Source organism: Ipomoea nil, unplaced genomic scaffold, assembly GCF_001879475.1.
Source record: "Ipomoea nil cultivar Tokyo-kokei standard unplaced genomic scaffold, Asagao_1.1 scaffold2360, whole genome shotgun sequence".
Taxonomy (NCBI): domain Eukaryota; kingdom Viridiplantae; phylum Streptophyta; class Magnoliopsida; order Solanales; family Convolvulaceae; genus Ipomoea; species Ipomoea nil.
In genome coordinates, this window is record NW_017618788.1 from 823962 (window position 1) to 951732 (window position 127771).

At 40.3% G+C, this 127771-nt stretch overlaps 3 protein-coding genes and 2 long non-coding RNA genes across 5 annotated transcripts; 2 read left to right on the plus strand and 3 right to left on the minus strand.

The window, feature by feature from the left end:
* Window positions 1-61492: 61492 nt before the first annotated feature.
* On the minus strand, window positions 61493-63803 carry LOC109152037. The gene is made up of 4 exons (XM_019299620.1): window positions 63134-63803; window positions 62220-63044; window positions 62019-62137; window positions 61493-61939 (listed from the first exon to the last, which is right to left on the minus strand). Exons 1-4 carry the CDS (start codon window positions 63801-63803, stop codon window positions 61493-61495), a joined length of 2061 nt encoding a protein of 686 aa, XP_019155165.1.
* Window positions 63804-64990: 1187 nt separating this feature from the next.
* On the plus strand, window positions 64991-65572 carry LOC109152039 (uncharacterized mitochondrial protein AtMg00810-like). The gene has a single exon (XM_019299621.1). The coding sequence runs from the start codon at window positions 64991-64993 to the stop codon at window positions 65570-65572; it is 582 nt and encodes a 193-aa protein (XP_019155166.1).
* A 108-nt stretch (window positions 65573-65680) lies between these two features.
* On the minus strand, window positions 65681-68438 carry LOC109152040 (uncharacterized mitochondrial protein AtMg00810-like). Its single transcript, XM_019299622.1, has 3 exons — window positions 67710-68438; window positions 67317-67390; window positions 65681-65825 (listed from the first exon to the last, which is right to left on the minus strand). The coding sequence occupies exons 1-3, from the start codon at window positions 68436-68438 to the stop codon at window positions 65681-65683; spliced, it is 948 nt and encodes a 315-aa protein (XP_019155167.1).
* Window positions 68439-83182: 14744 nt separating this feature from the next.
* Window positions 83183-83634, plus strand: LOC109152060. Its single transcript, XR_002049337.1, has 3 exons — window positions 83183-83195; window positions 83267-83281; window positions 83566-83634. It is a non-coding gene; the product is annotated as an uncharacterized LOC109152060 (long non-coding RNA).
* An 8463-nt stretch (window positions 83635-92097) lies between these two features.
* Window positions 92098-105348, minus strand: LOC109152056. Its single transcript, XR_002049334.1, has 3 exons — window positions 105337-105348; window positions 101325-101335; window positions 92098-92204 (listed from the first exon to the last, which is right to left on the minus strand). It is a non-coding gene; the product is annotated as an uncharacterized LOC109152056 (long non-coding RNA).
* Between the last annotated feature and the right edge of the window lie 22423 nt (window positions 105349-127771).

Sequence of the window (127771 nt, forward strand, 5' to 3'; positions counted from 1 at the left end):
CGGACGTTTCCATTTGTTTTTTTTTTTTTTTTTGTTGCCGTGCAACCACCAACACTGCCGGAATCCAGAGGTCGTCGGAACGCTGCCCGCCGGAGCCTCTCGCTGGAAGATCACCGCTCTGGAGACCGTTCTTCGTCGAAGTCGCCGGAAGTTCGTCGCAAAAGTCGCCAGAGTTTTTTTTTTTTTTTTTTTTTTTTTTTTTTTTTTTTTTTTTTTTAGGAGGTTGCCGAACTGCTTCCTGGAGGAGTCCAGAAGTTTCCCTCTGCCCATCTATGCTTCTCTGCTGCTCGGAGGTCGACACTACCCAGCCCCCCCGCCAGAAGTTTTTTTTTGTTTGTTTTTTTTTCCCCGCAGAAGTCGCCGGACACTGCCCGCCGGAGCTTCACAGGAGTCGTCGGAAGATCACCGCTTGACCGTCAACGCTACCAGAGGTGGATGCTGCTGGAGGGTTATCGCGGAGGCTCCGTTTCTATCTGTTGCAGGTCGCCGGAGGAAGATTGGAGCTTGTTATTGCCTGCGAGTCCTCACCAAAACCCCGTTCTCCCCGTCGTTGAGCTTCAAACTGGGTGTTGTTCGTTGGGAATGAGGAAAAGAAAAAAAAAAACAAAAAAAACCAGGACCACAATGGAGAAATGCTTTTAATGGAGGCTTGAGCTTTTATTGAGATGACAACACATACTGACATGCACAGCCTACAACAGCCACCTAACCTCTTTACTTTATCTTTTTCCTTTGCGTTGTTTTACTCTTCTTTGCTTTTGTGTGTTTTTTTTCCCATTGTATTTTTCTTTCAGCTTCTTCTGTCTCATCCCTTTTTTATGCGTTTTTTGTTTGTTTTTTTTTTCTTTTTTAGTTTTGCTTTCTGTTTCGTTTTTTTTCTTCAATATTCTGATAACAATTGTAATAACATAATATAATAATAATACTAATACAATAATAATAATAATGATAAAAATAATAATAATCGTATAATAATATTGTGTATATATATGTATACAATGTATTAACATATGTAGTCCACATGTAGTATATTTATACAATCGTTATTGCATAGACCATGGTCCATAAAATTGTGTGGCCCATAGTTCAAAAATTTGCCATATATATATAATTTATCAATTTAATTTTGTGTTATGTATATGCTATATATTTGTAATATATCATAGTTATTGTTCTTATTTTTTCTTGCAGCAACTTTTCGACTTTGACATATTCAAGATGGTGTACTTTCAAGATCAACGACGTAACGGGCAAGATGTCATGGTGATATCGAGCAGAAATAGTGATCATCAAGTCACACTGACGGTTAATCCAACCATAGTACTACGTGACCCGCCTGTGAGCATATAGCCATTAACGTGCAATCCAACTATCAGCTTAGGCTTTTAGTTGAGATGGAGCACATGCTTCAATCTGGTATCAGTTTGCCGGGCAACATTCTCTCCAACCAATCCCACCCCCTTACCGTCGATCACCATGTCTAGCAGCTCCGAACGCACCGTCACCACTATTTCCTCTCCAAACAATTCCACCTCCCTAACGAGCGCGCACCACTTTGTGTCGCTCAAACTCACACACAGGAACTATCTATATTGGCGTACGCAGGTGATCCCGTTTCTTCGGGGTCAAGGATTATTGGGATTTATTGATGGCACAAGATCACAACCTTCGCCGTTTCTGGAGATTCCCGCCGGCGACGCTTCGAGCGATGGAGTCTCAACCACGGAGAACCCGGCCTACGCCACATGGGTGCAACAGGATGCGTCCATTCTCTCCCTGCTGATCTCCTCCCTATCTGAGGAGGTGATGTACCTCGCGCTCAGACAAACCACCACGCGTGGTGTCTGGACAGCCGCAGAGACAGCGCTAGGGTCGTCCACGCAAGTCCGTTGCCTGAATCTGCTCGGTCAGATTCAATCACTCCGTCAAGGCGATAGCTCCACCTCCGAATACTTAGGAAGGGCGCAGCACCTTGTTCAGGACCTTGCATTGGCCGGTAGATCTCTCACGCCATCGGAGCAGAACCTGTATGTTTTTCGGGGACTGCGGCCTGAGTTCCGGGCTATGGCCTCCGCATTGGCAATCAACGGCACGCCGGTGTCGATCCCACAGCTGGCTGATTATCTTCAAGCACAGCAATTCATCCACGAGGATGACTTCCCGGCGTATTCCCCAGCAGCATCGGCCGGGAATCCCTCCGCACTGCACGCGGGACGCGGTCGTCGTCAGCAAGGAGATGGCGGCCGGCAGTCGCGAGGTGGCGGCGGGCGTAGCAACCAGCGCAGCGGCAGAGGCGGTCGTGGCCGGAACAGTGGGGTGCGCTGCCAAATTTGCAGCAAGCCGGGGCACTCCGCTGCGTTTTGCTACCGGAGATACTCTGAGCCGCCGCCGACGGCGCATGTGGCCGTAGCAGGAGGCGGATCGGCGTCGGCGTCCTCCTCTACGGTGACGACCTGGCTGCCGGATACGGGAGCATCCATGCATGCCACGCCGGACTCCAGTGTCCTCGCGCAGTCCGAGGAGTATCATGGTGACGATGTTTTGCGAGTGGGCGATGGCACAGGTTTGGCCATCTCGCGTGTGGGTCATGCAGCAATTCCGTCTCTAAATAAATCCTTACAATTATCTAAAATTTTGCATGTCCCTGAACTGTCCGCGTCGTTATTATCTGTTAATAGATTCACTAGAGATAATAACTGTTATTTTGAGTTTCACCCCGATTTTTTTGTTGTGAAGGACTGCATCACTAAGGCGGTTTTGCTAAAAGGGCCGAGCTCGGGGGGCTTGTATTCGTTGTCTATTCCCAGGTCTCATTATGCGTTCATCTCGGCTCGTGCCACGTCCCTGGTGTGGCATCAGCGTCTCGGTCACCCACACAGTCAAGCACTACAGCGTGTTCTACAAGAATGTCCCGTTGAGTCAAATAATGTTGCGGTTCCCAAATTATGTTCCCCGTGTCAACTTGGCAAGTCTGCCCGATTTCCTTTAGATAGGGTAGTCAAGTCCAGTAATAATGTACTCGATTTAATTTTCACAGATATATGGGGCCCCGCACCAGTTATTTCCGCGGATGGCTCCCGATATTTTGTATTATTCGTAGATGATAACACCCGCTATTGTTGGTATTATCCTCTACGTCTTAAAACCGATATATATAAAGTTTTCGATGCTTTTCGGGCGATGGTAGAACGCACCTTTTCGTGTTCTATCAAGTCCATTCAGTCCGATTTGGGGGGGGAATACCAAAAGTTACACAAGTTGTTTGAAACTTTAGGGATCGTTCACAGACAATCCTGCGCCTATACACACGAGCAAAATGGCCGTGTTGAACGCCGGAATCGGCATATTGTCGAAACTGGCTTGGCGTTAATGGCTCAAGCATCGGTCCCACAACGTTATTGGGATCATGCATTTGAAACAGCCACCTTCCTGATTAATCATCTTCCGTCTGCCTCACTACAGTTTGACACACCCGATTACCGCCTGCACAAAGCCCCTCCCACGTACACATATCTACGTGTGTTTGGGTGCCTTTGTTTTCCCTATCTACGCCCATATAATCGTCACAAAATCGAGTACAGGTCAAGTCCTTGTGTATTCTTAGGTTACCCTCCGTCTTTTAGGGGTTACCGCTGCATGAACCTTAACACCGGGAAAACCTATACTTGTCGTCATGTTCGCTTTGACGAAACCGTTTTCCCTTTTGCAGGAGATACACACAAAATTCAGGAGGTGCCTTCGGACATCTCAAATACACCGTGGGACTCCTGTCCCGTCCTCCAAAGTGGGAATACTAATATTCCACCATTACCACCACCGAGTGCACCTCCAACCTTGGCTCCCAGGGCACCAACTCGTGCCCCGAGGAAAAGGGCTATACGGGCCAAGCCCCAGGAGAGGGCCCATGTCATGCGGTTGAGGCGTATGACTAAAGGGACTGGAGAACAACTACATGCTCTCACAACTACGACTACGGACCCCACTTGCTACTCCCAAGCAGTTGGGCATCCACAATGGCGGGACGCTATGGACCAAGAGTTCAACGCATTACTACATAACAACACGTGGCAGCTGGTGCCTGCTACACCGAACATGAACATTGTAGGGTGCAAATGGGTGTTTCGCACCAAGCGCAAAGCCGATGGTTCGGTTGAGCGCTACAAGGCGAGACTGGTAGCCAAGGGCTTTAACCAGGTTGCAGGCGAAGACTTCTTTGAGACGTTTAGCCCTGTGGTTAAACCGACCACAGTCCGGATACTAATATCTTTTGCCATATCACGCGGGTGGACTCTACGCCAGCTAGATGTCCACAACGCTTTCTTGAATGGCCACCTATCCGAGACTGTCTACATGCGCCAACCACCAGGATATGAGGATCCTGATCATCCCGATCATGTCTGTCACCTGCAGCGGTCCATATATGGGCTCAAGCAGGCCCCACGGGCCTGGTTCCATCGCCTACATGATTTCTTATTGGAAACAGGGTTTGTTGCATCCAAAAAAGATGTATCTCTATTTTATTATTCAACTACAGGTTCCCGAGTTTATCTGCTTGTGTATGTCGACGACATCATCATGCTTGGGAATAATGCTGTCTTGGTTGACTCTCTTTTACAGCGGTTGGCAACAACATTTAAAATCCGAGACCTTGGACCACCCACGTTCTTTCTCGGTATAGAAACCATCACGGTTCCAGATGGTATGCTTCTCACACAGCGACGGTACATACGCAACATTTTGCAACGAGCTGGTATGACTGATTGCAAACCGTTAGCCACACCTGCGTCCATCACATAGTCCGTTAGCCAGTCCACCGAGCCGTTCGACAATCCCACACAGTACAGGAGGCTCGCAGGGGCACTACAGTATCTTTCCATCACTCGGCCAGATATATCCTACTCGGTCAATCGCCTGTGTCAGTTTATGCACAACCCCACACAGGAACATTGGGGCTTACTTAAACGAGTCCTTCGCTACATAAAAGGAACTCTTGACTACGGGCTACGCATCTCACCATCCAAGACCTCGGAAATTCATGCCTACTCGGATTTTGACTGGGCTGGGTGTCCAGTAGATCGCAAGTCCACCAGTGGTTATGCTGTCTTCATCGGCTCCAACCTCATCTCGTGGGTCTCGAGGAAGCAGCGCACAGTAGCTCGTTCATCCACTGAGGACGAGTATAAAGGTCTAGCAGACGTTTGTGCGGAGGTGACGTGGGTTCAATCTCTGCTTCGTGAGCTAAGTCTCGACTCGGCTATCCCTCCGACTCTATGGTGTGACAATCTCGGTGCAACATACTTATGCGCCAACCCAGTTTTTCATGCGCGTACTAAGCATGTTGAAGTCGACTACCACTTCGTTCGAGATAAAGTTTCATCTGGTGAGTTCCGGGTTCACTTCGTCTCCACCAAAGACCAGCTAGCTGACATCTTTACGAAGCCGCTTCCTTCGGCACGGTTTGCTATTCTTCGGTCCAAGCTCAATGTGGTGAGTCATCCTCCTTGAGCTTGCGGGGGAGTGTTAGACTATAGTTTATTATTATTATTATTAATGTCACTAGTCAATGTATTCTAGTTTAGTCCTAGTCTATTGGCTATTAGATAGTTCTCTCTCCTGAGAGTATTAATTGTAATCTGATTCAGTTATTCTAATGATTATCAAATTCCTTATTCATCTGGTATCAGAGCCAGACCAAAGGTCATGGGTTCAAATCTCAGCGCCACTCATAAGCGACTACGGTTTACCGGTCCACGTGTTGCTTGGAACCCACCGCACACGTGAGGGGGCGTGTGAGCATATAGCCATTAACGTGCAATCCAACTATCAGCTTAGGCTTTTAGTTGAGATGGAGCACATGCTTCAATTCCGCCAAAGCTCACGGTGTCGTATCATGAGAGCAACTGGATCCCCGAGTACGAATGCCCGCCATCCAAGGTGTGGACCTTGCTACCCGGAATGCAGCACCAACCTTTCAAAGACGCCCTTCTTACACTGGGGCATCGTATACTTAATGCTGAGGTCTCGTGGGTTGAAGAAATGCTTCACTTCTCCCACGACACCTTAAAGGAGGGGAAGATATATGATGCTGTGTACGCGTAATTATTTACATATGACCGTAACATCAACATTGTCAAAGCCTTCTGCGAAGCATGGTGCCCGCGAACCAACACCCTGATCACCTCGTCTGGTGAGGTTAGCATATCGCCTCGGGATTTGCACGTTCTTGGGGGACTACCACTGTCCGGCGGCATTTATGACGAACACATCCCGAGTGCCCTGGACCTAAAAAGGGGCCCAAACAAGTGTTGTGCAAGCTTATTCGAGGCCTTTTATCTCTTAAACCAGCAAGCGGGTGGCACCCCCTTCGTTCAAGCATCGCGATGGATTGACTTCTGGTGCAGAAAACCGCGAACACATTCAACTCCTCCACCTGCATCTCAAAAGGACAGGAAATCCCGGCCAAAGAATACCCACAACCCAAGCGGAGAACTTAACAAATCCATCAGGTGGTTAGATGTGAGCAGGACGCCTTTTCTCGAACTAGGCATCTCCCGGCGTTTCGAAAAGGAAGCTTACTTGGCCGCGTTTTTATCTTGTTGGCTTTGCGTGTTTGTCCTACCAGGTACACCAACAAGAACCATTCGCCTAGAGACTTTCAAGATAGCATGTATGATGGCTAAAGGAGATAAGATATGTCTTGCGGCTCCAGTATTTGCTAGTATTTATTCTGGTTTAAACTCAATCTCGGAATCCCACTCTCCTGGTCAAATAGGAGATCCTTTTCCAATCCATTACGTGTACGGCTGGCTAGCAACTTACTACCAAACCCACTTTAAGACCCCCAGCCTCACGTTATCAAACCAAAAGATGGTCACTAATTCTGGAGAAGGTGGTGCAAGGTATTACACCGAGATGGATGCCCGCAAGAAGATATTCAAAGGGGACGTTTCTTGGCTCTGCAACTCCCACAAGGATAGTAGAGATTTTATCTTTTACGACGACCATAGAGGGAGTAGGGAAGACTTTGAGTACTTCATATGTTTGCGCCCCAGCTTCCTCGTTTTGCGCCAAGGGCCTCGATGCAAAGCTGAGCCTTATATGCCACATCACTTCAGTCGTCAATTTGGATTCTATCAAGCATATGCCCCCAGCCTGTTGGCGAAGGATTTTCGTTATGCTTCACTCACCGAAGGATTCCGACTTCATTGCCAATATGATAATATCAACTCCCAATCCAGGGCGACATTTCCCATGAGCCCGGCTGCTCCAAAGAAGCATTTTTCGAATGAGTACAAGGCCTGGTTGATCGATGTGAGTGCAAACCTTCTCGAGAATCATTTCAAAGACATAGCCGTTAACGGAAACCCAAACGTACCTATTGGCGAGGAAGGAACTCAAGAACAAAGAGACCAATTGACCACCTCAAGGAACAAAAAAACACCTGCACAAGAGGACATGTCATCTCGGGATAGAGCCTCAGGACATGCCGTTCGAAGGAGCAGGGAGGAGCAAGCGAGGCAGCGAAGCTCGGACGAGGATGCTGGTAGTGATGACGACCAAGATCGCTGTTGGAAACGGCCTAGAGGGAGACCATTGAACCAGGTTAAGATACTTCCCCAAATTCTTCCATTTCGTATATCGTCGAATTTTGGCCTTTGTTAACGTACATGCACTACTTCTTACAGGATCCTGCCGAGCCACATGTTAGCAACGATGTCCAGTCATCAAATCACGAATCTTCAATGGGACAAAGTGGCGGACGCTCTAATACCCTTGACCTCGAGGTAGAATCCCACCAGTCGACGTTGCCCTTAAACACAATTCCTCAGGAGACGCAGCCAGAGCCGTCCCAAGCCTCTATCTTCCCCGGCGGGAGTTTGGAGTAGTATCTGCAGGAAGCTTAATGAGATTCCAGCTGAAAGAATTTCTTCTTTCCAAGGAAGCGTTGAAAGACAACTCCAAGAAATGGGACGGGATGGGGTGGACCTATCAACATTGAAGCGACGAGTGGCCGAGTTCTTTAACAAAGCCAAAGATTACGATCGGGCGCGGTCGCAGCTCTTGAATGCACTGCCCGTCGAAACCCAAGCTGCGAAGCTAGTTCTAACGCAAGGTGTCCTTATAGAATCTCAACAGAAGTGTTCTCAAACCGAAACGCTTTTTCTTGACGAACAGAAAACCCTCAAAGACGCCGCCGATCGAAAAACCCTCCTGGAGAAAACGATAAAGGATGCGCAGGAAGAGTTGAAGGAGATTGAAGCCAAGAACCCGGAACTCTAAGACCGTGTGAAGAAGGCTCAAGAACAACATAACGCATCGAAAAAGGCCATGACCACAGCTGAGGAGGAAGTTAAACGTATTCGAGACTGCCCCACGTCGACAGATGAAGATGAAGAAAAGCTTACTTCAATCAAAAGAGAACTGGAAGCGTATAAGGAAGATCTCATGAGCTTTAGAATACTTTAGATTTTTTTATTTTATTTTATTTTTTTTTGCTTAGATTTTTTTCGTATAACGCATGAGTTTTATACTTGGAAACAAGACTTGAATACGACTTGAATTCTCTTCTCTTTTCAACAATACTTGCAAACAATTTTCTTGATTACAAGTGCAAAAAAAGAAAGTATACTCGGAGGAAAGTAATTGAACTTGAGCATGAACAGAAGCAACTAAGTCTAAACTCAAACGAGTCACTCTAATAGAAATCTGACAAAAGAATTCACCCGTAATTACAACATGAACAGAGATGACCCATCTCCAATGCATCTACATTATTCGAACAAACATGACATAAAGGGGACACAAAGGCGTTTATTTTAGTTATGACTGAACTTAGAAGAGGAAGTGTTTCTAAGCTGCATACGTACTCCTGCAAAGGAGATCAAGTCAAACGTAGTTCAAAGGACCATTTGAATAGGTAGGGCCGTTCACAGTTTAAACTCATGCGGGCCAGGAGCGTCTATGACTTGGGCCACCCATAGACAAGCGAGATGCATTAGCAGTTTAACCACGTGCTGCATTTTTGGTGGGTATCATTCATTACGTAGTCCGTGTGCTTAGGGATGATAGATCTTTAAGAATTTCCCGTTAATAGGGCCAACTCACACACCATCTTCATCAATTAGCTTGTAAGCACCTCCTGAGTATGCTTCTTGTACCACGTAAGGTCCATCCCATTTTGGAGTAAACTTGTGCCCAGTTTTCCTTGTAATAATGATAGGTCTACGAACCGCCAACACCTTGTCACCAACCTGAAATGAGCGAATCCTTACCCTCTTGTTGAAAGCTCTAGAAATTTGAGCTTGATAGCATTCTAAACTTTGTTGGGCCTGCAATCTCTTCTCATCGAGAGCTTCTAACTCTGCCAACCGCAACTTTACATTATCCTCGTCTGTAAGGCCTTCTTGGATAGCTAACCTTTGAGAAGGTATTTGGCATTCAAGAGGCAAGACTGCTTCAACCCCATAAACCAGTGAGTAGGGAGTGCTTTGTGTTGGTGTACGGTATGTAGTTCTGTATGCCCACAGTGCTTCTTCCATTCTCTCTTGCCAATCACGTTTTGACTTCGACACCACCTTTTTTAGTAGATTACATAGAGTTTTGTTAAAAGCCTCGGCAAGTCCATTTGCAGCTGCATAATAAGCTGATGAATTTCTTTGCTCGAACTCAAAAAGTTTGCAGATTTTATCCATCAATTTATTATCCAATGGTTTCCCGTTGTCGGTTAGGATGTACCGAGGGATGCCAAAACGATAGATAATGTGAACTCGGATGAAATCTGCAACATTTTCCTTCTTCACTTCCTTTAAAGCCACTGCTTCAGCCCACTTTGAGAAATAATCGGTGGCTGCTAATATATACGAATGCCCTGCTGATGACTTGGGTGTAATAGGACCAACCACATCGAGCCCCCATGCATCAAATGGCCACGATGCTACCGTCGGATGTAGCGGTTCAGGAGGTTGATGGATAAAGTTCGCATGGAATTGACATGCTTGACATCTACGTGCATAGTCTATGCAATCCTTTACCATCGTAGGCCAGTAGTAACCCATTCTTTTGATGTGAAAATGTAACTTAGGACCAGACTAATGAACACCGCACACTCCAGAGTGAGCCTCCTCCATCGCTTGTAAAGCTTCCTCTTCGCCTAAACATCGAAGAAACACACCATCAAACGAGCGCCGGTATAGCGCATCCTTGAAATATATGAAGCGAGGAGCTGGACGTCTTACATCTACCCTCCTACGAGGGTCTTGAGGTAACTTCCCATCAATAAGGTAGTCAATCAACGATTGCCTCCAATCCTCTTTATCTACCTCATAGACAGAAGCAGTAGGGAGTTCAACAATGTCGTCAAGAGAGCCATCGTCCTCGAAGATTGGAAGGACCACCCATTTTTGGCACACGCGCAACCGAGCCTCATCTATAGGATGGGATATAGTTGAAGCCAAAGCAGCTAAGGCATCGGCTTGCTTATTATGTTTCCATGGAATGTGCTCCATCGTAGCATCTCCTAGCCAATGCAGGAGCGTCTTTGCATAACTGTTGTATGGGATCAACTCTGGCTTTTTTACTTCGTAAACCCCAAGTACTTGGTTGATAACTAGTTTGGAGTCCTCGTATATGTTAACCCTTAGTTGCTTCACATCAGCTGCAATTTCAAGTCCCAAAATGAGTGCCAGATACTCGGCAACATTTTTCAAGCAGCGTTCTGTCAAGGTAAATGAATAAGGAAGCACTTCCCCTTCAGGCGTAACAAAGACAACTCCAGCGCCTGCCCCCTCTTTGTGTGCCGTCAAAGTACATCTTCCATGGAGGTAAAACTTCAACCACAAGCACGTCCTCATCAGGTAGGTCACTGGACAGCTCCCATTCGGCCGGAATTGGATGATCAGCTAGGAAATCTGCTAAGGCTTGCCCCTTGATGGACTTCTGTGGTACATAAGTGATCTCAAACTGTTGAAATAATAAGTACCACCTAGCAAGTCGATCGGAAAGAACAACCTTTGACATGACATACTTCACCGGGTTTGCCCTGGAAACCAGTCGAATTGTATGCGCTTCAGAATAGTGCTTGAGCTTCTTGATGGCGAATACAAGGGCCAGACACAACTTCTCAATTGGCAGATATTTGAGCTCATTTGGCGTCATCCTTCTACTTAAATAATAAAGGGCATTTTCTTTCCCATTATCATTCTCTTGCGCAAGTAAAGCACCCACAGAGCTTTCTTGGGCGGAGATGTAAAGGTTCAACGAGCGTCCTGGAATTGGAGCAGTCAACACAGGCGGCTTCATTAAATAGGACTTGATGCTTTGGAATGCATTCTTGCAGGCCTCATCCCATACAAACGGGACACCCTTCTTCATTAATCGGCTAAAGGGCTGACATCTTCCTGCTAGGTTTGATATGAATCTTCTTATATAAGCCAACTTCCCATGCAAGCTTTTAAGCTCATGAAGGTTCCTTGGCTCAGGCATCTTCATTATAGCGTCGATCTTTGCTTGTTCGATCTCAATGCCCCTATGTCGAACAGTAAACCCAAGGAATTTTCCAGCAGCAACCCCGAAAGCACACTTCAGGGGGTTCATTTTGAGTTGAAACTTCCGCAAGCGGTCAAAGACTTGTCTTAGATGCATCATGTGATCTGTGTGAAGCTTTGACTTCACAACCAGGTCGTCTACGTAACATTCCACCATTTTATGCAGCATGTCGTCAAATATAGTCTGCATAGCCCTTTGGTATGTAGCACCTGCATTTTTCAAACCAAAGGGCATCACTTTGTAGCAGTAGATACCTTTTGGCGTACGAAACGCTGTAAACTCCTCATCTTCTGGCGCCATGCGGATTTGATTGTAACCGGATGAGCCATCCATGAATGACATGATCTCGTGTCTAGTTACGACATCTATCATTAACTCTGTGATAGGGAGCGGGAAGTCATCTTTCGGGCATGCAACGTTAAGATCTCGAAAGTCTATGCACACCCGGATCTGGCCGTTCTTCTTGCGCACAGGCACAATGCTGGATATCCAAGTTGGGTATTTAACTTCGCGAATGAAACCAGCCTCAATAAGCTTGTTGACTTCTGCTTCAATTGAGGGAATGAGCTTGGGGCGGAAGCGCCGTTGAGCTTGCTTAACTGGGCGACACCCCTTTTTCGCTGCCAAGCGGTGCACGGCTACCTTTGGGTCCAACCCTGGCATCTCCTTGTATGTCCATGCAAATACATCAATATATTCTTTCAAAAGTGTGACATATATTTCTTCATCTTCGTTGGAAAGGAGTGAACTAATGAAGATAGGTTGAGGACTTTCAGGAGTTCCTAGATCCACCTCTTTTAGTTCGTCCAATGCAGCTTGTACCCCTTCTTCTAGCTCTTGAGGCGCATCCTCTGCATCTTCACCCTCGGTTGGAATCTCATCGTATAATGTTATATGAAATGACGATGCAATCTCATCTTGACTTAGTGTTGCCTCACAACTTGAATCAATGTTTTCTTGACTTCTTCCTTGCACTTGGGTGTGTACAATGGTTCTTGGTTGGACCTTCAAAACTTCACTACACGAGACATGGATGTTAACTTCTCTTCTCATGCAAGATGGAACGACACTCCTGAGCCTTTTTGAGGGTTCCATTTCTGTAGGAGGGTTGGTCTGCTCCTTCAAACTCTGAATAGGCCCAATTCTGTCATGTACTGATTTTCTCTTAGCAAGTTTGGGATTCGGCCCAAGTCTGCGGAAGACTGATTGTCGTGATTCTACATCTCCGATTCTATCAAAAACAGACTGTTTCTTGTCACCTTCCTCCTCATCTGTAAAAGTGATGCAATTACTAGTGGCTCTATTTATGAATATTCGCACTGGCTTAGGGGAAACATAACCCAATCCCTTGCGCGCGTGCGGTTCCTGCTGGTTTGACTTGCCTTTCCCACCAGCTTCTGGGATGAGTTTCCCCAGCTTTTGTGGCTCTTTGGGATCATATCCAGCTTTGAATAGAAGTTTATATGCATTAGGTTCGAAGCCGCCAGTGCGCTTAGCGGGCACTGTTTGACTTGCCCAAACTTGAGCTTCATCTTCAAGCTGTTTAACTGGAGCTGCTGCTTTTAATGTTTCAATCCTTGCGAGTGGGAAAACAAGTTCCTTGTCGCAATGAGCTTGGTCTACAACTTGCTTGCCTTTCCACCTCGGATCAAGAGGTGTGTCAACATTGCTTTGCTCAGCCTCCTCTACAACTTGTTTCTTCAAGTAGAACTTTGCATCTGCAAAGTATGATTCTGCTTCAATGAAGGGAGTTTCATCAGCGACTACCTTTTCTATCACCCCGCCTTTTTCAAACATGAGACATTGGTGCCAGGATGAGGGAACTACTCCATTCTCATGTATCCATGGCCGGCCCAGCAGCAAGTTGTAAGACGTCCTTGCATCTATCACATAACATAGTGTACTTGAGTTTAGTGTTCCGATCCTGAGGTCGAGTCTGATGGTACCCAGTGCTCTTTGTCCACCTTGATTAAATCCTTGAATCATTAAGCGGCTTTGAGAAAGCTCATCCGTGGAAATGTCGAGTTCCTTCATCGCCCAGAGTGATAGAATGTTCACAGCCGACCCTTGATCAATCAAAATCCTTTTAATCTTTTGCTCGCGGGTATAACCTTCAACAAACAACGGACGATTATGTGGTGTACCACCAAGCAATAGATCCTCATCTTTAAAAGTTATCTCGGCGGTATAAGACGCGGCTTTGTGGACTTGAACCTCGTCACCTCCCTCAATCACGGGGAATGAACATTCCTCCTCTTCAACATGTCTCTCTTTAATATTCAAGTGAGTTCCAGGAATATTTGTCCCATGTGGAGGAAGCGCCTTCGGCATGTATTGAGCCAGGGCAACTGGTGTTCGAGACGTGCCGGGACGTCCTCTCATCTTCGTGTCATAGGCGAGGCCCCTTGTTGGCTTTCTCTCAACCCATTGCTTCGTTATTCTCTTCAAAGATCTAACATGTCCAGCATTGTTCCTTTGTTTTTTGCGGGTAACAATTACCCAATCATTCTCGCATACCGGGTTGTCCTGTGGTAACTCCGGCTATTGCCTAATAGCATGTTTCACAATAAATGGAAGCGGGCGTTTGTATTGCTTGCCCCCATCCTCTTCATCACTCTCCTCAACTAACGGAGCGAACCTTCCGCATGAAATTTGGTTGGTGCTGGCAGTTGCATCAGTCAGCTCAATCTTTCCATCACGAGTAAGTCTCATCACCTTATCTTTAAAGACGAAGCATTTTTCAATCGGGTGTCCGAGGAGACGATGATACTTGCAATAGTTGAGGTCGTCCACCTTAGAAGCTTCTTCGGGACGCTTCATCTCCGGTAATTCAATCAACTTAAGCTTTAACAATTCATCAAACATGGGTGACACATCAGAGTCCAATAACGGATACTATTTTTGCTGCATCTCTTCAATGATTCTAGTACCCCGAGATGGGCGGGAAAATGACCTTAGCCTAGGATTTTCAGTTACTTTAGCGAAAACCCGCATTAGTGCTGTTTTTACGTTCATGGCCTCTTTCTTTTCTGGTTTAGGGAAGGGCTTGCCCCCTTTCTTGAATTCTTGTTTTATAGGTGCCTTGGATGAGCTAGGGATACTTGACATGCCGAGCCCCCCATTGGCTTCAATACTCAATTCCATGTCGTGAGCATGACTGGATAGTTCTTCAAATGTTCTAGGCTTGATTCCCTGCAAGATATAAGAGAGCTCGAAGTGCATCCCTTGGATGCACATTTCAATTGCGGAGCTTTGTGATATCCTCTCTTTACAGTTAAGGCAGAACTCCCTCCATCTCTCGATGTAAGCGCCCGCACGCTCACCCTTCCATTGGTGGGTAGTGGTGAGTTCCAAGAAGCTGACAGTCCTCCTGGTGCTGTAGAAGCGGGTCAAAAACTCACGCTCCATATCATTCCAGCTATCAATGCAACCATGCTCCAGGTCTGTGTACCAATCAAAGGCAGTGCCCTTCAGAGAGCGGACAAACTGCTTGACGAGGAGATCTCCGTACGTTCCTGCATCATTACAGGTTTCAACAAAGTGGGCGATGTGCTGCCTCGGGTTGCCTTTTCCATCAAACTTCTCGAACTTGGGAGGTTGATAGCCCAGCGACATTTTCATTTCTTCAATTCTCTGAGTATATGGCTTAGTGTAAGTATATGAAGATTGTCTTCCCTCGAGCTTCCCTTTAATTGCTCCCATAATGTAGTCGTTCAACTGCTCGACGGGTATCATGCCCTCAGAAATTGGAATACTCTTCTCGGCGGGTGGTGGACGAGAGATTGTCTCTTCCATTCCTGGCCTACTTTGATGGCGCGGGGACTCGACATCAATCTCATCTCCTTGGGTTTGAGGCTGCTTCCCGGAAGCCCGACTTGTTTCACCGTTTCTTCCGCTTTCAACCTTTTCGCTGAGCTCATTGATCCGCCTTTCTTGGTTATGCATGAGTGCAGCTATCCCCTCGAGAGATTTAGTGATGTTTGCGAGTTGTTCCTCCACCGAAGCCGCGTTCGTTGTCATAGCGGGCATGATTGTGTATATGTGATTCCATTCCGGTGAGGTTCTCTGCAGAAGTGATGACTGTGATGAACTTCCACTGCTTGGAGTTTTATTCGAGGGAATAGGGCTCGCAGGACTCTTGTTGCTTGGAGCTCCCTCATTTGTAGGATTCTAGTCAGCAACAGTTTCCTTTGTAGAGGATGATCCTTTGTCATGTGCAGCTCTCCGTGACATAGTGGAGTTTCTGTCAATCCTTCGGACGATGTGGCGGGCAATGTCCTGGGCCTCGTGCAGCTGTACCCCTAGGTTCCTCACTCGGCTTCGAGTCATTGATCCTCCCACGCCTTGGCTATCACCGGAACCTGCCGCAGATGATGCCCTGGAGCGGGTGGCCTGAGCATATGTCATCTTGGAGGAGGGATTTCTTGATGCCATTTAGATTCCTTCCTTATAGCGCTCGCGAATCAACAGTGAAGAGATGAGAGGCAGAGTTGTCCCACTAGGTGTGCCAAAATCTGTAAACACAAAAAAGTAAACTTTGTATATATTCACAAAATTTCGTGTACAGCGTGTGTATAATTCAATGCAGGTAAAAAATTTCTGTCTAGTCCTCTGATTCTTCACTGACGTTATCTATGGAAGTACCTCCGGGATTCAAATAGCGTAGCCTCCGGGATTTAAGTGGCGTAGCTTCCGGGACCTAAGTGGCGTAACTTCCAACAACGAGCGTTAAGAATTTAGAAGTAATCAACCCTGCAAAGTTTCAAAACACATGCAATGGATTCAAGCTGCTTTAAGATCCTCAAATGCCTTCAAAAGACTTCAAGATCTTCGAGACAATCAATTCTACAAAGCTCTAAAGTACCTGCAATGGATTCAAATTGCCTGCAAACTACCTGCAGCTCTAAAGTACCTGCAATGGATTCAAGCGTTCTTCAATGCCTTCAAGCTCTAAGCCTTCAAGTTCTTCAAGTTTCAAGTGTGTTTTGGAATGAAAACGGAGGCTCTATTTATACTAGAAGCCTAACCAACATTCCTCAACAAACTCCCCCATTAATTAATTAATTAATTAATTAATTAATTATTCTTGAAAATGAACCTTGCCCAGAATCAAGTCTAGGTTCATTATTGTATAATCTAATTCAAATTCAAATAAAATTATAATTATCTAATTCAAATATAATAAAATTAATATTATATTTAAATTATAATTATAATTTATAATTCAAATTCAAAATATGAAATGGGCTTGGACCAGTTAATTAATTAATTTAATGGCTCACATCAAACTTAACTGGGCTAATTAAATTAAATTAATTTCTATGATCCAATTAATCAAATTGGCCCAATCATCATTCTCAACATTGGCCCAATAACACTTTAATCGGTCCATTTATCGGGTTCAAATTTTCTGTGTCTACAATCATTATTGAGAAATAAGGGGATCGATAATCAGATTTGCGGACGGTATTATTCAACATATTCGGTCAGTGAAAGGCCTGTACGAAGGATTTCTGATCGGCGTTCCCTGGTTCCCGTTCTTCAACGAGAATCTAAAATCGGAGAAATCGTGGCTGGTGTAGGAGAAGTGGTTGGAGACTAACAATATAAAAGAGGGCGACTCGAGGAGGAATGCATCATCAGTTGGCCCCAGACCAATTCCGGAGGTGAAGAATTAATTTCCATTGGTGCACCGCAGTTTGTTTCTGGCGTGTAATTCGGCGACTTTGATCGACGCAGCAACAATCTTCGTTAGCAGCAGCAACGTCCGTGTCGGCAGCAAGCCTCTGGTTCTTTTCCCTTTCTTAATTTGTTTCTCCGTATTGTTAGTATGAGTTTGTAATGCAATTCCTTTTAACTTCAATTCTGTTAAGTTTGCAATGAAACTCATAATTACTGTTTCACTTAAGGAATTTGTAATCTTTTAAATTCTAATATGTTTAGAATTGTGCTGCTACTCGCATAGTTATTGTGCTAATTACTTAGTGCTAATTATATGTTTATTACAATTTCTTCATTGTAATGGCTTGTTAAATTGTTCTTCTAGTAATGGTAATTGAATTGATTCATGAACTTAGGCTTTTCTATTCTGTTGTTATTTGATCATCATCCCGTTCCTCGTGATTCATTTAATTAATTTCTTAGATTTTAATTTAATTATTGTGCATTTGAATTGATATTTTATCTTTGGCATTTGATTTTAGTACTTTAAATTTTCAGTCTTTAAATTGCATTGTATCAATTCCCTGTGGGTTCGACCCCTTGCTTTTGCACCCTATTACTACAGTGATTCGTGCACTTGCGAGGACATTATTAAAATTGTCCATCAATTTTTGGCGTCGTTGCCGGGGATTTTAATAATCCCTGACAACGACACCAAAAATTGATGGACAATTTTAATAGTCCTCGCAAGTGCACGAGTCAGTGTAATAATAAGGTGCAAAGCAAGGGTCGATCCCACAGGGAATTGATACAATGCAAATTAATTACTTAAAATAAAATTGGAAAGAGAAAATAAAAGTTGGAATTGCAGTAAAATTAAATTGAAAGAGAACACTTAAGAAAATATAATAATCTGAAGTCAAGGAAACAGAATTGATAATGTAACACCCCCGATTTCCATGCCAATTTAAACATAAATATGCAAGATAACTAACCACAAAACATAAGCAAAGCATAACGGAAATCTAAATATATATAAGGTCTGAAAACGGAGAGTGTTATGCCACGTCCACGCTAGGGTGAACGCACAGGCAACAACCTCATCAACAACAATCTAAGAAGTCTATCAAAAGAGGCACACAGGCCCAAAACAACTAAACCGTCTGAGTGGACTACACTATCCATCACTAGATCGCGCTCACCACTAATCGGGACCTGAAAAGCACATTAAATAAATGGGACGACGCCCGGTCAGCGAATGATGCTGGTAACCCACCAATACTTGTCAATAGCATATATAGATAGGTAGTATATACAAAATCATTTTGAAACGGAATACTGTATATATAAGTTCAAAACCAAAGATAGAAGTCAACTACAAGACTCTATATCACTCACAACAAGAATAAGGGAACACATCCCAAGACATCAAGACGTAACAACGACAACATAAATAAAGCTCAAGGTGTATTCTACCATCACTCAATAGAATATCACCCGACATGCTCAACACAAGAGAATAAAGACACATATTGGTAACACATACCTTCGTGACATCACTCATCACGAATAAAGAAACACACAACGGCAACACATGCCTTCGTGACATCACACATCACGAATCAATAATCGTTCCTTATGCCCGGTTCCGACCTTATGGCTACCCCTAACCTTATGTTTAGTTCAAACCTTTACCTCCAGGACCCCTGTACACCAAGTCCAATCTTATTCCTCCGAGGACCGCCGTCCCCACTCTGACAATCTCCAACAATACCACCGATTTCATAGTACACGAGGGTACCGATCACACATATTGGCAACACATGCCTCCCAAGAAATACGTGAACCTTACACACATGTCACAAACTCCATAATCGCGTCATGGCCACCACGAGGACCACTGTCGTACCTTGGTGACTAATATCCCATTCCATTAATCGTGCAATCTAGGTACAGCCACACACACAACACCATCATAGGAATCAATCAATGGATCACAACGAAGATATGAAACCATACTCAATCAAGGAAAGGATCACAATTCGACAACAACGATGATTAACACAAGTCATCATCCACAATGGGAAAGGACAAACCACACACGCTAGCATTTAAACACCGAACTAGCATGCTTATCAAACGGGTAAACCAAACGTAGTTCCGAAGAACACACAAGATTCATCATAGTTCAACAAATCACAAGGTTGAAGACTTAGCACGATTCAAGACACCAAAACCTACAGGGAATCCTACCATATAGTTCTAGACATACTAAACATCAATAAGACACTCAAATAGTTTCACAAAAGAACATCGGGAAGTCAAAACATCAAATACAGAGTCAAAAGAATCACGGGGAACAAATCCCCACACAAGCCAACATTGTACCCCGCAGGTGGGGCCACGGGCGGACCCGACCCGTGGTTCCGCCCGCGGCAACCAACTCCCACCGGCCTTGTACCCCGCGGGTGGTGTAAAACCCCATGTTACGACCCCTAAACCAAATTAATTAATTAATTACTCACCCTAAAAAGGGAATTAAAATCCATTAATTAGCTAAAAGGGGGTCCACCATAGTCCATGGGCCCATATCCCTAAAACCAACCCCTTAGTCCTATAAGGAAAAGAATTGGCAAGCCCATACCATTTAGACCTTAATTAGGACTCTTAGATATATAAATAGGGACATAGGAGGCATATAGAACTCACACCACAATAACTTTCACCACACAAGAATTCTCATAGGAGAAATTAAGAAAGAAGAAATCTTAAAGAAAGATCCTTCATAGCCAAGGAATTTAATTAAGGCTAAAAGGTAACCCATGTCTCAACAAAACCTATTTTCTTTGCTATAATCCCCTTCTTTGGCTTCCTCTATATGCTTGTGTCTTGATATGATAATTGTGATATGATCTTGATGATTGATGACATGATTCTATGTGTGATCTTGATAATCTTGATGAGGATAAGAGGATCCTGATGTTTCTTGTTAATTTAAATATGATTAGAGCCCTAGGATGAATCATGAATTTCGTATTGGGATTTTCTTGGTACATTTGGGTGGGAATTCACATGTTCCGGTGTTGATTATGTTTAGAAGTCATGATAAGACGTGTTCTACGTGATTGTTGATTTTGATCCGTTAATTGCCTATGTGATGTCGTTATTTGCGTTTAAAAGTGTCTAAGCATAGTTTCGGGTTCCACAAAGGATCCTGGGATGTTTATTTTGATAAAGAGTCAGTGGGGGGTAGGTGGGGGTAGGGGGACCCGCCACCTACCCGCTGCCCAAAGAGACACCGCCAGGCAACGAGCACCTGCTGCCCGGAACTCTGTTGCCGACGGGTGGCCCTCCACCCACCAGCTACCCGCTGGTTGTCACCCACTTCGGGACTTTGGCTTCCCAGTTTGATGTTCCCCAATCCCCGTGGTGTCACAACGGACCCCGTTTGTCGTGCATGAGTCTAGTTTGATGTTTCGGGTGCCATTCGTAGGATAGAAGACTCTTAGGAATTTCATGCTAGTTGAATCGGTAACCCTTTAGCCTAGGTGGAAGATGCATGAACCCCTTAGGACTATTCTTAGTATGTGAATGATCACACGTAAGTTTATTTATACGTCTCCCCCTTCCCAATGTGCTAATACGTGCTACTATGTGTTATGTGATGCATGATACCCCAATTTGGTTGCGATCAAATGGGTGTTCCTGAGTTGCGGTTCAGAAGTTGGTTGCGGTCAAATTGGTTACTTATGAGCTGCGGTTCATTATCCTGGCTGCGGTCAGTGATTCACTTCTTGGGCTGCGGTCCACATGGGCCTCGTGTGCTATGGTCCACCGACTGGACCCGCCAGGCGGTGTGTAGGGCCACTACCCCGAGGAAGGCCAAAGCCCACCGAAAGAGTGATCAGGCGGTGTGTAGGGCTATGGTCGGCTGCGATCCACCAAGTGTATGGGCCAGCGGTGTGTAGGGTCGTAGTCTCCGAAGATCATCGCCCACCGAATGAGTCCCTCAGGTGGTGTGTAGGGCTTTGATCTACTACGACCCACTGACTGAGTTCGTCAAACGGTGTGTAGGGTCGCAGTCCCCAAAAGAGGATCACAGTCCACCGACTGGGCGGGTCAGCGGTGTGTAGGGTTGTGTTCCGCCGTTGAAATCGTCGACGGTCTATACGGATGGTTGCGATCAACCCCTTCATGTTGCGGTAAGAGGTAGGGTGCTACGGGATCGTGTTAAGTACTATATGTACTAATCTTCATGTTCGGTGCATGCGATTGGTCCCGTGGCGCCACCAAAGTGTGCTTGTGTGACTTAAATGATGATTGAATGATAATGTGAATGATTTGAAAGTGAACGGTGACCTTAGATACATGTCCTTTATGATATTGTTTCTATATAACTGTTTATCTTCGTTTAATGTGCTTATCCCTATCCGTCGAGCCTATCCCTTGTTTTAAAGCTAGAGTCTCCTAAGTATATATTATCCTGCTTCAAAATGGTTTTAATATATATATACATATATATATATATATATATATATATATATATATATATATATATATATATATATATATATATATATATATATATATATATATATATATATCTAGAGATCCGAAGCGTAGATTAGTTAGTTTCCCTTTCGGCCTGCGTGTCATGATTATGTATTGACATTTCTTTGAGGATATTTAGTTAGTTTAGCCTATGCATCTGAGTTCTCCAGCTCAGATGTGTCATAACACCCCGCACTCTTATGTTTGGTTTTGAGATTTAATGAGAATTCACCTTTATTATATAAGTTTTAAAACTTTCAAAATTTTGGGGTGTTACAGTTGGTATCAGAGCCTAAGTTTGACCCTAGGATAAGACTCTTAAGACCAGATTTTAGGACATTAGGCTTAAATTCTAAGAAATCAGGAACATAGGATTTAGGAGTCATAGGACGCGCGGTGATATTGTGAGGCCCCTAAACTTCCCCTCATCCTAATTCACACCTAATTTAAAGAAATCCCCTTCGTTTATCACATCCAGGTGAGGGTACAACACTCTAACTCGACATTACTAACAGCAGCATGGCACCAAACAGAAGACAATCAAGGACTCTAAAACCCGCCACACTCGACCCCCTGGCTCAAACCCTACAACAACTAACCCAAGTCGCCCAAGCACTAAGCGACGTAGCTCTCCGCAACAATAGACCACCACCACCTCCACCGAACACGAACTCAGAAGTCGCCCGACAAGTTTCAAATCATCGACCACCCACTTTCTCGGGGGAAGAAGATCCCGCCATCCTTGAGGAATGGATTCGGACCTTCGACAAAATTCTGGGGTTGGTAGAGTGCCCAGAAGAATGTCGTGTAGAGATAGCCTCATTTTACTTCGGACACGAGGCAGACCTTTGGTGGATCCACGAGGGACCCACTTACAGGCAGGAACCAGGGTTCAACTGGGAAAACCTGAAAACACGACTGCGAGAACGATTCTACCCAGCACACGCAAGAGCATCTATGCACGAAGAGTTCCTCCACCTAAAACAAGGAACGACTACCGTCATGGAATACCATAAACTATTCCTCGAACTGGCACGCTTCGCGCCAGAACTAGTCCCCACGGAGGCAACCAAAATTGAAAGGTTTGTATCAGGCCTCAACTCCGAATCTCGAAAAGCACTAGTAGTAAGCGGACCCGGACCCTCAACGAGGCTTACTCCAGTGCCGCCAATCTCTATCGGATCCAACTACTACATCGTGGGGTTCAGGAACAGATTCGAAAAAGAAAAAGAGGAGGTGGAGCACCACCTATAAAAAGAACGAGAAACGACGCTAACGCGAGGCCAAGCAATCCAGCCAGCCAGAGGCCACCCCTAGGAAACAACGAAGTTAATACGAGGAGCTTCCCTTGCCCAAAATGCAACAAAGACCATAGAGGCAAGGACTGCATGGGAAACCCTTGGCGATGCTTTAACTGCGGAGGAGAGGGACACAAGTCCTTCCAGTGCACTCGACCCTCGAACTCGTGCCCTACAGTCATGGGCCAACGCGGAGGCACAAACAATCAAGGGAATTACAGTGCCCCTGGAAAGGTGTTCGTCATGAGCCGCACACAAGCTGAACTCGAAGACGAGGGCAACCTCGACAAAGGAAACATGGTCCCAGGAGACGAAGATCACGCAAACCCACCAGAAGAAAACCAAGGAGATGAATTCTGTTTAGGATAACTGGCGAATCCCTTGTAACCACCCTCGTAGTAGAATTACTTGTTTAGATTAGCTACTTCGGAATTATTATAAATAAAGAAGCAAAATCAAAACAATTTAGCATAAAAAGGACTAGACTACCTCAAAAACTCGCATCAACAACAAGAAGGACCAACCAAATCTTCTAACACTAGAAGACAAGAGAAGGAAAAAGCCAAGGAGTACACAACAAAAAAAACTAATATCACCAATGGAGATTGAACTCTAAACCTCTCACCTAAAAACCCAAGTACTTAACCACTAAACTATGAGTGTTACTTGAAACCTCAAGGGAACACTCCCTTCTTAAACCCCTACAAATCCCTAAAACCCACAAAATCCCCAAATCAAAAACCTTTCTTCTTCTTCCACACACACACACACACTCTCTCTCTCTTCCTCTCCCTCTCGCCTCTCCGCCGACCAACACCACCCAACACCACAACAACTATCCCGCCAGCCACAGCCACCAACCGAGCCGCCGACGGCCACCCAGGCGACACCCCACCGTCGCTGCCCCGGAAGCCGCCCGCGACGCCACCATCGCCCGTCGCTCGCCCGGTCGCCCCCCACTACCACACACACCGCTGCTGCCCCAGCTCCGCCCAGGTCCACCGCCACCTCGCTGAGCCGTCGCCAAGGCCAAGCCATGCCGCCGCCCTTTTTGTCGTCGAAAAAGCCGTGTCGCCGGAACCTCACCGGAGTCTCGCCGGAAACTCGCCGGAAAAAGTCATCACCAAAGGAAGAAACGCCACCACCTAGGGAGACCTCATAATGCCAAAAAGTCTCGTTAGTATCCGAACCCCGGAATGGAACGACGCCGATTACACGGTAATCGGAGGTAAAGCCCTCGAACCCGACCAATTCTCTCTAGAGTTGGTCGATATGCTTAAATTTCGAGGACTCTTGGATACGTATCTCACCATCAAAGGGGATACGTACCCCGAATTGGTGAAGGAGTTCTGTCACCATTTTGTAGCCGTCAAGCGGGGTGATAAAGTAGAAATCACCGCTAAAGTCCTAGGCATGGAGATAGTACTCTCCGAAGGCCGCTTGGCCAAACTCCTAAAACTGACCACTACAGGTGTGTCATATTACGATCGAAAGGGGTGGATCGGTACCCAAGGCACGGGGTATATGGACTACCTCGGGTACCGACTAGGAAAGGAAGAAGAATCCACCTCGGCCACCCGGCCTAACAGGAAATGGCTAACCGCTGAACAAAAGATACTAGTCATGATTGTAACTGATAGCTTGTTGCCCACGAACAACAAAAGCAAGGATGTGGGAAGCCTGGAGTGTACCTTTGCCTACTTCCTAAAACACAAGATCAAGTTCAATCTACCGGCCCTTATGTTGAAACACATGGAGTTTTGCAAGACTAGCAACCGGCTTAGTCTACCTTACGGGATGATCCTAAGTTGGATCATGGAGAAAAAGGGAGTGGACCTGAGCCACACAGAGATCAAACCAGTAAGCGGCATGGTTTTCAATGCACAGAACCTCCGCCGCAATGACATCTGCTACACCGAAGGGGGACAATACATCACCCTCGAGGAGGTTTGCCTTAAACCCGAAGAGGAATGAAGGGAATTGGTTGATCGACTGGATATCTCCAACAAAAAGCTAAAACGGGCAATGCAAGAATGTGGGGGACTGGAAGACAATGAGGAACAAGAAAAGGACAGCGAACCTAACCCAACAGCACCTGCACAAGAAAGGGGAAACCCAGGGGGCCGAAATGAAGAATCCATCAACGAGCGGATCCTCGCGCAACTCACCAGGAAAAATCAAATCATGGACGAGGGGTTCTCGTCCCTAATCCACGCAACGCGCGCACTAGACCAGAGGGTGGCAACAATCGAGACCATATTGGGCACTCGCGGGGCATCCAGCTCAGGAGCAGGAAACCAAGCTAGACCCGAACTTTCCAATCATCACTTCACTAGGAATCTAATCTACCCCAGCAAAGACAACACATGGAGCCACATTTCCTAATCAGGAGGCCAAAATACGTGACGTCCAGGGGTGAAAGAACGGATCCACGCACCGACTTCAGGGACGAAGCCTCTTGTAAGGGGGCGAGAGTGTAACACCCCGTGTTACGACCCCTAAACCAAATTAATTAATTAATTACTCACCCTAAAAAGGGAATTAAAATCCATTAATTAGCTAAAAGGGGGTCCACCATAGTCCATGGGCCCTTATCCCTAAAACCAACCCCTTAGTCCTGTAAGGAATAGAATTGGCAAGCCCATACCATTTAGACCTTAATTAGGACTCTTAGATATATAAATAGGGACATAGGAGGCACCTAGAACTCACACCACAATAACTTTCACCACACAAGAATTCCCAAGAATTCTCATAGGAGAAATCAAGAAAGAAGAAATCTTAAAGAAAAATCCTTCATAGCCAAGGAATTTAATTAAGGCTAAAAGGTAACCCTTGTCTCAACAAAACCTATTTTCTTTGCTATAATCCCCTTCTTTGGCTTCCTCTATATGCTTGTGTCTTGATATGATAATTGTGATATGATCTTGATGATTGATGCATGAGATGATTCTATGTGTGATCTTGATAATCTTGATGAGGATAAGAGGATCTTGATGATTGTGTGATATTGTTGATAAGTCTTGATGTTTCTTGATTTTAAAGATAAACTACGATCTTGTTAATTTAAATATGATTAGAGCTCTAGGATGAATCATGAATTTCGTATTGGGATTTTCTTGGTACATTTGGGTGGGAATTCACATGTTCGGGTGTAGATTATGTTTAGAAGTCATGATAGGACGTGTTCTATGTAATTGTTGCTTTTGATCCGTAAATTGCCTACGTGATGTCGTTATTTGCATTTAAAAGTGTCTAAGCATGGTTTCGGGTTCCACAAAGGATCCCGGGATGTTTATTTTGATAAAGAGTAAGTGGGGGTAGGTGGGGGTAGGGGGACCCGCCACCTACCCGCTGCCCAAAGAGACACCGCCAAGCAGCGGGCAGCCGGCGGGCAGGCGATTGCCCGCCAGGCACCCGCTGCCCGGAACTCTGTCGTCGACGGGCAGCCGGCGGGTGGCCCTCCACCCATCGGCAACCCGCTGCTCGTCACCCACTCCGGGACTTTGGCTTCCCCGTTTGATGTTCCCCAATCCCCGTGGTGTCCCAACGGACCCCGTTTGTCGTACATGAGTCTAGTTTGATGTTTTGGGTGCCATTCGTGGGATAGAAGAGTCTTAGGAATTGCATGCTAGTTGAATCGGTAACCCGTTAGCCTAGGTGGAAGATGCATGAACCCCTTAGGACTATTCTTAGTATGTGAATGATCACACGTAAGTTTATTTATACGTCTCCCTCTTCCCAAAGTGCTAATACGTGCTACTATGTGTTATGTGATGCATGATACCCCAATTTGGTTGCGATCAAATTGGGTGTTCCGGAGCTGCGGTTCAGAAGTTGGCTGCGGTCAAATTGGTTACTTATGAGCTGCGGTTCATTTTCCTAGCTGCGGTCAGTGATTCACTTCTTGGGCTGCGGTCCACATGCGCCTCATGTGCTATGGTCCACCAACTGGATGCGCCAGGCGGTGTGTAGGGCCACTAGCCCGAGGAAGGCCATAGCCCACCGAATGAGTGATCAGGCGGTATGTAGGGCTATGGTCGGCTGCGGTCCACCGAGTGTATGGGCCAGCGGTGTGTAGGGTCGTAGTCTCCGAAGATCATCGCCCACCGAATGAGTCCCTCAGGCGGTGCGTAGGGCTTTGATCTACTACGACCCACCGACTGAGTTCATCAAGCGGTGTGTAGGGTCGCAGTCCCCAAAAGAGGATCACAGTGCACCGACTGAGCGCGTCAGCGGTGTGTAGGGCTGTGATCCACCGTTGAAATCGTCGACGGTCTATACGGTTGGTTGCGTTCAACCCCTTCATGCTGCGGTATGAGGTAGGGTGCTATGGGGCCGTGTTAAGTACTATATGTACTAAACTTCATGTTCGGGGCATGCGATTGGTCCCGTGGCGCCACCAAAGTGTGCTTGTTTGACTTGAATGATGATTGAATGATAATGTGAATGATTTGAAAGTGAACGTGACCTTAGATACATGTCCTTTATGATATTGTCACTATATAACTGTTTATCATCGTTTAATGTGCTTATCCCTATCTGTCGAGTTTATCCCTGGTTTTAAAGCTAGAGTCTCCTAAGTATATATCTTCCTGCTTCAAAATGGTTTTAATATATATTTATATATATATATATATATATATATATATATATATATATATATATATATATATATACACCTATATTGTATTTCAACGCATTGGAGTGGGTTACCAGCATAATTCGCTGAACATATATATTTGGCTTTCAGGCACAGATGAGTAGACCCCGGAGCGCGCTAGAGATCCGAAGCGTAGATTAGTTAGTTTCCCTTTCGGCCTGCGTGCCATGATTATGTATTGACATTGCTTTGAGGATATTTAGTTAGTTTAGCCTATGCATCTGAGTTCTCCAGCTCAGATGTGTCATAGCACCCCACACTCTTATGTTTGGTTTTGGGATTTAATGAGAATTCACCTTTATTATATAAGTTTTAAAAGTTTCAAAATTTCGGGGTGTTACAGGTGGGGCGGCGGGTGGACCCCTACCCCCTGTTCCGCCCGCGGGTACCAAACCCTGTACAAAAATATCCCTTCGGGAATTTTCAACACCAAGCTCAAATTCAAGTCCAAAACATCCAAAATCTCACCAAATACAACAAAATGACTTGAATCAAAGGAATAGCCAAGCAATGACATACATGAACCCTAATAACAAGCTCTAGATATGCATTTTCACAAGACAATGCATCAACACTCACATTTCATAGCAAAATCACAAGTAGAATCCAACAAATCATCATATATGTAATGAAAATAGATTTTGTAGAGCATGGGTTACCTCTTTTAGACTCAACCTTCACTTATAACACTTCTCAACGCCCCTAACAAGGTTCACCTTCAACACCCACTTTAAGAACACACCAAAAGATCATAAAGATTTCATCTGTAGGAAATGGTACCTTAGAAAACACTAAAAACACAAAAGGAACATGGATCTTACCCTCCTAGATGCTCAAGAGTGGGAAAGTTGGAATCTTGGAGACAAACTTTGAAGATCTTGGAAAGCTTAAACTTGGCTTGGAGAGAAAGCTAGCTAAATTCTAGAGAGAAGGAAGAGTTTTATGTTTTGAGAGTGTAAGGAGAAAATGAGAAATGACCTTAGGTTAGCTTGGATACCAACATGAGGTGTAAAGTTATCTTTACCCTTATTAAGATGAAAAAGGTGTAAGGGAACAAGGGAACTATTCACAAAGCTTTAGGTACAACACCTTGACTTGGGTTGACTAGTCAATTACTAGTCCCCGACTATTGAATTTTCAGGGATTAAAAGAATAAATCACCAATTAGATTAGGATTAATTACTTAATTAATCCGTATATAGAAATTAGATTTACGGGGTGTCAATAAGCTAGACAAATGAATAATTGAATCAAAACTTAAAAGGTGAACAAGTAAATTACCAGGAACCAGAATATCAATTAACAACTAGTCGTAATACAAATTCATAGGACAAAATTCATTGGCAAATTAAACATAACTCAATGCAAGAATTCCATGGCAATTTCTATCATATTCCTAGAACGATAATTTAGTAATGTATAATAACCATATCTGAGATCGGCATATTCGACTTCATTCTAATTACACTCTTAATCCAACTACAGTAACAAATACGCAACAGATTACAACCAAGACTCATATCATGTAATTTGCAATCTAGACCATTTAACAAATGAAAGTTTGAGAAGCAAAATCAAAATCAAAACATAATAATAACTAAAACAAAGCACTGTAATTAGCAAATTATTTAAACCTTAATCATTTCAACACAATTCGAAGGCCCCACTCCGTGGTGATTGTGGCGGTGACACTCCCACTAACTTTTTTTATAAGTTATTTATCCGCTGCTTAGTTATCTTAATTATGGATTAGAATTGTAATTAAGATTTAGAAAAAGTGAGGTGTTATAAGAAGACTAGGTATAGTTACCTCTACATCAATGTAATTATTTGAGTAACTTAAAAGCCTCGCTGTATTATTCTTTCGCCAAAGCAAAGCTAATCCTCCACCTATGCCAACAGAATTAACATAAAAAAGGCCTTCAAAACCAAGATTTACCCGAATACGTTCTGCATGTACTCGTCCTACCTTAGTTTCCATAAGAAAAATAAAATCAGACTCCTTACGCGACACAAGGTCCTTTACTTCACGAACACTTCGTGGATTGCCCAAGCCACGTCAGTTCCAGCTGAGAGTATTCATAATGTTGGGCGGGACTGGGAACTAGAACCCGCTGAGGACAAGTTTTTTGAAACTTCTGACATAACAACATCCCTTTCAGTGCCTTCACCACCACTTCCCAGATCATCGCGTCTTCTCTTGGACGCCACCACCATCACGGTTCCCGCCTCCCGCCTGCATGCGGCCGAGGCTTCACTCACGTCAACAACCGGCAATCTCGACTTCACCATAGCAGCGGAGGAGTTGGCTAGGACCGGCTTTCCGTCCTTATCAAAGAGTCATGGCGCACCCACCTTCCGCGGCCCCTTCCGCATTCCAGCACGTAACTCATCCCCATACGGATATTGGGCTATCGGTAAGGCCGCATCTCGTGCTTTTAGACAGTATTTGTGAAGGTGTCTTAGCATGCCACAGAAAAAGCAAAAATTATGCAGTCTTTCATATTTAAAATTTACCCAACAGGTCGTCTTGTCTCATTTCAGCAGTTTCAAGCGTCGTTTTAGAGGTTTCAGGACAGGAATCGAAACCCTAATTCAGTAAAAGGTCTTCCATGGTGCATCCGAGAATCTGTCATCAATTTTTATAAATGTTCCCATATAATTCCCAATATGCTCTAGAATAATATCTGTCGTATATCCAAGTGGAAGATCATGGACTTGAACGCACATATCAACCGAGTCTAGCGGAACCGAGACCGGAATCATGCCATCATCAACTTGCTTACAGACCAACGTATGATTTTCAAACGCCCAGGGGCCACCATTCAAAACCAATTGTATATCAGTTTCATGATAAAACACAAAGAGAAAGAGACATGATTGTATCTCTGAGACCTGCACTCCTTTGACCGGTTGCCATACAGATGCCAAAACCTGACTCATAAACTCAAGTTTAATAACCTTGGCGGTCAGAAACCGCCCCACCATCCGCCATGTTGGTGCCGTCACTGCAGCGTGTTCACCAGTCTCATTCGCCGCCGGCTCAAACAGAGCCTCTTCCTCTTCCTCAAGTACGATGTCGGCCCATCGTCTCCCCAAACTTTCGACCGCTCCCCGTGCTGATGCAGATTCCAGGCGTGATCGCAGGTGAAGAGAAGCCGACGTAAACGGAAGGATGCCGACGCTATGTCAGAGAGAGGCGAGCAGAAGCTTTTTGGAAAACCTTGGTAGTCCAAGGAAGGAGAGAAAACCCTAGAGAGAGACGGGAGTTATTCGGTTCTCTGCATATAAGTCTCAACATACTATAGATAAAAATAATAATGTTGAGAATGTTGATGTATGTGAAGAACTATATAATAAGAAGAATTTTATGATATATTATAAATGTTTTGTAAGAAAATTATAAATGATAAGAATCAAAATTATTGAAAGTTTGTAAGGATGTATTCAATTTAGAATTTTAATGACCTTTTTAAAATAAAAAGTTGATAAAAGTTTATGAAAGTTTTTTATATAGATTTTTATAGTCTTATAAAGTTTTGAATGACTCTATGAAAGTCAATCAAAGTTATTAAAATCTATCATTTTAAAAGTCTTTAAAACTCTACAAAAGTCATGATTGAATACACCCCCATTAGCCTACTGTGTTCAGAACCTTGCTCTAGTTCGCCGCATTCACTCGTTTGGGTGCTCAAACGTTGAACCGTAGTATATTTTATCATGAGAAACCTAGGCTACAACGCTCCTATCACTTGTGGGAGGTAGCAAATAAGGTTTTAAGCAAAGAGTGATCGCTCGACTCGTGCTAAAAACACTATACCAAATACGAGCCTATCTCTTCATCCTTTTCTTTCCCTTTTTCTACAGAAAATAATAATCCTTATTTTGTAGGATTATTATTCGTTTTCACCAACGGTTATCCAACAATATATATATATATATATATATATATATATATATATATATATATATATATATATATATATATATATATATATATATATATATATATATATATAATCGCACTCAGGTGCGAATGCTTCGCCCAAGCGCGAAATAGGAATGAATTCTGTTCGTCAACGTGTCCAGATCTAATGGATGAGAAACACTGATTTTTTAAAAAAATACGGTGGCATTTTCATAAATAATTGAACATCGAAGTGCAAGTAAAATGTATTACAAGTGCATGTAAAATGTATTATAGGTGCAAGTTAAAATTTACATTGAGCATCAATACTTAGTTGCAACTATAATTCTAAGTAGTTGCACCTATAGTTCTAAGTAGTTGAACACATAGTTATAAGTAGTTGCACCTAGGTGTATGAATGTTTGCGAGTGGTTTTCAGGGGTATTACTACCCGCTGAACTCAGATCAATGAATGTTAACAAGACAAAATTACATGCACTTATACGTGAAAGTAGGTGCACCTATAGTTATAAGTAGTTGCACCTATAGTTATAAATAGTTTCACATATAGTTATAAGCACACCCAGGTGCATGAACGTTTGTGGAAAGTAAATGCTAACAACGAAAAATTACATGCACTTATAGGTGAAAGTAGGTGCACCTATAGTTATAAGTAGTTGCACCTATAGTTATAAATAGTTGCACATATAGTTATAAGCACACCCGGGTGCATGAATGTTTGCGGAAAGTGAATGCTAACAAGGCAAAATTACATGCACTTATAGGTGAAAGTAGGTGCACTTGTAAGTGATTTTACTTGAACTTCGATGTTCAATTATTTACAAAAATGCCACTGCGTTTTTTTTAAGTTATTAGATCTGGACACGTGTCGCGCGTTGATTCGTTCGCATTTCCCTCCTGAGCACTTATTCGCACCTGAGTGCATCCCTATATATATATATATATATATATATATATATATATATATATATATATATATATATATATATATATATATATATATATATATATATATATATATATATATGGGGGGTCAGGTTCCTGTGAGGTCAGGTCTTCCCGTGCGGTCAGTGCGGCATACACCATTAGGTATGCATAAATACAGCACACAGTGTTCGTAAATACACCATTATGTGTGGTGTATTTTTTTTTTTGTGGTGTATTTTTTGGCATTTCATTCTGGTGCATTTTCGAACACTGTATGGTGCATTTATGCATACCTATTGGTGTATGCCGCACTGACCGCACGGGAAGACCTGACCTCAGAGGAACCAAAAAAAAAAAAAAAATATATATATATATATATATATATATATATATATATATATATATGTATGTATATATGTATATACATATATAATTAGGTTCTGGTGCGGTTAGGGTGCCTAGGTGCGGTTGTGCGGTTTAATTTAGGCAATTCATCTCGCTTAAATCAACGTGCAGTATTGCCAAAATTTTTTTTCTTTTTTAAAAAAAGACAAACACGGTGGCAATTTTGTAATTTTTGCATCTAGGTCAAAATTAAGGTGAGCTGATCTGTGATTAATGTGCATGAGTTTTGTATATAAGATGCGTGAGGTTTGTGCGTAAGGTGCGTGAGTTTTGTGCTTAATGTGCGTGGGCTTGTGCTTAACGTGAGTAGTTGTTAAAACTTAAATTGTGGACTTTTGTGCTTAAGGTGCGTGAGATTTGTTCTTAATGTGATTGGGGTTTGTGTTTAATGTGCGTAGGGTTTGTGCTTAATATGTGTGAGGTTAGTGATTAATGTGAGTAGTTGTTGAAACTTAAGGTCTGTGAGTTAATACTTAAATGCGTGGGTTTTGTGCTTAATGTGCATGAGGTTGTGCTTAATGTGCGTGGGTTTTGTACTTAATGTGCGTGAGTTTGTGCTTAATGTCAGTAGTTGTTGAAATTTAAAGTCTGTAAGTTAATATTTAAAGTGTGTGGGTTTTGTGTGCTTAATGTCGTGAGGTTGTGCTTAATGTGTGTGGGTTTTGTACTTAATGTGCGTGAGTTTGTGCTTAAGATCTAAGACTTAGGTGCGTGTTTCTATCACTTAAGGTGCGCCATTTTTAGCTTATGCTTCTTTCTTCCAGACACGCGCGCGTTTTTTTTTTTTTTTTTTTTTTTAATTTTCATTGATTTGAGCCGTTGATCTCAGGGACGGAGGCAGAGGGGGGGCAGAGGGGGTTAGCTGCCCCCCTCACCCCACCCCCACCTCATATATAATTTGTGTATGTATATATGTATATATAATATAGGTTTTAGTATTAGTATAAAAAACTTGTAAATGTCAACAAGTGGTTAGATTGGTTGGTAGAGCATGTGTATTGTAATGGGAAGGGTCTTGGGTTTGAACTACCTTATAGTAGCATAGTTTGACCTTCCCCTGTGGCTTTAATACATTGTGTTTTTGTGTATTTAATACACACACACACACACACACACACACACACACACACATATATATATATATATATATATATATTTCTGAATCCATCCTATTTCTTCGCCCCCCTCAATGGAATTTTAGGCTCCGTCCCTGGTTGATCTAAATTTGACACAACCGCACGGGAAGCTATACCCGCACCTGAACCCTTCTACATATATATATATATATATATATATATATATATATATATATATATATATATATATATATATATATATATATTATGTAGGCGTCTTAGTGCACTATTGTGTATACGTAGCTGTGAAGTCGGAATACAAAATATTTTTAAAAAGATGCAACAATCCAGTGCATGGGATTACTTATGTATGCGTTGAAGAGCACTACAGTGCATCTCATACCCCGGTTGTACATTCCATTCAGTGTGATTAAATCAACAAGATACTACATTGCCGTGTATGTAAGCACAAAATCCTTTAACACTAGTTACACTACTGCACTGTTGTCCACCCTAAGGTTTTAACGGTGAGCATTGTATTCATGATTGTAATACTTATGAAAATTCAAGCTTGCAAATAATATTTATTTTTTTAAATTGAAAAATGCATATATTACTTAAGTAGAGTCCAACTCCAAAACATGAATAAGAGAAGGAAAAGGGACCAAAACACAGTCCACATGATCAGTGATAAAATAAATTAAAAAATAATATGATTGTTAAAATACAAAATATATTATAAATTACAATACAAGGTTTATGATAAACTACGCGATCCTCCACGCTCTCTCATATTTTGAAATCGTTGTAGAACTATTTCATTTGAAACTTGATCAAAAATATATTTTTCTGCATACGACACTAAGCAATCATTTGATAAATCACACAGGGTAGATTAGTAATTCACATAACTCAACAATTAGCAATTTGGGCAATTGTTAACAGTAATTAACAGATTAGCTATTAGGGCAAAAACTATAGATTACTAATAGATTAATTAACAGATTATCAATTGAATTAGCCCATTAGAGTAACTTCAAAATTAGGGAAATTAGGCAAAAACAAAATTAGGAAAATTAGGGCAAACAAAAAATTAAGAAAATTAGGCAAATAATTGAATAAATGATTGAAATTAACATTTATAGTTCAAGGGGTGAGAATGTGAGAAGTTGATGTTCATTAGTAATGGAAGAGTCAAAGAATTGAAGAAGACCAAACCTGGTGGGAGTGGTGGCTGCATGGCTGGTGTCAAGGTTGTGGCGAGGGCACAAGGCAGAGGCGATGGCGAGGCAGTGGGAGGCAGTGGACCGGCAGCAATGCTGCGAGGCAGAGGCGCTGCGGTGCGCAAGGTAGTATCGCTGAAGAAGTCGGAAGAAACGAGCGTCTTTGCATCTGTGTGGAGAATGAATGAAAAAAATTATATATATATATATATATATATATATATATATATATATATATATATATATATATATATATATATATATATAATAGCCTTAAAACGACGTCGTTTTGGGGTTGTGAAATTTTGGACAGTGGAGGCAGCTGCCCCATGCTCCATCCGCCACTCCACATGATCAAACTTGAACAACACCTCCCTAGCAAGGAAGTGGGCGACCTTGTTCGCAGATCTCTTTGCCAAAAAAAACAAAGCTAAGATTAATGTAATTTTGCATTTCCTCAATTTAAGGATATTAATAGGATTAAATGACTGATGGATTAGATTGACAGATTCAACGATGATGTCAGTCAGTTAGATAGAACGTTGATTTGTTTGCAGAAAGGGTAATCTAAGGCAGACAACGAAAACAACACACAAGATGTTTACCCAGTTTGATACAGTGTGTATCTATATCTGGGGGACGATCACAGAGGTGTCCAATCCACTAACTCATAATCCAATGTACAAAGGTAGAGAAACAATAATCTCACTCAAGTGCCCCACACAAGGTACGTACCTAGTCTACAAAGGTTTAGTGGATTGTTGAAGTTGGAGAGCCGTGCATATAGAAGTCCAATGAAATCCCTTCACTTGGAGAGCTAACTCTGATGCAGTCCACTTCAGTGACGCGGACCAATGTTGTTCCCACAACTGTGTGATCTTAGCGCCCTTTCGTTTAAGCAACGATATTTCTTCTCAAGTTCTTCATCATAATCACTAAGAACAAATTTTTTTTGAGAAGAGGCTTGATAATCAAAGATATGATCTTTTGTATAGATAGGAGTGTTTCTTTCTTCTTCAAAGCGTAACCCTAATTCATGACCGAATGAGGGTACTTATACTTCCATAGCAAGAACACTCTCCAAAAGTATCTCTGATTGTAGGTGGTAGGACGATATGTGAAGGATGTAATCTTAAAGATTCGGTCCATACCTTTCCAAGACAGATCTGCTGATATTCTTTCCAAAGCTGACTTCATATACCGCGTTCAGTGAAAAGGAAACATCTTCCTAAAACAGATCTTCAGTGTCAGTGCGCCTGTTGCTGTATCTGATCAATCAGTCTTCTGAAAAACAAACCGACACCAAGCTAACCCTATCTTAGTTTGCCATAATAATATTGCCAATTATATGTTGGGGTTTTTTGGAGTAATTAAAACACTAACAAACTCCCCCTTTGGCTATTATTTGGCAAAACAACTCGACTATGATAAAAACACAACCTAGATAGGACGAAGATAACAATTGCATAAAATCAAAGATCTGAATTACAATCCATAAAAAACACACAGCACACAAATTATGCTGAAACAAAACAACATTCTTCATATGGATGGTGCCATCACAATCAGACGCCCAGACAGGACCAGAAGGTACAAAGTCCTACAAAACACTCCCCCTGAGTTCCACACTCCCCCTTTTTGGCAAAAAATAGTCAAAGAGCAGTCAAGCATTGGAGGGGCCCACACTGTCGGACTTAGCAGCATCAGCAGCAGCAGATGCAGTCAAGCTCAACCGGAGAAGAACGGTAGCCAATTCAGTACGGGCCGCAGTCAGCTACTTTGCAATGATTCCATGAACAGTCTCAAGTTCAGATACCCGGGCCTTCAAGCGAAGAGAGAGTTAAACATCCATCGCATGTAGTGAATCAGCATCCACATTGTTAGCGTCAGAAGATGGAGGAGCATTCACCGGCGTAACATCTCAGATGTGATTTCCATTCAGAAGATGATGATCAACAGTATACAGAAGAGTCGGACTGATAACCTCACTAGGCATTGGCATAAGGCTCTGCGATGTCAGAACTTCAAATATCAGATTAGGAAATGGTAACCTTAACTTCTGCTCTCGCGGATGAATCAACGTGAGGATATGATAAAAGATCACTGTCCTCAGATCAATAGACATTTTAGTTCCAACCCGAAACAGGAGAGCTGCCAATTGCTTGCCAACCGTATGAAAGTGAGAAGATGGTAGCCAGTTGTGAAGAGCAATACGGTGCAGAATGACATATTTGGAGGTGAGTCGCGAGCTAGGCAGAGTATCAGTTTCACCCGTAGGCCATGCTGGAGTTTGTCCACATGTGAGGGTCTTTGCCACCAAATCCCAGTCCGTGATTTCTTCTTCGTCAACAGCCTTCAAACCATAATATTCATTTATCCCATCTGGACCGAAGACATACCATTTTCCCCGGATGAAGATTTGTATGCACCGCATCCCGGTCAAATTGTCAATCTCCTCATTAAGATTACAATAGAACTCGTAAGTCAGTAGCTTCGAATAAGGACATATGGAGGTGACAGTCTTCAAGAGGCCCACATCACTCAGCAAGGGCAAGATGTCGCAAACAGAGCTCAACTGGTGTTCATCAACGGACCTCTAAACTATAATATCTCTCCTGGTCATCGTGGTCTATTTTCCTTGAGCAGAAGAGGAGACAAACTGAGGTTTATAGATGGTGGTGTTAGGATTCTCCGTAGCAGTTTGAACCTCAGGTGTGATACTTCGTCCTCTTGAGCGAGTAGTTGGTTTTCCCTTCCGGGTAGAGGTAGTAGGAACCACAGCAGGAGCCTTGTTCTTGACGGATGACCGCAGAGTTTTGAACACTTGTTGTGCAGGAGGATCAGCTTCAGTTTTTACTGATTCAGCAATCTTTCTTCTCTTCTCAGGTTGAGCCACATCAAGATTGTCATCACCTGATTCAACAACAACTTTTACAAGGACACTCTTGCGTTTGGATTTTCTCGTTTCCTTGGATGGAGAGTGCTCAGAAGGGCTTGGTGATACTGAGTGGCTTGTGTCTGATACTGGGGCAGATGAGGTTCCCAGAAGCTTGGTAATCTCTCGAATTTTGAAGGTGGTTGAATCTGGATGAGCTGTAGCTTCAACAGTAGGGGGTCTAGACAACTGGGCTTGTGAGCCATACACTTCAGCAAGAATCTTCTCGTCTTCACTAGAGGACTCAGTAGGATGAATAACTCGATACGGTTCTGGAATAGAGGTAGAGGGTAATCCTGCAAAATGCCGGACGTGTTCAAGGCTCTCGGCCAAAGATGAAGCTGTATAGACAGGCACCCCATCTATTTGTTCAGATGCATGAGGGCTTGAATTACTGGCAGCCTCAATCTCAATGGGCAAATTGGAGGGAATAGGGATTATCAGATGGGCAGATCTCAATTGCAGACACAGCAATTTCAGAAGAAGGCAGAGCAGATTTCACAGTATCAGCATAATGCACAACCAAACTTAGATTGTTGACCAACTCAGAGGTTTTATTTTTATCATCAGACACATCATCAACAACATCTTTTGAAGGTTCAGACTTTTCAGAGAGCATACAAGGAGGATCATCAGTCATAGAAGTTTTCTCAAAAATTAACGCAATCGCACTATCAGATTGAACAATAGGCATAACAGACTTAATAGCATCAGAAATTAAATCATTAGGCTTGTCATGGGAGATTTCAATAGGAGATTCAGAAGTATTGGACCTGTTACGAAGAATCTCAAGCCGGTGTTTGGCTTCGTCCTGGGCAGCTTGTAGGTAGAGGGGTTGAGCTGCTGCTCGACGACGCGAGACTTCGTCTGATTCAAGAGCCCTTTGAGCAAAATATTGAAGGAATGCTCCAGCACGATTACCATCTGCAGGCTCTGGAATAGATGCAGGACTAACCTCATCCCTCGCTTTTGAGGCCAGCATCAAAAGCTCACTGGTGTCATCCTCGGACCAATCTGCATAGAACTCTGGATAATCTGAACGCAAAGTGACCATGATTTCATCGCGTAGAACAGAGTCAAGTTTCAACTTCTTATTCATAGCTAACTGGAGCAGAGTTTTGACATGCTTAGTGGCTGTTTCTGGTGAATGGATCTTCCTCCCAAGCTTAATAATGATATTTCTTACGGCGTTCGCCGTTGTTGTGTGATTTGGATATGTGAGAAGGTAAACCCTAGCTAGAGGATCAGAGAGAAAATAATCAGAGAGCAAGGATATTTTGAACTCTTCTTCCTTCATACTTGACCCAAAAATCATATATAATCCCAAGGGTGAATAACCATATTCAATGCGGCACGTCAAAATACATGCAGAGCTGATGTGATTGACGCAACGGTATACCTCCATTTTAGGAATGAAACGGAAGAGTTAAAGGTTTGAATTTCGAAAAGGCGAATTAATTTATGGTAACTGAGTTTTAAGATATTATCTTAACAAAAACGTAAGGGAGATTTAAAAAGAAGTCAAAGGCTGAAATTTGACCCGTAAATGTGACACCATATACTCTCCTTCTGTATATCTTACTGCCTTATTAGTCAATCCTGCAGATTCCCCGAGCAGATCTGAGAATCTCAAATCGATTTGCATCCAGGGGCTTAGTCAGAATGTCAGCCAATTGCTTATCTGTTTGAATGTATTCCAACTCTATCTCCTTGGATTCTACCAAGTTTCTGATGTAGTGATGCCTTATATCAATATGCTTCGTTCTGGAATGTTGAAATGGATTCTTTGAGATATTGATTGCACTGACATTATCACAGTAGAGTGTCATAATTCTTTGTGTAAGACCATAGTCTAGAAGCATTTGTTTCATCCACAACAATTGATTACAACAACCTCCAGCGGCTATATATTCTGCCTCTGCAATACTTCAAGAAATCGAATTCTGTTTCTTGCTCAGCCATGATACCATGTTCTTTCCAACGAAAAAGCATCCACCCGAAGTACTTTTTCTCTCATCAATATTTCCTGCCCAATCAGCATCACAGTATGCAACCAGACTAAGTTCACTGTCCTTGGAGTACCATAGCCCATATTGAATTGTTCCTTTTATATATATTTCAAAATCCATTTAGCAGCTATCAAGTGCGACTCTTTTGGATCAGATTGATATCTTGCACATATTCCAACACTGAACATTATATCTGGTCGACTAGCAGTTAAGTAAAGCAGACTTCCTATCAGACTTCAATAAACTGTGTTATCAACATGCGCCAGTGTCATCTTTGGATACTTTTGTAGAGGTAGAAATAGGTGTCCTGGATGGTTTACATGATTCCAGATCAAACTTCTTGACCAAATTCTTAGCATACTTTTCCTGTGAGATAAAGTACCCTTCAGGACTTTGTTTAACTTGCAGTCCTAGAAAGTATGTCAGTTGGCCAACCATGGACATTTCAAATTCTTCCTTCATGACCTTTACTAAATCATCAGTGTACTTTTGTAAAGTAGAGCCAAAGATAATGTCATCCACATAAATCTGAGCAATAGTAACATGACTTCCAGTGGTTTTTACGAACAGGGTTTTGTCAACACTTCCTCGCTTATACCCATGGTGTAGTAGATACTGTGTCAGTCGTTCGTACCATGCCCTTGGAGCTTGTTTAAGCCCATAGAGGGCTTTTCTGAGCTTGTAGACATGAGATGGATGATCTGGATCTTCAAACCCTTTCGGTTGAGCCACATAAATATCTTCATGTAGGTACCCATTCAAAAACGTTGTCTTAACATCCATCTGAAATAGTGTGAATCCCAGAATACATGTGACTGCCAACAAAATTCTGATCAACTCTAGTCTTGCCACAGGAGCAAACGTTTCATCATAGTCAATTCCCTCTATCTGAGTGTATCCTTGAGCAACCAACCGAGCTTTCTTCCTTGCAATATTTCCAGCTTCATCAGTTTTATTTTTGAAGATCCACTTTGTTTCGATTATGTTAACTCAATCAGGTCTTGGTACCAAATCCCAAACATGATTCCGGTCAAATTGGTGTAGTTCCTCTTGCATAGTCTTGATCCACAGATCATCCTGTAAAGCTTCTTTTACACTTTTTGGTTCTATTTTTGAGGTATAGCAGGCTGATCCGGATATTTCTATCAGATTGTTTCTCATCCAGCTCCTGGTATTCATCCCATCTGTTGGATCGCCAATAAAGTTGTCTGAAGGATGATTTTTCTGAGTTCTGGTGGGCTTGTTCTTACCTACATCATCCGCAAGAGGGATCTCCTGTTCAGAACTTTCTTTATCTTCATCTGATGAATCTTGTGTTTTGGACAGTCTGGTGTCCTCAGCTGTGTTTAACTCACTGAGAGGATGTTGTGTCTCTGGATCAATTACTGATGTTTCTACAGATTCGTTGAGATTGTCATCTATAACAACATTTACTGATTCCATTACAGATTGAGTTCTTTTGTTGTAGACTCGATAAGCTCGACTGTTTGGAGAGTATCCCAGAAAGACGCTCTCATCACTCTTAGGTTCAATCTCCCCTCTTTGTTCCCTATCGATCAGCACATAACACTTTGTTCCAAAAACATGAAAATACTTCAAGTTCGGCTTCTTCCCCTTCCAGATCTCATACGGTGTTTTGGACGTACCTGGTCTGAGATAGACTCGATTTACAGTATGACATGCTGTGTGTACTACTTTAGCCCAGAAAAGCTGTGGCAGATGCGATGCATGTAGCATAACTCTAGCCATTTCCTGCAAGGTTCAATTCTTTCTTTCCACCACACCATTCTGTTGAGCTGTTCTGGGAGCAGAGAATTCATGGGCTATACCATTCTCGGAGCAGAAATCTTAATATAAAGAGTTTTCAAACTCTTTTCCATGATCACTTCTCAGTCTTTGAATTTTTATTATTGGCTCGTTCTTTTCTTTTTGAACCCATATGCACAAGGTTCTAAAGGCATTGAAGGCTTCATATTTTTCTCTTAGGAAATATACCCAGCTGAACTGAGAGAAGTCATCTACACACAAAAATATGTATTTCTTTCCACCAATGCTTTCAGTCTATGTTGGTCCCATGAGGTCTATATGAACCAGTTCTAGGCATCTCTCAGTAGTGATAACTTTTACTGCTTTGTGAGGAGTTCTTATTTGTTTCCCAATGGCACATGCACCACAAACTCCTTCCTGTTCTATTATGATCTTAGGTATCCCTCGCATAGCATCTAATTTGATCATTTTATCCATATCTCTAAAGTTTATGTGACCCAGTCGTCTATGCCATAGTTTTGATTCATCTGATTTAGATAGGTGACAAGCATTTTCGTTAGTCAGAACATAACAATTGTCAGAGGATCATGTTCCTTCCATTACCAGTTGATCTGCTTTGTCACTGACTCTGCAACAGTTACGATTGAAGCACACATTCCAATTTTGATCACACAACTGACTGACGCTAATAAGATTTGCTTTCAAACCACTGACTAATAGAACTTCTTCTAGATGAGGTAAACCTGGTATATTTAGGGTACCTTTTCCAACTATTTTTCCTTTTTGTCCGTCTCCATATGTAACTGATCCACTGCTAGGTTGAATAACCATAAGACACTTGACATTTCCTGTCATATGTCTGGAACAACCACTGTCGAAATACCATCTTGCTTCAGTTGTAGAAGCGGTCAGAACTATGGTGGGATAGCATATTATTTCTGACTTCCTGACCCAAACCTGTCTTGTGAACAGTGTAATAGTCTTATTCTGATACTTATCCTTCCTTTGATCTTTGTAAAAAGATGGTATACCCAAGTAGTTACCACTAAAGTTCCCTTCTCTCTTTCCCAACTCCACACACATAACCTCTCTCAGATCCCTAGGGACATTTCTGCTAAAGGAAACATTGGATTTAGACAGATTAACAGACTGCACAGAAGCTTCAGAAAAAGAATCAATACGACCCTTCAACACACTACTCTCCGAAGGAGATGCTTTACAGAAAATATAACAATCATCTGTGAAAAAAACAAGTTTGAAATGATAGGGGCACCCGTAGCAACAGAAACCCCATGCAAAAGACCTTTATGAACTCTACTTTGAATGACAATGTGAAAGACCTATAAGACCAGAATAAATAAGTAGGGTGAGATGGGATCCCCTTGATGCGATTAGAAACATAATGTCATTCAGTTAGAACTAGAAACGATTACAGGAGAGAATATCATAATACACCACTAAACACTCCTGACTAATAGACTAACTATCTAAGACTAATTCTATGACCACACAATTACAGGCTATGTTACATATAATAAAATAACAATAATAATAGTAACACTAACACACCCCCTCAAGCACAAGGTTAGTGATCCACAACATTGAGCTTGTCCCGCAGAGCTGAAAACCGGGGTCCGGGCAAAGGCTTGGTGAGAAGATCAGCTAGTTGATCTTTGGTGGAGACAAAGTTGACCACAAAGTCCCCTGAGGCTACCTTGTCACGAACAAAGTGATAATCAATCTCAACGTGCTTCGTTCTAGCGTAGAATACAGGGTTGGCAAAGAGGTAAGTAGCCCCTAAGTTGTCACACAATAGGCTGGAGGGCTGCCTAGTATGCAACCCAAGTTCACGCAGTAACGAGATAACCCAGGTGACTTCAGCTACGACATCAGCGAGCGCCTTATACTCTGCTTCAGTAGAAGAGCAGGCTATGGTGCGCTGCTTCCGAGAGAGCCATGAAACAAGATTGTCCCCCAAAAAAAAAGCATAACCACTAGTGTTTTTCCTGTCAACCGGACAGCCGGCCAGTCGGAGTCCGAGTAGGCATGTATGGCACTGGAGGCCGAGGGAGATAGCCGTAGTCCGTAATGCAGAGTACCTTTTATATACCGTAACACATGTTTTACCATTGCCCAGTGATCTTCAGTGGGAGAGTGCATAAACTGGCACAGGCGGTTGACTGCATAAGAGAGGTCTGGCCGGGTGATAGTCAGATACTGTAGCGCACCTACTAAACGGCAATATTCATGGGGTTCTCAAACGGATGATCAGACGGAGTAACCGCTTGAGTAACAGAGGCCGATGTAGCTAGGGGTTTGCAGTCCATCATCCCGGAGCGGCCCAGTAAATCAACCATGTACCGTCGCTGCGAGAGAATCATGCCATCACCTACCGCAACTGTCTCAATGCCCAGGAAGAACCCTGGTGTGCCAAGGTCACGGATTTTGAAGGAGGAGGCCAGGCGACGTAGCAAAGAGTTGACTAGGACCGCATCATTGCCCATCATTATGATGCCATCCACATAGACAAGGAGAAAAACTTTGCAGGCTCCTGTCGAGTGGTAAAATAGCGAGACATCAGTCTTGGATGAGGAAAAACCTGCAGACAATAAAAATTCATGAAGTCTCTTAAACCACGCCCTCGGAGCCTGCTTGAGCCCATAAAGCGAGCGTTGTAAGAGGCAGACGTGGTCAAGATGAGCCGGGTCTTCGTATCCTGGTGGCTGTTTCAAGTACACTGTCTCAGCTAAATGGCCATTGAGGAAGGCGTTGAGGACGTCCAACTGTCGTAGGGTCTATTTGTTTGACACAGCCAATGAGAACAAAATGCAAACTGTAGTGGGTTTGACTACTGGACTGAAAGTGTCGAAGAAGTCCTCCCTTGCGACTTGATTGAAGCCTTTGGCTACTAAACGAGCCTTATAGCGGTCAACCGAGCCATCAGCAGTGTGTTTACTACGGAAGACCCACTTGCATCCAATGATGTTCAAGGTAGGATCCGGGGGCACTAAACGCCAGGTGTTGTTGTGAAGCAAGGCATTGAACTCTTGATCCATTGCGTCGTGCCACTGCGGGTGCCCCACGGCTTGGGAGTAGCATGTTGGATCAGTCGTTTCGTTAGTGCATGAAATTCTTCATTAGTACCCCGAGTCATATGCCGAAGACGCTTGACAAGAGGCTGCACCGTGGTGGTCCATTTCCGAGCCCGTGTGGGAACGTTAGACTCAATGGCCAAGTGTGGCGCTTCTTGAGCCAACGGGATGGGCTCAGGGTCCGGGGAAAGTCCCGGAGTATGAACAAGCGGTTGTGGTTGCACAGGCATAATGGGTGCTGAAGCCCACGGTAGAGATGCAGGTGGTGGGACCTGTTGTACTGAACCTGTTTCAAAAGGAAAGACACACTCGTCAAACCGCACATGGCGAAAGATATAGGTTTTCCCACTGACTAGATCCATGCATCTATATCCCCTATAGGACGGTGGGTAACCTAGGAAGACACACGGGGTGGAACGATACTCCATCTTGTGGCGATTGTAAGGTCATAGATAGGGGTAACATTGACACCCAAATACCCGAAGAAATTGATACGGTGGGGATTTTTTGTAGAGACGGTAGTATGGACTTTCAAACTTTAAGACCGAGGTGGAAAGGTAGTTAATTAGACAGGTGGTAGTCTCAAAGGCATAGTCCCAATATTGTTGCGGGACGGAGCCTTGAGCGAGAAGAGCTAAGCCCGTTTAAACAATATGTCTGTTACGGCGCTCAACTCTTCCATTTTGTTCATGTGTGTAGGCACATGACTGCCGATGATTAATACCCAAGGATTGAAAAGTGGTATGTAAATTTGTGGTATTCACCCCCTAAATCTGATTAGATTGACTTGATAGAGCGCGGAAACTGCCGCTCTACCAACACACGAAACGAGTCAAAAATTTTATAAATATCTGATTTAACTCGTAACGGATAAAACCAGGTGAAACGTGTGAAGTCATCAACAAACAATAGGAAATAACGGGAGCCACTAGATGACACTACGGGGGCAGGGCCCCAGATATCTGTATATAGAAGATCTAGTACATTTTGGCTAGAATTATCAATCCTATCTAACTTGAAATGGGAGGACTTGCCGAGATGGCAAGCTGTGCACGACCCCAAATCTTTGACATTATTTGACTAAACGGAGCAATTCTGGAGGACTTTATTTTGAACTAGACTGTGTGGGTGACCAAGTCTGCGATGCCATACCGCCGGCGTAGCACAGGAACTAACAAACGCAAAGTGGTATCGTGACACAGGTAACTTGTATAGACTGCCCGAGGTAGGACCCTTAAGAAGTGTGGCCTTGGTTTTGGAATCCTTCACAAGAAAGCAACTATCATGAAACTCAAAATAAACATGGTTATCGTTAGCGAATTTTTGGACAGACAATAATGGAACGGTTAATTTAGGGATTTGCAACACATTAAACATGAATAACTGTTTTGACACGGATGGAATAGATGCATGACCAATCCGCGAGATAGCCAAACCTGTACCATTTCCAACCGGAGCGTGTCGGAGCCGCCATACTCCTCTGAGTTACTCAACATGCCGGCATCGGGCGTGGCATGTGCTGTGGCGCCGGTGTCGGGATACCAGGAATCCGCCGGAGATACGGGAGCCGCCGCGGGATCGCCGGAAACTGCCACATTAGCTTGAGCCGGAGGCGGAACAGAGTACCTTTTGAAGCAGTATACTGCTGTATGACCGTGTGACCGGCAACCTTGGCACATTGGTGCCCCTCTCCTACCACGACCGCCACGACAGTGATTGTTGTTATAGCGTCCGCCGCGACCACCACGATGGCCACCTTCTGCATGCGAGCCGCTACCACCACGCCCACGTCCGGCATACAGTGCGGTATGTGAGCCACCGTCGGCCGCTACGGGATAGTCGTCGGCCAAGATGAAATCGGCAGCTTGGAGATAATCCGCCATCTGTGGCAGTGTCACCAGAGAATTGGTAGTCAGAGAAGCAGCATAGGTCCTGTACTCCGGTCGAAGGCCTCTCAAGACGTACAGGTTCTGTTCTGCAAGAGAGAGGGGTTGGCCGGCCTGCGCAAGTGCCCCGACTAGAAGCTCTGCACGCCCGAGATACTTCGCCGGCGACACATTCCCTTGCCGGAGGGACTGGAATTAGCCTAGCAGATTAAGGCATCGCGCCTGGGTGTTCGACCCTAAAGCCATGCAGATGGAATACCAAACCTTCGCGGCGGTGCTCTGGCCAACTGCGAGGTGGAGGACTTCGTCGGACATTGAGGAGATGAGAAGGGAGAGGATCGACTGATCCTGTTGAACCCACACCTTGTGTGCTGGATTGGGGATCGGATCAGTCGTGGTAGCGTCGGAGCTTGAATTGCCGGCAGGTGTCGCAGCAATGGTTGGAGGCGGACACGGCGTGGAACCGTCCACGAACCCGACGAGATCTTACCCACGCAAGAATGGGAGAAGCTGGGTATGCCAAAAAAGGAAGTTCCTACTTGTTAATTTCATGGAGATGTAGTGGTGAGCGCCAGTGAGAGGATTGGTGCCGAACGGGGAGGAGCCACGGTTCTCTCGGATGAATGGGAAGACATGGCGGCTTGGCGATGGTGTTTGGGTGGTTTTGCGATAGAGGAAGCGATTAGTAGGATCGGTAAGGCTGATACCAGATGCAACCCCCTTCTAGGAATAACAACCCCAGTTTCCCTCCCCTCAACAAGAATTCTAAACTCAACCGAAGAGACTAGCTCCCAGATAAATTGCACCACCTTCCCAGAAAAACCAAGATTGAGAAGAACTGCCCTAAAAAACTCCCAACTAACATGCAAATAATTTTAATTTATCAAATTGTTTAAAACGCTATGCAGCATGCGTCATCATAGTTAGCCACCCACTATTTGGTTGTCCCTAGTGAAATCGGCATTCTACAATGCTCCGTAGCCCTCGACATTGTTTCTTTGTCATTCTCCTCTGCCATGAATATATGTACACACAGTCTCTTAGAGGATATAAATGATCAACAAATCAGCAAGTCAGCTCAAGTCAGAAGCAGCCCTCATCTTTGCAGTAGTCTATAGCAGTTAGCAGTAAAGTTAGTTAGATGTCTGTTATAGTTGTTAGCAGCAGTTTATTCCGTCATCAATGTATATAAACCAGTCTAGCTTTCTCTCCATTATAAACAGAAATACATTCTTCTTTCACTCTTTCAATCCTCTAGAATTCAATCAGCAGTTATCTTCCAGCTGCTCAACATGGTATCAGAGCCTTGAGAAGGAGAAAATCGAAGCATATTCTCAAGGATGGCAACGGCATGGCCTTAGATCGGAACAAGAACAACTCCAATGGATAATGCGGCAGGGGTTCAGGCGACTGGAAGTTCGTCTCAGGTCCCTCCTGCTCCATCAACTCCAATAATTGAACCCAATTCAGCAGCAGAGGTAACGCTCAATCCTCAATCTCAGTCGGACCCTTACTTATTGCACCCCAATGAGAATCCAGCTCTAGTGCTGGTCTCTACGCCCCTATATGGTCCTAATTACCACCCTTGGGCACGGGCCATGACAATGGCGTTATCGTGTAAGAACAAACTAAAGTTTGTGGATGGTTCTTTACATCGAAAATTTGATGTATGGGAGCGTTGTAATACATGGTAGTCTCCTGGATTGTTCTATCCCTCTCTCCAACAATCGGACGCAGCATTCTTTGGATTGATACTGCGTATGGAATATGGAGAGACCTAAAACGCCGATTCAACCAACAAGATCTATTCTGAATTGCGGAAATCAAGTGTGAGATCTACCAAGCAAAGCAAGGTGATAGTTCTCTTAATGAATGCTTCACTCAACAGAAGCTACTATGGGATGAACTTCAGATTCTTAAACCTTCTGTGAGCTGTGAATACAATATGAAGTGTCCATGTGGCAAAAAGGTCGATGAATTGAATGAGCAGACTGAAAAGGACAAGTTGTCCATTTTTCTTATTGGTTTGCATGACAGGTTTTCAGGGGCAAGGAATCAAATAATGCTTATGAGACCTTTGCCGGATGTGTGTGATGCATACTCTATGATTGCTCAGCAAGAAAGACAATTCCACATTGGTGCAAATGGAAATACAAATCAGTTATATAAGGCAGGGGAAATGGGTACTGCTAGCAACATTCTAATGTCCATAGCAGGCAGTAACTAACAATAAAACTTCAAGAAATTTATAGGAAGAAATAAGAAACCTATATGCACTTTTGTGGCTTCACAGGACACACAGAGGACAAATGTTACAAGAAACATGGATATCCACCCGGTTGGAAACCAAAATCAAGGGTCTGTCAATCACACTCAAGGTGTAACACCCCGAAATTATTAAACTTTTAAAACTTATATAATGAAAGTAAATCCTTATTAAATCTCAAAACCAAACATAAGAGTGCGGGGTGCTATGCCACATCTGAGCAGGAGAACTCAGATGCACAGGCTAACTAACTAAAATCCTCAATGCAAACGTCAATACATAATCATGGCACACAGGCCGAAAGGGAAACTAACTAATCTATGCTTCAGATCTCTAGCGCGCTCCGGGTCTACTCATCGGTGCCTGAAAGCCAAATATATCCGATCAGCGAATGATGCTGGTAACCCACTCCAACGCGTTGAAATACAATATAGGTATATATATATATATATATATATATATATATATATATATATATATATATATATATATATATATATATATATATATATATATATATATATATATAGGAAAACCATTTTGAAGCTGGAAGATATATACTTAGGAGACTCTAGCCTTAAAACCAGGAATAGACTCAGCAAATAGGGGGAAGCACAATAATCAATGATAGCAGTTAAGTAGACAGAATCATCATAAAGAATACGCATCTAAGGTCACAGATCACTTTCAAATCAATCATATCATCATCCAATCATCATTCATATCACACAAGCACACTTTGGTGGCGCTACGGGACCAATCGCATGCCCCGAACATGAGGGTTAGTGCATATAGCACTAACATGGCCCCGCAGCACCCTACCTCATACCACAGCATGAAGGGTGTTGATTACAACCAACCCTATAGACCGCTGACGAACTCAGCGGCGGACCACAGTCCTACACACCGCTGACACGCTCAGTCGGTGGACTATGATCCTCTTTACAAGGGGGGACTACGATCCTACACACCGTTTACGAGCACAGTCGATGGATCATAGCGGATCAAGCCCTACACACCGCTGAGGGACTCAGTCGGTGGGCGATGATCCTCGGAGACTACGACCCTACACACCGCTGGCCCATCACTCGGTGGATCGCAGCCAGCCGTAGCCCTACACACCGCCTGATTGCTCATTCGGTGGACTACAGCCTTCCTCGGGCTTATTGGCCATACACACCGCCTGGCGCGTCCAGTTCGGTGGGTCATAGCACACGAGGCCCATGTGGACCGCAACCCAAGAAGTGAATCACTGACCGCAGACAGGAGAATGAACCGCAGATCATGTACAACGTTTGATCGCAACCAAACAGTGGACCGCAGCCCTATATAATATTTATATACCTGACCGATTGCAACCGGCCTGGTTAACAGTTGGTATGGTTCTCAACCCATCCAACTGCCCGTATAGCCAATTTGATCGCAACCAAATTGGGGAATCATGCATCGCATAACACATTGTAGCACATAATAGCACATTGAGAAGGGGGGGGGGGGTGTATTAATAAACTTACATGTGATCATTCTCATACTAAGGCTAGTCCTACGGGGTTCATACAACTTCTACCTAGGTCAACGGGTTACCGATTCAACTAGCATGCAATTCCTAAAACTCTTTTATCCTACGAATGGCACCCGAAACATCAAACTAAAGTCAAGCACGACAAGTGGGGTCCTTTGGGACACCACGAGGAATGGGGAACATCAAACGGGGAAGCCAAAGACCCAGGGTGGGTGACAAACCAGTAGGTAGCCGGTGGGTGGAGAGCCACCCGCCGGCGGACGAGTTTCCGGGCAGCGGGTGCCCGTACCCGCTGCCGGTGATGCTCTTTGGGGCAGCGGGTAGGTGGCGGGTTCCCCTACCACCACTGACTCCTTAACACAACAAACGTCCCGGAATCCTCCGTGGAACCCGAAACCATGCTTAGACACTTTTAAACGCAAATAACGACACCACGTAGGCAATTAATGGATCAAAAGCTAGAATCATATTGAACACATCCTAACATGACTTCTAAACAAAAACAACACCCGAACATGCGAATCCCCACCCAAATATAAATCAAGAACATCTCAATACAAATTCCCAATCCAACCTAGGGCTCTAATCCCACCCAAGCCATCAAAATCATATTTTATTTTCATCATCAAGAACCATCAAGATTTATCAAGAATCATCACATAAATATCAAGAACCTCTTTTTAACATCAAGATCATCAAGATCACTCATAAAATCATCACATCAATCAATCAAGATTATATCACAAATATCATAAAGAAATTCATCAAGACACAAGTATATAGAGGGAGCCAAAGAAGGAGATCATAGCAAAGAAAATAGGTTTTGTTGAGACATGGGTTACCTCTTAGCCTTAATTAATTTCCTTGGCTATGAAGGGTCTTTCTTTAAGATTTCTTATTTCTTGATTTCTCCTACAGGAATTCTTGGGAATTCTTGTGTGGTGAAAGTTATTGTGGTGTGAGTTCTAGGTGCCTCTTATGTCCCTATTTATATATCTAGGAGTCCCAATTAGGGTCTAAGTGGTATGGATTTGCTAATTCTATTTCCTATAAGACTAAGGGATTGGCTTTAGGGATAAGGGCCCATGGACTATGGTGGACCCCCCTTTTAGCTAATTAATAGATTTTAACTCCTTTTTTGGGCTGAGTAATTAATTAATTAATTTGGGTTTAGGGGTTGTAACACGGGGCGTTACACTCTCCCCCCCCCCCCCCTTACTAGAGGCTTCGTCCCCGAAGCTGGTGCGTGGATCCATTCTTTCACCCCTGGACGTCGCGTATTTTGGCCTCCTGATTAGGAAATGTGGCCCCGCGCGTTGTCTTTGCTGGGGTAGATTGGATTTCTGGTGAAGTGGTGATTGGAAAGTTCGGGTCTACCTTGGTTCCCTACTCTTGAGCTGGATGCCCCGCGAGTGCCCAGTACGGTCTCGATTGCTACCACCCTTTGATCTAAAGCGCGAGTTGCGTGGATTAGGGACGAGAACCCTTCGTCCATGATTTGGTTTTGCCGGGTGAGCTGTGCGAGGATGCACTCGTTGATGGATTCTTCATTTTGGCCCCTTGGGTTTCCTCCTGTTCGTGCGGGTGCCGGTGGGTTAGGCTCGGTATCCTCTTCCTGTTCCTCATTTCCCTCTAGTCCCCCACAATCTTGCATTGCCCGTTTAAGCTTTTTGTTGGAGATGTCCAATCGATCAACCAATTCTCTTCGCTCCTCCTCGGGTTTAAGGCAAATCTTATTGAGGGTGATGTACTGTCCCTGTTCTGTGTAGTAGATATCGTTGCGACGGAGGTTCTGGGCATTGAAAACCATGCCGCTTGCGGGCTTGACCTCTGTGTGGTTCAAGTCCACTCCCTTCTTCTCCATGATCCAACTCAGGATCATCCCGTAAGGTAGACTAAGCCAGTTACTAGTCTTGCAAAACTCCATGTGCTTCAACATAAGGGCCGGTAGATTGAACTTGATTTTGTGCTTTAGGAGGTAAGCAAAAGTACACTCCAAACTTGCCACATCCTTGCTATTGTTATTTGTAGGCAACAGACTACTAGTTACAATCATGACTAGTATCTTTTGTTCCGCGGTTAGCCATTTCCTGTTTGGCTGAGTGACCGAGGTGAAGCCTTCTTCCTTTCCGAGTAGGTACCCGAGGTAGTCCTTGTACCCCATGTTTTGGGTACCAATCCACCCCTTCCGGTCGTAGTCTGACACACCCGTGATGGTCAGTCTTAAGAGCTTGGTCAAGCGGCCTTCGAAAAGTATGATTTCCTTGCCTCGGACCTTAGCGGTGATTTCCAGTTTATCACCTCGTTTGACGGCCACCAAATGATGATAGAACTCTTTCACCAATTCGGGGTATGTATCCCCTTTAATGGTGAGATACGTATCCAAGAGCCCTTGGAAGTTAAGCATGCCGACCAACTCCGGAGAGAATTGGTCGGGTTCGAGGGTTTTACCTCCGATCACGGTGTAGTCGGCATTGCTCCATTCTGGGGTGCGGGTTCCGAGGGGCTTTTTCGGCATTTTGAGTTTTCTTCTAGGTAGAGCCGTCAAAACGGGCCTAGCCCGCCGGGCCGGCCCGCCCCGCCACTACTTAAGTAGGGGGCGAGTTTCGAAAATACAGGACCGTTTAGGAGCGGGCTTTTTTGTCCCGCCCCGCTTAAGCTCGCGGTCTTGGCGGGCCGCGGGCCGCCCGCCAATTTTTTTGTTTTTTTTTTTATATAAAATATTTTCTAGATTTAATCTCTAATTAATTTCATTATCTCATATTCTCATAGAGTCACACCACTTAGACAGTTAGATTCAAACCCTAGATCTACTTCCTACTTCCTAGTCGACGACTCCCTTCTACTTCCTATACGCAACTTCGACTTTCGACTTCCGACTTCGACTTCCGACTTCGACTTCTGACCGGAGTCCGGCCCTCTGCCCTCCAACAGTCCGCCTCCGACCTCCGCCCTCCAGCAGTCCGCCTCCGACCTCTTCCCTCCAGCAGTTCGCCTCCGACCTCCGCCCTCCAGCAGTTCGCCTCCGGCCTCCGCCCTCCAGCAGTCCGCGACGTTCCGCCCTCCACTCCTCCTCCGCCATCGGCAGTCGGCCTCCGTAGATCCGCCACCGCTAGTCCGCCTCCACCACCAGACAGCAGTCCGGCCTTCCGCCTCCAATTCTCCAAAAATAGGTAATAATTTAATTTTGTTATTTCTTGTTTGATGATGCAGCGCAACTATCTTTTGCTTCGTTTCTTCTGCAAATCTGCAATGCTTCTATGTTTCTGTAAATGGCAACCAATTACAGCATCTATGTATTTGCCATAATGCCATGTGTGCTTTCTGTATATATAATTTTCTTATTTCTTGTTTAACAATAGGTTAATAGGTAACAAATTAACAATTTCATTTTTGTTATTTTTGTTTAAGTCGAGACTGCCAATGTATTTTTTTTGAGTGTAAATGTAAATATGTAATCTGCTCACTTGCTCAGTGTGTTCATCAGTCATCACTCATTCACTCAATGTAATCTGCTGACTTATGTATCAATTTATTTTAATTAGTTTGATGAACATGTTTTATGTGAGTTATGACTTATTTTAATTAATTTGAAGAATTTTGGACATTTTTTTATGAACATTTTAATTTTAATTGGGCGGGGGCCCACCTAGCCCGCGGGTTTTTGGCGGGGCGGTCCGGGCCTGCCAAATCCAAACCCATTTAGGAGCGGGCCTTTTTAGCCAGCCCCGCTTAGGCCTGCGGCCCGCCGGGCTTTGGCCCGCCCCGCCCCGCCAGCCCGTATTGACAGCACTACTTCTAGGTGGCGTTTTTCGGCGGACTTCCGGCGAGCTCCGCCGAGATTCCGGCGGTGTAGCTTCTCCGACGGCGACAGTTTCCGGCGGGGCTTGGCCTTGGCGAGGTGGCGGTGGAGCTCGGGTTGTGTGGCAGTGGCGGCGTGTGGCAGCGGGAGATGTCCGGGTGGCCGACGGGCGGCGGTGGCGCTGAGGGCTGCCTCCGGGGCGGCGACGGTGGGCGCTGCCTGGGCGGACGCCGGTGGCTCGGCTGGTGACGGCGGCTGGCGGGGTGGCTTGTTGTGGTGATGGGGTGGTGTTGTGTGGCGGCGGGGTGAGTGGGAGAGGAAGAGAGAGAGAGAGAGAGAGAGAGAGTGTGTGTGTGTGTGTGTGTGGAAGAAGAAGGAGAAGAAGAAGAAGGGTTTTTGATTTGGGGGTTTTGGGGGTTTTTAGGGATTTGTAGGGGTTTAAGAAGGGAGTGTTCCCTCAAGGTTTCAAGAAATACTCTTAGCTTAGTGGTTAAGGCTTTAACTTGTAAGTGGGAGGTCTAAGGTTCCATTTTTGTTGATAGCATTGGTTTTCCTTGTTGTGTAATCTTTGTCTTTTTCCTTCTTGTGGTAGAAGATTTGGTTAGTCCCTCTTGTTGTTGATGTGGATAGTCTAGTTCCTTTCCCTTATGCTAAAATTATTTTGATTTAGCTCTTTATTTATAATAATTCCGAAGTAATTAGTCTAAACAAGCAATTCTACTACGAGGGTGGTTACAAGGGGTTTATCAGTTATCCTAAACAGAACTCATCTTCTTGGTTTTCTTCTGGCGGGTTTGCGTGATCTTCGTCTCCTGGGACCGTGTTTTCTTCGTCGAGGTTGCCCTCGTCCTCAAGTTCAGCTTGTGTGCGGCTCATGACGGACACTTTTCCGGGGGCACCTTAATTTCCTTGATTGTTCGGGCCTCCGCGTTGGCCCATGGCCATAGGGCGTGAGCTCAAGGGTTGAGTGCAGTGGAAGGATTTGTGCCCTTCCTTTCCACAGTTGAAGCATCGTAAGGGGTTCCCCAAGCAGTCCTTGCCTCTATGGTTTTTGTTGTATTTTGGGCAAGGGAAGCTCCCTGTATTATAGCTTCATTGTTTCCTGGGGGTGGCCTCTGTCCAGCTGGATTGCTCGTCCTTGCGTTAGCGTCATTTCTTGTTCTTCTCATAGGTGGCGCCCCACCTCCTGTGTTCCTTTTTCGAATCTGTTCCTGAACCCCACGCTGTAGTAGTTGGATTCGATAGAGATTGGCGGCACTGGAGTAGGCCTCGTTGAGGGTCCGGGGTCCGCTTACTACTAGTGCATTTCGGGCTTCGAAGTTGAGGCCTGATACAAATCTCTCTATTTTGGTTGTCTCTGTGGGGACTAGTTCTGGCGCGAAGCGTGCCAGTTCGAGGAATTGTTTATGGTATTCCATGACGGTAGTCATTCCTTGTTTTAGGTGAAGGAACTCTTCGTGCATAGGTGCTCTTACGTGGGCTGGGTAGAATCGTTCTCGCAGTCGTGTTTTCAGGTTTTCCCAGTTGAACCCTGTTTCTTGCCTGTAAGTGGGTCCCTCGTGGATCCACTAAAGCTCTGCCTCATGTCCGAAGTAGAATGAGGCTACCTCTACACGACGTTCTTCTGGGCATTCTACCAACCCCAGAATCTTGTCGAAGGTCCGAATCCATTCCTCAAGGATGGCGGGATCTTCTTCTCCCGAGAAGGTGGGTGGTCGATGATTTGAAACTCGTCGGGCGACTTCTGAGTTTGTGTTTGGTGGAGGTGGTGGTGGTCGGTTGTTGCGGAGAGCTACGTCGCTTAGTGCTTGGGCAACTTGGGTTAGTTGCTATAGGGTTTGAGTCAGGGGGTCGTGTGTAGCGGGTTCCGGAGTCCTTGATTGTCTTCTGGTTGGTGCCATGATGCTGATCTATAGAGCCAATGTTTATAGTAATGTTGAGTTAGAGTATTGTACCCTTACCTTGATGTGATAAGCGAAGGGGAGTTCTTTAAATTAATGAGGGATAAAGTGACGGGAGGTTACGTGATGATAGGTAGGCTCACAATCTCACCGCGCGTCCTAAGATTCCTAAATTCTATGTTCTTAAATACCTAGAGTTCAAGCCTAAAGTCCTAGAGTCTGGTCTTAAGAGTCTTATCCTAGGGTCAAACTTAGGCTCTGATACCAACTGTAACACCCCGAAATTTTTAAACTTTTAAAACTTATATAATGAAGGTAAATCCTTATTAAATCTCAAAACCAAACATAAGAGTGCAGGGTGCTATGCCACATCTGAGCAGGAGAACTCAGATGCACAGGCTAACTAACTAAAATCCTCAATGCAAACGTCAATACATAATCTTGGCACGCAGGCCGAATGGTAAACTAACTAATCTATGCTTCAGATCTCTAGCGCGCTCCGGGTCTACTCATCGGTGCTTGAAAGCTAAATATATCTGTTCAGCCCGAACATGAGGGCTAGTGCATATAGCACTAACACGGCCCCGCAGCACCCTACCTCATACCGCAGCATGAAGGGAGTTGATTGCAACAAACCCTATAGACCGCTGACGAACTCAGCGGCAGACCACTGTCCTACACACCGCTGACGCGCTCAGTCGGTGGACTATGATCCTCTTTACAAGGGGGGACTACGATCCTACACACTGTTGACGAGCACAGTCGGTGGATCGTAGCGGATCAAGCCCTACACACCGCTGAGGGATGCAGTCGGTGGGCGATGATCCTCGGAGACTACGACCCTACACACCGCTGGCCCATCACTCGGTGGATCGCAGCCAGCCGTAGCCCTACACACCGCCTGATTGCTCATTCGGTGGACTAAAGCCTTTCTCGGGCTTATTGGCCATACACACCGCCTGGCGCGTCCAGTTCGGTGGGTCATAGCACACAAGGCCCATGTGGACCGCAGCCCAAGAAGTGAATCACTGACCGCAGCCAGGAGAATGAACCACAACTCATGTACAACGTTTGATCGCAACCAAACAGTGGACCGCAGCCCTATATAATATTTATATACCTGACCGATTGCAACCGGCCTGGTTAACAGTTAGTATGGTTCTCAGCCCATCCAACTGCTCGTATAGCCAATTTGATCGCAACCAAATTGGAAAATCATGCATCACATAACACATTGTAGCACATAATAGCACATTGGGGAGGGGGAGACGTATAAATAAACTTACATGTGATCATTCTCATACTAAGGGTAGTCATAAGGGGTTCATACAACTTCTACCTAGGTCAACGGGTTACCGATTCAACTAGCATGCAATTCTTATTACTCTTTTATCCTACGAATGGCACCCGAAACATCAAACTAGACTCAAGCACGACAAACGGAGTCCGTTGGGACACCACGGGGAATGAGGAATATCAAACGGGGAAGCCAAAGACCCGGGGTGGGTGACAAACCAGTGGGTAGCCGGTGGGTGGAGGGCCACCCGCCGGCGATGAGTTTCCGGGCAGCGGGTGCCCGGCGGGCAGTCGCCTGCCCGCTGCCGGTGATGCTCTTTGGGGCAGCAGGTAGGTGGCGGGTTCCCCTACCCCCCCCCCCCCCACTAACTCCTTAACACAACAAACGTCTCGGGATCCTCCGTGGAACCCGAAACCATGCTTAGACACTTTTAAACGCAAATAACAACACCACATAGGCAATTAATGGATCAAAAGCAAGAATCATATTGAACACATCCTAACATGACTTCTAAACATAAACAACACCCGCACATGCGAATCCCCACCCAAATATAAATCAAGAACATCTCAATACAAATTCCCAATCTAACCTATGGCTCTAATCCCACCCAAGCCATCAAAATCATATTTTATTTTCATCATCAAGAACCATCAAGATTTATCAAGAATCATCACATAAATATCAAGAACCTCTTTTTAACATCAAGATCATCAAGATCACTCATAAAATCATCACATCAATCAATCAAGATTATACCACAAATATCATAAAGAAATTCATCAAGACACAAGTATATAGAGGGAGCCAAAGAAGGAGATCATAGCAAAGAAAATAGGTTTTGTTGAGACATTGGTTACCTCTTAGCCTTAATTAATTTCCATGGCTATGAAGGGTCTTTCTTTAAGATTTCTTCTTTCTTGATTTCTCCTTCGGGAATTCTTGGGAATTCTTGTGTGGTGAAAGTTATTGTGGTGTTAGTTCTAGGTGCCTCCTATTTCCCAATTTATATATCTAGGAGTCCCAATTAGGGTCTAAGTGGTATGGATTTGCTAATTCTATTTCCTATAGGACTAAGGGATTGGCTTTAAGGATAAGGGCCCATGGACTATGGTGGACCCCCTTTTAGCTAATTAATGGATTTTAACTCCCTTTTTGGGCTGAGTAATTAATTAATTAATTTGTTTTAGGGGTCGTAACACGGGGTGTTACACAAGGACCCTTGAGAGTTCACCAATCAGACTCTAATGAAGGAATGTCTTTCACTCAAAGAAACTTTAAGAAATTTCTGGAGTTTATTCAGGCACAAAAATCACATGACAAGGGATCCTTAAACACACCTCTTGATCATTCCACTCATGAAGTACAGGCCAACATTATTTCTGCTAATCTCATGCCAAGGGCACAAACTGAAGGTATAGATTCCTCACTCAATTTAACCAATTTCAGAGAAAATGAGTGGATATTATATAGTGGGGCTACTCACTATGTGGTGTGTATTTTGGACCTATTGACAAACCAAAGAAAGGTCCAGAACATGTATGTTAGTTTGCCTAATGGACAACAAGTTGGAATTACCTACATTGGATCTTTGTATTTGTCTGATGAACTCATCTTGCATAATGCTCTTTATGTCCCTGGACTTCAATACAATCTAATATCTATCGGAGCCCTCGTTAAAGGTTCCAATTGCATCATGAAACTGCACACTAATCAATGTATAATACACGGTGCTCTCCATGGCAAGATGATTGGAATGGCTGAGATCAAGAATGGGCTATATCATCTGATTTCTCTTGTTAGTTCTAAATATGTAAATAGTGGTGTTTCAAAGTTGAATAAGTGTAGTTTCCCATTCTAAGATTCAAATGTTGCATGAGTTGAATCCAGAAATTCAAATGAATAAGAATTTGATTTGTGATTGTTGTCATCTTGCAAAGCAAAAAAGACTTCCATTTCATTCTAGTAACTCTATCTCAGATGCTTGTTTTGATTTGTTACATATGGATATTTGGGGACCTTATAGCACTGCTACTATCTATGGTCACCACTACTTTCTCAGCATAGTTGATGACCACAGTAGAGTAGTTTGGATACATCTAATGAAGAAGAAGTTTGAAGTTAGAAGCCTGATTGTGATTTTCTGTAAAATGATTGAAATCTAGTTTAGAACTAATGTTAAGAGCATAAGGACAAACAATGGTCTTGAATTTGATATGTCTGAATTTTTTAGCCAAAAGGGAATATTGCATCAAACATCCTGTACGCATACCCCTCAACAGAACAACAGAGTTGAAAGAAAACATGGCCACCTTCTATCCATTGCTAGGTCTCTAAGATTCCAAGCAAACCTACCAGAAGTTTTTTGGGGTGAGTGTGTATTTCATGCAGCCTACATTATAAATAGACTGCCATCTGTTTCTATTGACAATAAGATACCTTATCAAATCCTGCTTAATAAGGTTCCACAATATCAACATTTAAAGGTGTTTGGTTGCTTGGCTTATGCTACTACAGTAGTCCCAAGATCAAAATTTGAGGTTAGGGCTAAGAAATGTATATTCCTTGGTTATGATAATGGTACAAAGGGCTAAAAACTATATGACCTGCAGTTTAAGATGGTTTTTCTGTCCAGAGATGTAGTGTTCTATGAGGATTCATTCCCATTTCAGCATAATGTTAATCCAAAAAAGGAGTTCTCTCAGGTCATCCTCCCAAGTGATGCCTCAGTAAGAATTTGTGATGATACACAAAGCCATCCTCACACTGTCAACCATCATGAACCAACACACAGCCCTTTCAATAGTGAAGCAGCTGAATAACCACAAGAAGAGCATGTCCAATCAGCTATTCCTTCACCAGAAAACTCTCCACAACCAGTTGTTAGAAGATCCACCAGACAAAGGCATATTCTAACCTACTTGGAAGACTATGTGTGCCACAGTTCTATTCTAAGGTCTTCTCCTCATGATATTTCTAAAGCGGTAAATTATACTAAACTCTCATCATCTTTCCATTCCTTTATTATGAATGTTGACTGTCACACTGAGCCAAAAATCTATAAGGAATCTGTGAAGCATGAGTGTTGGAAGAAGGCAATGGAAAATGAGATTGCTGCTCTAAAAAGTACTAACACCTGGGAGATAGTAGACCTACCATCATCCAAGAAGCCTATTGGGTGCAGGTGGGTATTCAAGATCAAACATAAAGCAGATGGTACTGTTGAAAGATACAAAGCAAGGCTTGTGGCAAAGGGTTACACTCAAACCCCTAGCATTGATTACTTGGACACTTTCAGTCCAGTGGCAAAGATGACTACCATTAGGACTTTATTAGCAATTGCAGCAGCAAGGGAATGGCATCTCCACCAAATGGATGTGAATAATTCCTTTTTTCATGGAGATCTAGAGGAAGAAGTTTACATGGAAATTCCTCCTAGATCAAACTTTTTAAAGCGGAAAAACGCACTAAAGCGACAAGCTCGGGCTTTGCTTTAAAGCGAAAGCGCAAAGCGAAGCGTCGCTTTTTCACAAAAAGCGACGCTTTAAATATATATAAATTATACATATATATAGTCAAAAACTTCAAATAATTATGCAAAATATCATCCAAAATAACTCCTGAAGTGATAAAGTCACAACTCACAACATCATAATAATACAAATATCATAAAGTCACAACATCATAACAACACAACATCATAATGTCACAACACAATCATTCATAGACTCATAGTCATTCAATCATCCATATCAAACTCATATTCTTCTTCACACAAATCCAAATTGTCAAATTCCATAACTCCATCTTCCTCACATGCTTCTTCCTCATCTTCCTCATCTTCATCTTCATTCACTTTTTCCTTTTCCTTAGACCTTGAAGTTGAACTCCCAACCTTTTCTTTTCCTTTTGAAGCACGCCTAAGAGAATAAGGAGTTTCATTTGCACCTGAAAATTTAGCAATTTCACCCCAAGTCAAGCTATCCCCATCACCAAACACCAACTCCTCATTTGCATCCTCCGGGATACCTGTCAACCATTCATTGGCAAAATCAATTTGATCCAAACAAATTGGATCAATGGTATCCCGCATTTCCCATCGTCGCCTCAATGCCCTATTATACTTAATGAAAACCAAATCATTAAGGCGATTGTGTTCAAGGCGACTCCTCCTTTTCCAATGCAACTGGAATATATAAAATGAATTAGTGCATGAATATGTTATAATTGCTAATTACTTCTAAATTGACTAACTTATTACTTACACTCTCAAAGACACTCCAGTTCCGTTCACATCCGAACGCACTAGTTGTGAGACTAAGAAGCTTAATTGCGTATTCTTTCAAATTGGGAGTTGAACCCCCAAAAGAAGTCCACCAATTAACTGTAAAATTTGAAAATTATTCAAAATTTGATTATAAATAAAAATTATAAGTTAAATCGTTAATTGTCTAAGAAGTAAGAACCTGGAGTTCTAGAACCACGTTGCTTCTTCGCAACTGGCAAGCCAAATAAACCCTCGCCAACTTCCCACATAGATACTTCCTCGGTAATTTTTTCCTGCAGATCTAGATCTGGAACCAACCTCTCGAAACAAGAATAAAAGCCAGCAACAACTTCTGGCGAATTAATTGAAGGAGAAACCTTTTGCTCACCCCTATACCGGAAGTAATCTGGATTCAAGTAATATGCAGCTGCATGCAATGGTTGACGAAGCTGGGAAGTCCACCTTTTGTCTATGATCTCAAATACCTTCTTGTATTTGCTTGTGTTGTTGTCGAAAGCTTTTTCAATTGCTTTCTTTGTGATCTCCATCGCAGGATAAATATAGCCCATTGATGGCTTAACATCCCCATCAACTAATCGAAGAGTGTTAATCAATGGACCGCCTATTTTAAGTGCTTCTAGAATTGTATTCCAAAAGCTTGGCATTTGCACAATTCTAGAACACTCTTTTCCTGCCTCTTCTTTGAAGTAAGAGCTAGTGAGGAATTCTTCTGAGTTGAACAATTTTCTCAAATTATTTTTCTGCTCGTGAAGCCTCTTGAATGTCAAGAATGCTGTAGCAAACCGAGTCTTAGCAAACTTGACCAAGTCACGCTTCCCAGTGTACTTCCTCAACCAATTCAAAAGCTTTGTCTTTGAATGGATATACACCGACAACTTCAAAGCCCGCTTGTACGCCATTGAAAAATGACGAATCTCAAAGATGTCTTTAAACATTAAATTGATGCAATGGGCAGCGCAGGGCGTCCAGTACAATGTCGGGTACAACTCCATTAAATCCTTGCCTAAATTATGTCAAGAATTAATAGGTTAAAAAATTTACAATTTACAAATCTTAAATACTTATATAAAAAGTCAAATATTTTAAACATACCAGCTCTCACATTCTCTGAAGCATTGTCAGATATGACTTGCACAACTTTGTCCTTCCCCACTTGATTGACAAAAGTTTCAAAGAGCTCAAGCATTTTCGTAGCATCCACCGTGTCCGTGCTAACATCTACCGACTGGAGGAAATACGATCCAAGTGAACAATTAACTAGGATATTTATAAATGCACGACCTCTCCTATCTGTCCACTTGTCCATCATCAAAGAACAACCATATACATCGCATATCTCCTGATGTGGCTTGAACAACTCCTTAACATGCTCAACCTCCTTCTTAAGATATGGCACTCTAACTTCATGATAGGAAGGTGGCTTCATTCCCGGTCCATGTTGTGCAACACACTCAATAAAGCCTTGAAAGCTTTTAGTGTATTGAACACAATTAAATGGTAGTCCGGCCTCGTACATCCACCGTGAAAATTGCACCATAGCCCTCTCCCTCAACTCCTTCTTACATGCCTCCAATGTTACTTGCTCGCCGCCTTTTGCCCTTTTCAAACTTTGGTGTTCCTTTTTATTAAAATACAAATCCATAGGACCTTTAATTGATTTGGTAGAAGATTCTAAACTAGATTCCATCATCGGATTTTCCGCCACCTCCGGGAAATCCATACCATCATCATCTTCGTCATCAAAGTTTGAAGGAACACCCATTGTCGCCGTTGAACTTACCTCCTCTTTTCTTTGCTTCTTATTGAGCATAAACTCTCTCATTGCATCCCTAACAACTTGAGAACATTTTATACATGCTTGAACATTTCTATTTCCTCCCACGAGATGCAATTTATGCCTATAAATACCACCTTTTGTTATTTTTTCACAATACTTGCAACGTACATGCGTAGTGCCTTTATCCGAAACCGGTATGCCATGCTCCCATCCCGGATCTTGATTTCTTGGATTAGACATTATAATAAATAATAAAATTCACCTACAAAATTACAATTTACATTTTACAAAGTATTCAAGAATAAAATACTCAACTAATAAAGTGTAAATTGTAATTTTCAAAAGTTATTAACTTAATGTCTTAAGTCTTAAGCTAGCTATAATTAATTATTATTTATTATAGATTTATAGCTAATTTTTTAACCCCAAAGGCCAAAGCAGTAAGCAGTACGCACAGTGATATATAATAGTGAGTACTCTACTGCCTCAAGGAGTCAAAGGTTTCAAACTTTCAACAATCAACATATATATTATATATTAATGCATTATAACATATTAACATAGTTATTCTAAGCTTAATAGTTCATCCTTCTTTACGGAAGAGCCGAAGAGGAAATGAAAAAGAAAAAAATAAATAAATAAAGAAGAAGAACGGTGATACCAGCGGTGAGGAGGAGGACGGCCGGACGGGCGACGGCGAACTGGGGCGGGGAGAGTGGTCGGCGTCGGCGAGCAGCGAGGAAGTAGGCCTTCAGCGAGCAGCCTTCTGAGTCGCGTAGAGAGAAGAAGCGGCGAGGGTTTGTTGCGACTTGCGATCTCCAGTTCGTTTTAGACTTTTAGATAAGTTTTTTTTTTTTTCACTTAATGACCGTTGACCTGCGCCTCTTGAAACAAAGCTTCGCTTTGTTACGCTTCATCGCTTCGCCGCTTTCGCTGTAAAGCGCAGTTAGGCGAGCGCTATATCACATACCAGCGCCTCGCCAAGGCGAGGCGATGTGCCCTCGCGCGCGTCGCTTTTGCGCTTAAAGCGCAAAAGCGACCGCTTTTAACAAGTTTATCCTAGATATGAAAAAGGGAAGGATGGTCAGGTTTGCAGGTTAATCAAGTCTTTGTATAGCTTGAAACAAGCTAGTAGACAATGGAATATCAAGTTATGTCATGCCTTGCTAAAGATGGGATTTAAGCAGTCTACTCCTGATAATTCATTGTTTACCAAAGGAGAAGGATCATCATTTGTGGCACTGTTAGTTTATGTTGATGATATAGTAGTGGCCAGTCCTAATATGGACTTAATTGTACAGATCAAAACACACCTCAATGATCAGTTTCAAACCAAGGATTTAGGGCCTCTAAAGTATTTCCTTGGTCTTGAAATTGCTAGGCAAAGGAAGGGTAATGTAGTGTCTCAAAGGAAATATACATTAGAGCTGCTAGATGAAGCAAGTTCCATAGGATCAAAACCTGTCCATAGCCCTACTGTTCCTTTTCACAAATTAAGCAGAAATGAAGGTGATGTTCTTGATGATAATACTCAATACAGAAGACTTGTTGAGAAACTTTTGTATCTAAACATTACAAGGCCTGACATAAGTTTTGCCACACAACAGTTATCTCAGTTCCTAAACAAACCTACACATCTACACTTACAAGTAGATCATAGGGTGCTGAGATATCTCAAAAATGCTTCAGGACAAGGCTTATTCTTTCCAGCCTCATCTGATCTTCAGCTAAAGGCATTCTCTGATTCAGATTGAGGTGTCTGTGTTGATTCTAGAAAGTCAGTCACTGGCTTTTGTATATTTCTTGGTGAAGCCTTAGTATCTTGGAAATCTAAGAAGCAACCTACCATATCCAGATCTTCTTCAGAGGCAGAATATAGAGCCTTGGCTGCAACCACTTGTGAGGTTCAGTGGCTGATATATTTGCTGGGTGAGTTTGGCATATATCCTGGTACTCCAGCTGCTATATACTGTGACAGCAGGTCTGCAATAGCTATTGCTGAAAATCCTATTTATCATGAGAGAACAAAGCACATAGAAATCGATTGTCTTCTTGTTAGAGAAAAACTACACAAAGGAACTATCAAACTCTTTCATGTAGCTTCAGATAATCAATTAGCAGATGTTCTAACTAAGGCTCATTGTCTAAGTTCCTTCTTCAAATATGTTTCCAAGTTGGGATTGTACAACCTATACAATCCAGCTTGAGGGGGGGCTCTTAGAGGATATAAATGATTAGCAAATCAGCAAGTCAGCTCAAGTCAAAAGCAGCCCTCATCTTTGCAGTAGTCTATAGCAATTAGCAGTAAAGTTAGCTAGATGTCTGTTGTAGTTGTTAGCAGCAGTTTATTCCACCATCAATTTATATAAACCAGTCTAGCTTTCTCTCCATTATAGTAACAGAAATCCATTTTTCTTTCACTCTTTCAATCCTCTTGAATTCAATCAGCAGTTATCTTCCAACTGCACAACACTGTCAACAACATATATTTTAATACATTATGTAATCGCCCAACTACCACAAATACATATACACCATTTACACATTCTAACACAAACGCCTAAGTTCGAAAGCAAAGCACTGCACAATATCTCCTCTGGCACACACGTACCAGATTACCAACGGGCTAGAATGCACGACATGGTGACATTTTCGTAAATAACTCGAACTTTGGTCCATGTAAATGTGTTATATGTGCAAGTAGTTTGTGCACCTTTGCAAGTAAAACGTGTAGGTAAAATCATTTACAAGTGCACCTACTTTCACCAATAAATACATACTTTATACGGCGGTTTCAAGTGAAAACCGCCGTATAAAGTATTTTTAAAAAAATAAAGAATTACTTTATACGGCGGTTACAAGTTGTAATTGTTGTATATTGTTATTTTTTTTATATAAATATTATTCGCAATTTGTAAATCTCCAATATAAAATACAATAAAACCTATTCAATTGCACCATAAAATATCTTGTTCATATACTTTCTCAACCTACTGAATCACAAAGAGGCCAATAACGCCTCCACTGAAACTCAAACTCACAACCTTCCAAATAGAAGTCCAACCCAGGTACCATTAGGCCACATAATCTTCGTATAAATGATTCATTCTAATTTGTAAAAAATATATTGAAGTGATCATTATTTACCTTGTCTAATCCGTCATTTAATTGTATTTGCATAATATCATACATATATTTAATCACATAATAACCACACTCAACGGATTTGGGTTGTTTAGGGCACTACAACAAATTTAAAGTATAAAATTAATAAAATAATATAAACTATACTAAACATGCATTTTGTATAAATATAAAGTGCTTACTTGGTTTCTAATCAATGTCAACAATTTGAGTCTATTTGACTTCAGTTTATTTTGGAATTGTACGTAATGCTTTGAGTGCACTATTAAAATTTTTTTTTAAAAAAAAGTACATATATTTAAATAAATGACATAGCATAACTAAATAACAACTCAATATATATGGTTTACGTACTTGTCAATTATATTCTTAATATCTGTAAGTTCTTTATTCCCATGAATAGAATCAAAGCAATAGACTTTCAATTGCTGAGGACAAATTACATACAGCATCCCATGATCACTGCATACAAATTTATGCTTCATTTAAATTAAAAACAACAATATTGTATAAACTAAAGTATGTATAACATAAATACAATTAATAATATGAGTTGTGTGTTTTATTCATGAATAAGCTGCAGTTATTTATACACAGAAGATAGCAGAGAAATAGATAACAAACTGAGAAAAGATCTAACAACACAGCTAAAATCTAACTGAAAAACTAACTGTTCAATACTCCCCCACAAGCTGGCGGGGGACATTGTGCCACGCCAAGCTTGTCCCTTAAAAAACAGAAACGTACCGTCGGGAGTGGCTTAGTGAACACGTCGGCTAGCTGATCATGAGTGGAGACGAAGTTGACTTTCATCTGCACAGTTGTCACCTTGTCCCGGACAAAGTGATAGTCCACCTCTACGTGCTTGGTCCGAGCGTGAAAAACAGGATTGGAGCAAAGATATGTAGCTCCCAAATTGTCACACCAAAGAACCGGCACAGTGGGAGGATGCAATCCCAGCTCTCGTAACAGCGACTGAACCCAGGTTACTTCGGTTGCAGCATCAGCTAAGGCTTTGTATTCGGCTTCAGTTGATGAACGCGCTACCGTGCGTTGTTTCCGGGAGGCCCACGACACAAGATTAGGTCCGAGGAAGACTGCGTAACCACCAGTGGATTTCCTGTCAACCGAGCATCCCGCCCAATCTGAGTCGGAGAACGTATGCAGGACCGGTGTAGTGGTAGGCGTGAAACGGAGGCCAAGCTCTCGAGTCCCTTGAATATGCCGCATCACTCTTTTAAGTGTTACCCAGTGTTCCTCCGTTGGACTGTGCATGAACTGGCACAGGCGGTTAACTGCATAAGATAAGTCGGGGCGGGTAATAAGCAGATACATTAACGACCCAACAAGGCTCCTGTATGCCGTCGGATCATCAAAGGGCTTAGAGTCATTGGAGGTGACTGGAGCAGTGGTCGACATCGGTGTCGAAAGTGGCTTGCAAGTTTCCATACCAACATTGCGTAGGAGTTCCACCATGTAACGCTTTTGGGATAGCATAACAGACCCATCGGCATAGGAAGCTTCAATCCCAAGGAAGAACCGGGGGACACCCAGATCTCGAATTTTAAAAGTGGTGGAGAGTTGTGCGAGGACGTTTTACACTTTTTCTGAATCGTTCCCTAGCAACAAAATGTCGTCAACATAGACGAGAATATATATGCGAACCTGCCCAGCAGAAAATATAAACAACGATACATCCATTTTTGAGGGACGGAACCCAATTTGAACAAGGAAATCATGTAGCCTTTTGAACCACGCTCTAGGAGCCTGTTTGAGGCCGTAAAGAGAGCGTTGTAGTTTACACACATGTCCCGGGAAATTGGAGTTCACGTAGCCAGGGGGCTGACGCATGTAAATGTCCTCGTCGATGTTGCCATTTAGGAAGGCATTGTGTACATCAAGTTGGCGCATAGTCCAGTTGTTAAAGACAGCAAAGGCTAGTAGCAGCCTTATTGTAGCAGGTTTTACAACCGGACTGTACGTTTCTGAAAAATCCTCGCCCGGGATTTGATAGCCTTTTGCGACCAAGCGAGCCTTATATCGCTCAATGGTGTCGTCTGACTTCCGTTTAACGCGAAATACCCACTTACAGCCTATAATGTTCATGTTATCCTGCGCGGGTACCAACCGCCAGGTATTGTTCTGTAAGAGGGCATTGAATTCAGTGTCCATTGCATTCCGCCAATCTGGGCATTTGACCGCTTGGGAGTGACAGGTTGGTTCATTATCGTCAGCCGAGACAACCATAGCAGTTGGTGTCCGCCGTTGAGTGTTTGTCCGCTGCCTCATTTGCATGGTGTGAGTACGGACATTTGGGCGAACAGTCCGTCGACGTCTAGTGGTGGTAGTGGACGACGTAGATGGATTATAGGCCGAGGTAGCTGCGTCCGGTGTCGGAGAAGAACTTGGCACGGCAGCTGGTAATTGTACCTGAGAGCATGAAGGTACAGCAACCGGGCCCGAACGCAGAACCGGGGCACTCGCCCATGGAGTAGCACCGGGAGCACTACCGATAGCTGCAGAGATAGTAGACGCCACACTTTCACCTTGATAAGGATACACATCTTCATTGAAGCGGACGTGTTTGGCAACGTAGACACGACCCGTCCTTCGATCCAAACACCTGTAACCAAGCATCGAGTCCGGGTAGCCCAGAAAGACACAAGAAGTGGAGCGGTAGTCCATCTTGTGTCTATTGTAAGGGCGGAGACACGGAAAACACTCACACCCAAAAACACGAAGTAAATTATAATTCGGAGTTTTATGAAACAAACAGTAGTACGGACTGACATTCTTTGAAACAGTGGAAGGCAGTCTATTAATTAGATAAACTGCTGACTCGAAAGCATACGACCAATATTTTTGGGGAACATGGCTTTGGGCGAGTAGCGCCAAGCCGGTTTCGACTACATGGCGGTGTTTACGTTCCACACGCCCGTTTTGTTCGTGGGTGTGTGGGGATGACTGCCGGTGGGTGATACCAGCTGAGGTAAAGACCGAGTGTAGCTTACGGTACTCACCACCCATGTCAGATTGTATACATTTAATGGATTTAGAGAAGCATTTTTCTACGGTGGTACGAAACATATGAAATACAGAGTAAATATCTGTTTTTAATTTCATTGGATAATACCACACGTAGCGAGAAAAGTCATCTACAAATAGGGCAAAATAGCGATGACCATCTACAGACGGGACCGGTGATAGTCCCCAAATATCGGTAAAAATTAACTCAAGTACAGAATTACTAGACTGCTCAATAAGAGGGAGAGGGAAGCGTGCCGATTTGCCCATCTGGCACGCTGTACATAAATTATTGAGGGTATTTAAAGAACCTTGAACTGGACAACGGGAAAGAACTTGACGGAGGACGCGGAGATGTGGGTGACCGAGACGGTTCTGCCATATTCGCGGAGATGTTTTGGCTGTGACAAATGCAACTGGAGGCGACGTATTGAGTGAGTACATCCCTCCGTGACTGGGACCTTTAAGCAGGACCTGCTAGGTGATACGGTCCTTCACAACAAAATAGTCAGGATGGAACTCAAAATAAACGTTATTGTCACGAGTGAATTTTTGTACAGAAATTAAAGAAGCACGTAACTTAGGGACATGTAAAATATTATTTAGGGACAGTGACCGAGACTTAGAGTGGAAGTGTAGAGACCCAGTGTTTTGTATTGACAAACCTGTACCATCCCCTACGCGAAGTGTTTCTTCTCCGCTATAAGGCTCGACGTTATTAAGATTGGCTGCGTGAGGTGTTGCATGCGCTGATGCTCTAGTCTCGGGCAATGATTCATTGAACGGAGCAGTATGGAAGTCATCTTGCTGGTAAGACTGGGGGGCAGCGACATGCGCCTGGTGCGGCGGCGCCGATCGGTGTCCGATCTGTGAGGGTGGAACTCGATTGCCGGTGGTGTCGGAGTAGCGTTGATAGCATGTTAGCGCTGTGTGTCCAGGTATGTCACAAATTTGACACCGGATACCGCCGCGATTGCGGTCTCGTCCCCGACCTCCACGATTGCTGCGTCCGCGACCACGGTGTTGCTGAGAAGTAGGAGTCGGATGCTGGGCTACCATGGCCGCAGGTGACGGAGGTAGAACAGAGCTGGACTCGTCTGGAAATAAATATTGATGAGTGGCCAGCAGGTCCGCTACCTCGTGAATGGTCAGTGGTGCACTTTTGGTGGTCAGGGAGGCTACTAGACTCTGGTATTCCGGTCGAAGCCCCCGGAAAACATGGAGATTCTGTTCGTCGAGGCCGATCGGACGCCCGGCCTGAGCGAGTTGTTCCACAAGAACTTGCGCTCTCCCGAGATACTCTGCCGGCGTCGACTCCCCCTGCCTGAGGCTTTGGAGTTGCGTAAGCAAACTCAACGATCTAGCCCGTGAGGAAGAACCGAGGGCAGTCTCGATGGCAACCCACGCTGATCGAGAGGTTGCATGACCTATGGACAGATACAGTACCTCGTCAGCCATGGAGGATATAAGCATGCTCAGGATTGACTGATCCTGTTGCACCCATATCGCATGAAGAGGATTCACAACCTGCACTGTCGTCGACGAGGAAGACGCCACCATCGCCGGCGGACACTCATTCGTACCATCAACAAAGCCGAAGAGGTTCTGCCCGCGCAAGAAAGGCACGAGCTGGGCTTTCCAGAAGAGGTAATTCGATGAAGAGAGTTTGAGCGTTACATGGTGATGCGCCTGATGGAGTAAGGTCGTCGATCTGGACTCTGGGACGGCGGCAACTGCAGTAGAACCGCCGGACGAGCCATCATTAGCAGCAGGTGGAATATTGTTATCGGCCATGAGGATCGAATGGCTTAACTGATACCAAATTAATAATATGAGTTGTGTGTTTTATTCATGAATAAGCTGCAGTTATTTATACACAGAAGATAGCAGAGAAATAGATAACAAACTGAGAAAAGATCTAACAACACAGCTAAAATCTAACTGAAAAACTAACTGTTCAATAAATACTTGTAAACCTATGGTGCAAAATAACATTTTTTTCCTTCTCCAATAGTAGCAAAAATATATTTTGTCCTACTTTAGGGACTTGCCAATTTGGGTTGAATACTTGAATGGAATTAAGATCTAAAAAGCCATATGCATTTTTCCTTGCCAAACCAAATTCATCAACCTATCCAATAATACGACTGTTATTGCTAAACATCACAATAAACAAAAGTTGATTTATAAGTAAACGAAATAAAGAGCTTACCGCATAAAGAATAAAACAAGAGACATCGATTGTTTTCATTGCTAGATAAGACAACATCTCATCCTTAAAAAGAAGCAAATCATAATCTTTTATCCTCAACATCTCATCACTCAAGCGAATAGTAACATGATTATTGTTAAAACCCTTTAAATGTAGTATAGTTGTTTGCACTCAACATCTAACGTGTTTGGATCATGTTCATGTATTATAGGAGACTTCTGGACAATCGATTGTTTATCCATCTATTTAATTCATTTACTAGTTAAGTATAAAATATTCAACATAAAATGGACATATAAAAATACACATTTCTCATACCTCATCAGACGCAGAACACAACTCTACCAGCTTCTTTCGCCAACCTATAAATTGATCCAATGTTTCACCGATTGTCTGTGCTTCTTCATAGGAAATATGAAGCTTGCTTCTTTATAAATGACTTTGTCAACAATCACTTTTAGTTGGTCATCTAATAAAATACGACAATGAAGTTTTCTTCCCACCTTAAAAACTCTCCCAACGGTTACTATATGTCTACTGTGTTCATTCAAATAAAACCGAACAAATCATCCACACTTCAAATATTCAAAGAAAGATTTGAACTTTAATAGTAAATAACAACATCAACAAAATATAATATATATATATATATATATATATATATATATATATATATAGATTTAGGTTCTCGTGCGGGTGAGGGCTTCAGGTGCAGTTGTGCGGTTTAATCTGAGCCATTCATCTCGCTTTAATCAACGTCCAGGATTATCAAAGTTTTAAAAAAAAACGCGGTGGCAATTTTGTAATTTTTGCATCTAGGTCAAAATTAAGGTGAGTGGATCTGTGATTAATGTGTGTGAGTTTTGTGCTTAATGTGCGTGTGTTTTGTGCTTGCGTGTGTTTTGTGCTTAATGTGCGTGAGGTTTGTGCTTAATGTGCATGAGGTTTGTGCTTAATGTGCGTGGGGATGTGCTTAACATGAATAGTTGTTAAAATTTAAAGTCTGTAAGTGAATACTTAAAGTGCGTGAGTTTTGTGCTTAATGTGCGTGATGTTTGTGCTTAATGTGCGTGGGTTTTGTACTTAATGTACGTGAGTTTTGTACTTAATGTCAGTAGTTGTTGAAACTTAAAGTCTGTGAGTTAATATTTAAAGTGCGTGGGTTTTGTGCTTAATGTGCGTGAGGTTGTGCTTAATGTGTGTGGATTTTGTACTTAAAGTGCGTGAGTTTGTGATTAAGATCTAACACTTAAGGGACCTTAGCTTATACTTCTTTGTTCCAGGCACGCGTTTTTTTTTTTTTTAATTTTCATTGATTTGAGCCATTGATCTAAATTTGATCAAATGCTCAAATTTAACCGCACAACCGCACGGGAAGCTATACCCGCACCTGAACCCTTCCATATATATATATATATATATATATATATATATATATATATATAATAGAAACAATCATATCTTACATCTTGTAATAAGCAAACAGGTATAGAGAGCTACCCTTTTCACTCTTCGATGGAAGAGTAGGATGAAGGTTGGTATTCTCTTTTTTTGAATTTACTAATGGGAATCACCGGATGCACAAGAGATTGGAAACCTGAAAGCAAGAAAAAAAATATAGACCACGATGTGGCCAATCACCGAATGCACAAGGGAAAACTAAATAAAAAAAATAGAGAGATTTTACCTCATTGCACCCATTGAACAAAACTTAAAGATTGCAATCAATTTTAGTATATTGGCAGCCTCGGATCTGTATTTTATCAACATACGACCGTCTTCTCCATCGCAGCCCATCGTCGTCGTCTCCACTGTAGCGGGTACCATCATCTGCACCGCAGTCGTTGCCCTTCTCGGCTCCGTCGTGTCTACTCTCTCCCGGCGTCGTTGTAGCAACACACTATGTTGACAAAATATTTCTCTGTTTTTAGTTTTTTTTTCTGTGTTTTTTTTTTTCACTAATATTCTTTAGCTGTGCTTTTCACTAAATATTTCTCAATTTTTTTCCCTTTTAGCATCACGTTTGTATTAAGTTGGTAATTTTGTTTCTCATATTGTTTTGAGAATGCTTAGATATATTTATCCCTATGAGATGCTTGATAAAATGCCTAAAAGAATATATCAATTACAATATGGTGTTTACAATGTACCCCAGATGTTTGAAAACTGTTGCTGTTGTTTTAACTTTTCTAATCAAAAACTTTATTACTATGCAAATACTGCTTAGTGTTGATGTATGGGAGTATGAACTGGTTTCAGTGACGACGTGAGGAAGTTTTGTGGTGTTTTTACATTGTAGTCTCATAATCAATTAAATTTAAACCTACATGGCTATGTTTTTTTCACGAATATTTAATATTTGAGTAAAATGACAATTTTAGGGATAGACTGATGGAGGGAGACGGAGTTTCCTTTCTCCAAATTTGTATTAGAATTGGAAGAATGGAGATGAGATTGGATTTGGAAGAATAAATTTAGTAAACAAGTTCTCCAATTTTCATTTTTCCACTTCTTCAATTCTCCAATTTTTTGAAAAATTCTCTATTTTTTCAAGTTGGTAAACAACCCCGCCCAATTCTCCAAATGGAGGAATGGAACGCATGGGTGAACAGTGGAATTTGGCTATGAGGTCCTGTGATCGAACCCTGCTTGTGTCTGTTTCATTTTCACAGCCTCTTTCTTTCTTCCCTTCGTTTTTTCCCCTCTTTTTTTTTTTATTTCTTTCGAATTCTTTCTTCTTTTTTAATAATAATAATAATAATAATAATAATAATAATAATAATAATAATAATAATAATAATAATAATATGAAGAAGAGGCTAATAATAATAAAATCGGTAGAAGAAGCAAAAAACTGAAGATGATAATAATAATAATAATTATTATTATTATTATTATTATTATTATTAATGTTTATTATTATCATTAATAATGTGATTAATAATAGTAATCTGAAGATTAGAAATGCGAAAAGATGAAAAAAAAAAAAAAAAAGAAGAAGAAGCTAGGCGCACAGTAAAGCCCAAATGAGTGAATGACTGAAGAAGAAAACAAAAAAACAAGGCACAAATAACTAAAAGAAAAATCGACGCTTAACAAGATTTGAACTGGAGAGCTTCTTCGCCAAGTACTATTCACGCGTGTTTTCTCCATTCCTCCATTTGGAGAGATCTGATTTTGGTTTCTCCAAATTTGTACATAAAGTGGAAAAATGGAGAAAGAATAAGGATTTGGAAAAAGGAATTTAGTAAACAACTTCTCCATTTTTCATTTTCTCCACTTCTTTCATTTCTCATTTTTCTGGAAAATCCTCCATTTTTCCAAGTTGGTAAACGACTATCTTATTTCGTAGTTTATTAGTAGTTGTCCTTCTTTACTTTAGTAACCATATTTTAGAATAGAGTTAATACCCAAAATCGTCCTCGACTATAGTGGTTTTTCTCAATTTCGTCCTAAACGACTTTGGTGACCTGATATCGTCCCAGACTTTTGTGTTTCGCTCAATTTAGTCCTCCATTTGTTATTCCGTCAAATTGGTATTAAATAAAGGGACAATTCAGTAATGTCAATATTGATCTCTCTTTACTTTCAACTTGTGAAGTGCGAAATTCCTCTTTCTTGTACGAATTACACCAGAATTACTCCCGGACCTGCAAATCAAATTTTATATTTGCAAATTTAGGAGTAATTCATTAAAAAAAAAAAAAAAAAAAAAAAAAAAGGATTTCGCAGTTCACATGTCTATGAGTAAAGAGATGCCAATATTAAAATTACGGAATTATCTATTTATTTAACACCAAATGGACAGAATAACAAATGAGGGACTAAATTGAGCAAAAACACAAAAGTCTGGGATTAAATTGAGCGAAATACAAAAGTCTGGGACGATATTAGATCACCAAAGTCGTTTAGGACGAAATTGAGAAAAACCACTATAGTCGAGGACGATTTTGGGTATTAACTCTTTTAGAATATTATTTCCCTATCTTTTAAACTTTTAAGTCCTATATATAGGGAAAATATTAGATTGTGTTAGTAAGTTGGAAATTGAATAAAATCAAAAGGAACTTTCTTCCTTCAACTTCTCTCCATCTCTCTGTTCATACTCTTCAAGCTTCTCTTTATCTCCACCATAGGTAGAGATAAATCTTCCTCATCTTCTTCTCCTTTAGTGTTGCATAAGCCCATAACACGAAGCCAAACCTGTGACCATAACAATTTGGTTCCCGTTACCGGCGTTATGGGCAGTACTATCACAAATGATCCTGATTTTAAAGCGCTACAGAAATCTGTTCATTCCATGGAGGCTCATGTCGACAAGATTGAGAACCTCTCTCCTACCGTGGCTTCCCTGTCTACAACATAACACCAGCAGGCAGCTACCCTTGTTAATTTGGAGAAAATGGTAAAACAACCTTTGATTACTCAAGGCAAAACGCTAGTCTCCGAAGCTGAATCATAAACGGTGCACCAACTTGAAGTGGATTCCACCATCTGGGAAACACCAGACGATCATCAATCCCTCATTAAATATGCTAAAATGGATTTTCCATTGTTCTATAGAGATGAAGACCCCATTGTATGGCTGTTGTGTTGTGAATCATACTTCCAAAATGCCAACATCACGGATTTTGATCGAAGAAATTTTGTCTCACACCACATGATCGAAGAAGACCATTTATGGAACCATTCCTCCATTCTGAAATAGAGTTGAGGCAGTTTTCCTCATGGGCAACCTTCAAAACAGAGTGTTGTCTCAAGTCTGGGCCACCACGGAGCATTAATGCCTTAGGTGAACTTAAACAGTTGCTTCAATCAGGACGAAATATAGACAAGTATGTCAGAATTTCGCACGCTGTTAGTGAGGGCAGGGATTGTACAACCTAACCAGCGAGTGGATCTTTTTACCGGTGGATTGGATGAAATAATCTATATAGATGTGGAGCACACTAAAGCAATAACACTAAATGAAGCCATCAACACAGCCATGGATTTTTTCCACAAGTGCCAATTGTTGGGACTTTTGTTATCCAAGCCTGCATCCCTACAAACCAGTAACAACATTGCCCAGTCATCCGCCTGTGTTCCATTACCCATATGTCCATAGCCCAACCAGCAACAACCCAAATTCAAATTCCTCATAGCCGAACGCATAGCCAAAAACCTATACTACAACTGCGATTAAATTTTTTTTTCGGTCATAAATGCCGCCACCTTTTTATGTTGTGGACATTAGATGATGGTGAAGAACCGTCCACAGAGAACTTCCCTGAATTCAACTTGAATGCATGCGATGGAATCGCCTGAATTCAACTTGAACGTTGTCACCTGCTTCAAGCTTGAGGACAAGCTTGATCTGCAAGAAGGGTGTAATTTTACAATACAGGTCCTGGGCTGCCAATCTGCTAAAATTGATTGGGAATCAGTTTAGTTATTATATTTCCTAGTTTATTAGTAGTTGTCATTTTGTACTTTAAGTAACCATATTTTAGAATATTCTTTCCTTATGTCTTAAGATTTTGACTCCTATATATAGGGAGAATATTAGAATGTCTTGGAAATTGAATAAAATCAAAAGGAAGTTTCTTCCTCCAACTCCCTATTCATACTCCTCAAGCTTCTCTTTATCTCCATCATAGGTACGTAGAGATAAATATTCCCCCCCCCCCCCCCCCCCCCTTCTTCTCCTTCAGTGTTGCATAGGCCCATAACGCGAAGCCAAACCCGTGACCATAACATATGCTGCAGTGGAGACAATGGCGCGTGATAGCTACGTTGCAAACGACAACGTCCGCTGCAATGGAGACAGTGGCGCCTACTACAGTGGGGATAATGGCGCCTACTGCAGTGGAGACGACAGTGTAGCTGTGTAACACCCCCAATTTTACCAAAATTTTTAAAACTTAAATTCAAAGATAAGCAAACTAAACATCAAACATCATAAAGCGAAAGCTAATAAAAACCGGGAAAGGTGTTATGCCACATCCATAAAACTATGGGTGCACAGGCTAAGTCTACAAAATCCATCATAACACATTGTCTAATGCACACAGGCCACATCTATCTAAGTAGAGGGAAAAACAAGGCTACGCTAACTAGAGTCCACATCTAGCGCGCTCTCCAACTAAGCAAAACCTGTAAAACATAGGCATAACACCCGGTCAGCGAATAAAGCTTGTAACCCATCAATACGCGTTAAATAGCATAATACATAGTTATAATCAAAAGCGTTTGAGACTGATGAATACAATATATAATCATTTTAAAACCAGACGAAGATCAACATCAAAGACTCATCACACTCTCAACAAGAACGAGGATCATCAACCTCAACAAGACAACAAAACCACAAACAACAAAAGACAACACAACTCTAGATGCAACCTACCATTCAAAAGGTAGAGTTCATCAAAGACATGCATATAAGTAAGGAAAATACACAATCACATAATGACAAGTATATGTTCCAACCTTATCCCTTAGTACCACCTTTATGCCTACCCCTGGCCTTATCTCAGTTACAACATGTACCTCCAAGTGCCACCCTATACTTTTGAGTCCAACCTTTTCCCGGTCTGGGACCGTCGTCCCCCGCCAAACAATACCGCCGAACTCATAGTACACGAGGGTATAGTTCAATCATAGTAACATACCACCGATCATGTGAGCAAAACTCAAGTAACAAAACCCCCAATCTCATTCATATTCACACATAGTCATCATCATCAAGAAGACAAAGGCTTATCAATAGCCCCAATCAAGTATCAACAAAGGGTACAACGATTTGTACAAGATCACACCATAAGAATCAATCAAGAGATTTCAACAAAGTCATGAGACAATACTCAACAACAAGGACTACAATCCAACATCAAAATGATTGGCAACACGAGTTGTCAATCCTCAACAAGAAGGAACAAACCGTACACACTAGCATAACAACATCAAACTAGCATGCTCATCAAACGGATAAACCAAAAGGGTTCCACGAACCTTCAAGACTCATATTAGTCCAACGAATCACAAAGTTGGACCCTTAGCACGATACAAGACACCAAATCCTAACATGGATTCCTAACTCATCGTTCTAGATATACGAAACATCAAGAAGACTCACAAAGAGCTCAATAATTCAACAACGGGAGGCCAAAACATCAATACCAAGAAGAAAAGGATCACGGGGAACAAATCTCCGCAATCAACCATGATGTTCCCCGCGGTTGGGACCACGGGTAGTGCCCTACCCGTGCTCCTGCCCTACCCTGCACATCATTGTTCCTCACGGGTAGGGACACGGGTAGTGCCCTACCCGTGCTGCTACCCACGAGGACCACGAAGCCAAAACCTGAATCCCTTCGGGGATTTTCATCATCAAGGTCAAGTTCAAGTCCAAAACACCCAAAACCTCACACAAAACAAAGATATGACTTGAACCCAAGAAATAGCCAAGCAATGGCATTCAAGAAACCTAATTACAAGCTCTAACATGCATCATCACAAGATCATGCATGAAATCTCACAAATCACATCAAGAACATCAAATAAAAGCCAATAATCATTCATAGCAATAGAAAATAGGTTTTGTATAGCATGGGTTACCTTTGTAGACTATAACTTCTCCTTCGCACCCTCCTAAGCCTCTTCTTAGAGTTCCTCTCCTCCACCAACTTCTTACACAAGCCAAAGCACAAGAAAGATTCTATCATAGATAAAGACACCCAAAAGATGACTAAAAACACTAAATAGCTAAGAACCTTACCCTTTCCTATGCTTGGGAAGAAGGAAGTAGAAATCTTGGGGTGGGATCTTGCAAAGCTAGAAGGTCATCCTTTTTGTTTGAAGAATAAGCAAGGTTCTTTTTAGAGAGATGATGGAATGTTTGGAACTTAGGCTAGTATGAGAGAATGAATGGACTGACTTGCTAGGGATAGCTTGACCAACAAATCATGGGTGAAAGGTCATTTTTACCCTTACTAAGGTTGGAAAGACAAAAGGATAAAGGTACAAAACATAAGGCATAAGGTACACTTGTTTGACTTAAGAGACTAGTCAAATCCTAATCCCTCGACTATTAAATTTCAGGATTTGTAGGAAGAAATTACCCATGAAGACTAGGATTAATTTCTTAATTAATCTCAATTAGCATTTAGATTTACGGGGTGTCACAAGCTGTGATGGGGATGACGGTAACAGGATAGAGCGTAGACGATAGCGATGAGAGATTTGGGTTTGGGACGACGAGGCGATGGCTATGCTTTGGGAGAGCTTTGGGTGGATGCAAGCTACGACTAAGGCAGGAGGGAAATTTTTTCCAAGTCTAAAAAATTTGGGTGTTTTATGTTTAAGTGAAGGCACGAAACTATTTACATAATTGTGCTTACAACTTCACTTTTTTCTTTAAAATCGACTTTAAATCACACCTACGACATCGGTTCGAATGAACCAACGTCTTATGTATTTAACTTTTATAATATATATAAAAAAAAAAATGTAACAGTCGAAGAACATACGGCAGTGTTGATATAACCGTCATATATACTATAAAAAAATTTTAAAAATTATAGTGTATATATATGACAAGACAATTAGTGTATAACTGTACTGTTATCGGTTACGAAACTAACCGCCGTATATACTATAAATATTTTAAAAAATAAAAAAACAAATATAGTGTATATGGTGGTTATACTATAATCGTCGTATATACTTTAAATATTTTTTTTTTAAAAATAAAAAACATATAATATATACGGCAAGTTGGCATATACTTGCTGTATATACTATAAATATTTTTTTTTAAACAAATAAAGTATATATCGCGGTTATTGTACCACCATATATACTCTAAATATCTTTTAAAAAAAAAACAAAAGAAAAACATATAGTATATACGGAGGTTCGGCATATAACTGCACTACTGCAGTATATATATACATTAAATATTTAAAAAATTAAAATGCAAATTTGGTATATATGACGGTTAGGCATATAACCACTGTATACTTCTATTTACAAAATAAACTAAATTAAATTAAGGTATATAAACCGCCGTATATATCTAATTTTTTTCAAAAATAATAACAAAATATATTAGACGGTGGTTAATAAAAAAACTCGACGTATATCAATTGACGTAGTATACTATTATTGTAGTAGTGTTAGTTGAGATGTCACATACTTCAATTTGGTATCAGAGTCAACCCTATGCCAAAGGTCATGGGCAGGGGCGGAGCCAGGATTTGTTGATGCGGGGAGCCAATCACAATTTGATAGAGAATAATAAAATACATTAATATTTATTTAACATATTTCAAAATACATCGTTATATTACAAATCTACTAAAATTTAGAGCGTCTTTCAGAATTCAATGGCTCAATACTTGTAAATGAATTTACTTGAGATGTTGAATCTTCATAATTCTTTCTTTTAAAGAAAAGATCAATTCTTTGTGTCTTTTTCATTTCAATTCAACCTTCCAATGTTCACCATGTTAATTTTTTTGACAAATCAATTGAATTAACTAAAATGAAAAAAAAAAAAAGAATAAATAGACAAAGATTAAAGTAGTAAAAATTTAAAGATTTTGGTAGCAAAATGATAATTTATTATTATAATAAGCACAATTGCAATGTATTTCATTTGCAAATTTAAAAACTAATTAGATAGCAAATTAGCAATCCACTAAGTTATCCTAGAAGCTTGCTTGAAGGGGGGCAAAATGACAAATATTTAGTAAAGGGAGCCAAAAAGAACTACAATACTAATACGAAAAAATGTGATTGGGGGGGGGGGGGGGGGGGGGGGGGGGGGAGGGGGGGAGGGGCAAGTCCCCCTGCAACTCATATGTGGCTCCGCCACTGGTCATGGGTTCGATACTTGAAACTCATCAAAAAATAATTGGCCTACACACATGAAGAGTAAGCTTTTAGTTAAGATGAAGCACACACTTCAATTTCTATCAAGCATATTTATTGTAAACTTTTGTTTCAATTAAACATGTTTCAAAATTTATTTGAGGGGTTTTTTTTTTTTTTTTTTGTTTTTTTTATTTGAGGGGTTGAATATGCTGTTTCTTGTCTAAGCTAACGTAACCGTTTCTTTGCTTGTTTTCATTATTGATGTATCGAAGAAGAAAAAAAAAAAAGAAAAGAAAAAAACTTATTCTATGATCTGTTTGTCGACAATTATATGTTTCCTTGCATTGGCTAATGAATGGCCGCCGATTAAGAATCATTGGAACAACTTTTGGAATTATGTATGGAATTCAATGTTACATAAGGCCGGCCATGACCTATGGGTTTCACCAACTTTTATGACAAAAGTTTTGGCCCTTCACTCTCAACAACAAAGGTTGGTCGGTTTATGCTTAAATATTGAAGAACACTACTTTATTTCGTTTAATTATTAGTTATGCAATTGCACAACTCTTCCTAATATACTTTACCTTCGCTCAATGAACAGATTTATTCAATGTACACTTTCAGATAGTAACTATAAGTTTCTTTCATCATCTGAAAAAATACTTATTAATCAAAACATTATATATATAATATAAGAATCAATCAAACAATGTAACATAATCTCATCTTGCGTTAAAATTAATCTATTTATTAATCAAATATGAAAAGAACTAATCATATATTGTCACATAAAGAGAAAAAAATCATGAAAGAAAATATAACATTACTTTTTTTTTTTAACTTTACGTTTTTAGGTGTGTCTAATTTATATCTTTTTAGAAGGATTAATATATATATATATATATATATATATATATATATATATATATATATATATATATATATATATATATATATATATGTTCAAGTGCGGCGGGCAGCTCCAGATGCGGCTGTGCGGTTAAAACAAAGTCATTGATTCTGCTTAATCAATGTCCAAGATTACCAAAATTAAAAAAAAAATTGCGGTGGCAATTTAATAATTTTTGTATCTAGGTCAAAATTAAGGTAAGTGGTTTTGTGATTAAGGTGCGTGAGTCTTGTGCGTAAGGTGCTTGAGTTTTGTGCTTAAGGTGCGTGCGTTGGGTTGTGTACTTAATGATAGTAGTTGTTGAAACTTAAGGTGCATCAGTTTTGTGCTTAAGGTGCGTGGGTTTTGTACTTAAGGTGCGTGGATTTGTGCTTAAGGTGTGTGGGTTTGTACTTAATGTGAGTAGTTGCTGAAACTTAGGTGCGTGAGTTTCCTTCTTAATGTGCATTTTTTATACTTAAGGTGCGTGATTTGTATGCTTAAGGTGTGTCAGTTGTGTGAAACTTAAAGTAAACCATTTTTAAAACCTTAGGTGCGTGCATGGTTTGTGTTCTTAAGGTGTTTTGTTATTAAGGTGCGTGGATTGTGTTCTTAAGGTGCGTGCTTTGTGTTTTTAAAGTGCTTTGTTTATGTGCTTAATGTGCGTGTATTGTATACTTAAAGTGCGTGTATTGTGTACTTACAGTGCGTCAGTTTAATGCTAAATGTGCGTCCAACCGCACGGGAAGCCATTTTCGCACCTGATCCCTTCCCTATATATATATATATATATATATATATATATATATATATATATATATATAGAGAGAGAGAGAGAGAGAGAGAGAGAGAGGTGATCACATGTGGCCATGTTGTTAGGTGTGGTCACAGGCCTTTAGATTAGACAGATCCAATGAATCATATTAATCAAGATTTTTTCAGTATTTTTGCGTACATTCTCCTACCCAGCGAACTGCACGGGTAAACTCGTCATAAAACACCGGAATAGGGAAAATCGCATTGTCGTGTGTTTTATTACACTATTATATTGGTGCATGTTGTCAACACTGTTGGTGTATTCTGGAACCCGGTCGCTATAAATGGCCACTGTAATTACCATAACACGGGAATACACCATTGATGTGTTTCATTGTGGTGTGTTTTATTACACTATTTGTGTATGTTGTCAACATTGTTGGTGTATTCTGGAACCCGCCCGCTATAAATGGTCACTGTAATTACCATAACACCCCCACTTACCAAAACGCGCGAAAATCCTCAGAATTACCACTGCCGTTAAATTAAACTGATTCAACGACACAGATACAACCACACGACTACACCTAATGACATGAGCACATATGAGTGCTCTTTTATATATATATATATATATATATATATATATATATATATATATATATATATATATATATATATATATATCATGTTAAGTATCATTGTACCTCACAAAATAGAATAGAGAGATTAATAATTTGTAGAGTTAATACCATATGAGGTCCTCCGAGTATAGTGGTTTTGCCACGTTTAGTCCTAAACTTTCAAATTGACTATTTATGGTCCTTCGACTTTCAAATTTAATCATTCGTGGTCCAAGTTAACCACCCATGGTCCTTAAAGTATTAAATTTTAACCAACCATGGTCCTTTAAAGAGGACCATAGCTGGTTAAATTTTGAAACTTGAAGGACCATGGGTGGTTAACTTGGACCGCAAATGGTTAAATTTGAAAGTTGAAGGACCACAGATGGTCAATTTGAAAGTTTAGGACTAAACGTGGCAAAATCACTATACTCGGAGGATCTCAGATGGTATTAACTCTAATTTGTATTAGTAGTAATTTAAGAAGATTTAGGAAGCTTTAGGAAGCTGACAAGTGACAATACAGGTGGCTTTTGTTTTTTTTTTTCCTCCTTTTAGTCCCTCAGCTTAATGTGTGCTTTGTATTAAGGAGCAATTTTTAAATTAATATTAATATTATTAGTAGTTAATTTTTGTGGGTTTATTTATGGATAGGGCATGCAATGATGAGTGGAATCAAAATACCAAAAGCAGAAGCATAGCTGCCATGCTTTTCCCATATCCTTTTGTTTGGACATGCATGGAGTAATATATATGGAATTTATTAGTTTTCTTGATTTAAATTGATCAATAGTAGGTAATTTAAACATTATTTGTTTATGAATTTATATACCCAATACACATTCTCAACAAGTAACTCCTAAATTTAAAAAAAAAAAAAAAAAAAACAAAAAAACAAAAACAAAAAGAAAATGAAAAAGGCATAGCTGCCATGCTTTTCCCATATCCTTTTGTTTGGACATGGGAACTTGTGGGTTCAAATTTTTGAGTTGTGGACTTGTCTCCATAAGAGCTTCATCACCCAACATTCATGCAAAACAGCTGTTCTTCGCATCTCCCATAATTTATTACTGTACACTGTACTTTTTATTTTTATTTTTATTTTTTTTACCTACAATGTACTTCTTGCTAGAGATTGCAATAGGTTGGTGCGTTAAAGCGATTATATCCACTACGTGATTTATTCATACTCCTCGTGTCTTATTTTATCTATCCTTTTTACTATTCAATAATCTAATCAATTCTTTCTTTTTATGTTTATTTGTATTAGTGTTTTCTTATAATTTTTAAATTTAATTCTTTTATGTTTAATAATACTTTTAATTTTTTTTTTTTTGAAAATAATAATACTTTTAATTTAGTTTCTAACTATATAAATTTTTACACACCAATTCTAATCTTAATATTGTGAAAAACTAAATTGTAAATAATTTCACACAAGTCTCGTTAACTGAACTCGACATATAAAATGAGACGGAGGGTGTATATTTTTTTTCAAAGAAAATGATATATGTACTATATGGAGTATAACTTCTACCACATGTACAAATTTTATTAGGTAATAAAAATGAATGAATAAAATCAATGGCCCACTTTGTTATTTAAATCATTCAAAGGATGATATTTTATCATGGAGTAGAAAATGAAGTAGAAAATAGGAGTAGATGATAATTTATACTCTGTATAATGGACCAGGGTTCATATAGCATTATGAACCCTGGATTGAAACGACGAGGTATAGAATTCATACTCCTAGTAATCTAACATTCCCAGTAATCTAATATTCCCAGCAATCTAACATTCCCTAAGATAATCTGACATTCCGTGAACCAAACGACCCCTTATATATATATATATATATATATATATATATATATATATATATATATATATATATATATATGTAAATATGTTAAGGATATTATACTATATAGAATTAAAATGACAAAATTTATAAATATCCAAGGTTATCTTACATAACCTTAGAAAATGAAGGGAATCACATTCCCTTCAAAATCCTATGTGGAGGGAATGTTTCATTCCCTGGGAATGTTATATTCCCTCCGAGAATATGAACCAAACACAGGAATGTAAGCTCGGGAATGTCACATTCCCTTGGTTATGTAATATAACCTGAACCAAACGCCCCCTAAGTCCTAAGCTACATAATTTTATAACACTAAGACACAAAAATCACAATATAAGATACAGACACATGTTATATATTTACTTATTTTCCAAATCTGATTTAGGTACATAATTTGTGTTCATATGCACAGAATTTCATAATACAAAACACAGAAATTCATAACATAAAACACAATTACTAATTTGTTTCAAGTACAGAAATCAAATTCTTAAAGTACATAATTTAATAAAACAATGGAGAAAATTTCAATTTTGGTCCACTGACTATTGCACTTGTGTTAATTGCAACACTTGACTTTCAAAAATGTTAATTTAGTACATTGACAATGCAATTTCTATCAATTTTGATCACGCCGGCCAAATCTCAAAATAGCCGGCCAAATCTCACCGGAAAAACTTAAACATTTTAAATAAAAAGGACAAAAGTGTCATTTCATGTTATTTAAACATCCTTTGGGCTTCCTTCTCTTCTCCGACATCCTTCCCCTCCTCCGACATCCTTCCCCTCCTCGTCGCCGGCATCAACAGGGAAAAGCCAAAAAAGGCCGTTTCTATTACTTTTGTCCATGACCCTCGCCGAAGTGTAAATTATGTCAGGAGCGCTGTAAGCAGGAGTTTTATTAGTATAATAAACCGGTACGGCCTTAAACGGCGTTTGATACATTGGATCGACAATGTAATTGTCGTCGACAGATCATTCACGAAACATGCCTGTGTCGTCTTTGGGCCCCAGGAGCCTTCCCCCAACGTTCAGCCTGTACAGAGTTTCCATGGATGTGGAGTAATCAAAATGGACAGCACTTATTATCGGATAATTATTATTGTCGCCTCTGAAGTATAAATCAGACGACATGGACACAATTTCGATTCCATTCACAAAGGCATAAGGAGAAGGTGAGAAAGTAAGGTTCAGTTGCTGTTTCTCATCAACATTAACGATGAATTCCTTTTTAATAAAAGGACCCGGCGAGAATATGAAAGGGTCTGGCGAGAACTTTCCGCCATCCTGCAACAAGTCAACAACAACCTCCGCGATATTCGATTCTGCCAGCAACGCCCCTCAATTCTACATAGATTTACGCTGCCTACCATTCTCCCGTTCCTCTTCGCCATGCTCCGTCCTCACACTGACTAGAAATTCAACTTGTCGTACGTAGTGTTCAGCCGGGATTTTGAAATGGTGGAGGCGGTAAGTATCAACTTCGACAATCACGGCACCTCCGAGGAGCAACTCCTCTTGTCGGAAACCAACACCGCCGCCGACCGGTCTTGGCGCTTGAACTTCGATGGCTTCCAGAAGGTGTTGAGGAAGAAGAAGAAGCAAATAATTTTTTAATTTTTTTAACGTAAAATGACTGTTTTGACCCCCTGAATAAAAAATGTAAAAATGTTTAAGTTTTTCCGGTGAGATTTGGCCGGCAATTTGACCGGCGTGACCAAAATTGATAGAAATTGCATAGTCAAGATACTAAATTAACATTTTTGAAAGTCAAGTGTTGCAATTAACATAAATGCAATAGTCAGTGGACCAAAATTGAAATTTTCTCTAAAACAATGACACAAAAGCTCACAACATAAGACACATATACATGTACCCAGAGTCCACATTGCACTGTAAACCCTGGTCCATGGTATAAAGATTGGAATGGGGTAAATTATATCGTGCACTAGGGCACACAATGTATTGTGCGCCGCCCTGGCCAAAACGACGTCGTTTCCCGTTTCTGCTGTTAACTTCAAAAAAAAAAAATAAAAAATTCTTTGTTTTGGATGTACAAAATTATATAGTAGAATACACAATCTCCTAACATAATACATAAACTCTTAACATAATACACATAAACTCTTAACATAATACACATAAATTCTTAACATAATACACATAAACTCTTGACATAATACACATAAACTTTTGACATCATACACATAAACTTTTAACATAATACACATAAACTCTTAACAGAATACACATAAACACAAGTGTTAAAAAAAAAAAAAAAAAAAAACAACTGTAACGGGATTAAACGGATAGAACGGTGTCCGTTGTGTCAACTCTCCACACAACATATAAAAACGACGTTGTTTTGGACCAGGGCGCACAATGCATTGTGCGTCCTTGTGCACGATATAACGATTGGTTGAATGGAGTTCTATGCGAATTTTCTATTATAATTTGAACCTAACTTGACCCATTATATATTTGAATTATTTTAAAAACACACTATTTGTTATCACTCAAAAAATTCGAACAATACCAAATAATTTCGAATATATATTTACGAGTCAGGTTGAAATTTTCATCAATACTTCTTGCCATAACCATTGCATGCTCTTGTATCAATTCCCACCCGGCCTTTGCTTGCGTTTTAATTAATTTTGCAAGTAAATTCAACCACACATTAAAACATGAAAAGTTACCAAAGACTTCTTGGTGGAAGTAATTAAAAAAATAAATAAAAAAGACTTCTAGGTGGAAGAAATTGAAATTTTTTTAGTGTAAGAATATATGCTAGGAATATTGTTTTTGGTGTAAAAACAATAAAATTTGGTGTTTTGAATTAGAGAGGTAACTAAGGGTGTGTTTGGTTCGCACATAGGAATTGAAATTGGAATGGGTATCAAATATTCTGTAATGGTGATGGTTTTGGTGAAAGTATTTAACATGTTTGGTAGTAGGGTGTAATGGGAATGGTTACTAATAGTAGTGTTTGAGAATAAATAAGGGAATGAAACCTTATTTTATTTGGGTATTGATTTTTCAAAGGTTTTCAAAGGATGAGATATTCGAAACCTATAGTAGTGTTCTAAAAACCTATCAACCAAACAATAACAATCACTTTCATACCCATTCCTATGAACAAAACCCACCAACCAAACACACCCTAAGTTTGTTAAGTTTGATAATTATGAGGTTTCAAGTTCAAGTGCTAATAGGAGCACCTTACTAACTTTTTTAGTTTGACCCGGTTATTTATGATGAACTTAAATTAATTTATTTCATTGTGATCTTTTGCTGGCTATTGTCACAAGATAGAGTTTATTCAGTATACATCTTTGAATAGTGGATTCCTCATTGTTGAGGATATAATATAAATAAATGTACAATCCAATTATTAGCTTAGGCTTTTAGTTGAGCTGGACCACATGCTTCATTTAGTATCAGAGTCATGCCAAATATCATAAGTTTGAAAAAGTTTGAATTTTCACGTCACCCAATAAAAATAAAAATAAAAGAGACTATAATCCACGTGTTACTTGGAGCCCCTCAAAAGTAATCGGTCTGCACACATGAATAGACGTGTTGAGAATATAATATACATAGACGTGTTTAGAATATAATACTCAAACAAAAAATAATAAATATCACAAACAGGGACGGACGCAAGTGGATGCTTAGGGGGGCCTTGGCCCCCCTCCCCCATTCCAAAATTTTTTAATATTATATATGTATTAAATTTTTTAAAAAAATACTATATAGAATTTTAAAATTTTGTTATTTTTTCAAAATATTTGGCCCCCCCTCCACTTAATTAATCTTACAGGTTAAGTTATAAATTTCTTCATCTTCTCAATTTTTTCAGTTATCTCCTATTTCAAATTATGTATTCCTTATATTGTTGACTCACATTCAAATTAAACCTTAATAACCTACGTACTAGTTTCTCCCTCTAAAACCATGCATATATGCAACATATACGTTATAATAAGATAATTTGTCATTAAAAAAATCCATGCATATTTTCAAGTAAATTTTTGTTTATTTTTGTTTCTAACTACTTGTTTGGTTAATTTTTGTTTCATATTCTATTGCTTATCTTAAATAATTGTTTTGTTTGATTCTAAATCATGGATATCAAGGTGCATTTGTTTGGCTAATTATGTAAATTTGTGGTTGTGTGATAAATTTTGTATTTAATTTAAAATGCATAATAATGTAACAATTGTGTGGTATATGTATTTGATAAAACAATTGCTATTATGTTATGTTGTGAAGAGTGTTTTTCAAGAAATAATCAATAGTCCTTTAAAACATGCGTGAATGTTTTCATTCTTTCAACCGTACAAAGCATATTGCAAAATAATTTAATATAAATTCAATTATAAATGATTTATTTTAAACTTTATTGAATTTGTAATGTAATGATTATTTTGAGATATGTTAACGGGATATCAATGTATTTGATTTAGTACTTCAATCGTAGTTGGCCCCCCGCACTATTCCATCCTGGCTCCGTCCCTGATCACAAACAAACAAAAATACAGTGATTGAAACAAAACTTTAGCAGAACTTTTCTTCTCTACTTCTCCATGGGAGTCCCCTCCAACCCCCCCCCCCCCCCCCCCCCCCCCCTTTTTTTTTTTTTTTTTTACCTTCGCTTTCTTCTCTTCATTCATTTCTTTCTTCCTTCTATATATATAAAATAAAAAGTGTCAAATACACCTTTAAAATTTACCTTAAAAATCTATGAAGTCCCAATATTTTTTAAAAGTGCAACTAAACCCATCAAAAATTTATTTTGATGTAATAAAGTCCAAAAATCAATTAATGATCTCCTATCACAAGTTACTAGGATTCTGGCAACCCGTCGACGTCATTCCGACGACATTTAAGACAACAAAGTAACCAACAACCGGCGAACGGTCGCCGGTCAATTTGTTGTCTGAAATGTCGCTGGCGGGTTGACGGAACCCTAGTGACCTGTGGTAGCAGGTCACTAATAGTTTTTGTGCTTCATTGCATCAAAATAAATTATTAATGGGTATAATTGTACTTTTAAAAAGTTTAAGAATATAATTGACTTTCCAGGTAAAGTTCGAGTGTCTATTTGACCATTTTTTCTATATTAAATTAAAAAAAAAAACCAAAATTTTAAAACTTATCTACCAAAATTTGCCTGCCTTAAATTCCGAATTTACGTTTACCTAGGGTGCGTAGGTGGACGGAAAAGCGATTGAAAAATTAAAATTGTCACCCAAAAAAACAATCAATAATTTTGTTTTTGAAGTTTTCTCTTCTATATTCGATGGAAATTTCTATCTACTTTTCAAACAATTTTATTTTTGTCAAAATTTTGGAAAAACAAACTGTAATAAATTGTATAGTGATTAAAAAAAATTCTACCTATTTGGGATTAAACAAAATTCATCCTATATGTGATAGTGTGATTCTCAAAATATAAAACTTGGTTAAATGAGAATAAGTATACACAACATCTGATACTCTTACAACGGTGAGATTAATCCGTATTTGATTTAGGACGTGCTCATAGAGATTAAGAGAAAATAAAATCTGACTCAAACTCATAATAGCATGTTCGTATTCTCTTTACAAACATCAATCATTATACTATATATCAACCATGGTTGATATTGTAAGATGGACCATTAACCTAAGGTACATCATGAATATATTAAAAGAAAAATTACACCTTTTTTTTTCCCTAAGTTATAGGAAATTGTAAAATTCATCTCTAAGTGTTGATCGTGCTTACTTTTTGCTCCTAAGCTATCATTGACGTTGCATTTTTTGTCATTTTAGTAATTTTTCGTGTTCACTTTTCGTCCTAAGCTATACTAAAGTTGCAAATTTCGTCCGTAATGTTTTGTTAGCAAAGGGACGAAAAGTGTAACGTTAATAATAAATTAGGGATGAAAAGTGAGCATAACCAACAATTAAGGACGAATACTACAACTATCGTATAATTTAGGGACGAAAAATGCAATTTTCTCTATATTAAATATACATTTTTAATACATATTTTTTTAAGGTACATTATTTAAGTACTACTATCAAATAATGAACCTTTAATACACAAATATTTTACTTTTAATATATTAAAATGAATATTTATTCATGATATATTTTACAATGTGGATGTCAGTCTACAATATAATTTGCCTACGAACATCGAACCTTTAATCTTATAATTGTATATCAAAAGTCCACAAATTTATACTCCATCTATCTCATTTTATATGTCCTACTTACTATTCATTGGTCAGACCAACTCTTTTTTCTTTGTTTATTTTCTTTAGTACTCTTTACTTATTTTAAAATTTAAGTTGTTGTGTTTAATAGTACTTTTAGTGTAGTTTCTAAATATATAAATTTTGTATACTAAAACTAAACTTAATATTATAAAAATTAGATTAAAAATGACTTTAGTTAAACCTCGTTAATCAAACCAAACAAAAAAAAAAAAATGTTATGAAGGGAGTATTATTTTTTTTAAGAATATGGTTTTATCTATTCACGTACAGTCCACTCGCCAACATGACTTAAGTATACGGAGTACTTCTTAAGTACGGAGTTACAAGTTGCAGATCGAAGTGGAAAGATAAAAAAAGTGCAGTCCTCCGGATGTGAAATAGTGTACGAATACGTTGGTAAATGCGCGATAGCGTCATTGTGGATGAAGGAAATGAAAATAGGATTACAGTAAAGTTACAGCTGGAGGAATGAAAGCTGGACCTCCAAAGTGTCTTCATTGCTGCTGGCAAACGTACCAAACATAAATTGCACGTACATCTCCTGTCACAATATTCCAAAATGATAAGACTACTCTTTGGGGTATTTAGTTCGGATAATATAAAATTATCTAGATAATGTCATATGATAATATTATATTATCATACTTGATTTTAAGTTATGGAATTATCTTATATTACATCAAAATTGATGTGGTGATAATATTTTAAGGAGTAAATACTTAAAATGGTCCCTCGACTATATCTAAATTTACAAATCGGTCCTCGACTTTCAATTTTAACCAATTAAGTCCTTAACTTTGTAATTTTAACACAATTTGGTCCTCTTTTTATTTTACCGTTTGTTGACTGTGATTTTTGAGGATATATATATGTAATTTCATGGTCCATCGTCGGTTTTTTAAGGTTCCGGTTGCATTTTCAGACCGCACTGTTACATTTGAATCCACTGCCGAAAGCAATCTACCAAATCCGATCGCCTTTCTTCATCCTCCCTTTGGATTCAATGTAGTTGAGTTCGTACCAGAGCGAAAAAGACGACGTATTTTCGAACCGGTGCAACGTCATCCTGGAGGCCTCCACGTGCTCCGACGAGAGCTGAAGGTTCTTCTGGAGATCGTCGATCACGGTCAACAAACGGTCAAATAGATGGAGGACTAAATCGTGTCAAAATTGCAAAGTTAAGGACTTAATTGGTTGAAATTGAAAGTTGAGGACCAATTTGTGAATTTAGCTATAGTCGAAGGACTATTTTGGGTAGTTGCTCTATTTTAAGATAATCTTATTATCTCTATTCTTTTTTTTTTTTTTTTTTGAGTAATCTAAGATTGTATTGAAGTATTTCAAATTTGCTTGGTTCCTTTCGATTTTCTCCTCTTTGTAGTGTGTTTTCTGGTTTCCTAGGATGGCAGCCTACCGCTCAAAATCTATGGAGGAATCTTGTGCTCTACTCTCTTTGTTTGACGAAGAAGATGAAGGCATATCCGTTGGGGAAGGAGAGATACAGAATGTCGACAATAACTATCAGTTTGTTCTGGTGGGGAAATTGCTTACTAATAAACCTATCAAGTTCACTATGCTGAGAGATACATGGTTGGCATATGGACGCCGGGAAAAGGCATCGACATCAAAGAATCTACGCTAAACTTATTCTTGTTTCAACTTTTCCATGAGGTGGACATTAAGAGGATACTTGAGAATGGTCCTTGGGCATTTGAGCAAAGTCTACTAGTGCTACAATGTCTTAATCCGAAAACATCTCCATTTGAGGTCACACTCAACAAAGCAAATTTCGGATCCAAGTGCATAAGCTTCCCTTTGGCTTCTTCACTGAAAATATTTCTAAGCATATTGGGAGTTTCGTCGGAGATTTTGTCAAAGTGGATAAGAAAATTTTTGATGGTTTTTGGAAATCATTCCTCAGGGTTCGTGTATCGATAGATATGACTAAGCCACTTCGGAGAAGAATGAAAATGAAGCGAGAAGGGGGGGGGGGGGGGGGGGGGATAGCTTCTGGGTCGAGTTTAAGTATGATCAACTGCCTAACTTCTGCTTCCTATGTGGAGTGCCGAGGCACACTGAGAAATATTGCTCGAGGATGTTTGAGGGAGTTGACAATGACATGGTGAGACCCTTTGGGAACTGGCTTAGGGCTTCCGGCTGGCGGCCAGGTCCAGCAATGGGCTCTCAATGGCTCATTTCCAATGACAGCGTATGTGGTGCTCAGACTCAGACTGGTACGAGGGAAGTAGAGATGACAGATGCAGAGGATCGTACACCCACGATGGCTGATCATTCTGATAGTCTGTCGTCTGATTCTGTGGATATGGGGAAGGACAACAGAGTGGATGGTAAGACAAGGGCAAGGGCAAAATTCCTATTGAGTGTTGGTCCCGGTGGGTAAGGGTTACAAGTCTAAAGGAGGGGAGGGGAGGGGAGGGGGGGTGAATAGACTCGTACAGATTTTTGAAAATAATCAATGATTCAGTTGAAGAGGTTCCGAAGGGTTACTTTTTTGCTACTTCAACGATTCAAGAGTTTTATGCAGCGGAAATATATTATACCCCTATTAGTTTGTTTACATGTATTTGTTCTTGAAAAGTTGAGTTTGCGTGAATGTTATGCAGTATGTAAAAGTAGTAATGTAAATAAATAGAGAGAGAGATTTTTATAGTGGTTCGGCTAACTTAGCCTATTTCGCTCTTCTCCTTAAAATGCTTAGGGAGGAATGCACTGTTCCTTTAGTACAATAAAGACGTTCAAGCCTTAAACACAAAGCCGGCCTTGAACTCCACAGGTTTTTCAACTCAACCGAGTTTACCCCGCTTCTTTCTACTTCTACCGTCTAGAGATATAAAGGGGTTGAAGAAAATGATTTTTCAATCTCCAACTAAGAGCTTGGCTTGGTTGAATCTGGATATGAGCTTTCTTCACAGCACAAGTCTCTTCAAACTGGATATGAATTTTGAGTTTTCTCTCGCACTGGTCTTGCTTGATTGTTTGTTTTTTCACGCTTTGAACACTTACAAAATTTTAAATAGACCAACACCTTCTTCAGCCTTAGAAGAAGGTATTTATAGGAATTTTAGAAATTTGTTCGTTGGAGGGAAACCCATTTCAAACATCTATTAACCAGCGTGTAAAGACCAGCCGGTAATCAGGAAGTTAGGTAGACTTGTCAAACTTCCTAGCCGTTAAAGACTTATATTTTGCGTTGAACATATCTTTTTGTTCTGCACGAAATGTCTAGGCTTTTTAAGAAAAATCATCTTTGGTATGTGAACCTAGGACTCTCTTTGCCTTGGTCACATACTACCATAAAGCACTAGTAATTTAAATTTTAAGGTTTCGAACTGTTGGCTTAGAAAATGTCTCGAGCAATTCGTTCTGTGGTTAACTGTTACTATTCGAGTTAACGTTTCGAACCTTAACACTCTACAACTTTTTGGATACAAATGGTTGACCTTGCCATTTGTTCCACCTTTTACTTCGAAAGGTAGGCCCTTCCATCATTCGGCCTTTGCAACATTTTGGTCTTGCAATCTCTTACTCTTCAAATCCTCTTCTCAAAGTCTTCAAGTCTTCAACTCTCGAGGTTTTCATCTTCAAGCTATTCGAAAGGTAACCATTCGAGTTACTGTACTATTCAAACTTTTGTTGAGACTATCTGAAACATAACCTTTCGAGTTATCATTCAGATTGTTTTGTCTATCCGAATCGTGACTTCTCGAGTTACTATTCGGACTATTCAAATTTAAGCAGAAATGACATAAGTCTAAAAGATAAAATAAATAGAGGACTAAAATTCCTAACTTTTGGTATCATCAAAATCTAAATTACAAGTGTTCCTAACAATTTCCCCTTTTGTGATGATGCCAAAACCTATACCCAAATTATAAAGCTGTTTTTAAACTTGATTTGATTTTTCCATTACAATTCAACCCATAATTGAGTTTGAAAAAATTTATCCTAAGGAATTTAAGTACTGGAAATTTAAAACAATATGCAACCCACACTAAAAAAAAAAAACATTTATTAATAATCTCAAAAGTATTACAATTATTACATTCAATGCGCAAAAAGCGTAAGTAGAAAAATTGGTCTAGTCAAGGACCTTGAAAGGAGGAAGGTAGGTCTAGTCAAGGACCTTAAAAGTGACACTTCTTGGAAGGCAACCCAAGTTTTACTTTTTGTTTATTTTGTTTTGATTGTTGATTGAATAATTGCATAGTTAGTGTGATCTATTGCTTGTATTTTTGTTTAGTACCTAGGGAACTAATCTTTCAGGTATTATTGTTGAAAAACCATGTGAGAAAATGACCAAAATACGTCAAAGGATAAAGGAGAAGGTGAGAAGAGTTGAGCAAAAATCAGGGGAGCTCACTGCCTCCAATCCACGCACCCATCCATGTGTGTGGGGCTATGCGTGGATTGGAAACAATGGTTTCTATGCAAACAAGGAGCAAACCACGTCGTGGGAAGCTTCGTGGATAGAAAACACAAAGATCAACGAACTAACCCATGTGCGTGGGAGAGTTCGTGGATCCCAAGCAGAAAGATCAACGCCAGCGCCCACGTGCGTGGATCGCAAGCAGAGACATCCACGCCATCGGCCACGTGCGTGGAGCGATGCGTGGGATGCCCAATAAACCCTACGCGGGAGCAGCACGAAATAAAACCCCATCTTCCCCACTCTTCAGCCCCCACACGAAACACTTTTCTCTCCCACTAATGGCCCGTTTGGTTCACGGAATAAATTTGGAGGGAATAGGAATGCTATTCCATAGGGAATAGAATAGGTAAGGAATAGAACAGGAATTGTATTCTATTGTTTTGTTCGCTGAAGGGATAGACATTGGGAACTGTATTCCAATGTTTGGTTGGTTAATGAATAGGAATAGAATATATGTTTAAAAAACATAAATGCCCTTGTACAAATAATAATAATAATAATAATAATAATAATAATAATAATAATAATATTATCATTATTATTATTATTATTATTATTATTATTATTATTATTATTATTATTATTATGCATCAATTAATCATCATTCCATAATCAACTAGTAATTAATATATTATCATGATCATATCAAGTCAACTTCCTGGTCATCAAAATATCACCATTATTCCTTATCAGTAATATTAAAATAATGATATGTAAATTATGAAACAAAATAGTCATATAAATAACAAAATTTTATAAACAATATTTAACAATATTCAGAAGAAGCATCACATATGTTATTTTTAACAAATTACTCAAAAAATCCAATGAAAGTTAAAGTGTTCATAAAATATAACCATGAAGAAGAATGTTTAATTGATAGCAAGGAATCTTCTGATTCACTGTGGTTTTCGATCAGGATCAAGACTGAGAAAAAATTCTACTTTATTAGGATGATCAGTGAGTTTAAACGAAACAAGGTCCATTTCTTCATTTGTCAAACCATCAACCTCTTTTAATGCACGTTCAAGCTTCTGAAACATATCCATATCACGATCATATTGAAGACCATTGGACAAATTTTTACCAACATCTGACATTGTATTGCTTATTAACTTCGCAGCATTAAGCATATTCTCAACACATATCTCAATAGCTTCATCATGACTTCTCTTTCTCTTACTTGAATTGCTTCTTTTTCTACCATCATTTTGTGGCTCAGGTTGTGTACTCGTTAAATCAATATCATCCAAAACAACAAATGCACTATCTTCCGTGTAAGCTCTTATATCATTCTATTCTTTAGCGTGTATTTCTTCAACTACGTCATCTGCTGTCTATGCATCTTTTCCAGTTGCACGATCTTTAGAATATATTGCAGATAACTCATTATAAAACCTAAAGCTTCTTGTTCTAAAAGGTGCAGCTTCTTTGTGACTCTATAACAAACATAAATAAATTATTTGTATGTATACATTAATAAAAATAAATGAAAGTACAAAAAAAAAAAAAAAGGTAAACACTTACAATTAACTATGATTCTCAAATTGCATCTTCAGCATACACCATGTGCTTTTGCTCATTCCAACCGAACTCACTAGTGTTCTTACGTTGCACCATATCATGAATAATACTTCATTCTTTTTTCAAAGTTTTAATTCTACTCTAAATATGTGGCTTAGCTTTTATGGTACAATTTGGTATTTTCTCCAAAATTATTTTTTCAAGTTCTAATAAATAACCTGTCTTAAACCCTGTATCAGAATTATATTTTCCTACATTATGCATTTCGGTCAAACAGGACACTAATATAATGTCTTCTTCGGGTGTCCACTTTCTTTTTGTTTGCTTAACACTTTGAGAGCCAATGGTTGCAGATGTAGGGGGAGAAGTCATTCTTAACTGCAAATAAATTGAAATAATAAATTATTAATCAAACTCAAACACATTACATTTTTCATAAACCACATTACAAAAAATACCAAATCACAAAATCAAACATCAATGAATATGCATGAAAGTTCCATCTAAAGCGCCTAGACAATTCTAGAAATAATATCAAATATTATTAAATATATATTCACATTGTAATTAAATTTAGAACTCAAGTGTAGGGGATATGTTTAACTACCTTAAACCATTTCCATCTATGATCTGTAGAGGTAGCTGGAACTGGTTCAGGATCTTTAAAAAAATGATTTCGGAGTTTCAAAGCAGCATTTAATACTATATTAAAGTATCGACTAATAGTTTCCCCTAACCTTTGAAAATTGTTTTGAATGATCCTATTTTTTACGTGATGAGCAATAATATGTAAAAATATTGCTACTTGCTCATCAACAAGCATATTTCTTGTTGGCCTTAACCCTCCTATAGTTTGTAACATTGCACACAACTTCACAAAAGCATGTCGATTCATCTTAAGTTGAAATATGCATTTTTCATCACACGAATACACCGCTCGTAACATATATTCTCGAGACCCAAAAGTATTAATAATATAAGATTTCACTCATTTTTTATTAGAACACAAAATTGTCAACGTAGACATCAGCATTATAAACAATAAACTCACAGAAGCACACATATCCAACCATACATGCAACACAGCTACACATCTTTTTCTTCTTTCAGCACGGATTATTAATCACAATCGAGCCAAAACTGCAAATTAAATTTAAAACTTACAGTAATCAAAACTATAACAATAACTCTTACGTCTATTAAAAACACATATATTCAAATACAGATTATAATAAACAATATAAAACAACAATACATACAAATTACAAAAATATAGAACATAAAACATATAAATATATATACAAAATGCTGCAGCGTATATATACAAATATATACACTGCTCACGCAGCAGTGTATATATATATATATATATATATATATATATATATATATATTTATATACACTGCTACGTGAGCAGTGTATATATAAATTTGTATACACTGTCGTGCAGTAGTGTATATAAATATATAAGATTATGAACTGTATTGATTTAATTGACACAAACAACAAGCTATAAATAACATACCAAGGAGAGAAGCTAGCAGGTGGTTAGTAGGAAGTTGTAACCACCAGTTTAATACTGCTATTCTAAAGGAGAATAATTAAAACTAAATAGAGACAAAATGTATCAGTCACAAGTATCCTTAATACGCCTCCGCAAGATAGAGGATCCATCGAAGACTCCAATCTTGGAACGGAAAAGCAAAAACAACGAACGGTCTAACGGCTTGGTGAGAAAATCAGCGAACTGAGCCGACGAAGAAATGTGCCAAACCACCAACGAACCATTAGCAACCAAGTCCGGAACAAAAAAATAATCAAGTGCGAGGTGCTTCATGCGTGAATGAAACACCGGATTTCTACACACGTACGTAGCTCTGAGATTGTCACAAAGCAGAACCGGAGGCTTCAACAGTCGCGTCTGGAGCTCATGCAACAAATTCTTAACCCACAAAACCTCTGCAGTGGCATTTGCTAAGGCTCGATACTCGGCTTCCGTAGACGAGCGGGAAACCAACTTCTGACGAACGGACTTCCAGGAAACAAGATTGGACCCAAGATACAGTAGATAAGCTGTAGTGGACCGCCCAGTGGAGGTGCAACCACCCCAGTCAGGATCTGTATATACACTCAGAGACAGAGGTTACCCAGCACAAAGGTACAGCCCATGACATACTGTACCCTTGAGGTAGCGCAACAATCGCTTGGCAGCCTGCCAGTGCACCTCCGTAGGCATATGCATGAACTGTGAGAGACGGTTAACTACATAGGCGACGTCAGGTCTAGTGATGACCAAGTATTGTAGCAGGCCAAGTAGATGCCAAAACTGAGTCACATCTACCGCAACGCTACCAGCTTGCGCCGGGAGCAACTTATCCTTGGTCGCCAGTGGTGTTGAAACAGCCTTTGCACCATCCATCTTAAATCGCACCAATATGTTTGTTATATATTGACTCTGAGACATGAACATGCCATTAGGAATGGAAACCACCTCAACACCTAGAAAGTGATGTAAGGAACCAAGGTCTTTAAGAGCAAACCGAGCGGACAGAGTTCTAACAAACTTGTCAAGCCATGCAGCATCGTTTCCTATTAATATAATGTCGCCCACATACACAAGAAAATAGATAATAACATTATTAGTAGAATAAATACATAACGACGCATCTGCTTGTGATTTCAAAAATCCACAGCGCAACAAAAACTGGGAAAACTCCAAGTACCAAGCCCTAAGAGCCTGCTTGAGACCATATAAGGCTTTAGTCAGTTTGCAAACATGCGTTGGGAATGAGGGATCGAAAAACCCTGGCGGCTGTTCCATAAACACATCCTCATGCAATGTTCCATTAAGGAACACATTATTGATATCTAGCTGGCGCAGACCCAAGCTATTACTCAAAGCAATGGTAAAAACAATACGGACTGTGACCGGTTTCATAACCGGACTATATGTCTCAAAATAATCCTGACCAGCAGCCTGCAAGAATCCCTTAGCGACAAGCGGTGCTTTAAAACGATCCACCGACCCATCCGATTTGCGCTTAACACGGAAGACCCATTTGCAGCCAATCGGAACGACCGCTCCGCGGGGAACCAGTTGCCACGTGTTGTTACGTTGCAGCGCTTTGAACTCCTCATCCATTGCTTTCCTCCACCGAGCGTCTTTAAGAGCCTGGGCGACGGTAGGCGGTTCTAAAGCAGGAGGCAATGGATGGGAAGTGGCTTGGTTAATGACATAATCGGAATACCTAGGATTAGGACGACGCTCCCGGGTGGAACAGAGAACATTACCCAACGGTTGATATGTTTCAGAGGTGGAGACATGTTGTGAGTCAGACACGGATTGGGCTGCATGTTGGCCATTTTCTGAGACAGTGGGAGACGATGAATTGGACGCAGCTGACGGTGATGGTGTTGGAACTGGACTTGTAATTGGAGTTGGAATTGGAGTTGGAACTGGTGTTGGAACTGGTGTTGGAACTGCCACGGGCTGTACCTGTGTAGACAAAGGAGACGACTTGCACAAAATACTGCGTGATTCTGAATCATGAGAATCAGAAGGTAAACTGTTAGATGACTTTAGCAAATCGTTATAAGGAAACACATGGGGCACAAATCTAATATGCCGAGTTACATAAATACGATTCGAACTAAAATCTAGACATTTATAACCAGATTGGGTGTTCGAGTATCCAAGAAAAATATATGGACGTGACTTTGGTTGTAGTTTCTTGGTGTTATAGGGACGCAACCAGGGAAAACATAGGCAACCAAAGGGTTGTAACTTGGCATAATTAGCAATTGTTGAAACAAGACATAAAACGGGGATTGATTACCTAAAATCGGAGTAGGAAGCCGATTAATGAGATATACGGCTGTCTGAAAGGCATAGGTCCAGTATGAGGGCAGCAAAGACGCGAAGTGAAGAAGAGACATGCCAGTTTCCACGACATGCCTATGTCGTCGCTCTGCGACACCATTATGCTCAGGAGTGTGCGGTGGAGTGGTGAGATGAGAAATACCATGAGTGTTCAAGAATGGGATAAGTTTTATAAACTCTCCCCCATTATCCGAGTAAAGAGAAATAATTGAAAGACCAACGTATTTCTCCACTAACTGTTTTAACTACTTAAATATGGGAAAGACATCAGACTTACGTTTCATGGGATACGACCAGATATATTCCGAGAAGTGGTCCACAAGAATAACATAATAGCAAAACTCATCAACAGATTTCTCAGTAGGCCCCCACACATCAATATAGATTAATTGCAGAGGTTTGGTGTTAACAAGTGTAGTGTTGGAGAAAGGCCGTTTATGGCTTTTATGCATATTACATGAAGAACAGTAAAACTGTCACAGAGATGACATAGAGACTGGAACATTACAGCGTTGCAACACAAGTTGCAACACCTTATTATACGGGTGGCCAAGTTGCTAGTGCCACTGAGATAAACGAGACACCTGCGTAACATGAACTGTTGGACGAGGAGAAACTGGTCCATAGTAGACACCATTACTGTTCGCCCCCCGTAACAAAGGAACCCCCGTTCGAAGATCCTTGACAAGAAAATGTGAATCAAAGAATTCAACAGACACACGATTAGACTTGCATATTTGGGATATAGAAACTAAGCTAGTGTGTAACCATGGGACACGCAAGACATTATCAAGAGTGAGAACAGTAGAGGGAGTGGGAATGCTAGACTAACCAACATGCGTTATTGCTTAGGAATTACCGTCGCCCAAGCGGATTTCATCCGGTCCACTGTACTCGGAGAAAGTGTGCAATGGATCAATGCTTGGTGTGGCATGGTGGGACGCACCAATATCAAAGATCCAGGAAGCAGACGGCCCGACCACCGAATTAGCCATAGGAGACATAGGAGGTTGCACAAGAGGAACATTATGCTCCTTTAAAAACCTGGCTAGCTTACGGCACACTCTTATTTCATGACTTGTAAGATGACAGAACTTACAGACCGTACTTGAGCGTTTGGGATCTCCTTGTCGCCAATTCTGTCTGTTGGAGCTGTAACGAGTGTTATTGCTGCGAGCTCATCGGTTGGAATTGATGTGCTGGTTGTGCCGCGAGGGTGGCAAGGCACGTTGCATAACATTGGCAGAGGCCACTAAAGACTGATTCAATTCATCCACACCCTTCAATTGGCGTTCATGGTCAGTCAGCACTTCTGCTAACTCGCCAAAGGACATAGGCTTTTCACGGATGCGAATAACAGATATGATAGAATTGTAATCCTCCCCCAACTGAGTCAATATGTAGACGATTAGATCGTCATCAGAGACAGGACACTGAGTCAACGCCAGATCATCGGCTATGGCTCGCATGTCATGGAGGTAAGTAGCGATGGACCGAGAACCTCTCGGGTTTTTAGTGAGTTTTGCCTTGAGGGAAATGATGCGTCCTCTAGAGGCACTGGCATAACTGGCAACCAGACGTTGCCATGAATCATGAGCTGTCGTAGCAGATGAAACGAGTGGCTGTATTGTGTCAGTGCAGCTGCCCAAAAGTGCACCAACAATGATTTGGTCCTGACGGTACCAAGTTAAATGTCTTGGGTTGGGAACGGTTCGAGCAGGATCCGTGTATTCGGTGGGTTCCTTGGTGGAACCGTCAATATAGCCTAAGAGGTTGAGACTAACAAGGGTAGCATGAACTTGTAGGCGCCAAACTGGGAAATTGATGGTAGTGAGTTTAATGGAAAAGTGTGTGGGAGCATTGAGTTGGATGATTTCATTGGTGGTAGTAGAAGCCATCGAAAAAAAAAATATCCTTAATAAAATATACGTATACACCGCTCACGGAGCAATGTATACATATATTTATATACACTACTACGCAGCAATGTATATAAATTTATATATACACTGTTGCGTCAGCATTGTATATATATATTTCCATATAGTATATACACTGCTGTGTGAGCAGTATATATATATATATATATATATATATATATATATATATATATATATATATATATATATATATATATTATTTATAAAAGAAATTTAGAAGAATACCTTGATGATGAATTTCAATTTGATGTTGATTAGCAATGGCCACAGAAGAAGCGATGAGCAATGGCGAGAGAAGATGCGAGTAAGCGGGAGAAAGATTAACGTAAAAAATTAGGTTAAAGAAAGGGTAAAAAAGAAAATAGATTATAATATTTATTCCTGAGCGTTCAGTAATAGGCTAATACCAATGGGGCCTGGTATAGCTATTACCTTATTTGATATAATAGGCTATTACTAGGAATATTATTTCTAGTAATAGAAATGGTTACCAAACAAAGGAATATGCCCATTACTGGGAATGCTATGCCATTCCCGGCCTATTCCGTGAACCAAACGGGCTATAAAGGTACACTTTGCTTTGTTATTTCCTCCATAGTTACAAGTTTCCAATCTCCAAATTTTTCCTAGAATCATAAGAAAAGAGGTAAACACTCTAAACTTCAAAATTCCATAAATGTATTTTCCAAGTTTTCACTCTCTTGAATGTGAAATTCTAATCTACATTGTTCTATACATATTGATGTTTGCAATTGATGAATAATGACTAGATTAGCATGAGCAAACATTGTGTTTGTGGAAATTGTGGATTAAAGCATTGAATTGAGAGTATGAATTTCTTGTATGAACCCTAGTTTTTAATTTGGGAATTTTTGAATGGGTTTGTTGAGTTCTCTTTGATAATGCAAAATTGATGATGGAATTGCAATGTTAATTGTGCTACATTGCACCACACCCCAAACAAGCTAGATAAAAAGCCTTAACACATGCAGATCATACAGCAAAACTAGCACATCGGAAGATAAAACGAGAACTGGATAAAAGAAATCCAAACGGGGTGTTACGCCACGTCTACCAAACACGGTAAACGCTACGGAGATCAATCTGCAAGTGTATACATCTATCCCAAAAGGTCACAATCTAACGCTACAACAGCACACAGGCCACAAAACAAAGGTAAAGATGCTAGACTACCGGCCACTAACATCGCGCTCGTCTAGACATCACCTGAAAGATACAAAGATAAACATTGGGACGACGCCCAGTCAGCGAATAATGCTGGTAACCCACCAATACATGTGAAATATCATACATAGATAGATATAAGTTGTAAAGCCATTTTCGAAACGGAATACATAAGTATATAAGTCAAAAGCCAAGATCAACAGCCAACATAAGACTCAACACTCTCAAAGATAACACGGGAAAACATCCCAACCCACAAAGGTTAACCACAACACAAAGGATAAAGACAAGACCGATGGCAACACATGCCCTTGTGACTACACACGTCACAAGAAAGAGAACTCACAACAACGGCTACACAAGCCCTCGTGACATCACCCATCACGAGTTGATATGCCTTCCTTATGCCCTGTTCCAACCTTATGGCTACCCCCAACCTTATATCTTCTTCCAACCATTACCTCCACAACCCCTGTACAACCAAGTCCAACCTTATTCCCCCGGGACCGTCGTCCCCCACCAACGACCACCAACGAGACCACCAATTCATAGTACACAAGGTACCGTAAACGGCAACACAAGCCCGGATAACACATGTTATCCCCCAAAACGTGAACCTTACACAAAGGCCACAACTCCATAATCACGTCACGGCCACCACGAGGACCGCTGCAATACCTTGGTGACTAGTGTCCCATACCACTAATCGTGCAATCCAGGTAAAGCCACACACGCATCACACCACAACAGGAATCAATCAACGGATCACAACGAAGATATGAAACATACTCAATCAAGGAACGGGTCACAGCCCAACAACATCAACGGTGGATAACGCAAGTTATCATCAACCAAACCGAAGGTACAAACCACAGACACGCTAGCATTAAGACAATAAACTAGCATGCTTAACAACGGAGAAACTCAAGATAGTTTCGAGGAACACACAAGACACCTCTTGGTCCAACGAAACACAATGTTGAACACTTAGCACGATTCAAGACACCAAAGTCCTACATGGATACCTACCATATAGTTCTAGACATACGAAACATCAAGAAGACGCTCAAATAGTTCCACAAAGAACATCGGGAAGTCAAAAGACCAAATACCGAGTCAAACGAATCACGGGGAACAAATCCCGTCACAACACCAACCATGTACACGCGGGTGGACCCACGGGTAGTGCCCCACCCGTGGTCCCGCCCGCGGGAACGTCATCCCACAAGGCCATGTACCCGCGGGTAGGCCGGCGGGTGGTGCCCCGCCCGCCGTTCCGCCCGCGGGTACACACTTGTACCACAACAAATCCCTTTGGGGATTTTCTTCTCCAAACACAAATTCAAGTCCAAAACATGCCAAATCTCACCCAACACAACAAAATGACTTGAACCATGGAAAATGCCAAGCAATAGCACAAAGGAACCCTAAACACAAGCTCTAGATATGCAATATCACAAGACAAATGCATAAACCCTCACATTTCATAGCAAAACACATGTAGAATCCAAGAAATTACATATAGGTAAGCAAAATAGGTTTTGTAGAGCATGGGTTACCTCTTGTAGACCAAAAGACTTCACTTTACACCACAACAAGCTCCCCACAAGGCTTACTTTCCAAACCCACTTCAAGATTAAACCAAAAGATCATAAAGATCCTACCTTTAAGAAAAAGACAACTAAGATGAAACCAAAAACACAAGATGGACTTAGATCTTACCCTCCTAGATGCCCAAATAGGTGAAAGGTTGAATCTTGGTAGCAAATCTTGGAATCTTAACAAGGGTCTCAATTTAGCTTGGAGAATAAGCTACACTTCTTTTCTAGAGAGAAGGTAGAGCTAGTTTCTAGGAAATGTAAGGAATGAAATGAAGAAGTCTTCTAGGTTAGGTTACAATACTAACTCTTGGTGAAAAGTCAAGGATACCCTTACTAACCTTTAGAAAGTGTAAGGAACAAGGGAACTCCCCTCAAAGCTCAAGGTACAACACAACTTTAAGGTTGACTAGTCAAATACTAGTCCTTGAGTATTAAAAATCAGGAATTTAGGAATTACTTCCTCAAATAAAATAGGATTAATTACTCAATTAATCCATGGATTGAATGTGGATTTTTGGGGTGTCACATACATGATGTTTTATGATGAATTTCTTTCTATGCCACTCTTATGTCATAATATTGCACACACCCACATGTTGAACATCCATTGTTGAGTGAAGAATATGAAGTTGACTTTTAGGCTAGAACTTTCATTGTGTTGACTTGTTGAATTTGTTATAATGTTGGTCTAAATTGTCAAAATTTTTGACGGAAATTGTTTAAAATATAGGGGAAACCATGCCCAAGTTTTGAAAATTCTTTGAAAAATTCAAAACACATAGAAAAGAATGCATGTGTGGGATATGTGATTGCATGATCTTTTATTTGAGAATATAGTATACCAATTTGTTTTAAGTGTGCAATTAGGGGAAATTTATATTCTTTATTTAACGATTTGTAGGAATCATGATAAGACACAAAGAGCGTGCAAAGAAAGCACAACACGACATCGCGAGCTCAAGTCAACAACCAGAGGAAGATGATATTGAAATGGATTTAACGGAGAATGAGGAAGAAGAGCAAGATGCCCTAGCAGGATCTAGGAAGCTAAAGCTAAGCACCAAGCAATTGGTTAAGGTGGAAAGGTTGAAGCGATTGAGGGTTTTTGGAGGAAAGTACTTTGACTTCCCCATTCTAGAATCGTTTGGTTACCGTGATGAAGTCGGGGAGTTGATTCTTCATCCTCAATGGGCAACAATCTTTAACTTGAGAGGAAATACATACGCCCCGGTGATATACGAGTTTATGGCCACCCTTGATATCAAGAAGATAAATCACCATGATAGGAAGTCTTTGTCCTTCACCTCCTTCAACACGGAGTATGAGCTATTGATGAATGAGCTAGGTTATTATTTGGGAGCTCATAGGGAGGATGAGATCACGTCAAGGGCGTTTGAGATGTATCACACCAAATTCTACACCCATAAGGAATGTAGGGATTTTTGGAAAGAAATTTCAGATGGGGCCGAATTTGATTCTAGCAACACCAACTCAAGGGTCATCGTTCCACCCAAGATGAAGGCGGTAAGGCATGCTCTAGCGGTCACATTCACGGGAAGTATGACCAACCTCCACAAGGTGTACAAGGCGGATTTATTTCACTTGTGGAGCATGAAAAAGAGGATCAACATTAACATGGGATTTCAAGTCCAGAAGTAGCTAAGCACTCAGTGTAACGATTCTTGTCCTAGCATCTTCGTTGGGCCAATTCTTACTAGGTTGATCTAAGGTTTGGGTTTGCAACGCAAGTTGAGGTTGGAGCAAAGGATTTCCTTCATGAATCCCTTGACCGTGGAGGGTTTTGAACAATCAAAGATGACAAAAATAGCAGATGCCGCCACGGAGTCGGAAGGAGTAGAGGAAGAATAGGTCCCACCACTGCCACCTATTTCCGGGATCCCGGAATATGTCCCCCAAGTCCATGTTTGGGCTTCAATGTGAGCTCTCCAATACAATTTTCATCAAGAACAAATGGCCATGCAAAGGGCCCATGGAGAGCGTTTGGATAGATTTGGGGCGCAACTTGATCAATATGGGGTGCAGCTGAATCGGTAGGGACAAGTACTTGAGAACCTCCAGGCTCAATTCCTTTACCACTTCCATCCTTCATTCGCGGGCAATGATTCACCATGAAGCTAGCACAAAAAAAAATTGACATTTCAAAGTTCCCTGGGTTCCTATGATCATGACACTTAATTGTGCATGAACACACTTTCTATTGCTTTCTCATTTTTTTTGCTTTTGTTTTTAATTGTTTGCACTTTCAATATTTTGCACCTTTATTTTCATGAACTATTATTGCTTGCATTTTACTTTTAGTAATTTTAATTTTCATGTCATTTACTTTTGATGCACTTTTAATTTTTATGCTTCTTCTACAATTTGCTAGAATGCATGTGAGGGTCTAGTTTTATTTTATGTTTTGTAGTAGTTTCTTGCTTATTGTTTTCTTTAGTTATATTCTTTTGTTAGTACCTTAAAGAAATAAAAAACACACAAAAACAATACAAAACCACAAAAGAGAGAGAAAAAAAAAGAGGAAAAAAGAAGAGAAAAGGAATAGAGTGTAAATAACTATGAGTAGTTTTCCTGCTCCATTGCACTCTTTAATTGTGATGATTATGCACATATGCCACTAACCATTTTTGTAGTGTGTCATGATGGGGCAAAGTGAATAATGGGACATATCTCACGAGATGAAAAGGAAAATTCTCTACAATGGGTGACAATTTCTATCCCTTTTACACTTTGCTGCCCCCGGTTTTTAATTCTAAAGTGTGGAAATGTTTTACGCACATTCTTTAATTTGCCATTTATCATTCACAGAGGATTTTTGTTATGCACCTCAACTCCCCGACAACATTTATAAAGTTTGGAAAGGAACCTTAGTTGGTTTAGACCCGTGCTCATTTTTCCACTTAGTCCTCAAGGTAACATCGAGGACGATGTTCATTCTAAAGTGTGGAAATGACGCACTGTGTGCTTTAATGCTCTTTCATTGCTCAATTGAGTGAATAGTGCTTGATTGAGGAGTGTGTTTGACATTGGAGAGTGCATTATTGTTTATATCACGTTGGAAGAGTGTTGGTGATGTGCTTTTAAAAGTTTTTATTCTTGAAATATCTTTAAGAAATTACCTCTTTACACCAAGTGAGGAAATTCATAGAAACCCATAGGTTTATATCTTTTGTATGTTTGCATGTTGTTCACATCCTATTTTGCTTAGACCTTAGTCAAGGATCTCTCGAAGTGGGAGTGTGTACCCTCCAACTTTAGAAATATAATTGCAAGCGAAGCCCGAAAATGAACAAAAATCTTGGTAGGGCATGGGGCAAAAGGTGAGCCTTTGGTGAGAATTGAGAGTAAATCCTGAATCCTGAGAAAAAAAAACATGAGGGGTTGAAGCGAAGAAAGAAAGAAAACGTCTAAGACCAAAACTATATTCATTCCTTGAGAGAAGAAACGAGGTGAACCGTCTCGCTAGGATTTAGGGCAATCCATTGCACTGTCTTCGAAAAAGCGTAGAGCTCTACGTGAAGTCGGTTGTCCCAACGACGTTATCTTAGGAGACGAGAAGAGAGAGTGGAGGTGAGCCACCCCACTAGAAACTAGGCACCCTAGCACTAATCTTCGATAAAGCATGGAGCTCCTTGTGAAGTCGGGTCACCCTGTAACGATTCTAGGGGGATGAGAAAAAAAGAGTGCCTGTCTAAGTCAATTGGCGGGGGGAGGTCCATGCCATACCCTCACTTTATTTTATGATTATGGGCTTTGGCGTATAAGGTTGGATGTTGGTTGGGGTGTGCACATCGTTCCCACTAGTGGGTTCGGCTTGAAGCCCTTTGCAAAATGAGAGGTGAATCCGAATTGGTTGCATGCTTGGCTAGAGTGGCGTAGAGAATGTGTTCCCTTTGCTATCTTATTTATCCTTTTGATAGGGGTTGTTGTTCCTTTTGGATATTCCTTGAGTTGCATTAATAAGGCACATTCCTAACACACTTGCTTCAAGATATGAAGGATTTCTCCCTCTTAATGGACCATTTGCTTAACTGTTGTATCTTGAGCTATCTTTGGTATATCTTTGTCACTTATCTTTTCCTTGAGATGATTGAGACCTTTCTTGAGAACAAGCAAGAATAAAGTGTGAGAACTTGTGATAAGTGACAAAGACACAAATCTTTTAGGGTCTTTAAGAGGGCATATTATATCCATTTGATATCCTTTGTGCACGATTTATTGTCGTTTATGCTTGTAATTGCTAATATGCCGCAAAACACCACTCTACTTTGTATTTTTATGATTTATGAAGGTTTTAAGCTTGAAACAGAGGGATATGGGCATGAAACGAGCATCACAACCAAAATGGCAGAACTGGAGTCGTGCTAGGATCAGCCACGTGTGTGGGACCTTGCGTGGAAACGAGACAGAAAGATCCACGCAGAGGCCCACATGCGTGGGAGCATGCCTGGAAATAAAATAGAAACTTCCACGCACCTCCTCCACGTAGCGTTGTGCAAAACCCATCCCACTCGAACTTCGGTGCGTCAAACGGTAAGGATATCCGAACCCGTCGGATATGGTCCGGACCGCCCCAAACTTATTTGTTTATTTAATAATTTTGGGTAAGGTTATGATAATTCCTACCCGAACCCGTCCAAAATCCGAAGTTTATGCCTGCTATAAATATATCCTTAGCCCTAGGTTTTTCCATTTGCGTAGACTCCTATATCTCACTCTCAGTCTCTCCACTCCTCAGCTCCTCTCCTTCTGTTCTCCAGTCTCCACTCTCTGAGACCTGAGAACTTCTTTGCTGCTTGCCTTCTCTCATAGTTGACACTTTCAGTTCTCACTTCTCCATTCTTCTGATTCCTCTCAATCTCTCATTCCTCTTATTCTATGAAATCTGAGAGACTGAGACGTGTGATTTCTCGATTGCTCTCATCGTCTCTGTGCAAAACCCGTCCCTCCCGAACTCTCATTCGACGCTGTTGACCTATTGTTGTCTCTGGTCGACTGGTCCGGTACTCTGGTCCGTCTGGACTTTGGTGGAAGCCTCGCAAAGAGCCAAAAACGCTAGTCGCCGGTGGAAGTTTGACGCCTAAAGCCCTAGACCTCAGAGGGAAACATTGAGAAAACAAGTAAAATGTATATCTGATCTTTTTTTTTTCTTATTTTCGTGTTGCCTGTTTGTTTGTTTAACAATTCAGCTTGTTCCATTTCTATGATGTTGCATGAACCTAATTTTTAACTGAGCCCTAATTTTTGGGGTTTTCCATATGCGTGATGGATTTGTGGAAATTCTGATATATGTTTATAATTTTATGGTTAAAGGACACTTAAATTTGTAATTTCTAAATGTATGGTGGTGGTGGAAGCCTATTGAGTACTGATATATGTTTGTAATTTGTAAGTTTATATATGTTGACTGTTGAGCCCTAATGAATGATGATTTATTGATTTCTGTAGTTGTCCCTGTTGATGGTTGACTATTGAAGTGTTGAGCCCTAATTTGTGAGCCTAATTCCAGAATATGATGAATTCATGAATCCTGATTATGGAATGAAATGTGTTATATGTATGTCAGTACTGAGTATGTTTATGTTAGTTGTTTCCTGTTGATGGTTGACTGTTGAAGTGTTAACTATTAAGCCCTAATTTGTTGCATTTCCATAAAATGATGAATTCATGAATCATGAATCCTGATTATGGAATGTGTATGTGATTATGTATGTAAGCCTTTTACTGTTATGCTGATTATGGAATGTCATTGCTCTATTTGCTCATCCTTATAGATGGAGAGCAATCAAAACATCAGTGGAACTGGACCTCTTCCATCCTCAAAAGTAGATGAACAAGGAGTACAAACCACAGGCATTGAGACAAATGCTCAACATCCTATGGTCACTCCTACTGTTCCTGCGGCTAAGAAGAGGAAGGGAATTGAGTCTAGATCCAAAGTTTGGGATCACTTTGAAAAGATCCTAGATTCTGAAGGGAAATTGATTAAAGGCAAATCCATTAATTGTGCAAAATCGTTTGCATGTGAACCTAAAAAACATGGCACATCATCCACGAGAAATCATATGTTGGGTTGTCTTAAAAATCCTCATTCAAAGGATACAAGGCAGCCCCTACTCACACTCAACACTGTTTCCACTTCTGAGATTGGAACAGCGGTTCCTGAGGGGGTTTTGGGGACATGGGTCTTTAATCAAGATGCCATTAGGAGGGCCCTGTGTGAGATTGATAATCATAGATGAGATACCTTTTAGGTTTGTAGTGGACCAGGGGTTCAAGAGGTTTATCCTTGTTGCTTGTCCTAGGTTTCATATCCCTTCTAGGTGGACCATTTCTAGGGACATCTACCAAATTTTCCTAGATGAGAGGCTAAACCTTAAGAAGTTGTTTTGGGTGGGCACTCAAAGGGCCAGTCTAACTACTGATACATGGACTTCTGTCCAGAGAATCAATTATATGTGATATGTGCATTACTGCACATTTTATAGATGACCAGTCGAAGCTTTAGAAAAAAAATATTTCTTTTGTCCCAGTTTCTTCTCATATGGGAAAGTATATTGAAAAAGCCCTAGAAAGTTGTTTATTAGAGTGGGGAATTAAAAATGTGTTCACTCTAATAGTGGACAATGCTTCTTCTAATGATACAGCTTTGGGGTTTTTTAAGAGTAAAGTATTATCTTGGGGTTCTTCTTCTATTAAGGTTCAGTACATGCACATGAGGTGCATAACCAATATCCTCAATTTAGTGGTCCAAGATGGGTTGAAGTTTGCAGATGAGTCAGTTAAAAGGGTGAGAGATGCAATGAGATGGGTTAGGAACTCACCTGTTAGGCTAAATCAGCTTTACAACTTGATGTCCCTACAAGGTGGAACAGCACCTAAATTAAGCTCAACACTGCAATTCAATATCAAAGACTGTCTGATGCACATGAGCAAAATGACCCCTTTTATTCTGCTGACTTGGAGACTATTCCTTCTTTATTGGATTGGTGTTCTGTGGAAAGCTTAGTGAAGCTTTTGAAAATTTTTTATGAGATGACGATGAGAATCTCTGGTTCTCTTTATGTCACATCCAATACATTCTTCTCTGAGATCTCTGATCTCAGTTGCATGCTTGAAGATGTGATTAAAGACACTGTTGCAAAAATCGGTCTAGGCGCCCCTAGACCGTGGTGGTTTCCCCCCAAGGAGCCCACCTAGGCGACCGGCCGCCTAAGCATCCGCCTAGCGCTTAACTCAGCCGACTTGGCCGCCTAGCGTCTAACTTAGCCGAGTTAACTCGTCCATTTCAGTCGAGTTAACCCGATCAGCTTGGCCTGGCTAATTTTTTATCATTATATATATATATATATATATATATATATATATATATATATATATATATATATATATATATATATATATATATATATATATATATGACATGTATATACACACATAAACTAGTTTGATACTTTGAATCTTTGGATGATTGAAATATTTGAGTATTTTTAATATTTTTTTGATGTTATGACTTATGAATTATAATTATTTCATTTATTTGGATGTGTTATTTGATTGAATGTTGAAAACAGCTTCATTAAAACTGTCAAACTGCAAGTTTGCCATTATTTTTTTTCTTTTTTCGCACCCGCCTAGGCTGCTTAGGCGCTGCCCCAACGCTCGACTAGCGCCTAACGCCTACAGCAACCTTGGTTAAAGGTGATGCTGGGACTGAAAAGGTAAACACTTATATTATGTTTAAATCTGTTATTCTATTTAGTTTGCGTGCTTGAATATGTTATTCTTTGTAACTTCACTAACTTGTATTTTTTTATTTATGATTTAGGCAATGGGGACACAAATGAGAAACAAGTTTGAGAAATATTAGGGTGATCCAGAAAAAATGAACTTTGTCATTTTTTTTGCCAATATTCTGGACCCTAGAGATAAGGAGGAGTACATGCATCATCAATTTATCCAGCTGTATGGAGAAGTGAAAGGCAAAGATTGTTTTGCCAAGGTTCAATCTATAATGGTTGCTTTGTATAATGACTATGCAGCTACATACTCTGTCAGTTCTACCCACAGTGAATCCTCTACTCAACCAGTCCAGCCTGAGGCTACGTACTGGTTGTACAGTTGGTAGGCCTCAGTCAAAGTTGAAGAGTCAACTGAAAAAAAAAAAAAAGCGATTGGAGAGTAGTGGTGGAAGTAGTAAGCAGACTGAGCTACAAGTCTACTTGAGTGAAAATCTTGTAGAGGATGATGAATTTGTTGCTTTTGATGTTCTAAAGTGGTAGAAGAGCCATAGTAAGAGATTCCTATTCTCTTCAAAATGGCTAGAGATGTGCTTGCAGTTCCTATCTCTATAGTTGACTATGAGAGTGCATTTAGTACAAGTGGAAGGGTGCTTGATGCATTTAGGAGTTCCTTGACTCCTAGAATAGTGGAAGCACTGTTGTGTACACAAGATTGGTTGAGGGCACCAAATCAGCCAATCACAATTGAGGAGAACCTGGATGAGGTTTAAAGATTAGAGAAAGGTAAATCTTTAAATTTTTGTTGCCTTATTTAGTTAGTTTCTTTATTCTTTATTTCCTTATTATTAATTTCTTATTCTGTTTTGCAGAGTTGCCCACTGGAGCTTCATCTACTATACCATCAATTTTTCCAACAATCCATGTAATGTATTTTATATTTATTTACATTGTTTTCATTTCTTTATGGTATGCTACTATTCTGTTATGATGTTGTTTGCTTTTGGCCTTTTATACTGCAAGTGGTGTTAGCCTTTAAGTGGCTTGACAACTTTCTATTATTAAAATGTTGCTGCCCTTAGATGAGTTGAGCCCAACTGATGTGAGTGATGTCCCATTTGGCCATTTCTGCAATTCTACCAATCTGGAATTTTGGTATAACTCTTCCTTGCTCTCTGTTCAGTTTTAATGCTTTTGTTTTATTGGCTCGCTGTGATGAAGCTTCCACCTTTGTCTGAATAAATGGAATGGAGTTGGTATGTTGCTTATGTGCTAATATAACACATTCTGAGCAATTTTCCCACATTCTTACTTGATATGGAAAAATGCATTCTGAGCCTAATTCCTAAATGCCTATTTCCTAATATTGTTAGTTTTTACTTAGTTGTTTCCTGTTTACAGTTTACTTTGTTAGTTTGTTACATGTCTAATGACTAATATTGTTTTAAGTTTTTATATTAACAGGAAGAGTAGATTAGCGTTAACTATTGAGTGTAGAAGTGTAGAACTCGTGGATTGCTGCCGAGTGCTGACTTAAGTACTTAATTGCCTACTGCTGATTGCTGAAGGCCTGAAACTTATAGTTTAACTTGAAATTTTGTTGAATTTAAACTAGTATTTTTGTATAATTATTGTTTGCTCTCATTGAAAATATATAATTATTAATTTGTAAGTTGTAAGTTTGAAACTTGTATGTTTTGCTATGGTTGTATGTTACCAAGTTACTTAGTTTTATTTTGTTTACTTAGTAGTCAAGTAGCTGAATAGCTTTATTACTTGCTATGGTTTTGTAAAGTTGTCTTTTGGCTAAGTTTTTAACTTCTGAATAACTTTTTTCTTCAAAAAAATTTATTCAAAATTATTTTATATTACTTTAATAATATCCGATTACAATCCGACATCCGACTTTGGATAACCGAACTCCGATATTTTAAATCTGATAGGATATGTCCTTAAAAAACTAAGGATCAGGGGAAAAACAAAAAAAAAAAATTTGAAATCCAGTCGAATGGACGGATGGGAAATCTGATCCGTCTGTATCCAACCGATGCACACTCCTACTATACCTCCACGTGCGCGGGAGGAGGCGAGACCAAGTTCAAGTAACCGATCCACGCGTGTGGATCATGGCGTGGGAAGGCAGCACGACGACTTCAAAGTGCAATTGGCGGAAGAATGAGGAGGAGGATTAGAGATTAGATCATTTTCATATTGAAACACTTTCTCTCTCTAGGTTTTTAGGGTTCCAGTCTCTCATAGCTTGAAGATCTTGGAGAAGAAGATTGACAACCTTCCCTTCAAGACTCATTGTAGAAGAAGATATTGATTTACATTATAGTTTGGTACAATTTATTGCTTTCATACTTTAATTTCTATTTCCTACTTTGATTGCTATTTCAATTGATTTGCAATGTTGTTTCATCTAGTTATGTGTGGCTAGGTTTAGATAGGATTAGGATTGTGAATCTCAATCATGATGCTAATGTGAGATACAATTCTTAATTAGGTTTAGATATTGCAATTGTATAGTATGAGTTGATATGGAAATTGTTTATGAGTTGTGTTGCCATTGAATGTTTTGTATGCTTCTTGTGGAGTCCGGCAAAGTCCTTGAGTTGATTCAAGCAAGTGATCTAGGCAAGGGATTGCTAGATCACTTGGAGCTCCATTTCTTTGGCATTTCCTAATTCAAGATCAGGGAGGATGAAACTAGGAATGAAGTGTAGGCTAAGGTGTTCGTAGAAATGACTCTTAGGAACTTAGTCACCTTGCCTAGAGGAATCCTAGTATACTGAAAGGTGAACGGACTTAGCATATCTTCACACAATTCTACTCTTGCAATATCCTAATCTATGCTAATGATCTTATATGCATCATGAAGGAGATGAGCAATCCTATCCTAGCTTCTTTACATTTGATTTCCGTTTGATTTTATTGTTTGATTGAATTTTTCTACATGCGACCATTCAATTTAATCATGTACATATTCGTGACGGGGTACATGATTGGCAATGAGTTTCTTTCAACTCAATACATTCCGACTCTTCCAATTTGGCATCCCTAGAGAACCATAAAACTCGGGGTTCATCCCAAATCTTTTGACGCCGCGCGAGCAGGGGTGTATGTCAAGCTTCTGCACCCGAAAGGTGTGCATCTAATTGGTGAGTCCTTGCCTCCTAGGCAAGTTGTGGTTTTCAGGCTTAGTACGCAATTTGGATAGGAATATATGTGAACTAGAGGATTATATGTTGCGATGTGTTTGTATGCCTTTTATGTGTATAAGGTTGTAGAATAGGATTGCGGTAGGCAATCGTTAGTAATTAGAAGCGATTCCTGTAGTTTCGCAATGACTCAATTGTTCGATTACACAACCTTTCGAGTAACAACTGCTTCATTAACCAAAATTGCTCTGGTCCTAGTAGTGTCTTTAGCTGATTTGCATACTGCCTTGCGTACCCTTCGCATAACTATCTTCTGCTCCTTAGCGAATTTAGCGAACTAGGAAACAGTGAAAGCAAATATTGGTCTCAAAACATGAGAAGCTTCCAGAGATTGTACCTGTTCAAGGTTCACAAAAAATAAGTTATTTGAACTCATACCAGCTAGTGCTTCTCGATTTCCACCAGAGCTGGATGAGTCATCAGACTCGGATTCTAGAACAATGCCTTCATCTCCAAACTGCATTAAAGGCTGTTCAGATACATGAGAGGTAGTTCGGTCACCCTAACAATTCAATTTTCCAACCTCTCGAATGGTTGATGATGGAGGGGAGCTTACTGGAACTTCCATCTCTAGAGGCAATTCACCACTCAGTTCTTCAACCTCTCGAGTGGTTGGAGAATTGCTCGAAACGTTAGCCAGTGAGGCAGCTTCACTGCTCGGTCCTTCAACCTCTCGAGTGGTTGTAGAATTGCTCGAAATGTTAGCCAGTGAGGCAACTTCACTGCTCGATCCTTCAACTTATCGAGCAGGTGTAGATTGACTATTCGGTACAGTTGTTGTCTCAACCACTCGGGCTAACAAATCTGCGACCATTTGGTAAACACATTGGTAAACACATTCTTCACCATTCATTGCGTCCTCGGCTTGATCATTCGTAAGAAAATTTGGCACTTCAGCCTCAACAACAACTTCTTGGTCAGCAGCGTTAACAACTTCATCTGCACAACCGCATGGAAAGTTATCTCCGCACCAGAACTCATCCCTATATATGTATAATATGCCGTTCAATTCATCAAATAAATTTAAAAAAAAATATTCAATTAATAATATTCAAATAACATATTATGTGTCTGTAAATAAATTAAAGACTGTTAGGAATAAATTGTAATAGATTTTGATATGCCAAATTGTATTTTTAGAATCCCCAATTTTATTTGTTTGTCTAAGTCTAGTGTGTCATAGACCATGAAGGAAATTAACAAAGGAAATTAATGAAAAAGGGAAAATAAGAGGAAGATGTATGCATATGGAAAATAAGAAGAAGATATATGCATATGGAAAATAAGAGGAAGATGTATGCATATGATATGTATACTAGAAAATGCTCACTTACACGCCAACTCGAAGAAGAAATATCAATGGAAGAAATATGGAGAAATAAGAAGCAAACGAGATTGAATGAAGATATCTTGGAGTTCAAGTAATTATGGAAGGAAAGAAGTACATCACGAAGAATGCTACAACAACCAATAATCTGTACAGACGAGATGGTTAGAAGTTTGATGTTTAATAACTCTAAGGTAGGTAAACTTTAAAGAGACCAAAATCAGTTCTATGAGATGAAGTTTGAGCCGATATTTCAAAATTAATTAAGAGCAGAAGTAAGTTTGAAAGAAGGACATGAGATGAAGTTTGCAATTAGTAGAAGTTTCAAAGGAAATTGACTAGTCCAAAATAGTAAGGGATTAATTTGGAGCTGATATTTGAAGGATAAAAATCTCAGAAAGCGTGATCTACATCAGATTAATTTGAGGAGCCTCTTTGTGTAGACTTGGAGCTCAAAGCAACGGCCAAATTTCTTTTAATGTCAGACAAATTAAAGATGGGATAAGATTTTCTGAAAAGGCTACAGACTAGCTGACAAGAATTCAAATTTGAGATTGTCTTATTCTAACGGACAAATTCTCAAAATGGCTATAAATAGATGAAGATTGAAAGTAGAGTTCTCAATCACAAGAGATCCAAAAGCAGTGAATATACGAACTTCCATATCAAGTGATATATACGAAATACAAGTGAGAAAATACACAAGTGTTTAGAGCTTACAAAGAAAAAATTCAAGAGTGTTAAAATTTTTATCAAAGAGAGAATTGCATCTTATTGAAGGATCCATCCAAGAAGTCTCAAAGTTAGAAGCAAGAGAAGCTTGTTTTTCTACAAACAAGTGATATCCCTACGGGAGTGCAGGAAGGAGATTGTCACAAGGAGTTGTGAAATCTTGGTTGCAGTTCTACCAGAGCGTAGAAGGGGAGGAAAGCAACACGGAGTTGTGAAATCCTGGGAAAGTAGCACGGAGTTGTGAAATCCAAAATTATAGTTGTACCGGAGCGTAGAAAGGGGAGGAAAGTAGCACGGAGTTGTGAAATCCTGTAGCAGTGTTGTAGGCACTGGGAAGGGCGTGATTAGTGTGGGCTTGGTGATCGAAGCACTAGATCACGAAATTCATTGTATCTTGGAACCAAGGAGTGGTGTATATAGTGAATTGCTCTTGGAGATAAGAGCAAGTGGAGTAGGAGGATTACACCACCTCCGAACCACTCTAAATTTCCTGTGTTCTTTACTGCTTTATTTATTTACTCTCGCTTGCTTGCCTCTCACGTGATATTCACTTGACACAATTACAACACTTATATTAGTTTTCCGCCGTGCACAAAGATCTACCAATCGGCTAAGAACTTTGTTTCTTAATTGCCTTAGCTAATTTTGTTATTGGCAAAATCGGTTGAAAAGTCTATTCAACCCCCCCCCCCCCCTTCCCTCCCTCCCTCCCTCCCTCCCTCTAGACTTTTCCTCATCTTTTGGGACCAACAGAGACACATAATTTGCTATCTATAGACACATAATATGTTAACTACATGTGCTTAATATATTAACTGCAGACACATAATGTAATAAATTATAAATTAATTTTCTATTAAACAATTTTTATTTTATTAGTTTTTTAATTGTGCAAACTTATACAAATAACAAATATTTTTATCATAGTTTGTATTTAGGCTCTATTTTGTAGAGCTTATAGCTTATTTTAAGCTACAAATAAGCTATAAGCTCTATTTGGTAAAACATGGGAAGGTTAAAATAATAGCTTATTTTAAAACTCTGCCTCAAGTAGGCTTTCAAAATAAGCCTCTAGCTAATTTTTAGCATTTTTCCTTTTTTAAACATTATAAATTTACCAAAAAAAAAAAAAAAAAAAAAAAAAAAAAAAAAAAAAAAAACATCTACCCTTCATGAATTAAAGTCATAATATCTTTGCTTATCCTTTTGTCTTTTTACACTTCTCAGCCAATTCAACAATTAATTTCGCTAAACATTTTAATTTTAATTAGTTAGCTTAATAGCTACTAGCTTTTCAGCTAGACGTGCCAAACAGAGACTTTTAATTTTTGTGTATTTTAAACTAGATTAAAGATGGAATGTTTTACTATATTATTTCATATTATTTATTTGTTTTAATCGTATCCATTCACTAGATATATTAAATAGAAAAATACTTTCCTTTTATATTATATAACAATGGGTTATGTTAGCAGAGACGCTACTCGGGCGGCTCACTCGTTAGCTAAACATGTAAGTGCGGCATCTGCTCGTTCTATTTGGAGGGATATTCCTCCGCCTTTTTTTGAGCCTAATATGGCTAATGCAATCTGATCTTATCTGTTATTCAAAATATATAACAATGGGTTCTTATCGGGTTATAAATAGGTTAACAACATAGTATTAACGGGTCCTTAATAAGTTTAACGGGTTAACCTGTTAAGACACGAAACATAACGAGTCCTTAAAGGGTCAACCCATTAACGATCCAAGACACATTAAAGATAAACACTAACCTGTTATTTTTGTGTCGTACGTGTTAACAAATTGTGTCGATAATTGCCAGGTGTGCTAAATGTTAAGTTACTTTAGGAAATATTAGATAGATAGAATGTAAAATTTATAGGAATGTGTACAAATGTTTTGTTAATATTGAAGATATGTAATATTAATATGTTTGTCTCCATTAAAATAATTAAATGCCAAATTACTTCATATAAGAAATAAAATAAAATATGTAGTTACAAAGATAATTAAATATGATACATATAATAACTTATTAGAAAATATATATTTCATAATAATTATAATTAGAAAGGTAAAAATATTAAATATGCTTGGGAGCACTTAAAATATAGAGTTGGTGCATGTTGCACACACTAGCCACGCCTAGTAAGCGCGTGCACTGCATACTTCATTTGGGTGTGTCAAGGTGGCCACCAACTTGTGGCCATCCTGAGTAGCAAATTGTTTTTTCTTCTTTTGTTATTTTTGCGAAACCAACAAACAAAATCATTTTAAGTATAACTATTGAGGTTGCTCTAATAGGAAAATGTTTTTCAAACCTTTCGAAGGTTGTTCTATCATTGATGTATTGCAATCATCCACACTTCAATAAAAATTAAATTTATCAATAACAAAATCTATAGGAAAATTACAGAAATCCTTATAATTTAATTTATTAATGAATTTTATTGGTAAAACATTGAAATCCAAAAGTAGTTATTTAATTTTGGGATTTTTGTTTGCCCAATGTTTGCAAAAAAAATTGTACATTTATTCCTTTCTTTCAAGACGTGAGAAGTTGTAGGTTATTATGGTATTTACTATTTAGTAAGGTAGTCGCTTTTTGCAATACAGCATAGTATAGCACTCTATTCTACTTAACTCAAATATGAAGCGATTGACATTTTACAAAAGTAAAGATGTTTGAATAGATCAGAATAGAATAGAATAAAATGTTATGTTAATAACGATTAGATTAGATTAAAGTGTGCATTCAGAAAAGATTAGAATAAAGTGCACGTATTCTCTTTGAATTACCGGATCGAAAATTCGAAAGTTATCCTTAATTTACTGTTTGGTACACCTGAATTGCAAATTTTTTTCACCTAATTCTTTAGCAATTAAAACTGCATTGTCTGGTTGGAATGTATTGCAATTATGTGACTATAGAATTGAAATTCCTAATCCCTCCCCCTAAGAATTGAAATTCCATAGAAGATGGGAAGAACAAAAAAAAACATTGTGTGGACAAATTTAATCTTTGTTCATTTTTCCCTTTTAGTATCCAATTGCTGGCTGAACCCCAACCCTAAGGGCCCCCACATTCCGGCTCGACAGAGCATTTGGGAGGATGTTCTCACACCCCGGCTCGACAGAGCATTTGGGAGGATGTTCTCACACCCCGGCTCGACAGAGCATTTGGGAGGATGTAAATGTTGTCATTGAATTTCTGACAGAGCATTTGGGAGGATGTAAATGTTGTCATTGAATTTGACTCAACTGAACATGAACCACAGAGGCTAGACCGGTGATCACCGCGCACAAGGAGCCCCCTCACGCTGATGAGACTCGATCCCTGATCCTTCTTCCAAAGTTTCACCTTTATGACCAGTTGAGCTACCCATGCGGGCGAACGCATGGAATTTCTTGAATTGGGAAAACGGTGAGGTGGTATGGACCTACATTATTTACTATTTAGTGCATGGTTGGACCAGTTCAGTAAAATAATAAGAGCAATCTTATTAGTGAAATTTTTTTTCAAGTTTATTATAGGGTTTAACATCCATTATCACACTCAATCTGGAGCGTTATACTGTGCATCCGTATGCACCATGCGTGGTGCATACGTATGCAAAAACGACATTGTTTTGACGTCTAACTTATAAAAAAAAAAAATCAAAATTGCATAACTACACATCCATAATTTCATAACTATACTTCCAGAATTTCATAACTACACATCCATAATTGCATAACTACACTTCCAGAATTGCATAACTATAATTCTAGAATTGCATAACTACACATCCATAACTTCATAACTACACATCCAGAATTGCATAACTACACTTCCAGAATTTCATAACTAAAAAATCCAAAATGAATGAACTAAAAATGAATAACATAATGTTGTTGCTGGGAATCGAAACTGATTTTTTTTAAGTAGGGCGCGCGTTTTATGCAAAACGACATCGTTTTTGCATCTGTATGCACCATGCAGAGTGCATACAGATGCACAACATAATTTGCCCTTAATCTTAAGTCATTCTTTCTATTTGTTTTTAAAAATTTTAAATTTTTTTGTGAACCCACCTTTTCGCACCAACTATATTTTAATTATTATTTTTATTTATTATCGTTATAAAAATTATAATTGTAATTATTATTATTACGGGGTACTATTTATATTAAAATTAAACATGTCCAAATTTAATTTGATTAATAATTATAAATTTAATAAGAAAATTGAATAAAGAAGTTGACAGTTGCATAGCACAAATTAAAAAAAAAAAAAAAAAAACAAAATAATGACAAAATTAAATATAAAAGTTGGCAGTAGCATAGCATAAATTTTAACAAATTTAATAACAAAATTAAATTAAAAAAATGTTAACAAAAAAACCAGGCAAAAAACGCACAATTTTTATTAATAAATAAATATAATAAAAAATAATTAAAAAAAAAAAAAGATAAACCATATTTCAGAGTGGCCGCCACTCTGAAGCGTCCCAGCAGGCGTGTATTGCATGGGGCAAGGCGCGCTACTAGCGCACGTCTCCCTCGCTCTTTTTTTTTTTTTTTTTCTTCCTCTGTCAAAAACCAAACTTGTAGGATAAAAAATTGAGCAAAAATCATCTCCACTACAAGAAATTTCACACTTAGCGACAATAGAAGTTGTCACTGAAACTATCAATTTTGGTCACTATTGAAATTAGTGACCAACAATTTTTGAAGTCGTTACTATATTCTCTGTCACTATTGTAGTAGTGACGACTTTTGAAAAGTAGTCACAATTACTCACTACTTTTGTGACAATATTTACTTACACTAAAAGTAGTATTTGAATGATAACGATAGTTGTCACAATAAATGTACAATTTGTGACCAAATATGTTATTACAAAAAATTGATCTAGTGACATCTAAAATCGTTGCAATTAATTATTTTATTGCGATAACACTTTAGTCATAATAGTTATACTTATTTGTGATAATTATGTCTTTTATTTTAATGGTATATGAAAAAACTTCACAAAAATCCCTAATAGGATTACTTTTACGTACATGCGCATCTTATTGGCTGCCTGAGACGGAAAGAGTTGTCGATATCCCTGCATCCAACTTCTAGAATATTTTAAATTTTAACAAATTATGCAATTAGATCATTTTATTACTTATTCAGTATGTAATTTAAGTTATGTTGATATCAGATTGACTAAGTTAAAATGTGATCTCTTGATACTTATGTGATTGTGATTATACTATTTTATTTTTTATTCTAAAATTTTAATTTGGTTGGTAAAATTAGGCTTGTGCAAACCCGACCCAACCCGCGAAACTCCCCTGATCCGATATTCGAGACCAAGCCATCCGACTCGCTCCGCATCCGAATCTCCAAATCCAATCCGCAGGGCAAATGACGTCAGATAAGCAAAATCGGATAGGGTTTGGTTTTTTTGTATCCGATCCGTCCGATTATCCGAAGTTTCGTAGGGTTAGGGTTTCCTATATACTACACGACGTCGTCTAAGGTAAGTATATATGTATGTTGAACGCTGATTGCCTCCATTTGCGCAGTCGCTACTCTCTCTCTCTCTCTCTCTCTCTCTCTCTCCCCCCCTCTCTCTCTCTCTCTCTCTCTCTCTCTTTGAGACTTCTCTTCTCTGAGTTCTCTCTACTCCTCTCATCCTCTAACCTCTCTCTACTCTCTGAGAGTCTGAGACTTTGAGTTCTCTCTACTCCTCAGTCCTCAGTCCTCTCTGGCTCTCTACTCTCTAGTCTCTAGTCACTCTGTTAGTCTGTTGTCTCTTCTTCTCCAATAGACGGTAGTCTGAGACTCTGACTTCTCCGATACTCCGATTGTTTGATTGTCCGGTGGCCGGTGCCCGTTGGTGGTGGAAGCCCTTCTCGAGTTCTCGTGGTGATTATTGATTAGAGGCCCTTGTCCTCCGGGGAATATTAAGGGGAAACCAAGTAAAGCACAAACCCTAGTTTTTATATTTATGATTTGGTGATTTTATTCACTGCATGTTCTTATATTTGTGTTATATTATGAATATGTTATGTTATGTTGTGATCTATTATGGTGGAAGTTGTTGTAATCTCAAACCCTAATTTTGTAGTTGTGATTTATTCACTGTATTGTGATTTATGTGATATATTTTGAATTTATGTGCTGATATAATGATATATTGTGATTTATTATGGTGGAAGTTGGTCTAATATCAAACCCTAGTTTTATATTTGTGATTTATTCAATATATTGTGATATATTCTGTAGGGCTGTGTGTAAATCCGATCCAACCTGCTAATATTGCATTATTGTGATATATATGTTCTGAACTTCTGAGTTCTGATATATTTTGTGTTTCTGATATTCTGATTTCTGATATAATGGTGGAAGCAGTGTGATTTTGTGATATTATTCGATCTATTATGATATCCCTTTAAAAGTTAAAGGCTTGAATGTGAAATTATCAAGTTTCAAACTTGAAATTTCCATTTATTGGTGGAAGCCCTTAACTGAAATCCAGATGATGATGAACTGGATATAGTTTCTGAATATGGATTTCTTTGACTATGTTTATGGATGTATGACCCTTAACTGAATGTAAATATGTAAATATGTAATTGTGAAATTGTGAAATCTTGATAAATGATGACACAAACAAGTGTCTGAATCTAGATTTCTTTGTATGTTTATGTAATTGTTGTCTTTGTTGAGTACTTGATTACTTGGATTTGTTGGACCTTTAACTGATGCCCATCATTTTAGATAGAGAGCATCAATGTTCCTGATTCTGGACCTCAACCCTCAACTTAAGAGGGACATGGAGGACAAGCCCAAGGCACTAAGAAACCTGCTCAGCAGCCTCATGCGACTCCTACTGTTCTTGCAAAAAAGATGAAGGAGGTTGAGTTTAGATCAAAACTTTGGGATCACTTTGAAAAGATCCATGACTCTGCGAATAGAGTTGTTAAAGGCAAGTGCCTTTACTGCCTGAAAGTGTTTGTCTGTGAGTCTAAAAAACATGGCACATCATCTTTGAAAAATCATATGGTGGACTGCCTTAAAAATCCTCATTCAAAGGATACAAGGCAGTCCCTTCTCACATTCAATACTGTTTCAACTTCTGGAACAGAGGCTCCTTTGGGGGTTTTGGGGACATGGGTCTTTGATCAAGAGGACATTAGGAGGGCTTTGTGTGAGATGATCATCATAGATGAAATCCCTTTTAGGTTTGTTGAGGGTCAGGGGTTCAAGAAGTTTATTCTTGTAGTTTGTCCTAGGTTTCAAATACCTTCTAGGTGGACTATTTCTAGGGATATCTACCAAATTTTCCTAGATGAGAGGCTGGGTACGTCTTAAGAAGTTGTTTAGGGTGGGCACCCAAAGGGTCAGTTTAACCACTGATACATGGACTTCTGTCCAGAGGATTAATTATATGTGCATTACTGCACATTTTATTGATGACCAGTGGAAGCTTCAGAAAAAAATAATTTCCTTTGTCCCTGTTTCTTCTCATAGGGGGGAGTATATTGCCAAAGCCTTAGAGATACCTAAACTTAGTGGTTCAAGATGGCTTGAGGTTTGCAGATGAATCAGTAAAAAGGGTGAGGGAAGCAGTGAGATGGGTTAGGAACTCACCTGCTAGGTTGAATAAGTTCAGAGAGCTTGCTGAACTCATTGGGGTGGAAGCCAA

What these genes read in the sequence shown, in the direction of transcription:
- LOC109152040 (XM_019299622.1), bottom strand. Translation starts at nt 68,438, where the DNA reads ATGGTGGAACTCCTACGCAATGTTGGTATGGAAACTTGCAAGCCACTT. An exon ending in TCACTAAGCCACTCCCGACG is followed by an intron (nt 67,391 to 67,709) that starts GTACGTTTCTGT and finishes ATTTGTCCTCAG; the next exon opens with CAATTGAAAGTCTATTGCTT. An exon ending in ATTAAGAATATAATTGACAA is followed by an intron (nt 65,826 to 67,316) that starts GTACGTAAACCA and finishes CATGATAAATAG; the next exon opens with GATTTTCAGCAATAGCTATT.
- LOC109152037 (XM_019299620.1), bottom strand. Translation starts at nt 63,803, where the DNA reads ATGGGTGTTCCTTCAAACTTTGATGACGAAGATGATGATGGTATGGAT. An exon ending in TTCAGAGAATGTGAGAGCTG is followed by an intron (nt 63,045 to 63,133) that starts GTATGTTTAAAA and finishes GACATAATTTAG; the next exon opens with GCAAGGATTTAATGGAGTTG. An exon ending in ACGTGGTTCTAGAACTCCAG is followed by an intron (nt 62,138 to 62,219) that starts GTTCTTACTTCT and finishes CAAATTTTACAG; the next exon opens with TTAATTGGTGGACTTCTTTT.
- LOC109152039 (XM_019299621.1), top strand. Translation starts at nt 64,991, where the DNA reads ATGGGATTTAAGCAGTCTACTCCTGATAATTCATTGTTTACCAAAGGA.